The sequence below is a fragment of the Lupinus angustifolius genome, chromosome LG20 (assembly GCF_001865875.1).
Source record: "Lupinus angustifolius cultivar Tanjil chromosome LG20, LupAngTanjil_v1.0, whole genome shotgun sequence".
NCBI lineage: Eukaryota > Viridiplantae > Streptophyta > Magnoliopsida > Fabales > Fabaceae > Lupinus > Lupinus angustifolius.
In genome coordinates, this window is record NC_032028.1 from 5,611,648 (window position 1) to 5,754,676 (window position 143,029).

Genomic DNA, 143,029 nt, shown 5'->3' on the forward strand with positions numbered 1-143,029 from the left:
TATATATATATATATATATATATATATATATACAAAACATAACCAATACAATACTTACAATTCTTTCCTCGATTCCTCTATACCCCGCTCGAGAAGCTCGTTATGGATATAAAGGCTTGGATGCCCTCTTGCGGTTTTTGTTACTTAATTTCTGAAACAATAAAAACATTAATATCGACAATCATATACAAAAACATATATATAAAAGTCAATACAAAGAATATGATTTTACCAAGAAAGACTCGTCTTGTGTGCGTAGGGTGACAAAAGTCTTCCAATCCTCTTCATCAACAATATTTGCATATTTAGTTTGAGGTTTTAGGTTGACATTGCCATCAGCATCTCTGAGTAATTTTTCGGCATCAATTCGGAATTGTCGGAGAGCCTTGCCAGCCGATTTAAGGATATAATCCTTATGCTCCTCACCAACATCAAAAGTTGCCTGAAATAAAAACACATATTATATATTGCATGCATATACGTACATTGAATGAAAATATAGCACATATACGTACATTTCATGAAAACACAAAAACTGAAAAAATAAATTTTACTGTTATTTCATTCCAAATACGCTCTTTCACGGTATTCTCTACCTCACTCCATTTGTTGAATGTTAGTTTCAAATTCTGCCTAACAACAACACCAATGTAGCTTACCATTGTGTTGTCACCATTCTTGTTTAATGGTTGGCCTTTAGAGTTTCATTGAACTTCTATTTTCACATCCTTGCTGAATGACATTCTTCATGGAAGTCATTCCACGTGAAGGTTGTTTTTTAGAAACGAATTGCTGGTCTTGTGGAGTCGGTGTAGCTTCGTCACCACTGTGAAATACATGATCGCCATTTTGGGAAGCCATTGATGAAGTTTTTTCAGTTTATGAGAGTATGGGGGTTTGTTGAGAGTGTGGCATTTGTTTTCGAGTAAGTTTGAGAACCTAGATGAAACGATTCATGTTTTAGATATTTAAACTCTAAGAACCATTTAACAGTGCATATTAATGATAGCGTTATTGTATTGACCTCTTCAACGGCGCATATTAACGGTAGCGTTGTTGTAATGACATCTTCAACGGTGTATATTAACGATAGCGTTGTTGTTGTGTATCCAACTGTACACTACTCATTTAACGTAGTGCTGTTGTATCAACATCTTCAACCGCGCATAATAAGGATTGTGTTGTTGTTGCGTATCCAGCTGTTTACTACTTATTTTCATTAACACATCAGCATCGCTACCGAGATGTAGCAGCGTTGTTGATTAGAATCTAATTGACAGTGTTATCTAAATTATGCGTTTTTGAATAGAATCTAATTGACAGCGCAGTCTTAATTATGCGCTGTTAAACTGAACTCATTTTCCAAATTAACAGCGTATTCGTAGTTACGTGCTGTTAAATTAACATTTTACATAACTGAAAATTATTTATACAATATAAATTTACTTAAATTAACATGAAGTTGTCATGAAGTAGATTATTACTATATAATTGTGTTTATTAATACGAAACTGGATAAAATATTAAACATTATATTTTGTTAATTTGTTTTTGTATTTATTAAGTATTGATAATTGTTTATTAATAAGGAATAGTGCAAAAATATTAAAGACAATAGTCATCCAAATAATTAACAAAAAAATAGAAATTAACATCCAAAATAATTGTTTTATTATTCATTTAGAGTGACAAAATACATTATAATAAAGTAAATAATTTGGTACATGCGAATATAATGAACTAAATGATTTAGTAAAGATGAAATAATATTGTCCATAATTTTTCCTTCTACTCCTGTACACAAATCTTGTACAACAGTGCATTGATTTTTTTTTAAAATTTGGGTCTTATTGCCATGAAGGAAGCGATTTCTATCAAATGCATTGTTAAAAATAAATCATACAAACCAACGCTAAAGATACTGATGTTCAATAGTGCATTGTCAATAATGAATTTTTGAAGAGTTACACAAATTGACAGCGTCTGCTTTATTATATGTTGTTGATGTTCTTCTGCCTCATTTTCAACAGCGTCGTTCAAAATTGTACTATTGAATTACCACTGTTTATTACGATATCTGAAGTAGTAGATAAAATGAGACTACTATAATTTGAACAACAATATTCATATATGGGTAAAGGTAAAGACATCAAGACAAATATATATACCCAGTATTATACATGACAAGAACTAGAGTCACTTGCACGTAACGCATTGGATGCTTCACATCATGACAATACTTCTTTTGTTTTTATAATTAAAGACAATGCACCAATGAGATTGTTTAAGCATTTAGAATATATATAATCTCCTTTAATTAATTTCTTTCTCCTCCAATTTTGTTGCGTTGATTGCGTTCCCCTGGTCCAAGTAAATTAGGCACGTTAATTAAAGTAGGTTTAGCTTTTTTTAAACGGTGTTTAGTGCTAACTGCTAGGTAACAGTTTTATGTTTAGTGATTAATTACCTTTTCCTTGGTCACACACTCACGGACTCACACGAGATTATCTTCCCACCAATTGATTTGTTTATTTGTTTATTGTAAATGAGTCTATCCTCGCATTAATTTAGTCTACACTTTGTTGATATGGAAGCAAAATTATTTTAAAAAAGTGTTTTATATGCTACTCAAACTAGCTATTAATAACTACCTTAACACATTTTCTTCAACTTTTGTTGAGTCTATCATAATACTATATATATATATATATATTAAATATGTAAACTTTTTGGTATCAAATTACATGTTGCGTTGGAGAATAGAGTTATGGTATCACTTTATTAGTTGTCATTGGTGTTTTTTAACTAGTTTACTTTTGTGTTGAATAAGTATAATGTTTGGGTCTACGCTTCAGTTGGTTTAGTTTATATATATATATGTCAGTTTCTCTGAATTAAATTTTGAGTTTGAATCTTGCGGATAAAACTTCTTTAGGAGAATTAATATAACCATATCACAAATAATTTCGACAGAGATATAAATGCATTATTCATAGGAAAATACATGGAAATATACTTAGAAAATGTAATGTTTTGGTCTAAATCACTATCCTAGATACACAATTGAGTGTAATCTATCACTTTTATTTGTCTATCCTCATTTCAACTAATTTTTCTCCACTTTTAAAAACTACACTTATTAAATAGAGGGATTGAAACAATGATTGTGAATTTGTGATCAACTTATCATTCCTATAAATTTATATGAGAAAATTAATTAATGAATATGACAACTAATTATTTTAATTTTCACAGTAAAATAATATCAATTTTAAATATAAATACACCTGGTGGATTGAATATAAGCAACCTAGTGTATATGAGACCTACGTCGAACTATAAAATGAAGTCTTTAAAATTAATTAAAGTAAGATAATAAACTATTGAAAATATTAGCAATTAACAATATATTTATAGCCTAAAATATATGAAAAAAGGTACTAATGATTAACAATGTTGTTCTTTACTATGATGATGACGTGATAATGTTGATTCTAACCTAAAACGGATTGAAGTTGACCTTAAAGTAGCTAAGTTGAATTAGCATGAACTATTAATTGGCTATTTTGGAATACCTCAGGTGAGTATCTGAAAAAGAATTTGGCACTTTAAGTCATTTATTTATAAAAGATAATATAACTTAAGTATAGGAAGAAGTCTCATCATTTAGATCACGTAGTTTAGGCTCATTGCCTTATTGCACATCCTCAATAAGATTATCTCAAATATATTATGCAACAAGTTGAAACTCGTCCTAAATGGTATAGCGAATTTCAAGAAAAAATAAATACAGGCTTATGCACTTTGAAGTTTGAAGTAAAAAATATTACAAATAAATGTACCCAAAAAATATCAAAATTATTAATGTCAACAAATATATTTTTAATATTTTATAAATTAAAAGTTAACGTATATACAAGTTATATAGGTAGGTAAGTAAATCATGGAAGCATGTTGCGCATGGACTCATATTTGTGAGAACGTGCTTGCATTTACCCGAGTTTGTGGATTCCACTTCCGAGGAACTTAACTCTCTGACCTTCACTCTTAAATACATTGATTTATTTTTTAATTTGAATTTACACCAACATAAATAGTTATCTGGATTTTCGATCAACAATGCTACTTGGTCTAGGTTCCATTCCTCTCATGTTCATGTGTGCTTGTCGGGTAAAAGCAATTTCACGTAAACAGAGAATAATTTTTTTTTCAACTTCCCAATGATCACTGTACAGTAACTCTCACAAATCAGCTTTTCCAGCAATACCCAGTTGCCATTTTCTTTTTCTGCTATGCCCTTTACCTCCCTTGTTTTTTTGCCATTTTCGTTGTTATTAAATTTTATTTGATTTGTTAGCATCAGAATATAATTGCTTATATGAATTTTTTCAAGGTTTGAGCCGGGAAGGTATTTCTTTCCAGTGTGCAGCGCCCCTTCAATAAAAAATATCACTCTTAAGAATCGAATATTTTATCATGCAGATATAATGAAACTTTATACTTATACTCATGAGATCTGGTGGTCTAAATCAAATAAAAGTATTTTTATTTTCTTTTTCAAAATGTTACTTGAAATAATTTTTAATCCAAAACATTTCTATACTTAAGTTGTATGATTGTGTTCCTCTCACTTTTTTATCTGTAATTGACACTGCTTTTTTCTTTATTCCAACTTTTTTTTTCTGAAAATGTTTAAAAAATGAATTGTTGGAGATTTGGATAGGGATTGACAGTGAAACAAGTCTGGTTTTTGTCTGTTTCTCTCTGATCGTGTTATTTACTCCTTACATTCTTCCTCTAACTATATCTTCCACCTTCCACTTTCACTTGCACGCGCCCGTTTTCTTTTCTTCTCTCTTCTCTCAACATAGATATATAGATTCTTCACATTCACAGCTTCACAACACTGTCTTTCTCAGATGCCTTGTGCTGTATCATAAGAGAAAGTAAGAACAAACTTCAACTGTTTGTTCTGTCAGCAAATCTAAAAAAGCTTGAAAATTCAATTGAGTTGAAGTCACTGTTTGTCCAAAAATGAAGGATTTCCCTTCCTGTTTTGGTGAAAATGCAGTTCAGGTTGCAGATTCTTCATCTTCAAATTCAAACTGCACCAAAACTGCACAGAATTTGGTTATATGTGTTTACCAATGCCTTATAAGAGGTAAATCTTGTTTGATAAGCATCACATGGAGTAAAAGTTTGATGGGTCAAGGTCTTAGTGTTGGGGTAGATGATTCTTCAAATCAGTGTATATGTAAGGTTGATATAAAACCATGGGTTTTTTCAAAGAGAAGAGGTAGTAAGAGTTTACAAGCTTATTCTTGTAAAGTTGATGTCTTTTGGGACCTTTCTTCTGCTAAATTTGGTGTTGGTCCTGAACCATTGGAGGGTTTCTATGTATGTGTAGTTGTAGATCGACAAATGATTATGCTTCTTGGTGATTTGAAGAAAGAAGCTTATAAGAAAACTAATGCTATCCCTTTAGCATCTAATGCAGTTTTTGTTGCCAAGAAGGAACATGTTTTTGGTAAGAGGTTGTTTGGTAACAAAGCTGTGTTTTGTGACAATGGTCAAGTTCATGATCTTGTAATTGAATGTGACACATCAAGTGTTAGCGATCCGTGTCTTGTAATTCGAATCGATACCAAAACTGTGATGCAGATCAAGCGGCTGAAGTGGAAGTTCAGGGGAAATTGTACCATTCTTGTAGATGGATTTGCAGTGGAAGTTTATTGGGATGTGTACAATTGGCTCTATGGTAATGGTGCATCTCTTGGAAATGCTGTTTTCATGTTCAGAACATGCCTCTCTGAACATAAATTGTGGGTTAGTCAACCTGTTTCTGATGAAAATATGTTGCAGTCTTTCTCTCAAAGATTTTCTGAGACCAAATTGAAAGGCCTTGGTTTCTCCCTTATGTTGCATGCTTGGAAGAATGAGTAGATTGATATGTTGAAGTCCATCATCCTACATTGAATGAATACTAACAGAGCCTTAGTGATTTTTGATTTATCATGTGATTGAATTACATTACAGTTGATTAAAGATGAGTACTTTTGTTTGTCTCACTTTCTCCTTAAACTCACACCCTTAAGTTATCTGTGCATTTGAACAGATCACAGACAATTCTTTTCCTTTTCCCATTTTGCTGTATATTTATCTTCAAGTGTATGATCCATATTACAAAAACTATATTGTCTACATTTAGCTTTATGTGTTGTTCAATTACATCTTCATTATCTTTTATCAGTAGTATATAGTACATGTCCATAGTCTCTAGCCAAGGGATTCAAATTGTGGTTAAAGTTATGGTTTACCATAATTGTTGCTAATTCTGGAAAAATATGGTTGCAATCGTGATCATGATGTGGTTGCAAAAACCACCAAAATCACAATATTGTGGTTTCAATTCTGGTTGTGGACAGCAAATTAAGTAATCATATGTTTTTATCTTTTTCCATTGACAATTCAATGTATCTTCAATAGCTAAGAAGGTAAAGTAAAAATTCTTAACTGAAAGTGTGATAATCACAGGGGTAGGCTGAGGTCAATGAATTAGTATGAATGTCAACTTATATTCCTTCTTACTTAAAAATCATTAAAACTAGTTGGAACTAGCATAGTGAAACTATCATCATGCCAAGGGACCAATACTTGTTTTGTACACCATGAATGGAGGCATAGACATGATTGTTCCTTCTCTTGATATAATTATCTATGATGCGTGATAATTAGCAGACTGTGTATGAGATTCTGGAAGGTTATTTCTACTTATATATTAATTTTGTGCTGAGCTGCTAGTTTTCTTTTCGTCTCCGTATGAAGATGACTGCCGATTCTGTCTTTACCAAAAATATATGCTGATTAGAACACCTCATGAGACATTGTCAGCTCATTGTGACCTTTGATTCAGGAAATCCTATATAAAGCTCTTCTGTTATATAATGCTATCTGTAGATCACTAGAACTCTTAATCTTTCAGTCAAATTCAATAACTTGTCTTTCTAATCCTGCAGCCTGTCTGGTCTATGATTCTGTCATACAAATTGTGCTATAGGAACAAAATTGCCAGTTACTAGCAATAGTATTTCATTTTAAGACCATAACCTGTGATTCCAGTTGCTAATCTTACATGATAGATATCTTCGGTGATGCGAACGAAATAGGAAACTTTACAGCTGAAACTATTCTTTATACTGTATCATTCTTTTGGTAGCATTTGTGTACAAAATATTAGCACTGTGATAGTACCAATTATAGCACAGATGCTTACCTCTATGCCATAATAGAATTTATCAGCAATTTAGACCATCTGATATTGATTGCTTATGCTGTTTTTACTCCTTTCTTTGTTAGCGTTATGTGTATCTCGCTTCATGAGTTTGCTTGATCATAAAAGTCATGGACTCCATGTGCAGATGAATTCTGAAGTATTCTGATTTTGGTGAAGAAGTAGCTAACATTCGATGAAATTCAGTATGTTATATTTGTGGCCACTTTTTTTATAAGTTATTCTGTGACCACTTAATTAGGTGAAATAACTACACTCTGGGATTTACCCTGATTTTACTATTGTCTTGTGTGTGAGTGTGTCCAACACAAGCTATAATACTCAGGCTGGCATCCTTTGATTCATAGGTAAACTCTTCACATCTTTCTCCATTATCTGAGCTCTTCAGAGTTCTCTCAGTTGTCAATCTTATACGCATATAGATATAAATATAGATATAGGTATTATCTTTTTTATTGCCTTAATCCCTTAAATGAATGAACTCATGCACATGTACTAATCCTCTCAACTCCCAAGTTTTATCATCCATTTATATCTCTCTGTAGTCTGGGGTCATTACCAGATTTTGACACCAGTGACAATGTTTTTTATACTTGCTCATAGTAGAGAACACCCTTTTGTAACGGTTATTAATCATCTAACCATTCAGGTAATTTCTGTTAACTTGTATATTCTTTATGTTCTTCAAACTTCAAATTTGATTAAAACAATTTGTTCTTCCCAACATACAAGTGTCAACAACATGGTCCTCAAACAAAAAGTGTTACCAAACATATTTTAACAATTTTGGATTGAAAGAGCACCAATGAGGTGGCTAACTTAATTCAGTATGAGGTATCCTCTTTGATCATTTGAATGACATGTTCACTTTTCAACAAAAAAAAACTACTGGTATTTATTGGGTAAATATAAGTATTTACCATAGAGAGATGATAAGTAGTTACATCATATCACTCAAATACAAGTTATCCATCCATACAAAATACCAAATTTTGTTATCCGCTTATTCATTTTCTAGTAAGTGGAGCAAACTATTTTCATTTCCTCATTTCCATTTTCTATTTAAAAATTAAACAAAAGATTATTCCACTTCCTTTGCATTATGAAGGACTTTTAGGGAATTTTGTTGAAACCCCATAGTGAAAATATTATGAAAATATATCTATCTTAATCATTTTATTATTTATTAGAATGATTGAACCTTCATTCCAAAAGCTAACTAATATGTTCTTGGCTATATACTCAATTGATACAGGACAGGACTTCAATACTAATACACTCTTCATGGCAGTGGATACATATATGTAAGTGAGGCCCAATACCTTGATAAGTTTGTTAAAATATTTGGGCCGAATTGAAAAATGACTCAATATGTATGCACTGAAATTGCAAATATTTTTTACATTATCAGCCTGTCATTTATTATTCAAAATTATTATTATTAACTTTTAAATAAAAGTAATATAATTTAATTGTGACTAATATCCTAACACTATAAAAAAAACCTTACAATGACACTACATAAATATTAAGCACATGAAAAAATTGTTAGAGTGTAATATATATATATATATATGAGTATAAAGATTTGTATCATTCATATGTATTACTTTTTTCAAAAATTAGTGATGATTAAAAATGAATGGTAGATGACAAATTAATAATATATAAATCTTTTCTTAAATTTTGACATTATAAATATTTGAGTAAATTACACTGATACCCCTGAGTTTTAGTAAAATTACATAAACTATCCCTCACTTTTTTACACCTATACAAACCTCCCCTAATTTTTATACTTTCATTATATTTATCACCCCTGCATAAGACATAAGTGTACTATTTTAAACAAAAAATGTGATAAACATAATTAAGTTAAACAAAACAACATGATATATTGTGGAGACAAGTCCAAATAATCTATGAGTCAATATTTCTTTATTAGTTTTGGTTCGTTACACTATATTATAAGAGCGATTTAAACAATATTTCTTTAGAATTGTTGATGCATTTTGTAACAAAAAATAATAAAGATACATTGATTTGTATATTATTTAGACTTGTCTACACAATATATCATGTTTTGTTTAACTTAATTGTATTTATCATATTTTTTTGTAAAGATTACACTTATTTCTTATGCAGTCTTTATCACATTTTTTGTTTAAAAAATTACATTTATTTCTTATTTCTTATGCAGGGGTGATCAGTGTAATGAAAGTATAAAAACTAAGTAAGGGGTGATTTGTGTAATTTCACTAAAATTCAGAGTGTAATTTACTCTAAATATTTTAAACCAATGCAGTATTGGCAGTAGTGCAGCACTCTAGTTTCTTTTGTAAGTTTTGTGGTATCTCATCAGTTCCCTTAATTGTACCCTTATGGCCTTATCTATGCTACGTAACTTTTCACTGGTCAATGCATGGGTCTCTTACCATAATTTTGGCTGGCCATTTAAGTTTTACTGTGTTTTTATATGTATTTGAATTATTAGAGATTTTCAACTAGGTTACTAAACTTTAATAATTTGTATTACATCTCTTTGAAATCATTCTTTTCTAAACTTTAAAGATTTATAATTGAATCTCTAAATTGTAATATAATTGTGATTGGGTGCTTGGAGTAAGACTCAATAAGAGCCTTTATGTTAAATGCGAATTGACAAGAGTAGAAACATGTCTCAAAAAAGCAAATGGAACTTTTAGGTCAAAAAATGAAGGCCCTGCACCCAACACAAACAGCTTCTGGTCTAGGCACATGCAGTTATGAAAGCTGCAATTTGTACCTCTACAATGCTCCACATCAATTATTATTTATACCCAATAACAGATTCTCAACATAATCAATTCATCATCAACTACAACTAACAACTCTCTACTAATGCATAATATTTAGATATCCAAATTAAAATGAAATAAATGTTTCCCATATATAACGTAAATGGATTGAGTACTATGAATATAATTTAGATATCCAAATTAATAAGGGTTTCTTTTAAGCTCGAAGGATTACATTCTAAGCTTCGATGGTTTATTTTCAACATAAAACTCTATGCCCATGTGCATTAATCTACTTAAATTTCCTTACCCTTCACGACAAATTTACTATATTCTCTCCTGGCTTTTGAATAGGTGTGTTTAAACACGGTCCTACTTTGTGTGTTACTTTTTGCTTAATTAAGCATTGTTACAAGTTGCAAGATAGATCCTCTTCTTGCGCTAACATTTCATTTACAAATTAGGTTCTTGGATGAATGGAAGGGAAATAGTGATGCCAATCGCCAATTGTTAAGGCACATTGTGTTTTCAATGTTCTCTGATATCATATAGTCATATATGGTTGAAAAGGAGAGGTAACGAAAATTATCTCATAATGTGATGAGGAGAACTTTATGGGGTGTAAATTGCACAACCAACGTGCTTTTGTGTTGCTAAGTTTGGCCAAAGCAAAATTCCTCCTTTTTTTCTCTAAACTTTATGTGCATTTTAGATTGGCCCTCCCATGTATGCATGAAACAGATCACATGTCCTTATTCTTATTTCACTTTCCAATTTCAATCTAATAAAAAAGTAACATTTTATTAAAAATAAAAATTCTAAAAACAAAAATAAGATATTTATATTACTTAGAAAAAATTCATTGACTAAGGAGACACATTTTGGGACAAGCTCATTCATCCAAGTTGGTTCAATTTAGCTAAATATGTTTGTAGGACGTGCGGGCCTATGAGACCGTGATCATCGGGTAAAAGTAAAAAACAGAGTTCAGTTCCTTTCCATGTAACAGGCCAAGGACCAATCATCACGCATGTCCCTAGTTTAGCAGCAGTTTTACAGATAATTATGTTCACGAGAGAGAGAACGACTTGTGTTATTTTATTTTTTAGAGATCAAGAATATCCATGGTTAAATTTTAGGACCATGATCTTTATAACAAATAACAAAACTTTAATACTCTCAATGTATGATCTATCATTTAACAGCAGTTTTACAGATAATTATATTCATTGACTAATAATCTAACCCACAAATGTAACATATTTTCTACCTATTTTCTTAATTTTGTTTTTAATGCATTTGAAAAATAAAATATATGTATTGCAGTATATGAGTTCTATATACTATCACTGTATGATCTATCATTTATGTTTAATCATTATTGACTTTTTGAAAAAAGTAATTCAAATGAAAGATAAATAATATAGTATTTGTATATAAATTTTTACACTCACAATATATAAATATTCATTTTGTGATAGTTGGAGCATATTACCTTTCTTTATTGGTAAGATGTATTGGAGCATCAAGAAGGTAAAAGTGAAAGAAGGAAGAATAAGACAATGAATGAAAGAAAAAGAATCAGAGTAGGAGTGAATAGAAGGCACTTTCTATTTTCGGAATTTCATGTTAGTTAAGTTGGGTATACAATCCTACTATAGTAAGTGGGAAAACTAACATAACTATTTTTTGAATTACAATCTAACACCCTCATGATTCAAAACCTTACACATCAAAAACTCAAACCCGAATTCTAATCCTCGTATATCTTTGAGGCTATGAATTCATATCTTCTTCCTCAAGTCTTTGAACTTTTCTATCTACAAAGCTTTGGTCATATTGTCAGCCAATTGTGCCTCTGTTTTGCAATGGGTTAGCTTGATCCTTCCTTCTGTCACTTGTTGTCTTATGTAGTGATATTTTGTCTCTATGTGTTTGCTTCTACCTTGAGAAACTGGATTTCTTGCTAGATTAATGGTTGACTTCCTGTCTATCAGAAGTTCAACTCCATTTCTTTCTTTCACGCCAAGTTCCTTCAACACAAAAGACAACCATAAAGCTTGGCAGGCTGTTGAACAAGCAGCTATGTACTCGACCTCACAAGTTGATAAAGCATTTGCTTCTTGGAGAACCATGAAATTGGAGCTCCTGCTATTAATAAAACATATCTCATGGTGCTCTTTTTGTCCAATATGTCTCCACACTAATCGGAATCTGAATAGGCCATGAGATGTAGTCTGATTCTTTCATCTTCATGAGGAAAAACTATCCAAAATTCATTGTTCCTTTCAGATACCTTATAATCATTTTGGCTGCAAGTATATGGGATTGTTTTGGATTGCTCATGAATCTACTTGTTACTCCTACACTGAATGAAATTTCTGGTCTAGTATGGTAGATATATCTTAGACTTCCCACAATTTATCTAAAAGCAGTTGCATCAGTAGACTCTTCCTCTTCACAATTTCCTAGCCTTAGATTCATTTTAGATGGAGTTTTTGAGGGATTACAGTTAATCATTTTGAACTTGTTCGAGACCTCCAGCAAGTACTTCCTTTGGTGCATGAACAAGCCTCTCCTAGTGTATTGAAATTCCAAACCAATGAAGTATGCAAATCTTCACAGGTCTGTCATTTCAAATTCACCCTTTAAGCTCCTTTTTAGCTCTTCAATTCCCTTTGAGCAGCTTTCTGTTATCAACAAATCATCAACTTATAAGCAAATGAGTAGGACATCTTTGTTCTGGTTTGTTATTTTGGTGTACATCCCATATTCTACTTCACATTTCAGAAATCCAGAGTTGGATAGGAACTTATCAATCCTTTTGTTTCATGCTCTAGGTGTCTGCTTCAAACCATAGAGTGTCTTTTTCAGTCTGAGCATTTTGTGCTCATTTCCTTTATTGATAAAGTCAAGTGGTTGACTAACATATACCAATTCCTCTAGAGGGACATTGAAGAAGGCTGATTTTACATCTAATTGCCACAGATTACAGTTCTTACAGCTAGCTAGAGCAACTATCAGTCTCATTGTCTCTAGCCTAGCTATTGGTGCAAAGACTTCATAGTAATCAAGTCCTTATTTCGGCATAAACCCTTTGGCTACAAGTCGTGCTTTGTGTTTTTCTATGGAGCCATTAGGTTTTAGCTTAATCTTGAAGATCCATTTGACTGTTATTGGCTTCTTTTTGTCCGACAACTCTACTAACTCCCAAGTGTTGTTCTTTTCAATAGACTTGATTTCTTCTAGTATAGCTACTCTTCAAGTGCTACTAGATATTGCTTCTTCAAAACTTATGGACTCTAAATCAGCAAACAATGCCATATGTTGTACTATGTCACCTTCTGGATTCACATCATCATCAGGACTCAATACATAGTCTGATAGCCAAGAAGGTGGATTTCTTGTCCTTGCTGGTCTACTTTTTTCTTGCATGTGAGATGTGGTTGTGTCCAACCTTCTCTCATGTATCACTGGATCATCATTTCCCAATCAATCTGCACCTTTGTCAAGGGTGTAGAGTTATCCTTTAGTCCTTTCACATGAGTTTGGCTCATCAAATTCTGAGGTGTTTCACATATGGTTTGATCCTTGACCATGCTTCCTCAAGAACTTGGACATCAAGTTTCTTAGTTGGACACCTATTCAATAAGTAAAATGCAATGGTTGCTGTTTTTCCCCAATATTCATGTGAAAGTTCCTTGCCTTTTAGCATACTTCTAATCATGTTCAAGATGGTTTTGTTTCTTCTTTCTGCTATTCCATTGTGTTGAGGTGTATATGGGCAGTTACCTCATGCACAAATTTTTGTTCTTCACAAAATTCTTCAAATTCTCTTGAAGTATATTCTCCTCCTCCATCAGTCCTTAGTATCTTGATGTGTTTCTCTTATTGTTTCTCTACTAAGGTCTTGAACTACTTGAACAGTGAGAATGTATCACTCTTGACATTTATCAAATATAACCACAACTTTCTACTCAATTCATCCACAAAGGTTACAAAGTACCTATTCCCTCCTAGTGAAAGTGTGTCAAGAGGATCACACACACTAGAGTATATGACATGTAGAAGCTCATTGGCCCTGGTAGGTGTGTATGCACTAAATGATGATTTGTGTTGATTGCTTATTTGGTAGCTATCACATACTTTGTTAGGGGCCTAAATTAATGGCAATCATTTGACCATCTCTTTGGATCTCAATAGACTCATGTCTTTGAAAATCATATGACCTAGCCCTAGGTGTCATAGCCAAGAATCTTCTGCTAGAGATGCAGCTGATAGACGTTGAGCTTCAATGGTTCTTAAACTGACTTGGAATGTTCTATTTTATGCAAGAGGAACCTTCAATACCTTCTTTCTAGTAGCATCAAATATTTCCAAAACATCATGATGCATCTGAACAAATAATCCATTTTCTACCCATTGTCCCAAGCTGAGTAAGTTGATTTTCATGTTTGGAATATAGAGCACATCATATATCATTGCATTCTTCCCATATTTTCTACTAATCAAGACATCAGCCATCCCTTCTGCTTGGATTAGTCTGCTATCTGCAAATCTTACATTGCTCTTTCTGTTCTCATCAAAATTCACCAGCCAATTCCTATTTTCAGTCATGTGATTTGAGCATCCTGAATCGATATACCACTTGTCATCACTGCTTGTATCATGATTGGTTGTCATCATCAACAATACTGGTTCATCATCCAGACTTTCAGTGATTTCTTTCTTGGACAAATGAGCCTCAATGTGATGTATACCTCAATGTGATGTATACCTCAATTCTCACCATGACTTGAAGTTGCTTGGCATTCACTACTCAAATGTCAAATTTTATCACAATTGAAGCATTTCATCTTCTTCATATCAACCCTTTTCTTGTTGACTTGCCATCTCTGATATTCACCCATTCTTGAATATGCATGTTCTGTTTGATCAGACTCAACCCTTTCTTGATCTGAGAAATGAGAGAATCTAAAGTTCTTTTTTCTTTGCGCTCTTCCTCTGCCTCTGCCTCTTTGTCCACTCTTGTTGCCATATCCACCTCTTCTTGAGGTATATGCTTATAGAGCCTGTTCAGCAGGTTTCTCCATAGACCTATCAATGAGTCTTTGTTCATGAGCCTTTAGGGAGCCTTGGAGGTCCACCATTTTCAATTCCTCTATTTTATTTGACTCTTCAATTACAACAACTATATGGTCGAATTTAGAGCTAAGTGTCCTCAAGATCTTCTCCATTATGACCTGATCTGCCATCTTCTCACCATTGGCTTTCATAACATTAGTATGGCTAATGACTCGGTTGAAAAATTGTGTAACTCTCTCATTAGATTCTATTTGCATCAACTCATATTGTCTCCTCATGGTTTGCAATCACACTTTCTTCAATTGTTGAGCTCCTTCATTGTTTTTCTCAAGAATTTCCCATGCTTCGTTTGTTGTTCTTGCCTAAGATTTTTTCAAAATGTGCTTCATCAACACATTGATGTAGCAAGAACATGAATTTGCAATCTTTCTTCTTGCTTTCTTTATACAAGCTTCTTTGTGCCTCTGATGATGAATCTATCGATGTTAGAAGTCTATGTTTGCTAACATTTGAATTGATCATCTGTTCCAGTTCTTCCTATCGTGGATGAGAAGATTTGCAGGGAAGTTTGTTTGTCCCATTTATTCATGAAGAGAGTGTGAGAGAGGGATGAAGGGGATGATTGAAAATGAAGATGTGTGTTCTTGTTTTTTTTTTCTAAATGTGGCTCTTGATACCAGTTTTGGAGCATCAGTAAGGTAAAAGTGAAAGAAGGAAGAAGAAGACGGTGAATGAAAGAAAAAGAATTCAAGTGAGCATGAGTGAATAGAAGACACTTTTTATTTCTAGAATTTTATGTTAGTTAAATTAGGTATACAACCCTATTTATAGTAAGTGGTAAAACTAACGTAACTACTTTTTGAATTACAATCTAACAAGATGAGAAATTCATATCGGGTTTATTACTACATTACAATTTAAAATTTGTTTACAAAATGATTTAAAATTGTATGAAAATGTCAATGACTTAATCTTGGTGCACAATGTGTAGGGATGGCAACGGGCACGGGCGGGCACGGGTAGTAGCTACCCGCTACCCGTTTCGAAATAGGGGAGCAATACCCGTACCCGCCCATACCCGTACGGGTACCCGCTGCGGGTTTTTTGCAGGTATTTTTGTGTACCCGCGGGTAAAATGGGTACCGCGGGTTTTCTATATTTTAATTGAATTTCTAATTTCCTATTTCTATTATGTTTTAAATGAGATGAAATTTAATTATTTTTGTGTATTTTGAATGAATAGTTGGCAAAAATGCTAAATCTAATGAAATTTTCTGTTTTGGTGGTTTGCAATTCTCATTTACTTAACAAAAAACATATATTTTTCTTTGTAAGACATGTGTGTTTTTACACATGAAATAATATTTGTAGTGTATTTCAACACCAAATTAAAAAGATGTAAACAATGTAAAAAGATGTAAACAAAGTAAAAGGAAAAGATGTAAACAAAGTAAAAGGAAAATATGTACATAGTGTAATGAAGGTTATGATAGTATATTTTTTATTTTAATTAAAAATAATATAGTAATCATATACATAACGGGTACCCGCGGGTACGGGTACCATAATACCCATACCCACCCGTATGTACTACGGGTATTTTTAAATACCCGTTTTTAAAACCCGCGGGTACCCGTTTGTAACACGTACCCGTGCCCGTACGGGTTTTACCCGCGGGTACGGGTTTTTTTTGCCATCCCTAACATTGTGAAGCAAAAAAAAACTTTATGCACATCGTGCATTTATTTTTAGTGAAAAACTAAAGCACTGAAACAATAATTTATAGACTCAGCTTACGTATAAAATCATGAAGAATAATGTTGCTGTTGTCATTTAGAATTTGATGTGGGTGAATGTAAATCTTTATTAGAGTATGAGCATGGACTGATATGAAGCCTTGGCTCTATGTCAAAGTAATTTGCGAATAACTAACTATTTGGACGTCACTCGCAAGCAAGAGACATCAAGCATATCCGTTGGAATATTAATCTTATAGGCATGAATCAGACTTATCTCCACCGTTGAAGATGACGATTATTTTTTTAGTGGATTTTTAAGAGGAGTGATTTATTTAAAAGTATATCTGTTGGAAGATTAGTTTTGTTTGTATGAATCAGACTTATGTCTGTTACTAAAGATGATGATTATTTTTTAGTGTATTTTTAAGAGGAAGGATCTATTTACTCCAAGCATATTTTAGTCATCAATTCTAGGGAAATCCAATTATTTAAATTAGTGAGTAGGTTTAAACCATAGATATTCCTATAATCTAGAATTGATGGCGGCTAAGATAGAAAATAAATTTAAAAAACTTACTCTTAGATTAAATAGATTCTCTCTCTATTTATAAAGATAAAACTGTAATTTCAATATAAGTTAAAAAAATATAAATATCATCATCTTTTAATTTTTTATACATTTTCAAATCATTATCCTCTAATAATAAAGAGGAGTCATTATGTCCGCATCCGGGAGAAGTTGTGGTGTTTTCTTGCTAATCCGGTAGCTTAAGGTGATGAAGCTTTAACTAGGTGTGCCTTTTTCAAAATTATAAGAGTAATTTTAATTTTGTAAGTTGTGCTTTTTCAAAAGGCATATATCTTGTGGATTGCATTATTTTTTAGAAATACTATATCAGAAAACAATTTTAAAAGCGTGTTTAAGTGCTTTTTAAAATTGTTTTCTTGTTTCCTATTTGGGTGTTTGTGACATAATTGTTTTTATATTTATAATAAATATATGTCATAATTTTCGACATAATTTTTCAAATGTTTTTGAACTTATATATTAAATTATAGTATCTAGACATAACTCGTCCAATAAATTTTAAAAAATTGGATTGAAAATTGTATATGAATCACGGTTTCATTTAAAAAATAATAATAAAAAATAAGTATTCTTTTTTATAAATAATGTATAACAGAACATGATTTCCATTTAAAAAAGAGAAAAAAAGAAAATCTTGCATTAATGCATAAGATACACGACTTATGAAAAAAAGGAAAAAAATAATATGTGAGTAGGTAAATCGCGGATAACAAACAAAAACTAGCATAAGTAACTCTAATTGTATAATTTTCCAAAAAAATGCACCAAAAAATAAATAAATTATCAAAATACACTCCTTACTAAATTTTCTAGAGGGAGTTGGAGGTGGACGTAGCTGGAGTGGAGTGTTGATAAGCTGGCGTATGCTCACATGTGTTGATTAATGGATCTCATATCCCTATTCCCTATAATTCCAGGTACACTACAGCTGTATAATAATGCCTACCCAAAATTACGATAAAGCCCATGCTTTTTACATTTATATCCGTCAATCAATCATAGTCACACAATTACATGTGCGCGCCGCTAATGTTGTGCTATACTCTTTGAAATTGAAAGTTGTAAATGAAACACAGATAATTTGTTCCCTTTGTCTCAAATAAAAAATGAACACTTAATTAAAATTAAAAATTCTAAAATAACATATTTATGTTACTTGGATAAAGTTTATTAACCAGGGATATGGGACATACTCATTTTTGAGACATGTGATTTCTATGCTAAATGAAACCCCATCCCATGCCAGCTCATCACTATATTAGTTACACCTCAGAAACAGAATGAGATTGCCACAACATAAATCCTTAAATAAATTTTAGGTAAAAAGTTAACTAGCCTTTTAACTTTTCCAACGGTCACTCACCGTAAAAATGAACACAAAACAGAAACCAGTGTTTGTCACATGTTCTAAGAAGTAATAAGAGAAAGAAAAAAAGGTTGTTGTTATTATTATTAGTGGTGGGGTTGTGCATTGCACGTTGAATGTTTAGAAGCTTTTGTTATGGGTGATTCAAGCGGTGACTCTGTTTCTATTGACATTGATTTGATACCTTTGGGAGGAAAGGTAATGTGAAAAATGGAACTTAACATATTCATGTATATGATAACAGTTACTTGATATAGTTTTATGGTGCTTTTATTTGTAGGAATGCATTGTGAAAACAAGTAAAGGTTCTGTCTCAGTGCTTGTTTGTGGGGATCAAGAAAAGCCTGCTCTGATAACATACCCAGATGTGGCTCTCAATTGTATGATATGATTCTTACTCCTCATATTTTTTTCTGTTTTTTATGGTAATGTTTAGAATTAGAATTTAAGTGGGTTTGGATTTTAAGGTTATGTGATAGAAACAGTCTTTGAAATCTTGGATTCTTATATATATTTTTATATTAATAATAATAAGTTGATTGTTTTTGCAGATGTGTCTTGTTTCCAGGGTTTGTTGTTTTGCCCAGATGCAGCTTCTTTGCTGCTTCATAACTTCTGCATTTATCACATTGATGCTCCGGGGCATGAGGTCAGTTTCACAATTCTTTCTACTCATTACTACTGTGACCATAGTTACTGGGAAAGGGATACAAATGTGTGGTTAATTTGGATAAGTGGATGGGTTCCTCAATTTAAAAGACTTTCTGTAAAGAATCGTAAATTCGATATGTCGCGGGTGAAGTTAATAAGCCAATCTAATAACTATGAGTTTGACATAATAATGGTCTTCTATTCATGGACTGCTACTTAATGAACATTGAGCAGCTTCAATTTCATTGACTTCACATTCATGTTTTACATGGGCAAGTACTAAGAACTAGGGAGCAAGAAGTTAATTAATATGAATAAATTCTGCTTTCCAAAGTTATCCGCTGATAAAATTGAAGTGTTACACATATCTGCACAACTAGTGTTTGCCTGTCATATGTGATTTTCCCTTTTATGCCCATGTCTGAACATCACTGAAGGAAATTTCACTTTCATTGAAGTAGTTACGATTAAGTTATAAGATAGGTTGCATATCTTAAGTAGGGAAATTTGTTCATGGGCAGTATCCTCTCCTAGAGTCTAATAGACGCTTTCTCATTTGGTTAAGAGTTATTGCAGTTGGGAGCTGATGTAATTTCTTCAGATGAACCATTGCTATGTGTGGATGACCTTGCTGACCAGGTCGCAGAAGTACTTGACTTCTTTGGGTAAGTAGAGCATCACCTATGCATTCGCTCTTTTTATCATAAGTCGGGTTTCTGAATTCTGATACTTGGCCATGAGTATGTATTCCCCTATAGTTTTCACAGGAAGAATTGGATTACTACTGATGTAATGCACTATAGTAACAAGTAAATAGATTGTTTGTGCATTGCTGGAGAAATTAAACTAAAGGGAAATGAATACATGTATAGTATCTCTATGTAAAGACACTTGATTATTTTCTGTTGAATTCATCTTAACCAGCGATGATTTATGAAACAAGCCTCTTGATTAGAATTTAATCCTTTGTCAAAATCTTTCTTAAATCAGGCTAAGAGAGGTTCTGTGCTTGGGTGTAACAGCTGGTGCATACATCCTGACACTATTTGCTGTAAGTTGGCACCTATGAATTAAAATTTTACCTATTATAACAATCTAGTATATTAAACCGTCATGCATTTTTCTCATTTGGCAGATGAAATACAAAGAACGAGTGCTTGGATTGATTCTTGTTTCACCTATATGTAAAAGACCTTCGTGGACTGAATGGCTATACAACAAGGTTCTGATCTCTGTGCATGGTTTTTATCATATGTTATCAATTGAAGTATCTGCATATAGATTAAGGAATTTACTAATTTAGTGACCCATGAACTGACAAGAATGCCTACCTATTTGTACACAGAAAAACAAAATGAAGGGTTGAAACTATTGTATTTGCATGTCTGTCGTAGCTATAAAAGTCTATGTTGAAGGTTTTCTATATACATTCATGCAGGTCTTAATGAACTTATTGTACTTCTATGGTATGTGCGGTTTACTGAAGGAATGCCTTCTGCAGCGTTACTTCAGCAAGGTGAGCTTCCTATTCTCTATCTCCTCATTATAAAGGTAGATTCATTTCTGTATGTAACATTACTCTCCTACACTTCTTCTCATAGGAACTTAGGTGCATTGTTCAGGGAGAAGAATCAGACATAATTTTAACTTGCCGAAGGGTACGGACTTCTCAATTTTAGTAACAACCAATAGTCTAATACATATAGGCATGCTGCCTTGAGTACTTGCATTGCGCACCTGGGAATAAGGATAGTGTTTTATGTGTAAAATTCTGACATGTGGATCCTCTTTTCTGGTTTATAAATACAGCTTCTGGATGAAAGGCAAAGCTTGAATGTTATACGTTTTCTTCAAGCAATTAATGAGTAAGTAATACATTTTTGACAAACACATGATTAGTTACTTTTGCTCTCTCTTAATGATGACTATTTACTTCTATTTCCTGGTATTAATGATGATACCAAAAATCTTCTTCAGTTGATTCAAGGGTAATTTACATACTTTGTTTGTGATACAGTTGTAGGAAAGTTCTATTCTAGAATTTGCACCATAATAAGTCATTAATGGTTATGCAAATATAAAATCCAGAGTCTCCCAAAAAATTATAAAATCCATAGCAAATAGTGTCATTGTTTCCATGGTACATTAACTAAATGGTTAACTGTTTGCAGAAGGCATGACCTCACTGACGGTTTGATGAACCTGAAATGTAAGACACTTATATTTGCAGGTGAAAGTAGTCCATTCCATGCGGAATCTGTTTACATGAGTACAAAAATGGAGCAGAAAATTGTTGCACTCGTTGAGGTAGATAATCCACCCATTCATTATATGAAACAACATAAGATATTCAACACTCTCCACGAATCTAGTACAGGAAGACAACAAAAATAACTGGCATGATCATGTTTACTTTGACAGGTTCAGGCTTGTGGCTCACTAGTAACAGAAGAGCACCCAAATTCCATGATAATACCAATCGAATGCTTCTTGATGGGTTTCGGCTATCACAGGCAACAACATTGTGCTTCCTCTTCAAGCAATGGATCAAATCCAGCCAGCCCCCCAAGAAACAATCATTCATGCATAGCACCAGAACTTCTCTCCCCTCAGGGTTTAGGAATTAAGCTCAAGCCCATCAGAACCCGTGTTGATGTTCAAATTTAACCGTAGTCATGTTCAAAGCTTGAAAAAGCATTGCACATAACATATATAGCTGTTGTTGAAATGTATAACATCCTTAGTGTAGGTTATATTCTTTGATTGTGTTGGTGAACTAATTAATGTTTTTGTTGGTGTAAAAAAGGAGTTAGTTGAAATAGGATTATTCTTTTGCAAAGGTGGGTTCTGAGACCTATCTCTCAGCTATGTCTGTTCTAGAACTAGCTATGAACACCATTTCTTTGATGTTTAAGTTTGATGCCAATATATGAAGTATATAGATGGACCAAATTTATAGTTAACTCAGTCATTCTCTCTCTTTCTCCTTGCTGCTGAATGCTTAGTCATTTCAAACCAATCTTAATTTAACTTTTATTTTAGTAAAATTGTGATTGATTGATGAAGAATAAGCAAATTGGTGTATCAACAGCCACACTCTTAGAATTTGCTGACTAATCATATCCATAGGCTGATGGAATTCTTGCATTAACAAGTGCAATTATGTGGCTTGCCCTGCTCTATGTTAAGCATTGAAGATTGAACTTTTTAAATCAATTAAGCACATGAAAATAATAATACAAGGGTTTTTGCTAACAGGCAAAAGTGTAAAATCAATCTGGGGAGTTATGTAATTAATTTTTAGAGTCAATGTTTAGTTTTTTAAAATTAATTTATACTTGTGGTTAGGTTTCAAATGTAAGTGTGAAGGTGGTTATGGGGTGGACATTTTTTGTCCCATTAAAATGTACCACTGCATCTTCCACTATTTATGATCGGTCACAAAAATACTTAATAATTATGTTGGCATACTCTAGTGATTATGTTGGTACAACATTTTTATAAACTTGAACACAAGTATTACTATGACCACATCAACATTCAATTTAGTTGATCCTGTGTGAAAACAACCCCAGGCAACGAGACTTTCACACTTAGGAGTTAGGATTGAATACAAGACATCCAACAGAAAGGACGAAAACAAAAACACAAACTTCTTATAACAAGATCTGTAAAAGCACTTGCTGACATATATATTTTCTTTTTTGATGATTTGGTTAAATCCCATTTGGTTGACTGCAAAATTAGCACTTGTGTTTTGTCTAAACTCCCATAGTTGTTAAACCAAAAGAAAAAGGCTTCTTAAAAGAAATTAATTAAACTCCAACCTTAATTTTCATACCTTCAAATACTTTGTTGAGAAATCAAAACATGATATGATGGCCAATGCACGAAACCTAGTAAAGTGTAAAGTTTACAGAGACTAAATGTATATAATCTTACTCTCGTAAGTAAAATTATTTTCATTATTTGAATCTATAACTCTTAAGTTACAATACAAATTTTGAGACTCAACTCTGGAATACCTCTATGATATGCTCTAATTAAAAACATAAATTTAGTGAGGGTTTTCCTCTTTCTTGCTTAGAACTATAGAAATTCAGAACAGATTTGGATCCTATACGGCTATACTTTTCTTCTATCATGCGATACAAAATCAATCAAAATTTTCATCTGATTGATTTTGTATCTTTCTGATGTAAGGAAAGATGGCAGAAGAATAGGAGAGCACCAAAATCCTTCCAAAACAACAATGTCAAATTATTATCAACAACAACACAATGTGAAATAAGGCAGTAACAATTACAACGAATTAAACATAAACAATAAAACCAACCCTTCCCAACCCTTTTCCCATAATCTAAAATATCTCATATTGGAACATATCTCTTGAAAGCTTGCTTCCCAGCAACCGCCGCCGCCGCAGAGATTCCACCAATCGCACCCGCAATAACCGCCGACCTTGGCCCTGACGCCGCCCGATATAGAGCTCCGGTCCCAAGTCCGGCGATAGCACTGTTAACCAAATCATCCCTTCCCCTAAAGTGGATCATCCCACTTTCCAATCCCGCAAAGATCAACCCTAATACACCGACCGAGTTTCCGAACCGGCGTCCGGTTTGACCGCCTGAATTCAGAACCCGGTTCAACCGGAGTTTGAGCGATTCTCCCTTCTCAGCCGCCCTGAGACCTTCTACAGTCCCCTTAGCGCCACCGATCACGGCGCCGGAGAGGTAACCGCAGCCAGCGTAGTACTGGATATTCTCGCCCCAAGAACGGTGAGTCTTGGAGGATTCTTCGGAGAAGAGAAGCTCCGGTGAGGTGGGGAGATCGTAGAGCTTCTGGATCGGGACGTTGAGGTCCTGGTATGGATGGTAAAGGCGCGTGGTCTTCTTCTGATCGTTCGTTGAATTCGCCATGGCCGTTGAAGAAAAATCGAAGAAACAACACGGGACGTTGAAAATGTAGAGTATGGAGAAAGTGTGTGTATTGATGTTAGTGTTGGTTTGCTGAGTCTACAAGAAACTTGTTTTGTATCGGGGGCTAGGGTTTAACGGTGGGTGATCAAGGGTTTTAGGCTTTTAACTGTATTAATAGCTTACCTTCATATGCTTTTCACTCATTTGGAAAATAATCACGTAATTTTATTTTTCGAAACAGTGGGCGTGGTAAATTTTGAGAAGAGATAACTTCTATCATTTTGAGAATAAAAAATATCTTTTATCCTTAAAAGTGTGTCAACTTAATGTATCATTTTCTTTCTTTGATCCAAAAATATTTTATTATCAACTTTTAAACTTAAATATATATTTTTTAACCAATTAAAAGAAATAATATATGAAATAACACATTCTTTTAGTACACCGATGTTGACCAATTTCTCAGTCTTCTTTCAATTAAAAAATCACTTAATTACAAATAAAAATTATAAAATATAAACTAATATTTAATAAGAGGAAAGATCTAATTATTATAAGAGTAAGTTTTTAAATTTATTTCATATCTTAGTTATCAATTATAAAAAAATCTAATAATTTAAATTAATGAATAAATATAAAGTATTAAATGTCCATGTAAATTTAAAAAACTTCAGTAAGTGTATATCCATTCGTTATATATTATTGTTACTCATATATAGATTTTAGACTTCGGCAGTGTTTATTCATTGCTATGTGAAATAGTCCCTTAAATATTTTACTTTTTTGGAAACAGTGGGCGTGGGTTTCGCAGAAACAACTCAGCAAATTAAAAAGATATATTTGTACGGTACAATTATTATAGAGATAGTAAAATTAGCTATTGATGCAATTTCGCTATTTATCTTTTGCTTGGATAAGGAGTAAGGTTATAAAACCTTTTTAAGGGAAAACAATAACGAGTTGAGAGAAAATATTCATCAGCAAAAATATGGAACAATAATAAAAAGTTTTGAAACAATATTTTCATTAGCACAAATATGAGAAAATAATAAAATGTTTTGAAATAAAATATTGATAAGCAAAAAAATAATAATAAACTAAAATAAGATATTGATTACTGAAAATAAAATTTTCACATCTTTTTGTTTCAAAGTTGAATATAATATATATATCGTATGTGTAAAGATTTTTATATAAAATTATCACATCATTCATTTATATTTTTTAAGGAGATAATGATTAAATATAAATAGTAAATAATACAATAAAAACATATAAAACTCATATATTATCTATGTATAATTATTTTCTAATTTGCACTAAGGCGGAATATAGCTTGCCAAAATATGTATTCTCTTTTTTATTGATTGGCATGGAGAATATATGCTTTATATTCTTTTCCAAACATAAATAAATGAAAAGTAGGATGTTGGATGTGTCCATGAAAATATAGGTGTGACCCATTTGGTTTTTGTTCTTTAGTATAGAGGAAGCCTAGATGGAATTTGGAACTAGAGTAAGATGTTGTCTAAATGCAAGCTACTAGTGTCTATATGTATATTTCAAAGGATACTTTAAAGTTTAGGTTAGCATATGAGAAATTGTATAGAGAGAATAAGATGCAAGAATATCCTTATGAGTATGAAATATTTTTTGATTGATATTAGTGGCATGGTAGACTATCATGTTCTGTCAAGTATACCCCATAAAAATATGTATTACTTTATTTGTGTCAAGCAACCCTAACATGTCCATATCTTGATTGAGACCGTGCTTTATCTAGGGTGGGTTGTTTTATATTTCTTGTAATTGTCATAGCTGTATATTAGGCATGTCCTTGTCACATGATAGAGAGTGGTATACGATGCAGACTGTGTTTTCATTTGTGTAACAGATTGTTGAGATGACATGGCAATATTGTTTAGATGTTGTCATTTATTTCGCTAGGTCGGGTATCTATACATGATTGACAACTGCTTGAGCTGACACCCAAAAATCAAGTTAGGATGGGAGAGAACACCCAAGAATCAAGCTTAGTGATATACGAGGAGGCGGGCTCATTGAGAAATGGAACAATGCACAATGAGGTGACTTATTTAAGGAACAATGCACAAGGAGGCCAGGGGACATATTTAAGGAACAATGCACAAGGAGGGGACTTATTTAAGGAACAATATGCACAAGGAGGTGACTTATTTAAGTAACAATGCACAAGGAATCTCTCTTTGTTGTGTACTCTGGGAAGTGTAATTAACACATAATGAGGAATCTCTCTTTGGTAAGTACTTAAATGCAATGCAGTTTAAATTTGAAGTCATAATCAAGACATATTTACATTATTAATTTTATTTCTTATACTACATACTTCATTATTTGTTTGCATCATTTACTATTGATTCTTATTAGAGAAAAGATCTATATACTATAAGAGTTTTTATATTATCATTGCATCGTCCACCATTCATTTTTTGTTACTGCTATTGCAAGGAGATTATCCTTCTCTTCTGTCTAATAATAAGCATATTCTTTTCATTAACACATTCCTATGAATATCATTAAAATAACTTGTCAACCAACGTCTTCTTCCTATTTCTACAATTAATAAATAGTAACATATCATTTTAACACTCGAACCCTGAACCAAGAAAACTTGATATTTTAGTGAGACGGGTCTTGCCTTGTAGTGTCTGCGTCCCCAAAAGTGTGCACAACAATCTTGTTTCCACAATCTTGTGATTCGATAGTTCCTACCTAATATTTTTGAGCATTTTATACACTTAGCTTGTTAGAAGAGTTTCTTTATTTCAAAAACGTAAAATGAATATTATGATGATTTCTTATATTTGATCAAAGCATGAAAAATCTTATTTATAGTATATGAATATGTAAAACAATTTCAACATGTGTTAAATATATAAAACGTGTCATTTTCTAACTAGTTAATCGATTAACTATAGTGTTAATTGATTCACACTTACCTAGTCATTTTTCAACTAGTTAATCGATTAACTGTTATTGTTGTTGTCTTGTTTCTGCTTGACAACTTTGTTTTCTAATAGCCCCTCAAGGTGGAGGGTAAATGTCAATGACTTCAGCTTGATAATTGATTTGATATCATAACAATGTGATGAATCGGAATCATGATCCTGATGTAATTGGATTTTCTCAATCACTTGATTATTTTCCTGGTCATAAATCTTAGATCATGTTCCCATGGTTTTTCCATGGTTTTACATTGTTGGAGGATTCTTTGAGTATGCAAAAGAACCCAAGAAAGTGCATCTCTTCTTGTTCTTTGGACAAGATTGATAATGCGATGATCAGAGTGTATATGATTGTTGATATTGTTGATCTTGTTGTTGTTGTTAATCTTGCTTTTGTTGTCTATGCGATTTGTAGAGAATAGCGTCCAAATACGTATAACTCTTGCCTTTGCTCATCTGTGTTCTGATAATAATCGTAAATCCATTTTCATTGACAATAATAGATTAGAATTGCTACCAGATCTTCTTGAATCTACCTCTCTAAAACAGAGGTGTGGTGCTGCAGTGGCACTTTATAAGTTGGCTACCAAAACCACATCCTCTCCTCTTGTTGATGCTGCTCCTTCATCACCAACTCTTCAGGTGTACTTGGGTGAGCAATATGTAAACAATCTTTCTTCTTCTTTTCTTGTTCTTCCTCTTTGCTTGTAATGCTGAAATTTCTGCAGCTAATATATTCCCTTGTGTGTCAAATCCTTTTGAACATGATACAACTAAGGTTGGTAATACACCATGGATGCTATTGAGCATGATGTATTCCCTTATGTGTAATGGTTTGAGCATGATGACATTCATGCAAATAACAAAAGTGCTATCATCTCCATAGATAATGAAAGATAAAGATTCTTTTGTTGAAAGATAGAATAATTGTAAAGAATGTGCAACGGTAATGATCAAAGCCTTTAGGATGAAGGCTCTGATACCATATTGAGAAAACATAAAATGAATATTATGATGATTTCTCATATTTGATCAAGACATGAAAAGCCTTATCTGTAGTACATGAATATGTAACAAACTTACCTAACTAACTAACAAACTAATAAACATATGTTGTAAAACAATTTCAACAGTATTAAATGTGTAAAATGTGACATTTTCTAACTAGTTAATCAATTAACTATAGTGTTAATCGATTAACACTTACCCGTTAGTTAATCGATTAACTATTATTGTTATTGTCTTATTTTTGCTTGACAGTTTTATTTTCCAATAAGAAGAGTGCCTCCAATTCATTATGTTGGTTAATAAAGTTGTGGCTAAAAAATTTGAAACCTTATGCTTCAAATATTGGGAGAAACACTCTTGGTCGCGACTATTGAGTATTTGAGAGATAAGTACTACAAAAATGATGAGTGTGAAATTATGCTACATTTGCATTGCATTTAACTTGCATTTTACGACATAATTAGGACTCTAGGATTACTTTTAGCTTTTATTTTTCTTTGTGCGAATTCAGTGTGTGTTTTTTGGCTATGTTGTGCAGTTTGGATAGATTAAAGCAAAAAAGAGTAGATATTGAGTGCAAAAAGATCGAATTCAGTGTTAAGGTTATGCGAAGACCAATTGAAGAGCCAAAAGAAGTCATGGATATTATATTATATTCCTATTTTTTAGATTTGTCCTATATTATATTATATTATATTATATTATAAAAGGGTATATTATATTATTACTTGTGATTTGTCCTATCAAAAAATAAAAGGGTAAAAAAATCCTACACTTTGAACTTTTTATTTATAAAAAAATAAAGTTTTTATCATCGAAATCAAAATGAAAAATAAAAATTCTCCTCTCCTAATTATAGAAAGGATCCTTATTCCAAAATTTTAGGCAACTTAATTACCTTTTAAATTTAACTCTCTCCCTCCGACCATCTAGTACCATTTTAACAATGTTACTAATAGAGATAAGATTAAGGATGAAGGAGATTAATATTTTAAAATTATAGGACTTTTTATTAGATAAGGTGCAAATATTTTATGATAAAAACAAATAATTTAATTATCGTCAAGTCCATTGATTTTTAACCTTTTATAATATTTTTTGAATATGTTGTGAGTACTCTATTTCCTCATAATTTAATTCGTATATAAAAAATCATGTAATATATGTTATATTTACTAGTTTAATTAAAATTGTAACAAAAAGAATCAGGTCAAAAATGTTTTCCATTCAAAATTGAAGAAGTTGTGTTGTTGGGTCAAGGAAAAAGACAATTTAAAAGGAGCTTTCAACCAATTGCTTGCAATTTTATTTTATATATTTTCTATCATTCCATGTTAGTCTTTGTTAACACTTAACAAGCATAGTGCATGACCATTGGGTTCTCTATGTGATATATTTCAGAACATGGTCATTTAAAAACTGAAAAAACAGATAGAATCAGAATAAATTAAAATAAAAGGGAAATAACATGCCTAAAAGATTCATTGTGGAGGAAGAATCTCTACTAGGGAATATTGGATATTCCAAGTCCAAGCTATATGATAAAAATATAACATCTAAGTCATTTTTCCACTCTTAATAAGTGTTATTTGAAGAAGTTTTATTATTCTTAAAAACAATTATTAACAGTATTTAGCATTTCAAATTCTAAAGCCATGGCTAACTAGTTCTAGTTTTCCTGTGCATACACGAGTTACATTATTTTTAAATTTAAATGTTTTATCCCAATAAATATGATATTTTTAATATATTTAACAATTCAACAAGCATTAAAATTTAATTTTAGGTTTCGAAAATCACACAAATAGTAGTTTTATGAGTAAGACTTTTTACGTTTTTTTTTTTTTCAGGCCAGGCTTTGCCTTAAACAGGCCCAGCCTATATAGTATGTAGGAGCCTGGGCCTGGCCTGTTAGCCTGTTTAAAAAAAATTTCAAAGCCTAGGCCTGGCCTGTTTAAAAGCCTGGCCTGGCCTGTTAGCCTGTTTAAAAGCCTGTTTTACTATATCATCTTGAAATAGGTCATCATATCTACATTTAGATAGGTTAATATTCCTACTTTTAATTAGACTATTCTAACCCTAATAATTAAATTATATTTTTTATATTAATATTACATATGTATAATTATATTACTTATATTAAAATTGTATAATATGAACATATTACATAATATAACTAAATAGGCCGGCCTGTTAGGCTTAATAGGCCTTTTGGATGGCCTACAGCCTGACCTATTTAACTAAATAGGCTTTTCAAAAAGCCTGTGCCTGGCCTGTTTACGAAGAAAACCTGGCCTGTTATAGGCCAGGTAATAGGCCCCTGGTAGGCGGCCTGGCCTGTTTCCACCCTTAGGGTAACCCCTCATTCTATAGGTAAAAAATTAATCTTTTTCGGAATATATTATTACACATCTCAACAAGTATCACTTTAAAAAATTGAATCTTTAATATTTTTTATCTTTATGAGGATTTAGTTGTATCTTACACTATTACACCAACTTTCAATAAATAAACTCTGTTACATCCTTTTGTTTTGATTTTGGGCATGTCCAGATCAAACTTGGGCTGGTTTAAGCCCATATCCTAGTAGTCAGCTAGCCCAATAGGCTACTCAAGCTGAACCTTTGCAGAGATTGGGCTTATTAGGGCTAGCTCAACGTACATTTTCACTTTTTTATGAAAAGATAACAACAATCCAATATTTTTTCCTTGGTTGCTTGTGTGGATAAAACAAATGGATCAAATCTGCTCAATTTGGAACAAGTTATTTAGATATCATATAGTTGAAACAATATGTTATTTTGGAAATCAATGTTATTAAAACTGAATCGATCATTCAACTGGTTAGAATATTGATATAGTAGTTTAATGATTCAAATGATGGTTCGTTAATTAAGCAGCATGTCAATTACACCAAACAAACATACTTATATTTATATACATATAAACTTGTAACCAAAAAAATTAAATATATATATATATACTCGAATTTACAATTCATGTTCATAATCTATTAAGAACTATCATACACAAACAATTTCAACAAATCTAAAATCTAAATTGCAAACAAAATTATAGGTCCATAAGTCTTATGTCACTTAACAAACTCAAAACATAAACACATTACATAAGTTCTCAACTTAATATATAAAATATATAACACGAAGGAGTGAAACTTTTCTCATATACATAAGACATTCTCAAGATCTCGTACTTGTCAGTGAACATGATAAATTACTACGTTGATATATCATGATAGTAGAGGGTCTTCATCCTTTTGCAAAAAAAAACAGAACCTTTATTTTATTATAATAACTAGTAGGAGACTCGTGCGTTCGCACGAGTAATAATATGTATTGTATGAATTTAATTAAAAAGTGATTACATAACTTGTTAAATGGAAAGTGGTTGAGGAATACATACTAAAACATGTTTTGTAGTAATCCATTGTTCATGTAAAGATGGTGGTATAATGAAATGATATTAAACCTGTAATGTTATAAAAAACAAACATGTTAGGAAAAGTTGAATGAATTTATATGGAAATTTGCATGTTGTTTTTTAACACAAGAATGTGAGTAAAAATTAATTTATAAACTTTGCTTTGTTTATTTTATTGTTGATGTAAAATTATTGTACAGTCATATGATATTCGATTTGTTATTTTAGAAAGATGTAACAATTAGAAATAAATATTTCAAACGTAATGTAAAAGAAGTTGTAGAATACCTGTTAAAGATTTTGAAAAACTTCTTTATAAATGACATTTGTCGTTGTCTTTAATGGTTTACCATCCTTGTCATGTATCCATATCTTCAATCCCTTTTTGCTCTTTACTCTTGAAACAGCTACATACAATTGACCATGACTAAATACTGGTCTAGGTAAATACAACCCCACAATCTCTAGTGATTGGCCTTGTGATTTGTTGATTGTTATAGCGTATGACACAATTATAGGGAACTGTCTTCTGATAAGCATGAAAGGCCATGGAGATTGGGATAGTGACATTGATAACCTAGGAATATAAGTGATATTTCCAATGTTTTTTCCAAACATTATCTTTGCCTCAAGTACATGATTAGCCATCTTCGTAACCACCAACCTTGTACCGTTACATAACCCTTCAGACTGATCTAAATTCCTTAATAGCATAATTGGGGTCCTACTTTAAGCTTGATTTTATGATTTGGAAGTCCTGATGTTGAAAGTGAATTTAGAAATTCAGGAGTTAATATATTGAATGTTTCATTGTCATTAAAATCAGACATATCAACTTCATATGAACTCAAGTATTCTTTTTCATCGCCTGTAAGTATACATTACAATAATCATTAATATAAATCTTATTGTGAGTTACAATAGTTATTAATATATATTGAATACAACACATATAATGATATAAACTTCAGCCATGTGAGTTAAAATCTTATTGTGGAACATTTCAGAGTAAAATATCATCACCTATGAAGCACGGATTCGTCGAACACTCTCGTATGTCGGTGTCCGACATGTATATGTTCAGATTCATGAAGGATACGTATCCATAGAGTATCAAAAAATAAAAAAATAAAAATCAATGTCAAGACACGTATGAGATTCGTTTTCAATAAAATATATGATAATATAGATTCGTTTTCAATAAAATATAATAAGATAGATTCGTTTTCAATAAACATCAACTTATTTAAAGGCCACAAAGACTCATAATAAACATACCATCACACTGAATTGACTCTCTGATAGCTGGTCCACCATATTGACTCTCTGATCCACAACATCGTCGTCAAGGATAAGATGAAATTGATACTATTTCTATTTCTAGGGCGAGAAAATAAACAATTTTATGAATTATTCTACTATATTTTCTAGTTTTGATACTTGAAATTTTGGAGGTCAATGATTTTCAATTTCCATTATGTTTTTTACTTTTGGATATTTTGATTTACACTTATAATTTTATCATATTTTATGTGTTTTTATTATTTTATACATGTATCATTTAACTATATTATCTCATATTTTAGAAAAAATGTGTGTCGACATATCAGATATGTATCGTATCTGACACACGTATTTGAATCCGTGTGCTTCATAGATCAACACTATAAGCCATCTAAATTCTTCATAATGATGCCTAACAAAAAGAATTACAAAACCATGAATTAAAGTAGTAATCAAGTAGAAAGAATGCAAGGAGATGCTGGAAACGAAGAAGAATGGAAACGAGAAGGAAGAAGAAGAAAGGCTGGAACTGAGTCTAGAACCAGGCGGAGGCTAGAACTGAGGCTGGAAATGGATTCTGGAAATTGTCAATGAAGAAGGAAGAAGAAGAAAGAGGAAATGGTGAAAACATGAAGAAGGCAATTGTGTAAGAGTGAAAATGGCCGAAAGGCTACAATTTGGGCCTATTAAAGTGCTGTCGGTTTTGCCAGTATTTTTTATAAAATATATACATAAACCAGCCGATTTAGTCACAATTCGGTGAGTTCATCAATTTTGACCAAAACCAGATGGTTTGATCTGGTTTTGATTGGTTTTATTGCTCACCCAGTATAACAATCACGCCGTACCAATTTGAAGTTCGGTTTACAAATTTTCTAGTCGAACAGGCTAGTATGGTTTGGTTTTAATATCATTAACTTGAAGGTTGAAAAGGAATCCATTAAGAACTTTTTGTGGAGTAAAAAAAATAATTGAGTGGTAACAAAGTGAAACAAACATAATCCGAGGGGGAGCATCGGAAACATTCCCGATATATTTATAAAAAATGGGGATAAACTTACTCCTCATCCTAATCATCAATTATATTGTTTAAATTAGTTAATAGATCTAAACTATTGCATATCCATAAAATTGATAGTTATAATGAAAAGTAAGTTTAAAAAACTTACCTAAGTGGATCCTCACTCTTATAAAATTATATAAAATGTTTAGACAAATTATTAATGCCAGGAAAGAAAAAGACATTTCACAATTTATAGAAATGAAGTAAAAAACTGGTAAGTTAGAAGTCTAGACCTTGTTTTGCTACCCAAAAATAACTTAAGAAAATAATTTTGGCGTTAAAATTTGTATCCAACTCTATATACATGTCTCAAAAAATTTATAAAAGTGAATTGGTACACAAATAGATATAAAAAATGAAACAATTGATCTTCAATTAAGCAAGTCTTATATTTTAGCATATATTCAGATCAACCCATTTATCTTTAGCCACCTGTCCACGGCAGTAGTTGTTGATACCTTCGAGTGATGGGGGAGGTAGGTCTCATTAACGTGATATTGGTGAGCATCATAGAGTCATTTTTAACTTAGAGAAAATAATTAGTTTCGGATGATAGAAATAAAGCTAATAATGACTTTTTTATCGGTAAAAATAATTTTATTAAATTAAAATAGCATCAAAGGTAAAGTTACAAAATAAAATTCATGAAGATACGCATAGTCGCAGAGATTGTTAAAAAGTTAGTGATTTTTGTTGCAGAGAATAAGATAGTGACTTTTATAGTAGAGAATAAAATTCATGATGATTTTTCTATGTATCCAAAAAAAACAATCAAGTTTTTGTTTTTATTATTTAAACAAAGATAAATTTTATTTTAATCCTTAGAAATTAGGCTTTTTATTTTAGTCCCTCTAAATTACAATTTTTAAAATTTTAGTGTATGTAGGCATGTAACTTTTTAAGTGAAGAAGCTTACACATATGATTATTTGAGAAATACATTTGAACCTTAATACATGAATGAACAATGTATATATGAACCCTAATCCCCAAGTCAACAAATAAAAAATAATATTATCCTTTAAAATGAAGCATACAATTAGGCAAGTGGCATATCATAAAACAATTTGATCTTCAATATTGTCCTGTGCTTTCTACCAAATTAATTAAAATAGATTTCGATTTTCTTTCTACGTGTGCCCAAGAAAAACAACAGTTTCAATAACTACCCAAATCAAATGTGGTTTATGTTTCTTCGAATTTAACTAGGCAGTGGTTTATGAGGAAGCAGTTTGTGGCATGCTAGACAATAGACATAAGTTGGTGGCAGGTGGCTATAAATACAAGAGGGGGGTTGAATATTTGTTTTAATTGAGATAATATATTTTTATTGGTCCAAAACATGATTTAAGAAATAGTTTGAAACAATATATCATTGTCCTATTTCTTTGAAGTTCGGATATGGAATACATGAAATACATCAAATCTCAATCAATCGGGACCCTTGCCTAAGGTCATTTTAGGTTATACATCATAAATGTACAAGCTCAGGGATGATGTACAAGCTTACATCAATCAATGTATAAGGCTATCACCCATTATATAAGCTTATGCCATGCAACTAAGAGTGTGACAAACGGACCTAAACACAAATATGAAATAGAAATTTATGAATAGTTGTGGAAATTATTAAAAAAAATATTGTATTAGTATTATTATTAAAAAAAGTTATATTGAAGAAAACCAAAACTCAATCAAATAACTGAATACCAAAACATATTTAACCTATTCTATTTGAACTCACCAAGAGCAAAATTCTCTTATAAAGTGAAAATAAATGCGCCTCCACGCTCACTGTGACAATTTTTTTGGTACCACTTGCAAGCATGTTCTGAGTGAAGTTGGGTGGGTCAAACTCGAAAAGATAGGAGGGAAGCCTTGTTGGTACAAAAGGGTAGGATTGGGCTATGCAAGAAAGATGAGGTTATGACACATCTCTTTCCACAACTCATTGCAAGCTGGGTAAAACTTCTAACTCTGCTGGAACCATTAACCATCTTACCCCACCCCTCCCTTGCTTCACACGCTTCCTTCCTCTAAAAGATCTAAACTTTTCTTTTCTTCCCTATTTTCCATCTTCAACATGCCTATCCTTAACAAATTTTGCTACTAACAAAGGTATCTCAACTTTTTGTAAAGAACTAATTACTTTCAAGATGTATGATTGTCTTATTCTACAAATGTTGCTCTCAGAAATCAAATATTTGAACTTTTAGTTTTTCTAGGGATCTAGTGAACTTTACATTACTAGACTAATGTCGCTTATCCTTAATTTCAACACACACTACAATAATCTACATGTTTAGGTGCAACAACATTATATAAGTGACTCAATTATCTTCTCTTTATTTTCATTCTTATAACAAACTACCATTAATTAGTATATTTATAGCTAGAAGCAAAACTTAATGAAAAGAATCAAACAAAATAATATGGAATGGGGAAAAGGGGCAAGTTAGCTTAAGCTAAGATCATATAATCATAAGCAGACTCTTAACAAAATGCAAAATCTCAAAAAGTAGAAAGTAAAATCCTTGAAAGTGGGGGAAATATTCTTATTGCTGGTGTTCTTAGATCCACACTATACATGTTATAATAGAGTAGCTAGGACTAACACATGCAACATTAAATTGAAATATATATATTTGTCTATGCTAGAAATTGAAAGCAAGAATCTCCAATCCCCTGTGATATAAGAAAGAAAAATACTTAATCATTACATTTTTAATTTAAATACATTTTTTATAACTAATCATAAACAGTATCACATGGAGTGATACACTTTATAGTACAGCAGATATGCTCTCAAGGGAAGGGGGCTCTGTGATGAAGCTGTACTATAATACTGTGTTCCATTGTACCATGTGAAGATTCCCATCCTTAAATAATTGGTCCCAACCTCTGCATGTTTTCACGTGTCCTGCTATCCCCGGATGCCGTTAATTACACCATCATGAGCATCAGCTACTGCATAGGATTCGAATGGCCCAGTCACAACCATAATTATTTATTTTTATTTTTTTTGTTTTGAAGGATCATTTTCCATCTTATAGCAGTGCCATCATTTCATTACAAGATACACATCCCATACGCGCGTCTACTTCAAATTCTCAATCATGTATATTCTATATAATGAATAATTGTATAAGAAACTAATCTCTTTTATAATTGTATAAGGAACTAATCTCTTTTATCAAATATTGTTCGTTTGAGTACAATTAACCACTTTAAACTAGTGCGATATCTATAATTCTAATGAAGTTTGACATCACTAGATTAATGTTATGTCAAGTTGGTATAGTCAATCATATATTTTTTGATATAAACAATGATATCCACTGGTCATTCTTGGTAAGATAATATCTTTTAAGATGTATGATTGCATCTTCCAACAAATATCGCTATCAAGAATTAAAACTTTAAACTTTTAATTTTTTGGAATCGAATAAGTCTTACCTCACTAGACCAACAATTTATTAATAGAAAATCATATAGATATAATTTAGCCAACTCTTTCTTTTTCTCTTTCTTCTTTCCCTCCGATTGAAGCAACTGCATTCATATCCTCATTAACTACGAACCAGGAACATGTCACACATAGAATCGTTACAATTTTTATTATTACATTCAACTTAATCCTTTATATACGATGTCTACATAACATATACTATTGAGCCTTGTGATTTTCTGACTTGCGAGGCTGCGTTGACTACTGCGGCTACCTAAATTTTCCTCATCAAAACTATTATAATGGATGGTAAGATGAGTAATTGGACTTCATTTGAAATTAGAAAACGCTGAAATATATATTTAATATACCTTCTATATTTGTAATGTGGATTGATTGACTTGTCCAAGGAAAATCACATTTTTATTTTACAATACAAAGTTTGAACATGGATCCACAAATATAATAGAAGCCCTTTTCAATTATGACCTAATTAATTACATTTCTCTAATAGTCTACAATTTTAATAAATATAGCAAACACAATTGGGAATGCATTTTAAAAAGTTGGTATAGAATGTTATATAAATATATTTTTTCAAAAGAATATTATATGTTATATATCTATTATGGCTAGGGTGGTGAATTCACTTTCTTCCAAAAGGGTGTGGTGGTGGGCTATCTTTTCCCTTGCATGCAAGGACAAATTCTTTGATAAATGTGAGAGAGAAAGACAGAAAGATAGAAAGAGAGAGAGGGTTGGTGTTTTGTAAAGTTGCTTGAATATCATTTTTTCTGATTTACAGTGAGCAAAGAAAGGAAGAGAGGTAAAGAAAGAGAGAAAGTTTCTTAACACACAAAACACAAACATGTTTGATGGAGTACCAGACCAGTTCCATCAATTCATAACACAAAGGACTTCACTTCCTCTTCACTTACCTTTCCCTCTTCATTCTTCAGCTGTACCAAGCAATAGCAGCTTCCCTTCTTTTGATCCTTATAACCCATCTTCTCATCAATTGCCACTTCAACTCCAACCCAATCTCTTGCACCAATTACAGCACCAACACCAAGCTTCTATCCACAAAGAACATGGAGCTGAGAAGGAAGAACATGGTACTGTGCCAATGAACTTTGAAGTTGATCAAAGAGATCAAAATATTGATCTTTGGACTAATGATGAAGTGCTTGCACTTTTGAGGATCAGATCTAGCATGGAGAGTTGGTTCCCAGAGCTCACTTGGGAACATGTCTCAAGGTACAACAAACTATACTCTTATTATTAATTACTTAATCATATGCTTACAATTAAATCGATAACTTTGTTTTTTTGTTGTAATTTACTTGTTTTCAGTTAGTGGATCAAATTAAACAAACACACCTTGGTTTCGAAATTTGAAGCACCACCCAAAAAACACAGAAGTAAAATTAACGAGCTTGGTCTTAAATTTGTTTTAATTTAATTAATTTGTTGTTGCATTGCATCATATGCTGCTACCTCCATGTGGTAGACAAACACACACGTGTACCTAGACTTTAGCTCACACACTGACACACCGTGAGACACACATAACACATAACACATAACCCGAGAGAAAGAATAAAAACAAGGTTGAAGAAGTGAGAGAACCGGTGAAGGAAGAAGGTTAAAAGGGACGAAAATTATTGATGCAATATCATTTTGTCTATTATTATTACGTGGTGAAATGAAGAATAAATGCTTCTCTAGTTTGGTGTTATTTATTTTGGATTTATAGCTGTGTGTATTTATGGTGGGCACAGGAAGCTAGCAGAGCTTGGATATAAGAGGAGTGCAGAGAAATGCAAGGAGAAGTTTGAAGAGGAAAGCAGATATTTCAACAACATTAACTACACCAAGAATAATAATAATAATAATAATAATAATAATTATAGGTTTCTTAGTGAGCTTGAAGAGCTTTATAATCAAGGTGATAATCATCGAGTTGCTGGGAGTGAAAAACCAATAAGCATAGAAGGACAAGACAAGATCATGGACCTAGAAGAGGATTCAACAAAACAAAAGGTGCAAGATGATGATGATGAAGAAGATGTGGTTGTGGAAAAACCAAAGGAGGACATGAGGGCTAAGAGGAAGAGGCCAGATAGGTTTGAAATGTTTAAGGGTTTTTGTGAGAGCATTGTGCACAAGATGATGGAGCAACAAGAAGAGATGCACAACAAATTGATTAAGGATATGATGAAGAGAGATGAAGAGAAGTTTGCAAAGGAAGACGCTTGGAAGAAGCACGAGATGGATAGGATGAACCAAGAGCTTGAGATTATGGCACAGGAACAAGCTATTGCTAGTGATAGACAAGCCAATATGATTGAATTCTTGAACAAGTTCTCAGCAACCACTTCTTCCCCTATTTCAAGCCAAATCAAGGTAACAAATGTTTCAAACCCAAACACTTGCACTACTACTCCTTCTTCACCACCATCACAAAACCCTAATCCTTCTATTATGGTCCTAAATAATCATGTAAATAATGTTTCTTCAGAAGTAGAAAACCCTAGCTCTATTCCTTCCCAAGAAACATTACAAAATGCTTCTTCTACTACTTCACCTCCAATTATCCAGAACCCTAGTTCTTCTTCTCTCAATAGGCAGAATAATACAAATCCAGTTTCAAATAAAGCCTCCTCACTTGTTATTGTTGAGAAAGATGGTGTTGGGAGAAGATGGCCAAAAGATGAAGTTTTAGCACTGATAAATCTCAGGTGCAATAGCTTAAACAATAACAACAATGAAGAGATGGAAGGAAACAAAGCTCCATTGTGGGAGAGAATCTCACAAGGAATGTTGGAGTTGGGATATGAGAGAAGTTCAAAGAGATGCAAAGAGAAATGGGAAAACATAAACAAATATTTCAGAAAAACAAAAGATGTTAATAAGAAGAGATCACTTGATTCCAGAACTTGTCCTTACTTCCACCAATTGAGCAATCTGTATAATCAAGGAAAACTTGTTTTACAATCTGAAAAGCTAGAAAATCAGTTGAGTCCACAAGCAAATACTGTGGGAGTGAGTACACCAGATCAAAATCAAAGCAAATTAGCTGAGTCTTCTTCTCAGGTGGGGTCTGGTGGTTTCAGTGTTGATCATCATGTAGGTGAGAAAACTTTGGTGCACGTACCTTCTTTGGATTTTGATCAGTTTTAATTCATTGATTTGTCCATTTTCTATATGAAATAATTACAAGTACAACTTCTATTGTAGGTTCTTGTTCTTTTCTTATTATTTTTATTTTGGTTGATGATGACTTAATTTCTTTTATCTATAACTTATAATTAAAATGCACCAGAGTACTTGTATATTTTAAAAACTTAGATTTTTAGTGAGCACCGACAACTTGAGGATGACAATAAAATTTCTGTTTGGCTGTAAGTGTAATTTTTATTTTCAACTTACATAAATTTTCCGGAAAGATAAATGTTTTATATATGTTTTACGAGCTATGGTATCATATATTGTAATCCCAATTATAACTATATCAATTATATTTTTTTTTAAGTTTTCTACAATTATAATAAACACAATCATAACTAGAATTTAAAACATTGGGAATGCATTGACCTTGTGAAAAATAAGGTAGAGATGGGAAGATATTTTTTTAAGACATTCTTCGCTATACTAGCTAATGTACCTGAGCTAATTATAAGAAGTGGACCAAAAGAAAAGAAAAAAAACTATCAGGAACAACAATTGCAATGCTACATTCACTTAAAATTTTATATGCATATTGATGGATTCGTAGTTGGAAATCTCCAATCATCTGGGATACTATTCTTATTGGGATATAAAAATAGTGAAAAATTAAAAGTAAGACATCATCACTAAAACTAAAATTTATGAACTTTTTTCATTTATAAATTCAAATCATCTTCTCATATTTATTATGAAACTTTATATCCAATAATCTCTCCTTCAAACATAGATATCATATAATTATCAGTCTATCATGTCTTAGTTAAATTATTGGCTCTGATACCACTTATTAAATATGTTCGTAACTTGGGTGTTTTCAACCACCGGATAGTCCTATTGCTATAAGGGAATGGGAAGAATAAAAAAACTATAAGTGAAACATCACGTCTTGAACAAAATAAAAAAACTAACAATGGTTTCATTAGATTTTTTCTAATTATAATTCTTTCGCTAATTATCTCGTATTAAACGTGAGAATTTATACTTGAATCTATCAAATACATGTATTTTTTAATCTTTATCATTTAAATAAAATCTAACTAATCATCTTATTTGTTCTTATATCTCATAATCATAATTCTTCTAATGATGAATATATCAAATATTCTATGTTGACATAGATAGGGAGTGGAAAGATTTGTTTTTTTTTTTCTGTATGATAATTGAATCATGAACAGTAATAGTAAGAGTGAAAGACGTATATGATTTCAATAATTAAAATAATATAATATATTTTACAAAAAAAGTTTAGAAATGTTCACATTTTAAAGTCAAATACTAATATAATGAGTACAAAACTGAAATACCTTTGGGGGAGCACAGAGCACAAAATAAAAATTATGGAGAGTAGGGAAATACGGCTAAGAAACGTGAATATGCAGTGGGGGTGTGGGGGGACCAATTTTAGGATTTAAAACTATCTACTTAAATATCCTACAACTGAGAGGATGGGTAACTTTGTCACTTTCCTATGTTTTGTTAGTGCCAATTTGAAGCATGAAATTCGACATGAAATTAAGCTTAAAATTGGAATTATGCCTTATAATTGACTACTATGTTTACCTGTACGTATTTAGAATGGAATCATAATTCCGAAAACATTTCCCTAAAATTATAATGTATTTAAATTTATCTGACTTTTAGCATGAATCTTAAAAATTATAATTCCACTACTAAAATGTATTTGATGGATATTGTCATGTACTACCATCATCACCACCACCACTCAGTTGTTGCCATTAGTTCCATTGTTGTTGCTCTTGTCATTATCATTAATCGTCGTCACCTTATTCTATCCCAAACTTTGTATTATTCTATGTATTTTTTATTTTTTCATTAATTCGAATAGTAAAATATAAATTAAATATATATTGATTTTGTATTTTCTGACTAATGAAAATGAAATAGTATTTAAAATGGTATATATATACATTAGGACAGAAAATGTGTCCCCCTAATACCATTGTTGCCCTTGCCGCCTCCCTTCATCACCAACCTTCTGCCATTCCAACTTAGCGTTATGTGTGTTTTGTTGGTCAAATATTAACATTGAGTAGTATGATATTTAATTTACTAGCTTTCTATGATAGTCCATTCACATGTTTTAATTTGTTGTTAAAAATAACGCTTTAATGTGTGGGACTCTAACCAAATAAGTCATAGAAGTAGATTTAAAGAGTTATATCTGACAAGAGTGCATGAGCTAGTCTTCTTTCAAGTTGGTTAATATAAAAATTTAATATATATGATCAATTTAAAAATGAATTAAAGAGCCAACTTTAAAAAATCTTTTTGCAACTTGAAAAACATCAAATAACTATCTAAATAATTTAGTAGTTTTGATGAAAGCTAAATACTCTTATAGACAAGTTTGTTGTGAAAACTTTGTTAAGATTTTTTTTATACTACCAATAGTATCTCTTTATCTTTTTTATAAGTAAGAAATTAATCATTTTTAGTATATGAATATTCCTCTTAACAAATGTCACTTCCAAGAATCGAATATTTCATCTTTTTATTATCCTGGGATATGAGGTCTTACACCGACCACCAACACAACTCTGTTAAGATTGAATACATAGAATAAACTTTCTATTGAAAATCAATATTTTAAGATTTTTCAAAATACTAAATAAATCATGAGTCAGTATAAAAAATTGTTTTGCAAAATGACACTCTAATAGTATTTTATTTACAGATTATAATCATGCGCTCTTCATTATTAAGTGTCTTTTTCCATAAAAAAATTTATTTCTATTTAATTATGATTTTCAAAAAGTTTAACGCAATAAATATTATTATATTTTTATCATTATATTTCAGTTCTTGTTATTGTGAATAAATAAAAATATAATTGAGTAACATATAATCAGAAATCCAATAATTATTTTATTAAAAACAAAAAAAATCAATAAATTCTCCCATTTATATAATAATAATCTAATATCATTCCAAAAGAATAGATTAAAAAGTTCTCATATTCTGAATGGATGTGACCCCATACTTCGGATTAGTTGCACAACACCTATTTTCGTGCCAAAATCCTCCTATCTTCTCGGCTTTATTCCGGGGATGAATTCTTTTTGTTGTTGGCCAGTGTTTTGAACTGTGGTTGTGACGTCAATTGTGATAACGGTTATAATTATTGTGATTGTATCATTGTGATCGTTGTCATACCTATTGTGGAAGTTGTAGTACGAATTATTTTGTGATTAAAATTATTTTTGAATTCGATACGATCTGATGTGGTTATATTCCGGTTATATTGCAGCCGGATACAGTTACATTGTAGTATGATGTGAACACAATTAAAATCACTGGTTTTTCGAGTTTGTAAGAATTAACTCTTATCACACAAAGACGTTTGAATCTGCAATTGGTGTGGGGATACATTCGTACATAATCTCTGGTATTAATATAAGTGTTTATAGAGGCGTGATACTTGCATTGACCTTAATAAACTCAGGAGTCCTATCTCACCTAAACGCTAAGTAAAAAAAAATACTAAGCTTGAATTTTTAGAACAAGATCAATTGTTAAACAGATTTTTTATGATTTTGAGATTCTAAGTGGAAGTCCAATTGCAGTTTTTTTTGTTTCCCACCGTTATCCTCGCATTAAAGACAATCTTGTCCGAGACAGAAACATCTATAAGTACGTGAGACTAACTCTCCCGGTGGACATTTTTTCTATCCATAAGACTCGAACTCGAGACATTGCTTAAGAAGAATCAAACATGTATCACTTGAACCAACACAGATTAGTATCTAATTGCATTTTACAAAGATATCTATGTATATATATATAATATAGAAATATATAATAACATGCAAGAAGATATAATATACACTTATTCTATGTTAATTGTATGAAAATACTGAAATGTACTATTAACATAACTGAATTTGTTTATCATATACATAAATAGTAAATTAAAATAAAATCTAATACTAGCATACTTTTATTTATTTACTTAACTTCTACTAGGGTAACGGTGAAGCTTCTCACTATAAATTGAACTCAAAGTCTTATTGCATATTAATTTACATTATGTACTCTTATTTGATCCATGTTTTTATTTGGTGAACTATTGATCCCATTTAAAGACAAAATAATTCGGCAGTATTTATTTCAAGGAATAAAATTATATTCCTGGGAACCACATTTCTAGAAATGCTATTATTTGGATTATTATTCCTAAACATTTTAATAAAGATATTTGGTTAAAATTTCAAAGTTTCTAGAAATGACTTCAATCAGTTGATAATGTATACTCATAGAAATATATGTCATAATTTCTAAAGTACCCTGTAATATTCCTATTGTAAATAATATTGTACAATTGTATCTCACATAGTTTGAATATGAGTGGAATAGACTATTATAAGTCATTGTAAAGGAGGGTGAATCAAATGGACGTTAATCAAATTTCTAGAAGAATAGAGAGTCTAAGAAAAATTGTAGGGAAAAATATTAAGAAATATTAAGAGATCAATTGTTTATCAATGAATTTGATTTATATAAAACATTATATTGTTGTTCAATCTATAGAGTCAACCTTCCCTATTAGCATAAAGGTTTGATGTTGTAATTGTTAAAAAAATAAATCAAGAACACTATTACTGATGATTGGCTTGGAAATTTTAAAATGTATACAACAATACTATATAGAACATATCCTCTACTAATATTAACTATTATCATAATTTGTATTTATATGGAATGACTATTTTATCGTTGTATTAGTTATATACAAGCGCATTGTTACTACATAATAAAATGTATGTAAAAATAATTATAATAATAGATAAAAAGAAATAAGTTTTCTTTTGTTATTATAAGAATTATTTTTGAAATTGTTGAATGATAATTAGAGAGAAACATTTTTCTAGTTTTATATGACAATGAGAATATAATATACCTACATTTGAAGGTTAAATGAAAAGAGAGCAAAAAATAAATAAACTACTTTCGTAAGAATAATTTTTGTATTATAATATATTTTTAAACTTAAAAAAATATGAAAACATGTTATTCCCATAATCATATGATGATATGAATATAACTCAGGATAACGACGCCCCATAAATTTTAGATGTTTTGTACGTCATTTCCAAAAAAACATATTTAATTGAGAATCTCAATTTTGACGGGTGATATTTTGCATGGGCTAGTCAATTTTCGATTATTTTAGTTACATCAGTTCTTAAAACTATGTGTTCAACTAAGTAAACGACATGTATGCACTGAAATTTATTAAGCAATTTAGGTTAAACTTGAATGTGCTTAAGTATACACTAATACGCTTTGGCTCTAGCAATTGAGAATGAAAGAAATACGTGGGTTCATATATATATATATATATATATACGGAGCTAATTATTACGAGAAATATGAATATTTAATATAAACTACTAGATTTTATTTAAATTATCAAAATTAAAAAAATGCACGTAAATGATTATCATGTAGTTTTTAATTCTGATTATTTATGATTAATTATAAAATCCAAATCTATTGTTATTATAATTTTATATTATAATTATTCTCACTAAAATCACTCTTCCATATATATAGACGGCAACAGATAACACATGTACAATGATTTTCACACGAAAAGAGTCTCACTATGAGCAAAAGTTGATAAACTTATGAATTAGATTAATCTACATAAAGTAATTTAATATTTTGTTTTCATACCACCTAGCATACTTATTGAGTAAGCAATAAGACCGTTTCTACAATCTAAGTAAGAATTTTTCTGTTAAAAAGGAAATTAATAACATGGATAAAGCTTGTTACATACAACGAACATAGATTTAATATTAATTCATTTACCAGAATTTTTTACATTATCACATATTATTCAGTATTTTTGATACTTAAATAACATAATACAAATAAATGATACATGATATAATGATTTTAAATAAAATAATATAAATAAATTACTATTGAGTTAGTAGTAATGTTGTAAGCACTGGGCTGAATTGGACTGACAGTATCGATCTGATTGGTGACTTAATTTGGAAATGACTCTTATTTACAATCTTAATCGAATGTTGAATTGTACAACTTTGAACGGAGAAATTTCAATCTAATCATGTTAAACCTGTTTAAACTAAGTAACACCTAAAAAGTAAACTAAATTATAAATTAAAAAAATAGAACATTCCAAAAAGATAAATATATTATTTTAATATAATTATTCATAATTTAATTATATAAATTTTTACATTTACATATAATTATATATTTATATGTAATTATTAATTACATCTATACTATATATAAAGTCAAAACATGGTGTAACTTTCACCATGGTGTAATTTTCACTTCCTATTTTGCCCTTTACATTATTTAATTTTTACAAAAAACTTATATATTCCTAATTAATCACCCCAACACATTAACTAACCACATCTCTCACCTTAGCTTATACATTATCATAAACACACAAAAATTATAATATAAGGTACACTAAATACAACAAATATATTCTAATTATAAAAAATGAAATATATAAAAACTGAATATATAATATCATCTAATATTCAAAGTGCGTGACTGTATCTCCCAACTAGTATAAATAATATAAAAACTCTTGTCATTTGATGTGCAGTTTGAATTTCACAATATTGATGAATAGTATGGACGCTATACAGCGACAACAAGGGCATGATGCATATGGCGTAATTTGCTGTTAAGGGAGAGGGTCCCACGTTGTTTTTCTTGGAATATGAGGCTGGAGTGGGCCCCACACTTATCTGAACAATCAAACATTGCACATCACGTCACATGTGCTGCTTCCTCTGCATTCTGTTCTTCTGTGTGCAAACGTCCAACAACACTATGCGTCGTGCACGTGCATGTGTTGCACTCTCATTCATTCATCCAACACGCTCTTTATCGTTTCAATTTTATTTCCATAAAAGTCAACACACTTATATATTCCCATTGGCCCGTCTCAGCCAATTGCAACACACCCACGTCTCTTCTTCTTCCAATTTATTAGATGGAAAATTATGGGTTTAGTGGGGTTTAACTAAAAGGGATATTATTTATAATATGTCACTTTATAAAAATTACAAATTAATAGCACATGAATGAAGTGACACTCAATATGAAACAGTAGATATATCCCTAAATAAAATATGAAATTTATTGAATAATCTAATTTCTATGAGGATCAAGTTGGTGGGAACTGAGAAGCTTCCTATTGGCGTCAACTTATATTCTCTCCCATTTCCAAGGTCATGAAAAACTTTCCCTATACCATTTTTAATCCTAACGTTTTTAAAACTCCAATTTCAGTGGGACTGAGATGAGTAAGTCTAATTCCTCTCTATTACTAGAGAGAATATATAAGTTTTTTTAGTATATTTTTAAGGACAAAAATGTAATAACAGTCTAAAGTATGGGGATAAAAATGCATTATATTTTTGTTTTCTCATATATTTTTAATTAACTGGTCTCTCCATTAATTGAGAGGAGTCTTACACCTACTAGAGATAAATACTATAAAATATAAAATAAAAATATATTTTTATCATTGTCATTAAAAAGATAAACAATAAAACATAACGGTATTAGAGATGATTCTTGTCCCCAATTGATACTCTATATATAGTGACTCAAATGAGAACTTTTCTTATATAAAAATGTTGGGAACAATAAATTTGGGCCTATAGCCATACGTGAATGTTTATAATTAAAATTAGTTATCAATCACATAACTACTTAAAAAGTGAAGTGCATATATCTTTTTAATTTTGATCGTTTATATAAAAGTGAATAATTTATATCAATTGTTTTTGTTTCTAATAATAACAAATATTCTTGCTTCAATTATTTCCTATAATATATATACATTTTTTTTATTGATTCTTAACATAGAAAAAACATATCTTACCACATATATCTTCAAAGTATAACTTTTATTTCCAACCTAGATTCATAAATCATAACATGACTTTACCAGTTTTAAAGCTTCAATTGGTGTAAGTTTTCTTTTACATATTTTCTTTCACCTTTTACCTTTTTTTTTCATCTTTAGACCTTTGCCATTTTAATCTAATCACCTTAAATTATTTTTCCATGGAATTTAGACCTTTCCCCTTATAGTCTTAGTCACCATATATTATATTTAAATTTTATTTCTTGGTGAAATTGTATTTAGATAAATATAATGATAAATTATTAATAAGTTAATAAGAAAATTACTATAATTAAGCTCACAATAATAATAACAAATCAATGTATGTTAGTTATCACCGATAGCTAGACAAAACTATCATCAAATTTGATAGAAAAGAAGATGATAAGTAAATTTCAGAATTAAAAATGTAAAATACAATAATAATGATATATAAAAACGTCAAAATTAAATAATAATCACACAACAATCAAGATTAAAACAAAATGTATGAGTTGAAAATTTTCATTGTCAATAACTCAATATTATATTTATATAACTATCAATTTTATCATTAACTAAAGTTGGATGAGTAATTAGAAAAGAAAAAATGATTCTCACTATAACTCATCCATCTCATCTATGGCATAGATGTTTCATTATTATTGCTTTAAGAATAACCGTAAAAAAATATGACTTTGTTATGTACTAAAATGGTCATGGGGAAGCCCATTTTCAATTTTTTATTGATGTGAAATGTATCAATATTCAAATTTAGATTGGTAAAAAATAAAACTGAAAAACGATTCAAAAAATTAAAAATGCAAAAACTAAATGTGATTGAATTGTGATGGATTGACTTTTTAAAAATAGATCTATATGATTCGATTTTTGGATGGAATTTTAAGAACTACACTGATCCAAATTAGACTACATTAATTTGCTTATTTGGAATATGCACAGACAAAGACGTGTGCTTGAGTGTTTCAATGTATTTTAGTAATGTTCTAGAACAAACTAGAATACAAATTCAATTATCAAATGCTAGATTATGTAATGTTTATTTGATATGACTACAAAATATGTGTTTGCTAAGTAATATATTCTCACATATAAGTAACACGTTTACATCAAAGAGATATTATTTCTTTTGATGAATATAATTAAATTGTTAGGATCATTTTCTTCTTAAATACAATGCAATCATTGTGAAGGAAGAAATCAATGCGAAATATTTATATACTCAACTGCTTCTTTTTTAATGAGATTATCTTGTTATGAATATAATATTTTACTCATTGTCATAACCATAATTATATTGTGCTCTTTAATATAATATTTTTTAAAAATTTATACAATATTTTCTTGTTTGTTTATATTAACATTGTGGTAGGAACAAAGTTATGAATTTGTTGCATTGTGTCTTTATGTAATATGTAAAGAGTCATGACAAGGTTATGACAATATTAAAAAGAATGAATATGAATTCATTATTTTAAAGTATATTAGACTAAATATTTTAATCATATTTATGAGTTTTAGAGTGTACGTATAAAATTCAAATCTTTTATGAGAAAACAAACTATACTACATATAATATTTGGATGGATTTGATGCCTAAATACCGATGGAAACCAACCATGAACCCACCTACTTAAATGTGAATAAGAAGACCACATCTTTTAGTTTATATCATATGAATTTCATGGCATTTAATAAATGCTCATTGGGACTATATGGAAATAGGGTGAATTCACAATAATTTTATAAGTAAGTATAAATAATTAATATTAAAATTCAATAATAAATGTGTATAAAAAAAAGAAGGGAAATATGAAAAATAGTTATTAATATTTCGTTTATTAAAAGTTGATGTTTTATTATTTTGTTTCTATTCAAAATATTTTGATGCTTTAGAAATCTAAAGCTTATTTTTTTTCCAATATACTTTTATTTATTGGATTGCTCATTTCTTACTCCTCTCTCTTGGTTATGATAAGTACATAAATATTTTGATGGTAGGGCATACTTTGAATCAAATTAATTACATTAATTAATTTTTGTAATTTATGTGCATTATCAACTTAATTACATGATTAACAAGATGTTGGTCTAGTTGAGTAAAACTCATTAGATTATTGGATGACCAAAAGGTCAATGATTCGATTCTTATAAGCGACACTTGTTAGTAGAAACATTTACGGATTTCGAAATAGATTAGTTTTTTAACCAAAAAAATAAGAAGACATCCTTAGTACGTAATACAAACAACTTCATCACATGTAACAAAAGATGAACAATGTGAGTATGTTCATGTCTATAATTCCCTCCACCCTTTAATGCTTCTAAAACTTTTCATTTACACCACCCAGAAGCTTGCTGTACGTTGCTTATCATGGATCAAATCGAAATGAACTTGCATTTCCTTTAGCAATCATAGCCATGGTGATATATTTTGGGTTATAACATTTTCCTATGAGCTAAATGAAAGAAATATATAAATGAGTTTGACACTACATTTTGATCCAAAATCTTAAAGTATTAAGTTATGATTTATCTACTTATATGCTTTCTAACTCATTCATTTTTACATGATGTAAGATTTTTTCATTCACACTAGGAATATTCAATATGCCAATATCACTTAAGTGAGATGCACAAATTTTTTATATATGAAAACCCTTGAATTGCTGGTGGGTTGCGACTTGCAGGTTAGCAAATTAAACAATCTGGTTGGATATTTAATTCTTGATGACTCAATCTCTTATTTGTTATAGTATACAGATCTCTTATTTATTATAGCAAATTGTTCTACAAATGTAACAAATAAAAACACTAGTGGATTAGCAAAATGAAATAAATGGGTAAACCACTTTTGATAGTATAACTAAAAGGACAAAACTTAATTCACCACCACAATTAAGAGAAAAATGCACTCTATAAAGTATTGCAAAATGCTAAAACTATCTAGCACTCTTATTAGGTAAAATCTTAACTTAAACTCGGAATATGTATATAATCTCCCTCAATCGTCATTAGAGATGTTTTGAAATAAATCTCTCTTTATCCTTCTCTTAATTGGTTAGAGAGGAGATTGGAATAACTCATAAAGAACTTATTTATTTCATGAAAAAACATTTCACCTTTTATAAAAAAAATTAATATCATTTCAATAAATTAGCACTATTTTTTTGAAAATAAACGCTTGGATACCAAATGTGTTCTTATTCAAACTCATTGCCCCTTAAAATAAAAATAAAACTCATTATACTATTTTTGTATGAACTTATTATGCTATCTAATTTTGGTATCAGAGTCGACAATAAATGTTGATCAAACTGTAGACTCATTTTGTCAAATATGATACGCACCACCTCCACAGTCCACGCTGCACAAGTTGTTGAAAGTTCCCATTTGTTCAAAAAACTACAAAAAAAAAAAAACATTATTGACATTTTCATTAGAAATAAATGGTAAAATAGCCGAAAGTACCAGATGAAGAGGGTTTAGACGCTAACAACAGAGTTGTGTGTCCCCACCGTCTTTTTTGATTTAATTATTTCCAAGATTTAAATTAGTAATTTTTATGAAAGGTTACAAATATGTATTATTCTTGAGAAAAATATATATATTAATAGTATAATAGTTTTTTACATTATCATTATATTATTCATAATTTATTTTTTAATTTTTTTTACTTTTAAATAAAATAATTCAAATAAGCTATTATATGTATTTATTTATTTAACAAAAAAATTGCTCATGGTAAAGGACTAAGGGAACTGAGTTATCAATCTATTTAAATATTCTCATAAAAACTATGAATACGGACTCACCAACTCATTAATAACATTTAAAGACGGATCTGCCTTCCACATTCAGTCATTGGGACTTTACACATAACAATTATTTAATTCCTACCTAAAAATTTACCTTATATCTAAATTTTAATATATTGTTAAGATTTTATCCTAATCCCTATTACTAAACATTTAAAAGCACATATAAGTTCACTTTGGAGCAAAATAGTTATGATATAAACTATGAAACTATCACCATCTTTAACATTAGAGTGAACAAATAATTAAACTTGAAACAAAACCCAATAAAGCTTACAGTAGTGAAGACTGTCTATCGAGTGTGAGACAACCCACCTTATTAGTTAATTAAAATTTTATAAGGGAGTCAAATGCTGTTAAATTTAACTTAAGTCTAAACTACCTTAAATACATTATAAAATATCATAAATTCATAACTTATTTTGAAGCTAAGTAATTTATGAAAACTTATAAGCTTTATCCAATATATTTTCCCATCTACTTGGTCACTCTCATTTCTCCCTCTTCAGAAAAATCATAAATCTCTCCCAACTACACTAATAAAATATTGCAAAGTATTTCTCTTTACTACACTGAATGACAATGGCGAAAGAGATTCTTCTGCAACTTCTTCCTTAACAACAGTGTCGTTTTGCAATCATCTTCCTACATTCAACTTCGCATTCTCCACCTTGTAACTCATATTCTCTTTTCCTATCTTCTTTCTACATTTTCAATCTCTTGGATCCGTTCAGCTTCTTCTTAAACACAGGTACATTCTCTTTTTCCTTTTACTTCTCAACGTGTTTCAATTTTTTATTCTTTTTCTGCTTCGAATTTTTCATTTTCTCTCCGTTTATGTTATTGTTTCTTTGTATAACGCTTTTTCCTGCTACAGTTTTCTGTTACTGCTTAACTTATTAAGTACATAAGCAAAGCATAGTTAGTAATCTCTACTTTAATTGTTACTGCTTCGAGTAGCTTAGCATAATTTGAACCTTGCAATGACTATTATAGTTGAACGGAGTAACCGTTTCCAATGCACATAATATGCAATTTTTATTTCTAGTTTTGAATACATTTCTCATCACTATATGGAATGATATTAATAGTTTTGTGGTAGAACCTATTTATCAAGTAACTGGCGCACTCATTATTCACCTTCCATATTTAATATAATGTGATAGGTTGGAAAGTAAGTCTCACATAGTCTATCATATTGTCTGGGGAATAATTTAAATACTTGTTGCATTACTCCTCTTGTTGCCGATTGGTTTCGAGATGAAACATTAACTTATTTCAGAGTAGTCCCTTTGCCTTTTCTACTTCTACCTTGAGAAAGGAAAGAGAAAAGGTTAACTTAGTCTTAAATATTGCAAGCATATGCCAATTCTTGAGTGACTTTGCTGCTAATCTAATCTTCATTCTTAGTGACTTATTTGAATTACAATGGTTGTGGTTTTAACTTTTAAGTACGGTTTATGGTCACTTACCTAATTTTTTGTAAGGATTTAACATGCTTGACTTGTTTAGTAACCAGGAGAGGGAATTATCTTACTAATTGATGAGATGGAGCAGTATGAAGTACTTGAGCAAATTGGAAAAGGTGCTTTCGGTTCTGCTCTTCTTGTGAGACATAAGCATGAGAAGATAAAGTAAGCATGGAACCTACCTTACCTTTTTCATTTTCTTGGTTTGCCTCTGCTCCAGCATACTTTAAATGTCAATGTATGTAATTACATTCGGTATCCTTCCTGTTTCAACCTCAAGGGAGGTGAGTGTACCTTTTAAAACAAGGGATGAGGAGTGTAATTTAGTCAAATCATGATAGAGGTCAGTGTAATTTAGAGTATTCTTAACTATGCTTTTTAACTTCTGTAATTTGAATTGTATAGGTATGTTCTGAAGAAGATTCGGCTTGCCCGCCAAACCGAGCGCACTCGTAGATCAGCACACCAGGAGGTTGGTCTCTTAACAGTGATTCAAATTCAACCAGTGGATTAACTGATTATCTTGTGTCATTTTCTGTTTTCTAAAAGCTTCTCCTTCGCATGCTGCTGCATTTTGTTTCTGTTCTAGTGTTATAGGAATTTCATTTGCTAATGGGTCTATACACTGGTTTTGAACCTCAATATTTAAATGAGGCAGTAAACTTAACTTTTTTGACACATATCAGTGTAAAATTATTTATGGGCAGGGTTCAGGAGTTTTGTAACATTTATTTCTTGTGGCTTATGTAGATGGAGCTCATCTCTAAATTGCAAAACCCATTTATTGTGGAGTATAAAGATTCGTGGGTAGAAAAGGTACTGTGCTTAATTTTTATTTCCCTTCATCTCCTTAGTTAACTACAAGAGTAGCTTCTGCTAGAAGCTTTGCCCTGATAAGCATCTGTTGTGATTGGTGACATTGCTATTAAACCTCTTGGGCGTTGTATCATATAATCCTTCAAAAAGCTCAACCCTTGTTCTTTTTTGCCTCCTTTCTTCTCAGGGTTGCTATGTCTGCATTATTATAGGTTATTGTGAGGGTGGAGATATGTAAGTCTCATTTCTCTAACTTTTTATGGCATCCAATTTAAGGTTCTATTTTCTTTTAGCTTTGATATGTTGGAGCATGAATGTTTTTCAAAATACACTATTGATGTACCACAGGGCAGAAGCTATAAAGAAAGCTAATGGTGTCCTGTTTCCTGAGGAGGTTTTTGATTAATTTTTTCTTTTAAGAAACTATAATTCCCTTTTTATTTGGACAAGAATAAAGGAAACATTTGGACTTTTGCATTTAAAACCTAAAAAGGGTAATTTGTTTGCAGAAACTTTGTAAGTGGCTTGTTCAACTTCTTATGGCACTTGATTACTTGCACGTGAAACATATTCTTCATCGTGATGTCAAGGTTAGTAACAGACTTTTCTTTGTATGTAGAATTGTATTTCTATTTACATCTAAATTCTGTCAAGGTACATAATAATGAGAAAACCACATGATTTGATCAGTGTTCAAATATCTTCTTGACTAAAGATCATGAGATACGCCTCGGTAAGATTTTCTACTGTTCTTTTAGATAAGGCGTAGATGGTTGAACTTTTTCTTACAAGTGATCAATGATAAAGCAGGTGATTTTGGACTGGCCAAAATTTTGACTTGTGATGACCTTGCTTCCTCTGTAAGAAATGTGTAGTCTATGAATGTAATTTACCTTACTGATTTTGACTTTTACACGACTACTCTACGTATAATTATCAACAATTCTTTTGTGGCGTAGGTTGTTGGAACTCCCACCTACATGTGCCCTGAGCTCCTTGCTGATATACCTTATGGTTCTAAATCAGATATTTGGTCATTGGGTAAGCACTCATGTCATGGTTACTTTTGCTTCATAAATTTTCTATTATTTGTTTAGTGTATAGGAATGATCTGAGTTTTTTTGTACAGGATGTTGTATATATGAAATGACCTCACATAAGGCAGCATTCAAAGCATTTGTAAGTTACTTTTTTAATTTAAAAGTTTCTTTGTCTGTATCTTGGAGCATATTTAATAATTTCCTATACGCTGTTGGATGAACAAATTTCAGTTTATTACCAATAAGACAAACATTTCCTTATCAGTTTCACCATCGTCACCCTACCCTGTGTGGACAAGTGTGTGTTCTGTGTAATGACGACTAGTCTCATCCTGTTGATTTACTTTCTATCTTTATTGGTTATGTTCTGAACTTTACAAAAAAATTGTTTCCATATCTTCTTCCAAATTTGATTATTAAAATATTTGTTAGATATAAAACCATTTATAAGCTTTCACCTCAAAGCTTAAACTTCTGAGGGAGTTGGTTCTTGACATCATATCATAGTCTCTTGACCACTTATGACATGGCACCGGAGCCGCTATGATCAAATAGTCAAGAGATCGATCATTTCCAACCCCATTAGTCTAAATAAAATGCTAAACTTCAGCACAAGGTAGGTGCATTGTCTATGGTTCAAGCCCAAAGGGCTATTGTGTGAGGGGTGTGTTAAATATAAAATCATCAATGAGCCTTCAGCTTTTCACCTGATACCTTTAGCTTTTGGTGGGGTTGGTTATTGTATTCATGGCATTATCTAATCATCTTCAATTTCTATGAACAGGATATACGATCATTGATTAACAAAATTAATAAGTCCATAGTGGCTCCTCTGCCAGCAAAATATTCTGGTTCATTGTAAGTCCTTGTTCTTTCATCCTGCAGATAATTTGGCTGATCCTGCCATGTGCAAATTGCATGACCACGTCTTACACTCTTAGATTTAGCATTTTCACAAACTTAGTGCCAAAATTTACCAAAGGCAGCGTCTGAGGCGTAGCTAAAGATAATTCAAAGTGGGGCTTCTAGTAAATTTATAGTAATAAATTATTTATTACTATTATGGACTGTATCATTGATGGTCGATCTAGTTATATTATTTCCCCTTTTGACAGTCGAAGTCTTGTTAAAAGCATGTTGCGGAAAAATCCAGAGCTCAGACCCAGTGTATGTATATTTCTCCTCCAGCATAGAATAATTCAATGCAATGTGTGCAATGTCAGGAACCTTCATTTACTGTGTTTTGATGGATTTTGTAATGGGATAGACAGTCATTTACACCCTTTCCTGAGTATCAAGCATACATTTCTAAATAAAAATAGATTTGAGATGTCATGGCCCCGCCAGTAACCTGCATTGTTCCAATTTGCTTCAGTAAACTGTGATTTCTCAATTCTTATGGCTGTGTGCCAAGCTTGAAATAACAGGACAAGTACCTTTTTTGGTTTGCCTGGTTGGAGATGAGTTGAATTGACAATAAATTTCACATTACATTTTATGGTGATTTTAAGTTCTGCTTATCATCCTTTAGTGAAAAAAAATCTTTTATGGTACAAAATAAAAGTACTGAGTGCTTCATTGCATCAATAAATGTCAGGGAAACTTTATTCCACTGGGTGTACTGAATAATCTCTCGTTTACGTTTGCTGAGTATTATTTCTGATTACTTGTGCCACTTCCTAGTTGAAAGTAATGATTCTTGTCACCCTTGGGCAATATAATATTTTTATAGAATGTCTTGTTTAGTTTCGAAGTCCTTTGTCTCTAACTCCATAGATGTTCTTGCTCATCACCTGCTGCTATTTAACATGTTAAATTTAGCAATAGTTGTAACTTTAAGTAGATATCATGCTATGTGCTTAACCCAGTTTAAAAATCTGATCTGTCACATGGACCTGTTTTCTCATCTGAAATGTACTCTGTAGGCTGCAGAGCTGCTTGGGCACCCATATCTTCAACCCTATGTTCGTAAGGTCCATCTCAAAATCAATAGCCCCAGGCGAAGTACATTACCAGTTCATTGGCCAGAATCCAACTACCGGAAGAAAACTAGATTTGTCGATCCAGAAGATGATCGAATTCCCACTTATAAGGATAAGCAGTATTCTTTCTGCAATGATCGGACTCTAAATCCTAGTGTATCTGGAGCATATCATGATTCTGTATGCTCTACCCTTGAAATAGATTGTATTCCAGATCATATAAATCAACAGTTAGCAGAATTAGGTGTTGGAGATAGTCATGAAGTGAAGTCAATCCATAAGTCTGTTTCCAGAACTTTTAGTTTTGCTAATACTCGAAGGCTGACTCCATTTAAAGTTTCTGTCATCAACAAGAAAGTAATGGAACCCTCTAAGAATCATAAAGCAGCAACGCAAACTGTAAGTCTTCGGCCTGTTTTATGTGTGGTGGGGTGGGGGCATGTGTGTGAATGTTTGCAACTTAGCTTCTCATGAAACAAACTTAAGCATGTCAACTTTGTTCAATAGGTGGTTTTAGAATGGACAATTTTGCACCTGTTATAAACAATGGGGTAATTATATTGATCTCCTTAAGGTTAGCCAAATGAGAAAAATCTCTCTTCCACTTTTAAATATTAAAAACTGGTCCTTCAAGGTTAATGTTTTTGGTCTTTGCACAATTGCTCATGCAATTTCTCTCCAGAGTGGATGTCAAGTAAAACCTTCTCCAAAATGGTGGCTCCAGGGATTGAACCCCTAATAATGAAGCTAAGGTTCAAACTTCAAAGGGCCACAGTCTACTTTTACTGCGATCAACCACTGGTTGGATCCTTTACATGTTGCATTACAGAAACCTAGCCAAGTTTTTGCACTTCAATTTTCCCTGACAAATAACTGTGTCATACCATTTTTATATTAATAAAATACAGCAGAGGAAAGCTTATAATAAAATAATTTCTCAGGTAATAAATTTCTTGTAAATTCTCTTGTAAATTCTCTCTATCCAAATGTTTTATTAAACCAATAAAGACAAAGTATTTGTCATTTGTACAAGTTATATTCTACATATAATATACTTATCAGAGATTTCTATCATGAGATTGTTGTTTGATATTTTGTCCTCAGTCCTACCTCAATTGAAGTTATTGTATACAAAAAAGAATTGTACATGTCTGACTTTCTTAAGTTCGTGATTGCAGCTTCCTGTTTCACGCAATACCACAAAATATGCTCATGCCAATAGCAGAGCATCATTTCCACTGCCAAGGGGTGGTACTCAGCAGCAGCCTTCCTGCCGGCCCAATATGGGTTTGCTAAGCCATGTGTCTTCGCCAGACATCTCATTCAACTCTCCCATTTTTGATAAGATAGCTGAATTTCCATTAGCATCAAATGAAGATTCATTGTTTTCCCTCAATACAACACCAACATCTGCACAGGATTCTGCTGGCTACCCACCCGGTGGCAATCATTCAACTGTAATAGACAAATGCACAGTACAGGTATATAATAGACCTAGTTCTACGGATGCTTGGCAGGGAATCAAGCGCAGCATGTTAAAGGAAATCAATGAGGATAAAAGTGGTTCCTCTGATCAAAATGCAACAGCAGGTCCATTAAGCCACACCTCTTCGGACTTGCGCCGCCGACAGTTTGACACTTCATCATACCAACAAAGGGCTGAAGCCTTGGAAGGGTTGCTTGAATTTAGTGCAAGATTGCTGCAGCAGGCAAGGTATGACGAACTTGGGGTTTTGTTGAAACCATTTGGGCCTGAAAAGGTTTCCCCGAGGGAAACTGCTATCTGGTTGAGTAAGAGCATCAAAGAGAACACTCTCAGCCCTGAAGAATCCCCGTGAACTGCTACAATGTGTAATGTAGTCATATTTGCAGAGTTTGGTGTGTCATTTTCACACGGGAGCATTTAGGCAGATTATTTTTTGTAGGTTATCACTTTTAATTTGCCCTTTTCTTTTATGAAGCAGACAACAGATATTCTCATGATTACATTCTGCCTGACCAGTTTCGCAATTTATAGTGGTCATTATAGATCTTTCACCGATTCATAGTCTTTGTCGTCTAGGGAAGAAAAGCAAAGGTTGTTATCATGACCTGAGCCTATCTACTAGAATATTTTTCTTCGTCTTCTTTTGTTGTTGCTTAAATAGACTGTACATCAGCTAAACTACTGCAAAACAATGCCAGAATTTTGGTCATGAATAGATGCAAGATGTTGCCCAACTTGGAGTAATTGAGCAAGTGGTGTACTTTTGGCAACTATCTTTGTTCCTAATAGAGCCAAAAACTTCACTGGTGTCATCCAAGTTTTATCCTTGTATTATTTATGCTAGCTGTAAATTGAATGATGCTTCAAATAGAAATTCAATGAATTATGCTCTCTGTTAAAATGTGAGTGATCACGAGGGTATTTTATATAGATCACACTTCAAACAATTTCGCATATTTTATATGGTTGAGCGGTGATGTTTTTTCATCTTAGATAACATAAATAAGCATATTTTGCAGAAATTTCTTTTATTCTTTCTCATTACACTTGTTCTGATTGGTTTTTGTACGCTGTGATGACTGTTTTCCAGAAAGAAGGTTTGCATCATTTGCATTCTTCCTTTTGAATATATTGATTTGGCTTTTGATTTGTAGTTATGGCTATCAATGTATGCCTATCTACTTTGGCTTGTTATTTTTCTGAAGCTTTATCAGCTATCTAGCACTCTTATTAGGTAAAATCTTAACTTAAACTCGGAATATGTATATAATCTCCCTCAATCGTCATTAGAGATGTTTTGAAATAAATCTCTCTTTATCCTTCTCTTAATTGGTTAGAGAGGAGATTGGAATAACTCATAAAGAACTTATTTATTTCATGAAAAAACATTTCACCTTTTATAAAAAAAATTAATATCATTTCAATAAATTAGCACTATTTTTTTGAAAATAAACGCTTGGATACCAAATGTGTTCTTATTCAAACTCATTGCCCCTTAAAATAAAAATAAAACTCATTATACTATTTTTGTATGAACTTATTATGCTATCTAATTTTGGTATCAGAGTCGACAATAAATGTTGATCAAACTGTAGACTCATTTTGTCAAATATGATACGCACCACCTCCACAGTCCACGCTGCACAAGTTGTTGAAAGTTCCCATTTGTTCAAAAAACTACAAAAAAAAAAAAACATTATTGACATTTTCATTAGAAATAAATGGTAAAATAGCCGAAAGTACCAGATGAAGAGGGTTTAGACGCTAACAACAGAGTTGTGTGTCCCCACCGTCTTTTTTGATTTAATTATTTCCAAGATTTAAATTAGTAATTTTTATGAAAGGTTACAAATATGTATTATTCTTGAGAAAAATATATATATTAATAGTATAATAGTTTTTTACATTATCATTATATTATTCATAATTTATTTTTTAATTTTTTTTACTTTTAAATAAAATAATTCAAATAAGCTATTATATGTATTTATTTATTTAACAAAAAAATTGCTCATGGTAAAGGACTAAGGGAACTGAGTTATCAATCTATTTAAATATTCTCATAAAAACTATGAATACGGACTCACCAACTCATTAATAACATTTAAAGACGGATCTGCCTTCCACATTCAGTCATTGGGACTTTACACATAACAATTATTTAATTCCTACCTAAAAATTTACCTTATATCTAAATTTTAATATATTGTTAAGATTTTATCCTAATCCCTATTACTAAACATTTAAAAGCACATATAAGTTCACTTTGGAGCAAAATAGTTATGATATAAACTATGAAACTATCACCATCTTTAACATTAGAGTGAACAAATAATTAAACTTGAAACAAAACCCAATAAAGCTTACAGTAGTGAAGACTGTCTATCGAGTGTGAGACAACCCACCTTATTAGTTAATTAAAATTTTATAAGGGAGTCAAATGCTGTTAAATTTAACTTAAGTCTAAACTACCTTAAATACATTATAAAATATCATAAATTCATAACTTATTTTGAAGCTAAGTAATTTATGAAAACTTATAAGCTTTATCCAATATATTTTCCCATCTACTTGGTCACTCTCATTTCTCCCTCTTCAGAAAAATCATAAATCTCTCCCAACTACACTAATAAAATATTGCAAAGTATTTCTCTTTACTACACTGAATGACAATGGCGAAAGAGATTCTTCTGCAACTTCTTCCTTAACAACAGTGTCGTTTTGCAATCATCTTCCTACATTCAACTTCGCATTCTCCACCTTGTAACTCATATTCTCTTTTCCTATCTTCTTTCTACATTTTCAATCTCTTGGATCCGTTCAGCTTCTTCTTAAACACAGGTACATTCTCTTTTTCCTTTTACTTCTCAACGTGTTTCAATTTTTTATTCTTTTTCTGCTTCGAATTTTTCATTTTCTCTCCGTTTATGTTATTGTTTCTTTGTATAACGCTTTTTCCTGCTACAGTTTTCTGTTACTGCTTAACTTATTAAGTACATAAGCAAAGCATAGTTAGTAATCTCTACTTTAATTGTTACTGCTTCGAGTAGCTTAGCATAATTTGAACCTTGCAATGACTATTATAGTTGAACGGAGTAACCGTTTCCAATGCACATAATATGCAATTTTTATTTCTAGTTTTGAATACATTTCTCATCACTATATGGAATGATATTAATAGTTTTGTGGTAGAACCTATTTATCAAGTAACTGGCGCACTCATTATTCACCTTCCATATTTAATATAATGTGATAGGTTGGAAAGTAAGTCTCACATAGTCTATCATATTGTCTGGGGAATAATTTAAATACTTGTTGCATTACTCCTCTTGTTGCCGATTGGTTTCGAGATGAAACATTAACTTATTTCAGAGTAGTCCCTTTGCCTTTTCTACTTCTACCTTGAGAAAGGAAAGAGAAAAGGTTAACTTAGTCTTAAATATTGCAAGCATATGCCAATTCTTGAGTGACTTTGCTGCTAATCTAATCTTCATTCTTAGTGACTTATTTGAATTACAATGGTTGTGGTTTTAACTTTTAAGTACGGTTTATGGTCACTTACCTAATTTTTTGTAAGGATTTAACATGCTTGACTTGTTTAGTAACCAGGAGAGGGAATTATCTTACTAATTGATGAGATGGAGCAGTATGAAGTACTTGAGCAAATTGGAAAAGGTGCTTTCGGTTCTGCTCTTCTTGTGAGACATAAGCATGAGAAGATAAAGTAAGCATGGAACCTACCTTACCTTTTTCATTTTCTTGGTTTGCCTCTGCTCCAGCATACTTTAAATGTCAATGTATGTAATTACATTCGGTATCCTTCCTGTTTCAACCTCAAGGGAGGTGAGTGTACCTTTTAAAACAAGGGATGAGGAGTGTAATTTAGTCAAATCATGATAGAGGTCAGTGTAATTTAGAGTATTCTTAACTATGCTTTTTAACTTCTGTAATTTGAATTGTATAGGTATGTTCTGAAGAAGATTCGGCTTGCCCGCCAAACCGAGCGCACTCGTAGATCAGCACACCAGGAGGTTGGTCTCTTAACAGTGATTCAAATTCAACCAGTGGATTAACTGATTATCTTGTGTCATTTTCTGTTTTCTAAAAGCTTCTCCTTCGCATGCTGCTGCATTTTGTTTCTGTTCTAGTGTTATAGGAATTTCATTTGCTAATGGGTCTATACACTGGTTTTGAACCTCAATATTTAAATGAGGCAGTAAACTTAACTTTTTTGACACATATCAGTGTAAAATTATTTATGGGCAGGGTTCAGGAGTTTTGTAACATTTATTTCTTGTGGCTTATGTAGATGGAGCTCATCTCTAAATTGCAAAACCCATTTATTGTGGAGTATAAAGATTCGTGGGTAGAAAAGGTACTGTGCTTAATTTTTATTTCCCTTCATCTCCTTAGTTAACTACAAGAGTAGCTTCTGCTAGAAGCTTTGCCCTGATAAGCATCTGTTGTGATTGGTGACATTGCTATTAAACCTCTTGGGCGTTGTATCATATAATCCTTCAAAAAGCTCAACCCTTGTTCTTTTTTGCCTCCTTTCTTCTCAGGGTTGCTATGTCTGCATTATTATAGGTTATTGTGAGGGTGGAGATATGTAAGTCTCATTTCTCTAACTTTTTATGGCATCCAATTTAAGGTTCTATTTTCTTTTAGCTTTGATATGTTGGAGCATGAATGTTTTTCAAAATACACTATTGATGTACCACAGGGCAGAAGCTATAAAGAAAGCTAATGGTGTCCTGTTTCCTGAGGAGGTTTTTGATTAATTTTTTCTTTTAAGAAACTATAATTCCCTTTTTATTTGGACAAGAATAAAGGAAACATTTGGACTTTTGCATTTAAAACCTAAAAAGGGTAATTTGTTTGCAGAAACTTTGTAAGTGGCTTGTTCAACTTCTTATGGCACTTGATTACTTGCACGTGAAACATATTCTTCATCGTGATGTCAAGGTTAGTAACAGACTTTTCTTTGTATGTAGAATTGTATTTCTATTTACATCTAAATTCTGTCAAGGTACATAATAATGAGAAAACCACATGATTTGATCAGTGTTCAAATATCTTCTTGACTAAAGATCATGAGATACGCCTCGGTAAGATTTTCTACTGTTCTTTTAGATAAGGCGTAGATGGTTGAACTTTTTCTTACAAGTGATCAATGATAAAGCAGGTGATTTTGGACTGGCCAAAATTTTGACTTGTGATGACCTTGCTTCCTCTGTAAGAAATGTGTAGTCTATGAATGTAATTTACCTTACTGATTTTGACTTTTACACGACTACTCTACGTATAATTATCAACAATTCTTTTGTGGCGTAGGTTGTTGGAACTCCCACCTACATGTGCCCTGAGCTCCTTGCTGATATACCTTATGGTTCTAAATCAGATATTTGGTCATTGGGTAAGCACTCATGTCATGGTTACTTTTGCTTCATAAATTTTCTATTATTTGTTTAGTGTATAGGAATGATCTGAGTTTTTTTGTACAGGATGTTGTATATATGAAATGACCTCACATAAGGCAGCATTCAAAGCATTTGTAAGTTACTTTTTTAATTTAAAAGTTTCTTTGTCTGTATCTTGGAGCATATTTAATAATTTCCTATACGCTGTTGGATGAACAAATTTCAGTTTATTACCAATAAGACAAACATTTCCTTATCAGTTTCACCATCGTCACCCTACCCTGTGTGGACAAGTGTGTGTTCTGTGTAATGACGACTAGTCTCATCCTGTTGATTTACTTTCTATCTTTATTGGTTATGTTCTGAACTTTACAAAAAAATTGTTTCCATATCTTCTTCCAAATTTGATTATTAAAATATTTGTTAGATATAAAACCATTTATAAGCTTTCACCTCAAAGCTTAAACTTCTGAGGGAGTTGGTTCTTGACATCATATCATAGTCTCTTGACCACTTATGACATGGCACCGGAGCCGCTATGATCAAATAGTCAAGAGATCGATCATTTCCAACCCCATTAGTCTAAATAAAATGCTAAACTTCAGCACAAGGTAGGTGCATTGTCTATGGTTCAAGCCCAAAGGGCTATTGTGTGAGGGGTGTGTTAAATATAAAATCATCAATGAGCCTTCAGCTTTTCACCTGATACCTTTAGCTTTTGGTGGGGTTGGTTATTGTATTCATGGCATTATCTAATCATCTTCAATTTCTATGAACAGGATATACGATCATTGATTAACAAAATTAATAAGTCCATAGTGGCTCCTCTGCCAGCAAAATATTCTGGTTCATTGTAAGTCCTTGTTCTTTCATCCTGCAGATAATTTGGCTGATCCTGCCATGTGCAAATTGCATGACCACGTCTTACACTCTTAGATTTAGCATTTTCACAAACTTAGTGCCAAAATTTACCAAAGGCAGCGTCTGAGGCGTAGCTAAAGATAATTCAAAGTGGGGCTTCTAGTAAATTTATAGTAATAAATTATTTATTACTATTATGGACTGTATCATTGATGGTCGATCTAGTTATATTATTTCCCCTTTTGACAGTCGAAGTCTTGTTAAAAGCATGTTGCGGAAAAATCCAGAGCTCAGACCCAGTGTATGTATATTTCTCCTCCAGCATAGAATAATTCAATGCAATGTGTGCAATGTCAGGAACCTTCATTTACTGTGTTTTGATGGATTTTGTAATGGGATAGACAGTCATTTACACCCTTTCCTGAGTATCAAGCATACATTTCTAAATAAAAATAGATTTGAGATGTCATGGCCCCGCCAGTAACCTGCATTGTTCCAATTTGCTTCAGTAAACTGTGATTTCTCAATTCTTATGGCTGTGTGCCAAGCTTGAAATAACAGGACAAGTACCTTTTTTGGTTTGCCTGGTTGGAGATGAGTTGAATTGACAATAAATTTCACATTACATTTTATGGTGATTTTAAGTTCTGCTTATCATCCTTTAGTGAAAAAAAATCTTTTATGGTACAAAATAAAAGTACTGAGTGCTTCATTGCATCAATAAATGTCAGGGAAACTTTATTCCACTGGGTGTACTGAATAATCTCTCGTTTACGTTTGCTGAGTATTATTTCTGATTACTTGTGCCACTTCCTAGTTGAAAGTAATGATTCTTGTCACCCTTGGGCAATATAATATTTTTATAGAATGTCTTGTTTAGTTTCGAAGTCCTTTGTCTCTAACTCCATAGATGTTCTTGCTCATCACCTGCTGCTATTTAACATGTTAAATTTAGCAATAGTTGTAACTTTAAGTAGATATCATGCTATGTGCTTAACCCAGTTTAAAAATCTGATCTGTCACATGGACCTGTTTTCTCATCTGAAATGTACTCTGTAGGCTGCAGAGCTGCTTGGGCACCCATATCTTCAACCCTATGTTCGTAAGGTCCATCTCAAAATCAATAGCCCCAGGCGAAGTACATTACCAGTTCATTGGCCAGAATCCAACTACCGGAAGAAAACTAGATTTGTCGATCCAGAAGATGATCGAATTCCCACTTATAAGGATAAGCAGTATTCTTTCTGCAATGATCGGACTCTAAATCCTAGTGTATCTGGAGCATATCATGATTCTGTATGCTCTACCCTTGAAATAGATTGTATTCCAGATCATATAAATCAACAGTTAGCAGAATTAGGTGTTGGAGATAGTCATGAAGTGAAGTCAATCCATAAGTCTGTTTCCAGAACTTTTAGTTTTGCTAATACTCGAAGGCTGACTCCATTTAAAGTTTCTGTCATCAACAAGAAAGTAATGGAACCCTCTAAGAATCATAAAGCAGCAACGCAAACTGTAAGTCTTCGGCCTGTTTTATGTGTGGTGGGGTGGGGGCATGTGTGTGAATGTTTGCAACTTAGCTTCTCATGAAACAAACTTAAGCATGTCAACTTTGTTCAATAGGTGGTTTTAGAATGGACAATTTTGCACCTGTTATAAACAATGGGGTAATTATATTGATCTCCTTAAGGTTAGCCAAATGAGAAAAATCTCTCTTCCACTTTTAAATATTAAAAACTGGTCCTTCAAGGTTAATGTTTTTGGTCTTTGCACAATTGCTCATGCAATTTCTCTCCAGAGTGGATGTCAAGTAAAACCTTCTCCAAAATGGTGGCTCCAGGGATTGAACCCCTAATAATGAAGCTAAGGTTCAAACTTCAAAGGGCCACAGTCTACTTTTACTGCGATCAACCACTGGTTGGATCCTTTACATGTTGCATTACAGAAACCTAGCCAAGTTTTTGCACTTCAATTTTCCCTGACAAATAACTGTGTCATACCATTTTTATATTAATAAAATACAGCAGAGGAAAGCTTATAATAAAATAATTTCTCAGGTAATAAATTTCTTGTAAATTCTCTTGTAAATTCTCTCTATCCAAATGTTTTATTAAACCAATAAAGACAAAGTATTTGTCATTTGTACAAGTTATATTCTACATATAATATACTTATCAGAGATTTCTATCATGAGATTGTTGTTTGATATTTTGTCCTCAGTCCTACCTCAATTGAAGTTATTGTATACAAAAAAGAATTGTACATGTCTGACTTTCTTAAGTTCGTGATTGCAGCTTCCTGTTTCACGCAATACCACAAAATATGCTCATGCCAATAGCAGAGCATCATTTCCACTGCCAAGGGGTGGTACTCAGCAGCAGCCTTCCTGCCGGCCCAATATGGGTTTGCTAAGCCATGTGTCTTCGCCAGACATCTCATTCAACTCTCCCATTTTTGATAAGATAGCTGAATTTCCATTAGCATCAAATGAAGATTCATTGTTTTCCCTCAATACAACACCAACATCTGCACAGGATTCTGCTGGCTACCCACCCGGTGGCAATCATTCAACTGTAATAGACAAATGCACAGTACAGGTATATAATAGACCTAGTTCTACGGATGCTTGGCAGGGAATCAAGCGCAGCATGTTAAAGGAAATCAATGAGGATAAAAGTGGTTCCTCTGATCAAAATGCAACAGCAGGTCCATTAAGCCACACCTCTTCGGACTTGCGCCGCCGACAGTTTGACACTTCATCATACCAACAAAGGGCTGAAGCCTTGGAAGGGTTGCTTGAATTTAGTGCAAGATTGCTGCAGCAGGCAAGGTATGACGAACTTGGGGTTTTGTTGAAACCATTTGGGCCTGAAAAGGTTTCCCCGAGGGAAACTGCTATCTGGTTGAGTAAGAGCATCAAAGAGAACACTCTCAGCCCTGAAGAATCCCCGTGAACTGCTACAATGTGTAATGTAGTCATATTTGCAGAGTTTGGTGTGTCATTTTCACACGGGAGCATTTAGGCAGATTATTTTTTGTAGGTTATCACTTTTAATTTGCCCTTTTCTTTTATGAAGCAGACAACAGATATTCTCATGATTACATTCTGCCTGACCAGTTTCGCAATTTATAGTGGTCATTATAGATCTTTCACCGATTCATAGTCTTTGTCGTCTAGGGAAGAAAAGCAAAGGTTGTTATCATGACCTGAGCCTATCTACTAGAATATTTTTCTTCGTCTTCTTTTGTTGTTGCTTAAATAGACTGTACATCAGCTAAACTACTGCAAAACAATGCCAGAATTTTGGTCATGAATAGATGCAAGATGTTGCCCAACTTGGAGTAATTGAGCAAGTGGTGTACTTTTGGCAACTATCTTTGTTCCTAATAGAGCCAAAAACTTCACTGGTGTCATCCAAGTTTTATCCTTGTATTATTTATGCTAGCTGTAAATTGAATGATGCTTCAAATAGAAATTCAATGAATTATGCTCTCTGTTAAAATGTGAGTGATCACGAGGGTATTTTATATAGATCACACTTCAAACAATTTCGCATATTTTATATGGTTGAGCGGTGATGTTTTTTCATCTTAGATAACATAAATAAGCATATTTTGCAGAAATTTCTTTTATTCTTTCTCATTACACTTGTTCTGATTGGTTTTTGTACGCTGTGATGACTGTTTTCCAGAAAGAAGGTTTGCATCATTTGCATTCTTCCTTTTGAATATATTGATTTGGCTTTTGATTTGTAGTTATGGCTATCAATGTATGCCTATCTACTTTGGCTTGTTATTTTTCTGAAGCTTTATCAGACCTTCACTTTTGGACTTGACTTTTGTTCTGACTAAACCATATTGACTGTCTTATTTTCAGTGTAAAATGTATCAATCTTAATATCTCTTCCTTCCCATCAAATAGTTTCCAATTGCCTGCAATAAACTTATATCTACGCACTCTTCATCTTTATTGTCATAAACATCATTAGATAACTTCATGATCTTATTGTTAACTTTCGTTGGATCGCTTGAAGATTAATTCGATCGTACATATAACTCTCAAATTTATGCAAATTTGTTTTCTCATATCTCTAGATCACATTACAAGAAGAATAAGATGAAATCATTGTATTTAATTGGTTTCTTCAACTTAGCATCTAGAAGGTTAATGTTGAACACGTATGCTCCAAAACGACTCACTAAATGTGACTTCAACTTTCACCTCAATTTTATGCACGTTACCCTTTTTTCTTTGATTTAAAGTCAATGATTTGAAGAATTATAAGATTTCACGGGCATATCATATCATTTGGGAAAATGATTGCAAAGAATTTAGAGTCCTAATATTTGATAGACATACACACAAAATCATACAAACCTAGAATGCAGTAGGGATACAAATACATGGTTTACTTGGACATTCAGTTATTACTTTTTTTATATTAGTTTTATAAAACATTCTTTATATCGAACTCGATACATGGCACTCACGTAAACAGTTTGAATAAAAAAGCTGCCTTTGCATACTTTTAACTCTTCTAGATGACAACAACATAAATTTCTTTGAAACCGCGGCAGCAGGAGAAGAAATTTGGTGATAAAAGAAGCGGTCATTTTCTGTTATTAATGGTATTTGTTCTTGTAATGACAAGTTTCCTTGTTTGGTTTTTTCAATCCTGATGATAAACAAATAATACCGTAGATGACTTCGCCACATTTTTTAATACAAAAGTCTACCCAATGTGTAACACGGTTTTTATAGCATATATCATCTTCTTAATATTTATAAGAACATATCAAACTCTTCATTCCATCAAACACCCTCCAATTCTATTAGTCACATTATCACAATGGGTTGCACTAGGTTGTTGGGCCTTATGGCTATGATTCTCATGGTGATGCTACCTTTTACTACCAAAGGGGATCTTGTTGATGATATTCTTGGTGCTTAACTCATCTCTTTCCATTTTTTTGTTTAAAGAAAAAGAACAAACTCTTTCTATTTTCTCTAACTATCTAATGTATGAAATGAGAATAAATTAGTACTTAATAGCTTAAATAACTTTGGCTTATTGATTGGGGTGTTCAGGTAAAGTTTGTGATGAAGTGGAATGTGGAAAAGGAAGCTGTGTAGTGAATACAAGTTACCCATTAAACTTCTTGTGTGAATGTGAATCTGGTTGGAAGAGAACCCGAAATGAAGATAATGATACATATGCTACTAGTTTTCTTCCATGTGTCATTCCTAATTGTAAGTAACACTACTTTTACATAAGATGTGCACTTTAGAAGATAAATTGTGTATTTATGAACGTCATCATGATGGTATTTTCACACCTACATGACAAATACCAAAGTTGGTATAATCATAATATAATTGATACTCATAATTGCTCATTATATCTTCTAAAAGTAAAATACAAACTCAACCCACTTAAGGTTTGTCTCTAAGGCTAGAAAGTATGAATATATACCTCATTTATGTTATTCTTCTGGGTCGGTTTTCAGAGGACAATGGAGATAAGTACTAATGACTTGAAAACAAGATATGCACTTGTGAGATGTCTATAAAGATAACACATCAAACCTTAATAAAAACATGCTCTATTATCTGTAGGTAGCTTGGACTATGGTTGCCAGCCAGCGCCACCTCCAGTTCCAGAGAAGGATGTTCCACACAATTTATCAGCTTTTGATCGTAAGTACTACGCTACTTATTCATGATTATAAATACTTATTGGTTATTATAGTTAAGCTTAAGAGTTTATATTTGATCAACTCAAGTATTATATTATTATAAAGTACATAGTGATACATTCTTGTCTATTAATAATATAAAAAATACATCGACATTATGTAAATTTTAGAACTGGTAACATTAGTATTGATTATAGATTTCTCTTTTTCTAATAATTTGTTATGCAATAATGAAAATAGCATGCTACTGGGCGTACTGTGGGGTAGGTGAATGCACCAAGAACAAGACATATACATATGGTTGTAAATGCAACCCCAGTTACTATAATCTTCTCAACATTTCCGTTTTTCCTTGTTACAGTGAATGTAAGGATTCAAAGCCCATCTTTTGTATTGAAAAATGATAACAAAATATTGATATACTGAATAAAAAGATTTTTTCTTTTTTGGACTTGTAATCATTAAGGTACTCTTGGATCTGATTGTTCCAGACTTGGAATTAAAGTTTCAAATTCAACCAGTAGCACTGGTGGTGGCACTAATCAAGGTGAGATTGGACTCTACTCATATACTTTTCTTGCTTATTGATGTTAAATTCGTAAATGACTCCACAAATCACCCATGATATATAACCTTAAGTACAGTTGTCATCATTCATTATTAAGATTTGTTTGCGAGATAAACTTTAAATGAGAAAGAAGAGTATTTCAAGTCATTCTCATCCTTCTATAACCCTTCAAAAACTAATTCGGACACAGACTCAAACATTCGCTAACCTTTGGTATGTCTGTTTTATGTATTTTCCTCAGCAAGCTCAACCTTTCCTCGGTGGTTCAATTGGATAATTATGTTGTTGGTGTCCACTGGTATGGTAATGTGGAGCTAGTACACAAAGAGATTACTTGTTCTTGGTGGCACTGTACTTAGCATTATTTGCTGAATTATTATGTGATTGTTATCCATGGTTCTTTTGTGTAATAATAGTAGCCTCATTTTATTAGCATGTACAATATAGGCCTTCGAGAGTCATTATTTGGGCGTAGACTTTTTTGTCAAACCTTGGTACCAAAAATAAAAAATGAGGTTCAGTCATCAACATAAGATGACTAGTGTATAGTACAGTGAATATACACATTATGTTGCAGTGTTGCCATTACTTGTTTTATTGTCATCAGCATTGCATTATTACTAACCATTGTATTTCATTCTTCATTTTTACCCTCCTTTTAAAACAACAAGATCAATAACATCAACATATTATTACTACATGAAATAGCTATAACATTAAGACACAACAAAGTGAAAATTTCAGCTGAAAGGGCTTAATGGAAATAGTTGTAGAACATTATAACAGAAGTTCTTCATTGGAGATTACTAAAATTTTCACTTTGTTTTGTTGACACTCATCACCTCACACAAAAGGCATTTAAAGAACAATAAATAATAAAATTATACTTGTATAAAAGAAACGAATCAATTCAATGTGTCCTGGTAAGTGCTAACGGAAAACAAACAAAACAACCTCCATACTGAAATTGAAGGTATCCTGAGAGTGCCATTAGTTACATAAACATGGATTTGGAACTATTAAAACTACCAGCAAAAAAATTAACATGAATAGTCAAATTCTGCAATCAAGAACAACTAACTAAAAAAATTTGAAGTTTGAAGTGTGTTTTCGAATTGCACTTAAGGTTGCTTTTACCACAATGTACACAATGATGCAAAAGTGTTCCGCAGTACAGTCGAAGAGACCACCAAAGCCGCAATTTAAAACCATGTAAAGTATATTCAAATGATCAAGCCAACTTTTTTACCTTCATACACATCCAATAGTAGAGGCACAATTTTCTGAAATCGGGTCACATATTTCTCCAAAAACTTTTTCTCAGAAAGTATCATAAAGGTACCTATGTGCAAATCATTCTTTACCAAACCGCTTGACTTCAAAACTTTAACAACTGCACATCTAGGGATAAATGTCTTCTCCAGGTTGCGGTTCAAAATCCCCGGGCATCTAGCAATGTCTTCTAAGGAACAACCCATATTCTCTACCAAGAAGCTCAGTGTTTTCATAATCTTCTTTTCTGCAATCATCATATACTGGGGATACTTTTTGAAAGCCACAAGACAAATATCTTTGGACCAACCCCACCTCTGGAAAGCCTCTAATTTCGCTTTCCACATTGCCTTATCCATCTTTGCAAGTACTTGAAGTGCCAAAACAAAATTTGTTTTCATGGGATCAAACCCCATTTCTTTCGTTGCCTCGACAGCCTCATTGAATCTTGAATGCTTCATAAACACTACACTAGGGAAATTGGTTACTAATAGAGAGATTGAACCTTGAGGCAAGCCAAGCCGTCTCAAAACCTCTATGTTCTGAACTGAATCATTTATTACCTCATAACCGTGAAAGTACCTCGGCCCATGCTTCAAAGTTGAAACTACTTCCTCATCACTGCGAAGGAGACTCCTGATTATGTTATAACGAGGGATAATGTTGTTCTTCAAGCCTAGTGTTAATAGTGAACAGTTTCCGATGATGATTCTGGGAAGGTCAATTTCTGACATCCCAATAGATTGAAAGAACTTGAGTTTTGGGAGAAGGGTCTTGTCAGGTTCAGCTAAAAGCACTGAGGGTAATCTTTTGATCAAGATAGATAACTGCTTTTCGGAGAACCCGTAATTCTTGAGTAGATCAAGAACAACATCTGGCCCATCTTGGTTTTTCAATTTAATCTTTTTGGAGATTTTGAGAGCCAAATCAGGAGACAACCCACATGAATTGATGAGGTAAGAAACAGTAAAGTTGTGAAATTTATGGTGATTTGTTTGTGATTCAGATTTCAAAGAAGTTCCTGAGGTGAATGACTTAAAGAAAATAAAAGCATTGTATGGCAGCAGAGAACCCAATTGGATTTGGGTGCGGCTGCGCTGAGTGAATGATGATGCAGTTAATCTTGCAATGAGAAATGTACGAATCATTTGATTTCACTAACCTAATTTGCAGAACTAAGATTCAACTTTGATGTAGTCTCACCCGAATGGTGCAGTTTCACTCTTTTATCTCTAAATAATAGAACTTGGCGAGAAAAAGAACACGATGCAAGACAATAAAGTCCAAAACAAATCTCAAAAACAGTAACTTAAGACTTACCTAGAAAGGTGAAAACCACTGGAGCTTGATTTTATGTTGGGTTTTGTTCTGGCATGAGTTGCAGAGTGCCGCTCCCAAGAAGAAGATATCATTCCGAAGTTTAACAAACTTTGGGCCTTGGGTGTTGGGTCTGTGTGCCCGCTATGTGACTAATGTGAGTTTAAGGTTTCAGACATTTTTCCCACTCTAGGTGTCAAAATATGTTCAAACAACTACCTATATCTAAATATAATTACACAGAATTTTTCTGATGTCTAATTTCTATTTGAAAAATGTATATTTGTGGTTCAGCATTTAGAGTAGAGGTGTATTTTGTATTATGGGTGTTATGAAAAAAATAAATAAAATAAATTGGGGTATGTTCTATCCTGATATTCAGACCAGTCAAACGCTAACCAACTCATTAGACCATAACACATTACTAAGCATATGGTCGACCTAACTAAGGGATAGGACAACAATGACAAAACATGACATAGTTAACACCTGCAAAACCACAACCTCTACTAAAATACTGACACGTTGCATGATAATCGTAAACACTTTTACAATATGAAAATGATGTTTGAAAACTATTGGTTACCCTCTACCATGTAGTAAGGACATACCTAAATTGTTGTTATAGCATTCTCGAGAAGCATGACAAAATGACCCATTGTAGATAAAATATTGTGTTAACAAGAGCACATATATAGCAGAGTTCCCTGACACAGATAAAGCAGCCCACACCAGTCTGGACAAAGCTGGCAAGATAACTCGTCATGATTAAAGTTAGGGGTGTTCAAATCCAGACCGGTCCAACAATAAAACCGAAAATCGATCCAAAATAGACTGAAACCGCAAAAATCGAATGTATTTGGATCGTGTTGGACTTATTTTTTAAAGACCGATTGGTCATCATCTTCTTAATATTTATAAGAACATATCAAACTCTTCATTCCATCAAACACCCTCCAATTCTATTAGTCACATTATCACAATGGGTTGCACTAGGTTGTTGGGCCTTATGGCTATGATTCTCATGGTGATGCTACCTTTTACTACCAAAGGGGATCTTGTTGATGATATTCTTGGTGCTTAACTCATCTCTTTCCATTTTTTTGTTTAAAGAAAAAGAACAAACTCTTTCTATTTTCTCTAACTATCTAATGTATGAAATGAGAATAAATTAGTACTTAATAGCTTAAATAACTTTGGCTTATTGATTGGGGTGTTCAGGTAAAGTTTGTGATGAAGTGGAATGTGGAAAAGGAAGCTGTGTAGTGAATACAAGTTACCCATTAAACTTCTTGTGTGAATGTGAATCTGGTTGGAAGAGAACCCGAAATGAAGATAATGATACATATGCTACTAGTTTTCTTCCATGTGTCATTCCTAATTGTAAGTAACACTACTTTTACATAAGATGTGCACTTTAGAAGATAAATTGTGTATTTATGAACGTCATCATGATGGTATTTTCACACCTACATGACAAATACCAAAGTTGGTATAATCATAATATAATTGATACTCATAATTGCTCATTATATCTTCTAAAAGTAAAATACAAACTCAACCCACTTAAGGTTTGTCTCTAAGGCTAGAAAGTATGAATATATACCTCATTTATGTTATTCTTCTGGGTCGGTTTTCAGAGGACAATGGAGATAAGTACTAATGACTTGAAAACAAGATATGCACTTGTGAGATGTCTATAAAGATAACACATCAAACCTTAATAAAAACATGCTCTATTATCTGTAGGTAGCTTGGACTATGGTTGCCAGCCAGCGCCACCTCCAGTTCCAGAGAAGGATGTTCCACACAATTTATCAGCTTTTGATCGTAAGTACTACGCTACTTATTCATGATTATAAATACTTATTGGTTATTATAGTTAAGCTTAAGAGTTTATATTTGATCAACTCAAGTATTATATTATTATAAAGTACATAGTGATACATTCTTGTCTATTAATAATATAAAAAATACATCGACATTATGTAAATTTTAGAACTGGTAACATTAGTATTGATTATAGATTTCTCTTTTTCTAATAATTTGTTATGCAATAATGAAAATAGCATGCTACTGGGCGTACTGTGGGGTAGGTGAATGCACCAAGAACAAGACATATACATATGGTTGTAAATGCAACCCCAGTTACTATAATCTTCTCAACATTTCCGTTTTTCCTTGTTACAGTGAATGTAAGGATTCAAAGCCCATCTTTTGTATTGAAAAATGATAACAAAATATTGATATACTGAATAAAAAGATTTTTTCTTTTTTGGACTTGTAATCATTAAGGTACTCTTGGATCTGATTGTTCCAGACTTGGAATTAAAGTTTCAAATTCAACCAGTAGCACTGGTGGTGGCACTAATCAAGGTGAGATTGGACTCTACTCATATACTTTTCTTGCTTATTGATGTTAAATTCGTAAATGACTCCACAAATCACCCATGATATATAACCTTAAGTACAGTTGTCATCATTCATTATTAAGATTTGTTTGCGAGATAAACTTTAAATGAGAAAGAAGAGTATTTCAAGTCATTCTCATCCTTCTATAACCCTTCAAAAACTAATTCGGACACAGACTCAAACATTCGCTAACCTTTGGTATGTCTGTTTTATGTATTTTCCTCAGCAAGCTCAACCTTTCCTCGGTGGTTCAATTGGATAATTATGTTGTTGGTGTCCACTGGTATGGTAATGTGGAGCTAGTACACAAAGAGATTACTTGTTCTTGGTGGCACTGTACTTAGCATTATTTGCTGAATTATTATGTGATTGTTATCCATGGTTCTTTTGTGTAATAATAGTAGCCTCATTTTATTAGCATGTACAATATAGGCCTTCGAGAGTCATTATTTGGGCGTAGACTTTTTTGTCAAACCTTGGTACCAAAAATAAAAAATGAGGTTCAGTCATCAACATAAGATGACTAGTGTATAGTACAGTGAATATACACATTATGTTGCAGTGTTGCCATTACTTGTTTTATTGTCATCAGCATTGCATTATTACTAACCATTGTATTTCATTCTTCATTTTTACCCTCCTTTTAAAACAACAAGATCAATAACATCAACATATTATTACTACATGAAATAGCTATAACATTAAGACACAACAAAGTGAAAATTTCAGCTGAAAGGGCTTAATGGAAATAGTTGTAGAACATTATAACAGAAGTTCTTCATTGGAGATTACTAAAATTTTCACTTTGTTTTGTTGACACTCATCACCTCACACAAAAGGCATTTAAAGAACAATAAATAATAAAATTATACTTGTATAAAAGAAACGAATCAATTCAATGTGTCCTGGTAAGTGCTAACGGAAAACAAACAAAACAACCTCCATACTGAAATTGAAGGTATCCTGAGAGTGCCATTAGTTACATAAACATGGATTTGGAACTATTAAAACTACCAGCAAAAAAATTAACATGAATAGTCAAATTCTGCAATCAAGAACAACTAACTAAAAAAATTTGAAGTTTGAAGTGTGTTTTCGAATTGCACTTAAGGTTGCTTTTACCACAATGTACACAATGATGCAAAAGTGTTCCGCAGTACAGTCGAAGAGACCACCAAAGCCGCAATTTAAAACCATGTAAAGTATATTCAAATGATCAAGCCAACTTTTTTACCTTCATACACATCCAATAGTAGAGGCACAATTTTCTGAAATCGGGTCACATATTTCTCCAAAAACTTTTTCTCAGAAAGTATCATAAAGGTACCTATGTGCAAATCATTCTTTACCAAACCGCTTGACTTCAAAACTTTAACAACTGCACATCTAGGGATAAATGTCTTCTCCAGGTTGCGGTTCAAAATCCCCGGGCATCTAGCAATGTCTTCTAAGGAACAACCCATATTCTCTACCAAGAAGCTCAGTGTTTTCATAATCTTCTTTTCTGCAATCATCATATACTGGGGATACTTTTTGAAAGCCACAAGACAAATATCTTTGGACCAACCCCACCTCTGGAAAGCCTCTAATTTCGCTTTCCACATTGCCTTATCCATCTTTGCAAGTACTTGAAGTGCCAAAACAAAATTTGTTTTCATGGGATCAAACCCCATTTCTTTCGTTGCCTCGACAGCCTCATTGAATCTTGAATGCTTCATAAACACTACACTAGGGAAATTGGTTACTAATAGAGAGATTGAACCTTGAGGCAAGCCAAGCCGTCTCAAAACCTCTATGTTCTGAACTGAATCATTTATTACCTCATAACCGTGAAAGTACCTCGGCCCATGCTTCAAAGTTGAAACTACTTCCTCATCACTGCGAAGGAGACTCCTGATTATGTTATAACGAGGGATAATGTTGTTCTTCAAGCCTAGTGTTAATAGTGAACAGTTTCCGATGATGATTCTGGGAAGGTCAATTTCTGACATCCCAATAGATTGAAAGAACTTGAGTTTTGGGAGAAGGGTCTTGTCAGGTTCAGCTAAAAGCACTGAGGGTAATCTTTTGATCAAGATAGATAACTGCTTTTCGGAGAACCCGTAATTCTTGAGTAGATCAAGAACAACATCTGGCCCATCTTGGTTTTTCAATTTAATCTTTTTGGAGATTTTGAGAGCCAAATCAGGAGACAACCCACATGAATTGATGAGGTAAGAAACAGTAAAGTTGTGAAATTTATGGTGATTTGTTTGTGATTCAGATTTCAAAGAAGTTCCTGAGGTGAATGACTTAAAGAAAATAAAAGCATTGTATGGCAGCAGAGAACCCAATTGGATTTGGGTGCGGCTGCGCTGAGTGAATGATGATGCAGTTAATCTTGCAATGAGAAATGTACGAATCATTTGATTTCACTAACCTAATTTGCAGAACTAAGATTCAACTTTGATGTAGTCTCACCCGAATGGTGCAGTTTCACTCTTTTATCTCTAAATAATAGAACTTGGCGAGAAAAAGAACACGATGCAAGACAATAAAGTCCAAAACAAATCTCAAAAACAGTAACTTAAGACTTACCTAGAAAGGTGAAAACCACTGGAGCTTGATTTTATGTTGGGTTTTGTTCTGGCATGAGTTGCAGAGTGCCGCTCCCAAGAAGAAGATATCATTCCGAAGTTTAACAAACTTTGGGCCTTGGGTGTTGGGTCTGTGTGCCCGCTATGTGACTAATGTGAGTTTAAGGTTTCAGACATTTTTCCCACTCTAGGTGTCAAAATATGTTCAAACAACTACCTATATCTAAATATAATTACACAGAATTTTTCTGATGTCTAATTTCTATTTGAAAAATGTATATTTGTGGTTCAGCATTTAGAGTAGAGGTGTATTTTGTATTATGGGTGTTATGAAAAAAATAAATAAAATAAATTGGGGTATGTTCTATCCTGATATTCAGACCAGTCAAACGCTAACCAACTCATTAGACCATAACACATTACTAAGCATATGGTCGACCTAACTAAGGGATAGGACAACAATGACAAAACATGACATAGTTAACACCTGCAAAACCACAACCTCTACTAAAATACTGACACGTTGCATGATAATCGTAAACACTTTTACAATATGAAAATGATGTTTGAAAACTATTGGTTACCCTCTACCATGTAGTAAGGACATACCTAAATTGTTGTTATAGCATTCTCGAGAAGCATGACAAAATGACCCATTGTAGATAAAATATTGTGTTAACAAGAGCACATATATAGCAGAGTTCCCTGACACAGATAAAGCAGCCCACACCAGTCTGGACAAAGCTGGCAAGATAACTCGTCATGATTAAAGTTAGGGGTGTTCAAATCCAGACCGGTCCAACAATAAAACCGAAAATCGATCCAAAATAGACTGAAACCGCAAAAATCGAATGTATTTGGATCGTGTTGGACTTATTTTTTAAAGACCGATTGGTCTGGTTCGGATTTTGGTTTCACCTCTTGGATCCAGACCGATCCAGACCAGACCAAAATAGTATGTAAAGTTTAAGCATGTAATACTTTTAAGTGTTTTCCAAACTTAATCTTAAGTCCCCACTCCAAAATTGTACCTATATTTTATTGGTTATATTCTATAACACATACTTATATATATGTTGCTATGTTTTAAATCATATTGATTATATTTGATACATTTTTTTAGAACTTAAACCAATCCCACAACCAAATGAGGAGGATTCAAGTGTTATTCTAACTAGGTGTTTTATTATCAATTTTATTGTTGTGAAAGTATTATTGTTATTAATCATCAGTAGAACATTGTAACTGTTAAAATTACGTTACAAATGCTCATATTATTCTTATTGATATCTTGTTGTTTTGTTGTCTTGTTATTATTGATATCTTGTTGTTGTTGTTACTATTTTTTACTTTTATTATTATTGTCTAACTGTTTATTACGATTTTATGATGTTGTTTACTTATACTATTGTTGCACACATTTTAATGTTGTTTCAATGTTGTTGAACACTATTTTTATTGCTGTTTTATGCTTGATATTTAGTCATTTTTATGAGTTTTGAATATAAGTGCAATTTAACCGAACCGAAACCACATATTATATTTGGATCGGACATCTTATATTTGGATCGGACATCTTAATATAAACAGATCAGACCAATCCAGACCACATGTTAATTACGTGTTTCGATCGGATCATTTTTTGCCTAAAAAACGATCCAAATGGACCGCAAACATACCTAATTAAAGCACCCACTATGTAATATGTTTTACTCAACTTCTCTATTTCCTCAAAATGAAGTTTACCCTTACATTCTCTCAATATATCTTTCCTATACATATTTTCACATATATTGACTTGAGTATCACAATGTCTTTTCAAATATTCACCTAAGGTTGACTCTTGATTGAATTCAAGAGACAGAGCTGAGCTCCAACCAACCCCATCTCCAAACAAGAACAAGGTCCAAAAAGCATATTTCTAAGTTTGAACCATTGCCAAGTCAAGTAAAAAAAATATGACCTGCTAAGCCCTAAAACAAATCAATTTTTTAACTTGATTTGTTACAAATTTTATGTGGCATGAGCGGGCCGGTATGAAGTAAGTTTTAGGCCCAATTCGCTGTGACGAGGAATGAAACACCGTCGTTTAATGCTAGAATATAACCTTATTCGCGAAGCGGGGTTAGTTTTAACTTTGAAGCCAATTGGTATTTGATTCTCGTCCTTCAACAATGTCCGGGGATTCAACAGCATCAAGTACTATTCCAAACGGTCAAGTATGATTCTCACTCTATTCTTCTTCTTCTTTTTCTTCTTCTTCTTCTTCTTTCTTTCATTCAATGACTAATTTGGATTGTTTTTTAACCAAACAGGTTGATCTGTTAGATTTCATAGACTGGTCTAGTGTTGAATGCCTCAATCAGAGTTCCACTCACTCTTTCCCCAATGCTCTCAAACAAGTACCCACTTTTATTACTTCCATCTTTCCCTATTTCATTATATTTTTAAAATCAAGTTTGTTTATAACAATTACTTGTGTTTCTGTTTCTGTGTTTTTTCCAATAGGGTTATAGAGAAGATGATGGGTTGCATCTGGAGAGTGATGCAGATGAGCAATTTTTACTTTACATTCCTTTCACACAAGTCATCAAACTCAATTCCATTGTTATTGTTGGTCCTGAAGATGAAGGTAATATTCATTGATTATCACTACTTGCTTAATTTTGTTTTTCAAGCATGGTTTATTTTGATAAGTTGCGTTATTGAATGTTACATGACACTATTTACCACATAATAGCATAAATGCCCTATGTGAAACCTTTGGGGGAGTTTGTTTTAATGTTTCCATGTAGTTGTAAATGGTTTTTATGGAAGTGTACCTTTTTATGCATTATTGAAAATTTAGGGATGGGATCACTCGTTACTCATCAACCGAAGTCGAAGAGGTGTTTTTGGACTTTTCCCTTTCTTATTTATGCAATTATTCATGCACAGAGGAAACCCCCAATTTGATCTTTAAATTTTTTAAAGAAATCATATAGTAAACCATAACTTTTTTTACTATTTTGATGTAAAAAAATATCATTTGAGGACCAAATGTACCAAATTATCTTTTGAGGATTCGATATGACAATAAGGTTTCTGCTTCATGACCTTATTTCAAATCTTGAAAAACCTTCTACACTTGTCATGATAACACTGCGTACATCTCCCCTCCTGGGCCTCACTATGCGGGATTCTCGTGTGTTGAGTTGTTCTTTTTATATTTTGAGGATTCAGAAAATCTTTCAAGAACATAAAATGGATGGGATTCTGTCTCACTGCACATATCTTCAAATATTATCACTGCTTTTGTTGTTGACATGATTATAATTGGAGTTAATGTTGTAATTCAGGCCCCAAGACAGTGAAGTTGTTTTCTAACAAGGAGCATATGGGATTCAGGTATAGTTTGGTCAAAACCATTGATGTTTGTCTTAGAACTTGCGTCCAATAATTAAATTGGTTGCTGATTGTTTATTAATGGACAGTAATGTTAATGACTTTCCACCAAGTGATGTGGCAGCTTTGTCCTTGGAAAACCTTAAGGTAGTCAATCCATAACTCTGTACTTACTGTTCCTCTTCCATTCTTATGATGTATTTCACAATGCCACTCTATGATATCTTTTCCAAGCATGTTTGGACTAATTGAAACCCCAACTATTCAATTTGTACCATGACAGGGGAAACCAGTGCTTTTGAAGTATGTGAAATTCCAAAATGTCCGCAGGTATGCTAATTTCCTTCATTTTGGAAGTCCTTTTCATTATTACTATCCAACTGCCTGGAGTAGCATCTAATTTGTGTTAAACTTGATCAGCTTGACAATTTTTGTTGAGGACAACCAGACAGGTTCTGAGCTCACAAAAGTTCAGAAGATCCTGCTATATGGTTCAACGTAAGTTTTGATCTCTCATTATATCTAGTTTCCTTGCTCCCTATCTCTGTTGATTGGTCAAAGAATGTGGAAAGCTCTGAAACACCTTGAATGATTTGTGATAATTATTTATCATATTTTTTTGAGCAGTTTTAGTGTCAACATGAAGGGCACAGGGTCAGATGTTCTTTAAGTTCATCTATATACATTTTTTATCCAAGAACTGCTCATGTGAAATTATGTTTTAAACTTATAGCATTTTGATTTTGGAACCGTACTTAATTGACTCGGTTGTGGTTTCTCCCTTCCTTTTCCCTGGAGAATAGGGGTGGATTGAAAAATAATGAATGCAACAGTTTCATTCATGTAGTTTTTTTGTTTGAAGTGTGATCTACATTTCAAGGGCCCGTTTTCTGGTTATATAAAGTATTCACACATGAATTTCCTAAAAAATGTTACTTTTGATGCAGTGTTGAAACAACAGACATGAAGGGTTTGAAGAAGATTGAGGATCACTGAACCTGTGGAAAGTGTAGATTCAAGTTTGCTCCTTATCTAGAAATTTTGATTGAAAATGTTATATTCAACTTCATGCATGATAGTCTGTGACCATATATGTGATAAGAGGTAATATTCAATCTGCATGGTTGTCTATTGTGTCTTTTTACATGTTATGGTAATATATTAAACTTATTGAGGTCGGAATCACCTTGAAAGGGTGAAAATGGAAGGAGTTAGACTGTTGTGTTGATTGTGTCATCTAGTTCAGTTTTATTATGATTTAGGAATATTACCCTAACTGCACCAATGAGGGTCTAACTTAGTTAATTGTTTCTCTAGCTGCATGATAAATAATTATTTTCTGAACTAAGCACTTGATCGCAATTCACAAGTGTTCTTGTGAATAACTGCATTATTCTCAAGCTTCTATTGTCAGGTACATAAAACCCTTCATTTTTTTATCCTTGAAACATCAATTCATCTTTTAGTTTGATTCCTACATTGTCATATTAGTCCTCAATCGGGGACCAAATTGATAAATGACTTGGTCTGTAAAAGATCAAGTGAGGGTTTTCATTTTTTCAAAACCAATTTGTTGACTGCACAATCTTTAGGGATCAAAGTGGATGTATATACTTGAATGTGTGTTTTTCTTGTTCATGGGAAGCAGATAGCAAAGCAATGCCAATTATGGAAAACAGAGAAAATAATTGGCAGTTGGTTAAAATATGGGACCTTTGGTTCAACTATGGCAATTAATCTCATGCTACCTGATCTATGTGATTGGTTGTATACACCACAATATCCTAGATGTCATTACCAAATTGTATGGTATTAAAATTTAAAACTACTGTCATTTGTATAACTAAAGTTTTTATAACTCATACGGTCATACCATACACAAAGCCTCTAGAAACATCTCTTAAAAGTCAAAGGGCTTAAATTGAAATAAAATCTTTAGTTCAACTATTAATCACTTCATGAGTCATTTTCTATGTTATAGTAAGCATCATGATATCATTGAGAGAGTCTGTGGCCAATATGATGGGTCGATTGATGCCAATTTGGAGTTTAATACAATGATGCAGGTGCAAGTGTCTTAATGGCCAATGTGGATGCCACCCTCCAAGAGTGGCTCACATCTGGGAATGGATCTCAAGAGACACTTCTTATTGCTTGGGAAGATATACCAGAACAAAATTACATAACATGTTGTGTAATGATTCTCTCTATATCTCACTAAGTAAAACTTTGTGCATTGGACCATTTATCATCAACTTTAAATATTCTAATATGAGAACCACAACCTTGCATAATTAATCAAGGCTAGGGACTGTAGGGTTGTGCTCCAATCCTTACATTTGATTGTGGGATGTATATATGAAGAGTTAGCTACTAATTAGAAATAATTTTTGCTTCACTAAAGGTACAATGACATCACTAATATTTCATTTATCATCAACACTTATTTCTTCAATGATATTAGTTTAATCAATTTGATTTCTGTGTTTTGAGGAACAATGTAAATGCCATATATGAATGCATAAATGAGAAAAATATGTATGCACTGACAATGTAGGAGTTTTTTATGCTATCATTTACCATTCATTTTCAGTTATATTTGACTCTTGAAGAAAAGTAATACAAATGAATAGTAGATGATACAATGATTGTGTATAAGTCTTTATACAGTTAGTGTATAAATATTACACTCTTCATTTCTTATTTCTGCAGATTAAGATATTGATAAATAGATTAAGAAATCATTAATTTAGTTGCTATTTAGAGAATTTATACTAAAATGTTCTTCTTGAAAATTGTAGTTATTTAATAGGGGGGTAAAACTGATAGTTTTTTATCAACCCTCTTGAAAATGTAAAACTATAGAAGTTTTGAAACAAAAAAGAAAACCTAAAACTACAAGAGATAAGGAATGGAAGGAGCACATGTTTCTTTTGTAGTAACAAAAAATTATGTTTTAATCAAATCTACATACGTTATATTCAAAATTTGATGATCAATGTATACCATAAGAAAATGCCCATTTTTGTAATCCACTATCGACAACTTACTTGGTAATCAATTATATAACCCTACCATGATACATGATATTAGTTAGTATTATTAACCAAAAGTTTATTCTTCTGCAAATTGTGTTGAAGATTGTTATATGGATGATACGATATACAGTAAGGAAAATAATGTTTTTTTTTTAAGATATGAATGTGTTATCATGTGTTGATACTAGAAATTTAATGGTTGCGTGTGTTAAATTGTCACTCAAAAGTGAAAATAAAATTAGAGTATCCGGAGATTATAGTCCACAAAGGGAGAAAGTATCATAAATCAGAAAGGAGTTTCAAACTTGGGCTTGGCAGAATGAATGTGATCACAAATAGCCATAATTTAAAAAAAAAATTGCACCAGCCGGGAATCGAACCCGGGTCTGTACCGTGGCAGGGTACTATTCTACCACTAGACCACTGGTGCTTCAATGTTTATTTTCATTAAATTATGGGATATAACTATTTGTTACTTGCAGGTAATACAAGTGAAAAAGTGAATACAAGCATTTGTTGCTTGCGTTTTTCCCTTCCCTCCCCTTCCTATAAAAAAATAAGTTGAGGGGATGAATACATGACATCAAAATAAATATATTCCTTTCATAGGGGAGAATAAAGAATTTGAGTTAAGGATATTCAATATATAGTAAAAGTATTAAGTATAATTAACTTATATACATGGTTAAATTAATATTTAATTGCAATATGTGAAGAACGTGTGTAATAAATTAGGGTTAAAAATATAATTTAGTAACTAGTGAATGTATTATTAGTTTCATTGTAATGGATTCATGAGTTGTAGACTATTTTTTTACATTATATATATATATATATATATATATATGTATATATATATATATATATGTATATATATATTGAAACTTTTATATTAATTTCTATAAAATCTATGAATTTTGAAGTCTCACGTGGAACTGCTGCTTCGTTTGGTAGCTGGGAATTTTTTTTTTGAGAAACAAATTTAGTTTGGGGGAAAGAAATGTTGAGTGCTCTCAATCCTTGATTGGTTGGACAGAAAGTGGAATTTAAAAGATAGCTCTACATAGCCTAACTTATAGCTTCACATAGTTCAACATTTAATTGGTAATACTATTTAAAAGCTTATTATAATATTTTAATGAGTTATGATTCAATAAATATTTATATATAGATAGGTTAATATAAACTAATTTTATGAATTTTATGCTTTATCAATGTATTATTTATCATTTATATTTAATCATCATTTATTATAAAAATGGTGGATAATATAGTGATTGTATATAAAAGATATTAAACTAAAAAAAAAGTAAAATAAGCGATCACTCAAATTAACTAGCAACAAAATATTATGTTTCTTTATTTTAAATATAGTATTCGGTTATTAATATTAAAATATACTATAAATTTATTGGGCCCGTACGCATGTCAGTTAAACTTAAACACAAACCTCCTTTGTCATAATTATGAGAAGCACTATGTTAAGTTCATCTAATTTAATATCATTATCAAAGTCGGATATAGATGATGTTTGAGGTTAACTTTGAGATAAATGGGGGTTGAGTGGAAGTTTAGGTAGGAAAGTTTTAGTGTAAAGCTATCATATCCTTCTTTCGATAAAAAAGAGAAAGGCATCAATAGAAAGTTGCACCTATGTAAATGTCGGTCGCAAAACATCATTTAAAGAATGTAAATGCTAATGGAAAATATCATTGTCTCACATTATTGTGGCACTACTTCAATCCCACAAAATAAAGTCTTCAATTTTATTTTTTAATTCAATCATGAAATTGATATAAGGAGTAAAGAATTATATACGTTCGGAAACATCAAATAATATCTTGCTAACTAATTAGCTTAAGAAATAAAAACTGACAAATTCATAATAGAAAGTGATATGTTTAGTTATTGAAAACGGATATATTTAATTTCATAATAAAAAAATATGTTTTCCGTTATTAACTAATACTTTCTGGAGTATAATTACCAAAACCAAATAAAGAAATATGTCGGATAAGATGTCACTTCTTATTTCTTTTGAAAATGCTTACTAATAATTATTTTAGGCATTCATTTATATATTAAAGATAAAATTTTGAATTGAAAATAATAAATTTAAAAATTATATTCTCTTATAGTCCAACCTTTAACTATCACTTTTATTTTTATGCTTTACAGTTCAATATAAATACTAATTTTTATTTATCAATAATAACCAATTGTGGAGAGAGATAAAAGTAATTGTTATTATAAAGTGAGGAGATGAAATGTCAAATTAGGAAAATAATTAACAATTAACTTTAATATATATGCATTATCAATATAATTTCGTAAGTGTATTATTTACTATTTATATATATTGATTGCATTATTTTATCTCAGAATTAAGTGTGTTAATTGTTAGGAATTCTACCCACAATAGTATAACGTTGAGTTTACTATGCTATTGAGTATACATATACTATATTAGTTATCTGGAGATTAGTTTTAGTTGGTGCAGAAAAACCTTAAATAATACTTAAAAAGGAATAAATGAAGTATGAGTTTTTATTTATTTGTTCTTTACTCGGTGCCAATAATACTTTTTCTTAAATATACTATCGTATAGGACGCTAAAGGCTATTAATCAATGAGTGACATTGAGTTTAATGATGTAGATTACTTTATCACTTGTAGAAAGGAAAAAGTTTTGAAATTGCGTTGCCTTTGTTTGTTTCATTGTTTTCTGTCTTAATGTGTAATTGTGTGAATGAACCTTATGTTACAAGAATGGTCCCCCATATACTTATTGCACCCATAGTCTATTTGGTTCATTCCAATTGATGCATAACCTTACATACAACACAGACAATATGACAGAGAAAGGAAAAGAAAAAGCTAGCGTGAAAGGGTACCAAAGTTTTAAAAGCCATTTGAGAATATTGCATATGGTAGCGTGAGCGTGATACTATTAAATTCGTTTCAACAATAGGACCACATGCATGCATCTTTCTCCTTGTTTGACATTTCTTAACTAAGTATATCCTCTAGGGTTATGAATTCAAAAGTTTATAAAATTTGAAAATAATATGTTTAAAATTTGAATATTAAATTTATGCACTGACAATATAAATATATATATATACATATATTTCTAGGTTGAATTGAAATTATTTAATAAAATCCTTCAATCAACTTACTAATAAATAAAAATAACTTAAAATCTTTAGCTTTTAAGTCAGGTAAACATTTACTTATCTAATTTGGTTTACAAGCTAGGATATTTTTTAATTCTCGTTAATGAAATAAGGCCATTAGATTATTTTTATAAATTAATCTCATTGAGTAACTTATTATCTTCTTAAAAGTGTAGCCAGACACACATTTATATATTATTTTGTCATCCCTTTGATGCAAAATTTTCAACAAAATATACATTCTCCCTCTCCCAAACAGGAGAGAATCAGAAATATTTTTTTATGTTTTTGAGAGGATCAACAAACCATTATGATACAACTATATTAACTTAATTTTTTTAATTTTTTTTTTATCTTTTATACCTATATATAAACATATGCGCTGCATGTGAGGTATAAGTATACATTATTGCAAAAATACAAAGAAAAAAGAAGAGAGAAAGTGATCTATCTTAGTGATATGAGACAAAAAAGATGACAATAGAAACAACAAAACTAGGCTAGTGAAAACCAGAGATGGTCCAAATGTAGCCTGATAAATAAAACGTACAAAAGAAGGAGACCAAAAACTAAAACGGAACCATATACCTTTATTATGCCTTTTCTAGCTATACGTTTGCAATCTTCTCATAACTCTTATTCTTATCTGTTTGCAACGCTTACTTGAAAAAGAAGTGGTAGAAAGAGTACATGTCAAGATATGTGTGTATATATATATATATTACATTTACATACTATATATATACACACACAGTCATAGCCAATAAGCGAGATAATTAAAAGTGAGGTTGCAGATAATAAGCTCTAGGAGTCATGGAGAGAAGGAGGCTCATATATATATATAGTCTCTTATGTTGCCCTTGAAATAGTTGAAGCTGCCAGCATGATCTGATGTTACCTTGTATCTTTTGTTACGGTAAGAATAGATCATGTGGCAGTTTCACCTGTTGAATGGAAGCATAGAAACCCTAATTTGCTTTCTGATCCACTACCAGAATTTCATTCAGTATTGCTGTAAGGTTTCTTCAATTATCTCCCTTTGGCTTTATAGTTTATATCTATGTGATATTTATTTGTATATACAGTTACTATTTCATTGTATTTCCCCCTATTAATATATGCATGTTTTTATGGATGGCTGAATTAATGTGTTCTTCTATGTTGGCTAAATCTGGAGATTATATTTAAATCCGAATTCAAAAAGAAAGAAGCAACAGATGGTAGCATATAGGTTGAGGATTCAAGCGACAATAACGCGTTTAGGTGAGTCCTCACAACCTTGGGTTGGAGACAAAATAATTTTTGTTCATCACATAATTGCTTGTCTGTATTTTTTTATGTTTCAATTTTATCATGAACCTCATGAATGATGATGGAATCCCAAATACCAGATCTGTAGAAATTAGACATTGAATTGATCGATTGTTCTTCCTCATCTGTAGTCTTATGTGTATCTACCTCATATGCTACTTAATTACCCACTTTGAATCCACCAATTAACACAGATCCTATTTTGGTTTGAGTCCTAAGTCATATATTAATAGGTGCAATTATAAGGACCTTAGTGTAGCTCCTGGTGTAATAGGTTTCGGTACCCTTATATACTCATCATAATATTATTTGGCTTATTTTAAATAAAAGTGACCCTCATTTCGGAGATACATTTAGATTTTAAATTAATTATGTTAGTTTTCTACAGACTTCATTATATTATGAAAATCATTACTGCGGCCAATCAGAGTTTTATTATTTGTACCACTAATCTAAACACTCACACAGTACTTTTAGATCCCTCTATCAAATCAAAGGAAAGAGAAGGTAGATACTAGAGACACCATATGCTGGATATCAAAAAATTCTGCATCAGTTAAGTCCTGGTAATGTATAATTTGCATTATCTTCGATGAGGCATACATTAATTTTGGAATCACATATCTGTACCTTATACTCTTCGGACTAAATTTGATGAAAATTATCTCGAATCCTTCTGAATTCTGGAAAGGAAATGAGATAACCATAGAGGAAAAAATGACAAAAGAAAAATATGTGTAAAATCGGTAATATAAGAATTTATGTTTTATCACGTTATCTCGTTCTCAAATATCCTTAAATACTCAATGTTGTTTTCCAAAAAAATAAGCTATCCTCCTTCATTTGCAAAATTTGAAACTCTAGAATTGACAAAGAATAATAATGAAAGGCACCCGAGTCTAAGTTGGGTTGGGAGATTATATTGGGTCAGGGACAATTTTAGAAAAACGGCCACAGTTTGGCACATGGCTAACTAGATAGAAGTGGTACAAGAGTTTTGAGATCAAAAGTTATTTGATATGGACATTAAAGGTTTAGATTTGATTAATTAATTTATCAAATCCAAATTAAAAAATTACTTCTAACATGGTTCAGTTACTATTTTAATTATTTAATTTGCTATTCAAATAAAAATTTAATACTGTGTATGTGTTTATGTATTAAAATCATATTTTAAATGGGAAAAGTATAATATGGTATATTGTTTAATATTAAAAATAATATATTCAAAGGGGTCAATCAATAATATATAAACAATAATTCAGGATAATCAGGATATTCCTTACGATATACATCACACAAGAATTGGTATGTATTGACTTAATACACCCTTCATTAAATTGGATAGAGATCACATGTTCACACGATATCTCATTTCATGTCTTAAGCTAATCAGAATGCTCTATTTTATTACGTTTTGCTTTTAAAATATTTATTTTATCAACATGTTAATATATGATTAACTTGTAACAGAGAGACTGACACCATCCCATTAACTTCACTATTTTTTTAGCCCAATCATTGTTGGCTAATTATTAACATTGCATTTCTTCGAATAGTATGAAAAGTTTTGCTTTCATTGTTTCTCCATTTCTACCAAGTACTGTAGTCCTGAGCTAGTTTCACAAATTTTCTTTAACATATATGGTATTATTTGTGAATTTTGAAGAATAACGTATATAGATCTATTACATTGTGTATATGCCATGATTTTTTTTATGATTGAAAGGGGCTACAGCCCAAACAGAAAAGAGAAACTCCAACCCTCTTCAGAATACAGTTGCTATGAATATAAATCTCTTAGCATCATCCAAGTTCAAATTCCAATCATGACCAGCAGGGCGACAAGGAAATTATTATCATTAATTGTGGACCATGAATCTGAGGCACTGCCCTAAATTTCTTCGATCTTTCAATAAATTGTGTCTATCCTTTTCTGCCACTTTGCCCGAATCACGTAATAGATGACGTTAAGGGTATGGCATGAAGAGGGGGGAAAATGTTTCTTCCTTCAAAGTTTTGTTAATATGTGGGATGTGCCGATGTGATAGCTAACGTAAGTATTGATGATCATGAATCAATAATCTGTGTATACCTTCAGCGTCATGAATTATTAATATGACACTACCCAATAATTTCTTGTACAATATTCGGTGTACAACTATTTTTCTCTCTTTTTTAGACCATTTTCTTTCTTTTTACCATGTATAATTACGCATATTTTTAACCTAACTCGCATTTTTATATCTGCTAAAGCTGGAAAAAGAGTACACACTAATAACAAGTGAAACATATATGTTTGCATCAATACATTACATAGACCACACAAATCCAAGTGAAACATGTCCATTTCTAAAATATCTAGTCCATTCAGCTCCTAACCCCTACCCAAGAAATGAAACAAAAGTATAATACTAACTCCAAAAATAATTGTTTAAAACAGTAACACCACACCTTGATAATCTCATAAACAACATGCTAATATAAGTTAATTAAGTGTCCACGATCATGTTTTATAACCAAATCACATCACCAGTTTTTGAGCTCTTATTTCTTCTATCAGGGGCAGTATTAGAACCCCATAGAAACCAATATATCTGTTGTTTGGACATTGAAAGAGTGTATACCACAAAGATTCCTCAACTTCGTTACAATGAAGCACATGTCGGGAATGTATTTGAGTGCAGCTAGGAGTGGTTGTAGTAGTTGTCATGCTATTATGGAAAGAAAAATGCCACGCTCATAGAGCTTTATATATGGATCTTATGTCTTATAAGGTTGAGTTTGTTTGTAAAAAATTGAATCAAAATGGGTGAAGGACAAGTTTGGTCATGAAAAAAATTCCCATAATAAAATGGGTTTTAGAAAATGGTTTATGTACATTCCTGTTAACTTAAAGGGTGCACCAGTAACATATAGATTGAATTAGTTCACATGTGAAATCTCTAAATTAGGCTGGTTTGATCTAAAATCTTAAGGATCAAAGTAGGTCTCTACTATTCTTTAAAAATATAGGTAAAGAATGTGGAGTAAAATAAATCAGTTTTTGTATTTAAAACAAATTCTTGCTTCCACCCAATATGATCATATTAAGTTGGTGGGCCAATATGATCATATTAAGTTTATTATGGTGACTTATCATATTTTGTTCACTTGTATATTTTTAGTCACGTTTATAAGAAATAATAGGTGCAATTGCAATTTTTTCTTTTAAGGGAAAACGAAACATTATTATCACACAAGCTAATCAGGACTAACTTACTTGTATGGCGTCGTTTACATAATAAGTGCAAAATTGAAGCTGTGAAACTGTTTCTATATTCTTATAATATAAACCTGTAACTCAATTAAAACTATGGTAGACAAAACTATAGTAAAGATCTTCTCAATCAAGTGCTACACAATAACAAACAAAGGATAACATATAATAATATTTTTATTATTTTATTTACTATAAAATCATATTTTTGTCATTGAAAACATAAAAAATAATGTTGTTCAATTTTAAAAATCACCATAATACTAACAAAAAATGTGTGATAGGCAAAACTTATTCCTATTATCAATCATTAATTCTGTTGGGTTTATTAGTTGTATCACATTAGATATACGAGGAGAAACGAAAGAGTTTATAAGTAAAAAAAGCTCATAGAATTAATATCTTAAGATTTTGGTTCAAGACGTGATCACTTGTGACTCTTCACTCTCTCATACCCTATAATAATGGAACGCTATGGCATATGTTCTAACAAAATTCCATATTTAAAAGTTAGAACTAATTTTGAATTGTATGACATTGGCAATGGAGGAATCTAAGTTAGAACATTGGTAGATGCCACTAGATTCGAACTTGATCATGTGGAAGCACACAACATGGCATGCCCCCGATGGTCCACTACATTGATCATTGGCGAAGGAAAACAGCACCGTTCTAGATTTCCATGAATCACTTTGAATGTCATTTATGTGCTACAAGTCATATCATGTTCCCCAAGTCTTTTTCATAAGCGTTGGACTTAAAAAGCTACATTTAGTGCATTTTGTTGATTTTAGACTTGTGCCTCCACGTTATCCATGTTTCCAGTTAAGTTTAGCCCTCACAAATTAACCACGTCAGATAATATATCCATGTCCACATTTTATTTGGACCACTTATATCTTCATCCAAAACGAAAATCATGTGAATGATGGTGAATCCTATTGACAAATCCATTACACTAATAATGTTTTGGATGTATCTTTTGGTACCTGTTTATTTGGTTCAAATCCCTCTTTGTTTCTAGGAAAGATTTTGCCGAATAAAAAATGCATTTTCCGAATAAGGTATTTGAAGATAGAAGTCAAGTAGGCCAAAAAAGGAAGAGAAGCCTAATAAAATTGTCATATGCAAACGATGAACGAAGAATGATGTAAATATTAATTTCTTTTGTATTTTCAATAACAAAAGTGTTATTTTATTTTATTATGAGGAGAGATCCATTTACTCCAAGAGTAACTTATTCTTCATCTATTCTATGGAAATTCAATAGTTTCAATTAAAGAGTAGATCTAAATCATTACATATACATAAAATTGATAGCTATGATAAAGAGTAAGTTTAAAAAACATATTTTTTGAGTAAGTGGATTCCCACTCTTTCATTATATATAAAAAGATAGAAAATGACTTACTATGTATTTTTTCCTTTAATTTTTATAGTAGTTGTCTCTCCATTAATGAAAATGATTATTGCTCCAAATGAATGTGAATGAGATTTGTTAGTGGAAATGTTAAGTCCAATCCTTCAGAAAAAACAAAACCCTTTATTCTTTTACCATGAGATCTTCTTATGATAGGAACGGCCTCAATTCACAAGGAAGAAACAAGTAAAGGTTTATTAATCGATGATGTAGAGTCAAATGAAATAGTACAGAACAGCTCAAGCAGTGCCTTAAAGAGGAGGCTATATAACATACAATAGGAGCATTCCTGCAGATATAACAAATCTTAACAGGTAAATAACCATAACCAGAGAACTCTACTAAATTGAAGCAATATTAAAGCCAACTCTTCACTTGAAACAATTAGGTGACTGCTATAGATGCATTAACCACTTCATTCTTTGCCATCTGCTGCCCGGAGTGAGCCCAGTTGAACCGGGGCTTGGGTTTGCACCACTTTGGATGTCCCGTAGAGTGATAGATCAATACCTTTATCTTTCTCCTTCTCTAGCTGCTCCTTAATCCAGAAGTATGTAATCCTTAGCCCATCCTACAATGTCGGAATTGAGATTACTGTGAGAAAACACATGATACCGCAAATAAGTAGGATACGGTCAACTACAATGTTTAAAGTGAGTAGACGACTTAAAACATGCCATTACTTTTATTGAAGAAGATGAACGGCCCAAATTGGATAAAAAAATTTAAGACAGAACAGAAGAGAGAATCCATTTTATACAAAACGGTATCATCATGCTGAACAAGGTGCAATGACCAATGAACTATGACTGATCAACAAATTAAACCTGAAATCTGAACTTGGAAATAGGAAGGTAATTTCACCCAATTATTACTATTATTAATACCTTCAACTTCATATTGGGAGCCCAGCCAAGTTTCTCTTTTATCAGTGTATTGTCCGAGTTACGACCCCGAACACCCTCTGGGCCAGGAATGTGATGTATAGGGATTTTCTTGTCCTCAAAGCTAAGAACAATCTCAGCCATCTCATTCATGCTCACCATCTCATCACTTCCAATATTTACTGGCTCGCGGAAGTCTGATTTGGTCAATCTGAACACATCAACAGAGCACAATGTTAACTCTTATTATATAATAAGAACTACCTCATGAAATAGATGAAACGCGTTAATGTTTGCATGGTAGACGCTTTTACTTTCCTATCGAACCATATACGACAATCCTAAATTATGTAAAAGGCGGAAAATCCCTCCTTTAGCTTATTTAATCCAATAATAGTGATTGAGCTAGCCCTAGTTTTAGGTTTGCAAGGAAACCTAGTAATAAATGGAAAACTCCATAGCATAACCTAACATTTTACCCTACTAGCTCCATTTTCGTCATTCATAAAATACGCAAACCCAAAATTTTAATTTCAAACAAGAATCCATAGAAAGAACCCATGAATTTAGCTGCATGTGCCATAATATCAGTTAAGAATTTACCTAAGTACACCTTCAACACACTCGTCAATAAAGGTGAAGGATCGTGTTTGCAATCCGTCTCCCCACATTTCAAATCTATCAGTGGAAGTGAGTGTCTTTCGACAAAAAGCAGCAGGAGCCTTCTCTCTGCCACCTGTATACGACAAAAACAACAAAGCAACAACTTATTAAATCCAAAAGGTTACCAAAATAAACAAAAAACATCCGCTAATTCACTCATTGGGCAAGACAAAACTACAAAAATTTGCAATTCAGTTAAGAGCGTACCTTTCCATGTCCCAAAAGGGCCATATATATTATGGAACCGTCCAATGCGGCACTCAATTCCAAAATCTTTATTATAATGCTTGCATAACTCCTCTGTTGCAAGCTTCTCTAGCCCATATGCATCTTGTGGCTATATACAGTCATGAAACTAAACACATTAATCCCAAATAATATGAAAATTAAGAAACAACAACAAAAAGGATCACCAACAAACCTCAGCAGGCCAAGCATCAGCCTCCTTCAAGCTCACATTAGTTTCCAACTGCTTAAATTCAGGATAGATACAAGCACTGGAGGCATAAAAGAACCTGAAAATAAAAAGATTTTGTCATAGATAAGGTATTTCATAAGTCATAACCATGTGAATAAAACTGAAGTAACGCTATCGCCACACGACAAATTAACTATTCACATTCTTATTCACCAATCATTGTTTTATGTTTTTATTTTACAAAATTATTATCATTGCTCAATGAAGAGTATCGGAGTATGAAAAGGCAATTCATAGTGCCAATAGCTTCAGCTCTATAACTGATATCAGAACATAAATGTTCATACCATATTGGTCCAAAAAAGTCTAAGCTGGAATGATATCTGACATGACTAACCTCTTAATGCCGTTAATCCTAGCCGCCTCAATCATGTTGAAGCTAATCATTGTGTTATTGTACATAATGACAGAGTGGTTGGACTGGATAAAACCCATTCCACCCATATCAGCAGCAAGATTGAAAACATGGTCAACCTTCTCAGTAACCTTTAGGCAGTTATCCATGACCCTGAGATCAACAAGATGGAATTCATCACAGAACATCTCTTCAGTCATATGCTCATTTTTCTTCCAGTCGGAAGCAATAATGTAATGTCCCTCGGACTTGAGGCGCCGCGCTATGTGTGAGGCAATAAAACCACCAGCCCCAGTGATGGAAATTCTAAGCTTCTCTGATGGCCAGTAAGGCTCTCTCTCAAGATTCTCATAGGTATAATCACCATAGCCAGTTCTTCCACTACTTCCCATTCTGCACAATTAATGAATTACGTAGATAAGCGTAAACATAAAGAATTAGTTCAAAACATGAGCAGCATACAACTCCATAAACAAAACAATTTACACTTTGGGGATGTTGTGTGACAGAGGGAAAAGTGACAGCAGGAGGATAAAGTTACTGTTTTTACTTTTTAGGAAGTGTTTGGTGGGTATCACACTTATGAAGGAAATAGGAAATTTGACTTTCCATCGTTCAGCTAGGAAGAGATTCCTAATAACATGGACAAAATCTTCCAGGCCCAAAGACAACATTAGGGTCAATTTGCGAATTGAGTTTTAGACGGAAACATGTAAGAAGGGAAGGCTTAAGAACATGTCACAAGTGTATTTCATGGTTTTGAACCCTTCCTTTTCCCTTCATTCCCCTCAAAAACCCAACACCCTTAAGGAAGGACAAGTGAAAGATACTAAAATGCAATAGAATAATGAAAGCATGTGAAAATGATTGACTCATTGTAGTTGGCATAAAAAACTATTTTTTTCAAATTAAAAAATACAATCTTTCGAATTTGGAGCTGGAAAAAAGAAGAGAGAAAAAAAACCCATCGTCCATAGCTACCTGGAAAGGGGTGGAAATTAATGTATAATCTATTTGTGCAGATCAAAGTACTGAATTGAAAGGAGCATAAAACAAGTGCATATAAAATGAAGCATAATGGGGTAAGAGTAAAACAAGTGGTGTGCAAAGATACAAACGAAGATAAATAATCTATAGCCATTACACGACGGTTTAAAGAGAAACCCATGATAGTTTTAAGGTTAAACCCTAAAGTGTTGAAGGAAGAAAGGAGAATTGAGAAAGGTACCTGTTGTGAGTGCAGAAAAAAACACAGAGGTGGGTTGTTATGAGAAAAAGTTAAAGATATATATGTGAAGAGAAGAGGGTGATGGAATGGGCTGTTGTGAGAGATCGCTATATATAGGATGAGAATGAGATGACAGGGGATGACCACTCATTTATTTGGTAACAATCATAGGAGATAAATTATATTTACTACGATTTTTATACATTACCACATTACTATCTGTAATTCATATATATCATATATAATCTTTAAAAAAGTAATATAAATAAATAATGGATAATATAATAATTTTGTATAAATTTTTATACTACATAAATATTACATTAAAAAACAAGAGAAAATAATGTATATACTAATATTGTATGAATGGTGTAGTAATTCTTTAAAATCTTTAAGTAACAACAAATACATATTACACTTAAAAACAATATAAATAAATAGTGAATGACAAGTCTTTAAAATCATATACTTATATTAGAATAAAGTATTTTTTGGTATAATGAGATAAGTTAACTCTTTCAACCTCTAAAATCTTGACACGTGACATATTGAATTATTTTTTTATAAAAATATTTCTAAAACTAAACTAAACAATATAAATGTCATACTTTTAATGGACGGAGGAGATAAATTATCTTATGATACAATAAGATATTTTATTCTCTATCTAGATATTACATGATATTAAACTTAAGATAAATTAGTATGAAACTAACTTGGTATATTCTCTCGTTTATGCTTTAATAGTTATTAATCTAAACAATTTTATACTATCATCTTCCAACATTACTCGTATCTATTACTTTTATTTAACAGAGGTTGATAAATAATTAATAAAGATAATATGTTAACATAATAAATGCTAAATTATTTTATCTTTTAGTAAACAGAATGTACACAAACAGCATAATAATGACACAATAACAATATCTTTACCACAAAAGACATAATAACAAATAGACACATTTTACAGCATGAATATTGTTAAACTCCTAATAATAATTGGCACAAACAAAAATAGTATTTCCCTTTCTCCTTACTTCCCCCTTTTCTTTCTGCCAGGCTGCCACACAATAATTATCACTGAATCAATGTTTTCTTTTCCTTTTTTTTCTCATAAAAAAACATGTTTTTATAAGCCTTTCCCCTTCTCATGCCGCGCAACAATTAGTCAACCTTTTTTCTTTTACCTTATAAAATATTTCTAGTTCTTTTTGAAATATAGGCTAACTTTTGTGACTTCAAACAACAATTACCCACTAAATCAATGTGTCCTTTTATTCCTTACAAAATCTCCTTTTCAAAAACTTGATTGCATATTACTTAGGTTATAATTCTAATTTTGTTTTAAAATTAATTATTAGTTAAGTTATTTACCTTTAGGATTCAAAATATCTTTCACTAGTACATACTATCAAAATCAAAATATCTTTCATTGGTACAAAAATCAAGTCCAATACATGATAGATTTAATCCTATAGAAGATTATCATTTTATTGAGTGTATAATCTCTCCTCACATAACATTCCTCATACACGTGTTTTTTCGACAAATTCAGTAGATGTTTCTCATTTTATATAAATTAGATATGAGAAAAATTATCACCATAAAATTTCTTCATCAATTCTTTCTAATTGAAATTCTAAGTTGTTATTATACCTCAATTTGAACATCCACAAAACAACTCAATCATCTATTTGTTATATTGAACATTGTTGATTATATGTGAAAATCCTATTGATAAAGGCATAATTTATTTTGATAACTTATATGTTTTTGAAAAAGATTCATCTTGGACCATTAGAATTTGTAAAAGATAACACAAAGATTCGCTTATGATTTTTTTCTTTTTGAATAACGTAATATTGGAAAGGCATTTAGCATATTCCATACCCCAAATAAAGAACACAAGTATTTTCCTTACTTACAAAGAAAGCTTTCAAATTTCATAATGTTGCATCAAGAAGGCACGTGTGGTCAGAATGACGGGACGTGTTCCTTCAACAATGCCACTTATTAGCGCCAGATAAAAATTACATCATAGTTTTTTTATACAGGATATTTAACCGCAAAACACAGTTAAACTTTTTGGACACTTCATATATAATCAATTTTGATAAGGGATAAAAATTATTTAAGTTGAAGTTGAAATTATTAAATATTTTTTAATCAATTATATCTCTTGACATAGAATGATATAAAATAGTAGGACAATATATACAATATCATTTAACCGAATGTACCCTGGCAGCATAAACGAGTCAATCAAGTCAACATTTGAAGGTGACTTTATTAGGCAGTTAACTTCTTTACTTCAAAAGTTTATGACTTGATCATATACCACATATTTTAACAGCTTTTTTATTTCTCATATCACTAATCTAATAATATATTAGTTAACTCGACATTTTAATATTAACATATTTTACAAGATACTATATGAGTCTTATATATCTTCTTCCAAATTATTTGAAAAGAAGAATGGAGGAATAAGAAGAATACAAGAAAAGGGAAAATCTTTATTGAATCATTGAATGGATGGTAAAATTACAAGTGAGAGTTATTGTTTACAAGCCACAAAACCAAGCTTAAATAATATCAAAAGAGGAAATAACGTAATACATAAAAACTAACAAAACAGACTAAACTAACTAAAAATAGAAAGAATTCTAACTAAAGTAGAATGGGCCATCCAAAACGGGCCAAGGCCTAGGCAGGAGCAAAATCAATTTAATACAAATTATGCAGCAAATCTTTTTTATAATGAAAAGTGACATATATTATTTATAAAATAGTAAATTATAAATTAACGTTATTACTATTTATTAGTGAATATATTGTTTTTCATATATTGAAATCGACCTTCAATTTCATGGTCGCCCACACAACAAAATTGGACCATATCATTTCAACATAAACTTCATGTGAATGTGTGTGGGAAACAGTAATTTTTTATAGAGGATTCAATATTAGATGATATTGTGACATGTGATATTAAAAACAATTTAATAGTAAAGTTTAAATTTTTTTAAATAATTAAATTAATCCAAGTCTTAGATTCAAATATTAAATTGTTAAATAATTTTATCCCATCATGTGTGAACGGTATGTAGTGATTTGGGATGGAATGTGATTATGGTTCTTCCCATCACACTTATCAAAAAAAATTATTTGTTAATATTCATTCCTATTTATAGTATAATTATTGTTGTTTCAAGTTGACACTTATTACAAGCATATACTATAAAAAAAAGGAATCATCACATCAATAACTATTTTTAGTATTATCAAATATATTTTTTTACTCTATGATCATAAATTAATTTTTTTTTAAATGTCTGACTGCTCAATTAATAAATATTGATCTCAATAATTGAAAACATAATCTTTTAGTTAACTAGATGATCTAATGATATCTTATCTCATTATATCAACGTCTTCATGCTCAAAATTACTATTTAAATATTACAATTTTAGGGCGATCACTATTGTCCTATAATTTTCACAATTTAAATATAATTTTCAAAAAAATATAGCCTGTTTTCTTATTTAATTGTAGCATGTTTAATAAATAATTCAAACAGTTTTCTTTTATAAATTTAGTAGATGTATCATTATTTTATTTTAAGATTTCTTTACTATTGTTATTTTATCCCGTTTATAAATGGATCTTTATAGCATGTGTCTTGAGCCATAAACAAGGGAATCCACTTAAAACTTGTTTTCATGGAAAAACTAAGTATTTCCTTTTAATACGTATATTTTTCACTTTTCTTAGCCAATTTTGAAGTTTCAATTCATCTAACATTTTTTTCGAGAATACCAAGAATATATCCCTTTATCCTTTTAAGTAAAAAACTATTTTTTTTCAGAGTATATAATTATATTTTTCAACAAATGTAGCTCATAATAATTGAATCATTAATCTTTTGTTTATCATAAAATTTAATGAACCTTAAACAACTAAATCAACACTTTATTAGTAACCTATCTAACATTTACTTTTAAACCTTTAAAATTTTATTTATGCTATTTATTATTATTTCTAATTTTTTATCTAGTGGTGGATCCTGAGAATCTGAACCTCTTTCAAATATACTTGTTATTTTTCCTATGAACTTTCGGTTTCTATTATCACCCTAAAGAATGGCATACATTTATTATATTATATATTGTTTATTTATATTATTTTTTTAATATTCAATGATAATTAAATATAAATGACGAATTATGTAATAATAATATATAAAACTCATGTATATTTTTTCTAAATATAGTGCGGAGATGGTGTCATTTTATATGGTATTCACACCATAACATAGTCTAACTTATATTTATTCTGTTGCATTATTAATTTAGTAGTAAATTTCATAGGTTGTGTCAGTGATCATGATATTAACCAGAGTACTAAGATTTTGGAAACATAAATTATATATAGTATGACAAAATTAAAGTTCAACAATGCAAAATGGAAATATTCCTAGCAAGATAACTACTACGATGAAGTTTGAAGCTGTATCTAAATACCTATGGGTGTAGGTGATAACATAATTCAACCACATAAAATTAAAAATATATTAGAATTTTTAACCTGGTTCCATTACTAAAAAAACTAGGGCCTTCTTATCATGAAGTATGGGTCGATGATAAGAAGATAAAAAATATTGAAATTAAATATATTATTTTTCAATGTATTAAATTTAATTTAATATTAAAATTCTAATGTTTTATTTTTCTTAAAGCTTTTTATCATAGATGATTAGGATTGATGTTAAGAAAACTAAAAAAGTATAAACCTTGAACCTTGTTTTTTCCGATATTGAACCTCCTACATATACATGAAAACAATCTAGTATTACTGTTTAATAATTCTGCAACTCCTCAAAACAAGTTTTTGCCATAACTCATAACATGTTAAGTCCTATATAATATATATAACACTACTTATAAATATATATTATATATAATAAATAATAAAATGCACTGTGTTAAAGGTTTATAAGTATATGTTAAATCATAAATCATGCTAACAGTTAAATTTTAAAGTATGCCGTTAAAAACTAATTTTCAATTCTAAAATATATGGTCACAACTTCGAAGTTAGAATCATGATACACATACACATTGCCTTTGATTCTTATTTGTTGCTTTATTATTAGAGCACTATGTTTTAGTGAGTAAAAAAGGTAAACGGTTAACGTGATCAGACTGATTTAATTTTATAAAAAAGTGTGTAAAGCTCCTCTAAATTTTGTGTATTTTAATTATAAATTATAAACTATTTTTTCTTCCTAATTAATTTTTAAATTTTATCAATTGGTGATATTGATTCCTGTATAATATATTGTTAAATTACACATAAATAATAATAAATTGTTGCAATCAAATTCACGATAGGAATAATGCTCACATGTTATTCTTTTCAATCTCAGGCTCTCAACTGTATTCCCGCAAAACTCTTCATCTTCAATACTATATATTTTTCTTAGTCTGAAGCTAGAAACATATATTTTCATTAAAATTGCTCAGGTATTTTTTGGCTAAGGAGATACTGTCAAACGAATCTATATGTAATGTGTATATGTTATTTTCATATAAAAAATTGTCTATAAAAATATATTATTGAGTAGTGGTATACGTATTATAAAATTAAAAAATAAACTATCTTAAAAAAGTACTTTTATGCACCATAAGAAAATTTCAATTAATTTGTATCTAATACAAAACTGATTATAACAATTTCCTTATTTTTATGAATAATTTTAACAATATATTTATATAGACACCAAAATTTAAGAGTTGATTAGGAAAAAATAGTTCAATACCTATTTATCAAAGATATAAAATTTATAAGGGCTTAATGTAATTTCCCTAATTTTTTTACTAGTTTAACTTATTTGCTTCCCTCTATATTCCACATAGGAGTGGTAGTTGATCTTTAATACTGGTATACAGTAGTAGTAAAATGAATGGATGTTTAGCTCAATGTTGTCAAATACATAAAGGATATTGGTTGGACTAGTAGGTAATTGTTCAACCGATTGACTTAATTTACAATAAAAAGTTAAAAACTGATAATACTAAATAATATTATTTAATAATTTTATATTTGAAATATAAAAATATATAATCACAATTAAATAATCAGCATGAGGCATGGGAGATTGGCAAGTGGCAACGGTGGTGCCCATGTTCAATTTCTTTGGGAGGCATACAATCTTTCATTTTTATACCCAAAAAATAATTAGAAAGGAAGATTTTACTATCACAAATAAATTGAAAACATTAAATCATATAGGTTTAATATTTTAATCGTAACAAAAATACATAATTAAATTTAAAATCTAATTAAACAACTATATTTTTGTTACAATATAAATTAATAATTTGAAACACCAAATTCTTTAATATCAAAAGACATTGTTTTGGTATTCTTTAAAAGGAAATTGATTGATTCCTTATGCCCGACCAATAATTGTACATATGGTTTAGCAGGTACCAACCTAATGCTCCATACTCACATGCCCTACCTGCCTTATTACGGCCAAATTGACGGCCTGTGTGTGTTGGCTTAGATAAAAATAAAAATTTGAATAAAAGCATGGAACAAATTAATCTCACCCCAACGTATAGAAGGTAAATAGAATATTATTGATAATACCAAAAAATTTATTTCATTTATTTATTTAGAAGCTGATTCTTTTTAAGGGGTTTTTTTTATTCACTGTCATGGGTTGTTGCTTCGTGATACACAAATATCTTCGTTTCCCAACATCAATGTCCCAAATAAGCATATAAGAAAGCGAAAACAAAAGCGTATTTGCCAAAAATGAGTAAACTAACGTCTGCTATAGAATCAAAAGCAAAACAGGTCACTCAACCCAAAAAAAATGATGCAAGCTCACGATAGAGTTGGCCACTAATTAAATTGTTTATTCGATGTCATGCCACGTTTTCTCAATAATTTCATGTAAAGAGTGTGGGCGTGGGCTGCTGAAGGGTCTGTTGAGCGCTAAAGGACATTTTTTTATTTTATACTTTAAGTCCAGGTTACCCTCATGACCAATTTGAAAACCCATAATAATGAACATACAAATTAAATAAGATGAACTAATGGTGTAAAACTATGTGTTTAGAGGAGATGAGTATGCACCTAAGGTTCAAATTGTTAATACTACTTGATACCATTCACAATTTTATATATAAAGTACATGGGACACGACCCATTTGCCTTTGCTTTCATTTTAAGGGTATATTTTTAGTATTTTTATTTTATTTTTCATAAGTATTCTTGTAGTGGATGCAATTATGTTCAGCTGAGAACATCATAGGTCAGGTATATGAGGCTAACTCTTTCAGCATGTATTTTTCATCCATAAGATTTGAACCCAAAAACTTACTTAATGAGAATCAAACATGTACAAATTGAACCTTAAACCAACATTAGTTGCTTAAGGGCATATTTCTAGTATGATTATTCTTAACTCATTCTAACTTGAAAGTGGATAATTTTTATAGGGAGATGATACATTACATTTTTTAAAGTGACACACCAGACTGCTTAATTGCTTATCATTTGAATACAGTTTCCTCCGTTGAAAATCCCACCTAATGGATGCGTCATGGGTGTATCATGCACCTTGCTTTTCTTAATTACTATTATTCTATCATTTTATGTAATCATTACCTATAAACAAACAAAAACCATTAGGAAGCTTGTTTGAGGTAATGGGATGTTCTGACATTGAATTTTGAACAAGGAAACCCAATACTAATACTTTTTTGCTTCCATTTTGTTTTGTTTATTTCTATCTTCAAGGTGGTCGAGATATGATGTGTATCAATTGTCACCCTTACGCCTCTTATATTTGGGGTCACAGTTTTTGCTTTACTTATTGTTATTTTAGAGAATTTTATTTTTTGTATAAGCAACATACAAGTAAAATTGTATACACGATATCAGTTTCTGTGTGGTAATAGCGATTTTCCTACCACAAAAGGTCACATCCTAAGAAATACAGCTTTTATTTATAAAGACTCTTGTGTTTTATCTACTTTATCATTACATTTTCTTTTTATCATTTCACACTTTTATTTTTATAAAATAAACCGACAATATATGAGAAAGACACAAATAGAGGAAGTAACTTTTTAAAAAATAAATGAACAATTTTGCGACAACAGTGTTTGAGGTTATCTAACAATTACATTAGACATCTGTCAATTTTTATAATTTTTGAATCCAAATACAAATGTTGATCTTAGAAAATGTTAAAACATGGTAAGAATGATGGATAAGAGAGATCTTCTTGATGAAACAAGAAATTAATGAAAAGATAAAGAAAAACTTTGAAGAAGCAAGAAAGAAAGGAGAACAAAAGTCACCATTGAAATGTAATATCTCTCATTATTTTTATTGAATTAAATTAATAAGAAGTGAGTCAATATAACTTATTTATATAAGGAAAAGGATGAAAAGAAAGCTTGGAAAACAAGTAACTAATTTGCTAATTCCTAACTTCCTAACCAATGACTATCTTTCAAAAATAACCTCTAATATATTTTTAACAGAAAATGTAAAGGATAAATTATGCAATTTAAAATTATTCCATCCTCACAACCATCAGAATATTTTTGCTTTATCTATTTGTATATATATTTTTATTTTAAATATATTATATAACATATTTTTGTTTTAGTTTCTTATTTCTCTAACTTTATTATTTAGTTATGCATATTATTAAAATTGACACATTGTTTTGTTGTATTCCATATTGGGTCGAGTTTGAACCCAAGCACCCTAACTATTAGGCAAGTTTAGGTTTAAGTTAAACTCATCTTACAAAGTTACACACACCCTTATTTGGAAGGATGGCCCAAAGAAAGAACATTGGTTGACAACAAAAGAAACTCCCTTATAAAATAACGACCAGCTTCCAGCCTCAGCCCGTATTATTCCCTTTCGGTGTTAGGGGTCGACAAAACTAAGAATGTGTTTAGGTCCTAAGTTACTATTAGAACCACAAGCCCATGTTCATCATAGCTATCTGGCCCAATGGAGTATACGGGGTAACGACGGTTCGGCATCGCAAACCATCACAAGAAGGTGCACGATTACAGTGTGAAGAGAGAGAAAAAGAGTAACAAGAAAAACATGTTTTTTATATTATCATTGGATTATTCGATGTTTCATTTTCAATCATCACATACTCTTAAATAAAACTAATACAAAATATTATTAAAGGTTGTACAATTTGTGTACAAATCTTTAATCTATCATTATATAAATATTATACTTTAATTATTATGTATAAATCTTTTTGCATTGTTAGTACATAAATACTACACTCTTATGTCAAGAGAAAAACATGTATGCATTGTGTAAGAGTTCTTTATATTGTACTACATCATCTATTGTTCACTTTTAAAGTTTTAATTATTATTGATTCTTAAATAAAAGTAAAACAGATAAATAGTAAATGATAACATGCTTATATGTAAATCTTTCTACCTCTATCATGATTACAAAAAAGCGCCAAACAATTGGAAATAAAAAAGATAGGGCCAAGTTAAGAGAAAATAAAAACTAAACAAAGGAGAGACAAAAATATATTAAAACAATCTCATTTTAACAAACAGGTTCTGACAAGTTGAAGTTATGATTTGATTGTTATATAAGTTTTTTAAAGATGTGCGTAAAGATAAAGAAGAAAGTTAAGATAGAGATAAACACAGTTAGCTTAATTTTGTTAAGAAAAGTTGTTCCATTTAGGTATAATTGTGAAAATGGTTGCCACTTGAAGGAACAATGAATTGACGCTTGGTTTATCAAAATTTAAAGATGAGTGGAGATCCATTTACTCAAAGAGTTTAAATTTATGCTTCATCATATCTATTAATTCTATAAATATTTAATAATTTAGATTTATTTACTAATTCAAACTATTTGATTTGCTTAGAATTGATGATTAAGATGAATAAATAAATCCTCCTATGTGAAAATTGTCAAAAGAGGCAGCATACCATGTTGGCAATCCTATCTCACCAGCCATGGCAGCTTCCTCTCACTAACTATGTAGAAATTGTTGCCTTGTAGTTAAGATATTGAAACTTATGAATATATTTTATGTCCTACCATATATTATTTTATGTGTTATGAGATATAATTGGAGTAAAAAATATTTAATAATTATATTTTTAATTTAAATGTATTTCTTTAAATAATTATAATTTATGGCACATGAAGTGTCACATATTGTGGAACAAAAGATAAATTCTATATTATTCCTTATGCAATCATCATAGTTTATATTTTTATAACAAAATAATACCACTACTAAACGAGAGATCATTGATGTCCCCGAATAAAACAAACTTATACTGTGATTTTTTCCTTTGCTTTAGAAATTATACTAATATTTAAGTAAAATATGTAAAGTGGGGAGTAACAAGATGGTTTTGCTCATAATAATGCATTTTGGTTTAATATTGTAGAGAGTAGTGGAAGTAACATATGAAGGTCAATATTCCTCCCCTTGTTTTTTAAATTGTACAAAAGTGGAGATTTGTGAATGAAAAAAAAACAAAAGAGAAACTATTCGTTCTAGGTAATAGTTTAACTTTTACCCCAAATTCATTCATTTATTAGAATGATTTTAAGTTTTTAAAAGAATGAATAAGGAAATTTAAGATATGGGCGAATTTTGATCTAAAGTTTAGAGAGATAAAAATATTTAATTATAATTTATAATTAAGATTAATTGAGTAATAAATAAATAATTATTTAAAGTTTTAAAATAAAATATTAATTCTAAATAGAAAATTAACAATTAAATACCTTAAAGAAAAATGCACTTTCATTTAAAATGTTGTTCTTTGTTAAAAGCTTCAATTCATTAATGATTAAATTAATGTTAAAATTGCAGCTATTTATTTTTCAATATAAATCAGTGTTATTAATACTGTATCGATCATCAAATCGGTCAACATACTAGTATAATGGTGTAGCGGTTCAACTTGCTAATTAAACCGTATACTAGCGAAATTAGATATACATATATAATATATTAACATGTTGAAAAATCAATAAAAAACCAATACTTTTTTATTTTCATTAAAAAATTAATTATACATAAAAATCAGCCAGTATGATCGGTAATGTTCAAATGATAACCGGCTGGTTTTGACTGGTATGATTGCATGATCGATATAATTGTATCATACCGCTATTGGGACCGGTTAACCGGTTGAATCGGCCGGTATGAAACCGTTTTAACAACACTGATATAAATCATCACGTTGTCTACAAGAAATTCATCTTCTATTTTACTACATAGTTTTGTTTGATTGTGTTCATTGTTGAAAATGATATTCATTTAGTAGCTAAACCAAAATAGTTGAGATAAAATGAATAACTCAATCAAGTAAATAATATGCATGTACTTTTCTCGTATCGTCAAAGTTGCATTTAATCCATGGATGATTGAGATTTTTTCAAACATGAATAGCTAACAACATCAATAATAAAACATCGAAATTGACATTTCAAATAAATCTTCTAGTAAACTCGCATTAAAATCCACAGGGTAGATTTTTGCACAAAAATACATATGTTATAAATATTAAATGGTATATAAAATCCATAGAATCTTAAGACTTTTGTTGCAAAGTTCGACAAATACAATCTCTGATCCTATAATATATTTCATAAGTGTAAAATCATTAAATTCAAATGAAGTAAAAATATTATATACAATATCAACATTTACACATGTAAAAAAGTTTATCTATTATCTATAAATTTTAGAAGGATAACACAATTTACAAAAAAAATAAAAAAAATATTTGAAAAAAGTAAAATCAAATTTAAATAGAAATTGGAAAAAAAATAATATAGGGGGAAATTGCCCCCACCTACTTCAACTAAGCTCTTCCTCTGACTTTAGATGAATATATATTCTTTCTTTTTCATATTTTGTCCTTAATTATTGTTATTTTATATTAATATGTTATTTTGTAACATTGATATAATTATATATATTTTTTCCTTAATTATTACACAGTAATTTTTATCGTAAAGTTTAATTGAATCAAAATACAACTTCAAATTATTAATGAATTTGAGTTTATAAAAGAAGGAAATACTTTGAGACACATAGATATGCTTTTATATTTCATTATCAGTTTTTATGATTAACTAAATCTAATTGTTGTATGATTTATTGTTGCTTATAACTAGATACTTTTAAGGATTGTAATGAAAACTGAACTCGTGAATACTCACTCGAACCTAATCCAAATTTAATGAGTTAAACTTATTATCATTGGGTTTGGGTTTTACCTTATATTAATTTTTGGGTTTGGTACCTGTGGTATCCTACCTCAAACTCACACCGAACCCATCCCAATTAATAAATTGAATAAATGAATAGATATTCTCCAACCCTAGTTTTGTTATATTCATAGAATTATAAAAGGGGCTATGTCCAAAAATGTCACCTCTTCTACGTTCAGGAGTGTTTCAGTAAACAGACTTTGTAAGCTTGGTGATGCAGTTGTTGTCCTACATCGTATTGGAGTTGCCTCTATTATAAAGATTCACTTAGTGAAATGACGATGATGCAGGATGTGTTATTTTTGTTGTCATTTGTTAAACTCTGTGGTGTTTGTCCTTATCATAAAATGGAGAACATAGCTATTAGCTTAAGATGAAGCTTGCTTTTATATTCTCTGTTAATGCAAGATGTCTTATGTTTTTCGGGTTCTTCGTCAAGTTTAGGTTCCCTGAAATCCGACGGGTTCAAAGATAATATTATTAATTTCAACTCTACCGAGTTCAAATTCAAGTTTTTGATTTGAGATTCGGAGTTGAGTAAACATAAACCTGATCCCAATCTATCCAGATCTCATTACTACTACCCCATTTTGTGGAAGCGAGATATTGGCACAAAACCACTTATCAACAACTTGAGAGGTACACTATTTGACTAGGCATATGATGTAATTCAAAGCAGAGGCATATATCTAGGCATCTAGCATATAATATTCAAATATCGTTGATGTAGATTGGTTTTGATGAAGAGACATCAAGATTGGATGACTTCGAATTTTTATAGGTGGATAATTTGATATATGGATTCTTATGATGATGCAGAGAAGGCCGACCACAGTGGATGAGAAAGAAAATTGGGCCTTAGCCATATCGCAATTTTCATTTTCAATATAATTTAAATGTCAGTACACTAGCATGAAATCTTATTTGTCAATGATAGACGAATAAGACTCCATGAGCATGACACGCTTTTACAACTGTAGTGAAAATTGACCATTCTCTACACGATAAAACAGCATCATCCTCATTTTCCTTCCATATTCTTTTGGGTGCTGCAAGAGAAGAAAGAAAAAGTTTGGCTGTGGTTGTGGAGATGTAAATGATAGATTGAACAATTTATATAACCTTTATTTAGTTGGAGTATTAGAAGGTTTAGTATTGGGTTAAGATGATAACAAATAAAATTTTAGTGATCTACATTTCAATTTATTTTTGAATTAAATAAATATAAAATTATAAAAATATATCTTCTCTTAACATTCTAGTATTAGGCAGGTGTCTAATTCATTTAATTTAGGAGAGGGACTATCAATATTACAAACTGTCAATCATAATTCCTCTAATTTTTTAATTTTTATTTTACAAATTCGTAATTGAATAATAAGGAATATAGATAAGTAATTCACAATATCAATAGTCTCATTCTTATTGTAATTCTGTTTTAAATTATTTAATGAGAAAATATTAAACATGTTACATTTTTAGAATAGTTATAATGAATGGTTGAGGTAGGGATGGCAACAGACACGTGTAGTAGTTATCCGCTATCCGTTTTAAAATAAGATAACATCACACATACCCGTCCGTACTCGTACCGGTATCCGTGTGCGGATATTTCTGGGTACCCGTAGGTACACCGCGAATTTCTTATATTATAAATGAATTTTTAATTTTTTACTTCTATTATGTTTCAAATGAGATAAAACTTAATTATTTTTGTACCTTTTGATTGAATGTTTGACAAAAAATGCTAAATTTATTGGTGTTTTCTATTTGTGTGATTTTTTGTTCTCATTTCCTTAACAAAAAGTATATATTTTCTTTGTAAGACATGTGTGTTTCTACACATGTAATAATATTTGTAGGGTGTTTCATCACCAAACTCAATAAAATATGTAAACAGAGTAAAAGGAAAAAAATGTACATAGTGTAATGAATGTTAGAATAAAGTAATTTTAATTTTAATTAAATATAATATATTAATCATATAAATAACAGGTAGCCGCAGACACAAGTATCATAATACCCGTACCCGCTCGTATATACTACGAGAATTTTTAAAAACCTGTTTATAATACCTGCGGGTACTATTTGTGACTCACACGTGTGCCCGTATGGATTTTACCTGCATATACCCACAAGTACAGGTTTTTTTGTTATCCCTAGGTTAAGGTTGAGAGTAGAACTCATGAAAGTCACATATGTAGTTTATTCTATATAAATTTTACACTAGCGGTTATTAAAAGAACATAAATACATATAATAAATAATTATGTATAAATCTTAACATTAACAATATATATATTACATTTTTATTAAATAAAATCATCATAGTCAACAATTATACTATTATTCTCCTTTCTCCCATCACAACAACTGATATTTACCTGAAATATGTAATATTCATGTTTAATCATCATTTTTTTTATAAAAAATAATTTAAATAATGAAATATTTTATACTAAATCTATATAAATCACGTGGGTCACGTTTTGTCTCCTATGTGAGAATTCGTTTTCCACGACTAACTAGATTGCCTTGTCTATCATTTTATTGAAGCCATTAAATTGTTTGTCTAGTTGTAGAGTATAAAACTTTTACTAAAAATTTATAAACTTTTCTTAAATTTTATGTGTTTTGTAAGTAGATAACATAACTTATTTTTTCTTCATAGTTACTCATTAAACTTTCATTATTGTTGAAATATATACATACAATTTTAAATTACTAATAATGAAATTGTAATTAACATATTAGATATTGTAAGCATTCATCAAAGTACATGTTGAGTTTATTCAAGTGTAAAGTCCTACATTAGATATGTGTGGAGGAGCGAAATAATTTATAAGTAGGAAAGACCCGTGAAACTAATACCTTGAGGTTTTGGCTTGAACTTGATTACTTTTGTGTAAAATACACATGATTTATAAAAGGGAAATAAAATTACTTTCATGAATTCTTAGATAACTAAATCTATAAATTGCACTAAACAACTAAAATAATAACAATTAATTGTATGATGATTGTTTACTCATTTCATGTATGAATTCTAATTTTATTGTTGGTAATTTAATTTTTTTTAATACGTATATACTAACGGTGTAAGTTTTTTTTACACTGTCAACAAATTATCTACTATTGATTTATTAAATATCATTGACTGTCAAACAAAAGTAATACAAATCAATGGTGGGTGATGTACTAACAGTATAAATGTCAGTGCATAGATTTTAAACTCAAATTAAAATTATATGTACATGTAGGGACCAATTCCATCAATAATTAAAGTTTAAGAAATAATAATTATGAAAAAAATTATTTACAATATATACTTGCGAAACATATAAAATGTAAGAGAATTTTTGTAAGCTTTTCCCACCTCTAATAAGCCATAAAGAAAATCAAAATGAAGCATACATGTTCAAATATGATGATTATATTAGGAGGGTTTGGAATCCATATCATAAGTCAGGTGGCATCTACACCACCTTCTAGGTAAGATCCATGTGTTAGAAAATTGAATCTTGGATGCCAAATCAACTTTACAGTTTGAACAATTAGCAGCTTCATCAAAAAAGTAACGCAAAAACATCTTAGGAAAATATAATAAAACTTTAATAAATTATAAAATAAAAGTTTTAGTTGAATTATACAAATAATAATTTTTTTATCTACACAAATTATCCATATATATATTACACTAATTACGCACACATAATAAATAATTATGATCTTTTAAACAAGAAATGATTATAAGTATAATTAAATTAGACAAAATATATTATATGATGAAGACAAATCCAAAAGTGATAGAGTCAATGTCTCTTTATTATTATCCGAGTCACTTTTATATTATATTATAACGAACTAAAAATAATAAAGAAATATTGATTTATTTATTACTTGGAGTTGTGTTCATAATATATTATATTTTGTTTAATTTAATTACATTTATCGTCATTTTTAAATAATTATAATTATTTCTTCTACAAAAATTAATGAGTGTATAATGTATATACATAAATTAAGGAGCTTTGATGTATGAGCTTAATTTACTCAAAATAAAATCAACTTATTTATTAGTCAAATTTTTTCTACTACTAAAAATATTTCATACCCTTTTTGTTAATAAACTAATCCCTAGTAGTTAAGTAACTAATTCATTTCATAGTTAGTAAGTATTGTTCCTAACCAACATAGCTCATTCGAATCAAATGTAACATTTTAATTATCTCAAAATTTAGTAGAACACCACTTAACCAAATAATTTAGTTTTTTAGTTACGTTTTGTTCTCACTCAAGTTGCAAATTGGAACTTTACACACTAAGATTATAGTTATAAACAATAAAATAAACTTTTTGTTGTTGGTCACGTTTTGTTCTCACTCACAAGTTGCAAATTACAACTTGACACACGAAGACAAAAATTGAAATATTCAATCTGCTAGTGTGATATATTTTACCGATACACCCTTCCCCTCTCGTTTTCTACACCTCCACAAATCGCATCACACAGAATCGAAAATCCAACAAATATGGATCGTGTCTTCTCAGTCGGCGAAATCGCCGACCACTTCTGGTCGCCGGCGATTCCCTCATCCCTCTCCTCCGGCGGCGCCGACGAATCTTCTAAGATGAATCGCAGCGCTTCCGAGTGGGCCTTCCAGCGTTTCCTTCAAGAAGCAACATCCGCAACATCTCCACTTTCTTCTTCATCCGTTGCTGATCGAAACGACGACGTCGTTCTCGTCGAGACCAATAGCCACCAATCTAAACTGGATCGTGCACAGAGCGTGGACACCACGCTCCTTCAGAAAAACGATGTCGTTTTGCAAAATGCGATTTCTGTTCCTCCTCCTGGGCCCGTTGGTTCAGAGGAGTACCAAGCTTTCCTTAAGAGCAAGCTCAATCTCGCATGCGCTGCAGTTGCCATTGCCAGGGTAATTTTTCTTGGTCTTGTTTTCTTTCCGTGATAGAATTTGGGTTGTGAAATTTTGCGGCGTTTATGCTAAGTAAACGATTTCATTGGTTTAGATTTGGATCTGACTTCCGTGTTGATTTTGAGCATCTAACTATTTATTTTTAATTTTTGTTTTTGGGTGTTTATAAAAATCCAAAATTTATTTTGCCTTGATTAGTTTTTGTATTTGCTTTGGTTGCATGGTATTTTTACTGGGTTGTGATTCTTCCGAGTCTGAGATTAATGGCACTGTTTCGATGAATAGCTTATTCAGTAAGCACTTATCCTGAGAGCTAATGATCGTCTCTAAGCTCTTTTAGCTTATTTTATAAATGTCTGGGTTAAAATTAATAGAATAAGTTAAAAAGAGATTATAAGAAGGTTGTAAACTATTTTCACAAGCTCTTCCAAACATTTGCGTATGTGTTTATTTGATAAGATAAGCCAAAATATGTTTATCAGAAGAGCTATTGATCTTCCTAGAAGCTCTTTTTCGGTCATTTTATAAATTTCTCTGATAAATTTCACAAGCTCTTCCAATCACTCTAATTTATCTTTTAGCTTCTTCGAGTTTCATTTTGAAAATTAAACCAGCGCTCCTGGGAAGAAAGTGGAAATGTGTATGTCTATTCACTTTACCTTTGAGTCCATTTTTGGTTGTCACAATTTTGACCTATAAATCAATAAAAAGCCAAGTCTTCGTGGAAGCATGTAGTTTTAGTAGCAAAAATTAGAGGTGAGCACTAAACCTCTAATAGTGTAGGCGGTAGGCAGTAACTAACTAACTATTTCTGAGAATAAAAATACTTTAAAGTCAGTTGGTCCTTTGACTTCCAAAAGCAAAATGTTTTAAGACAACATATATCATATTGATGCCCAACTATTTACTGGATTTTGGTTAGCCTAGACTTACGCTAGATTAAAAGTGGGTTTGCAGAACTAGTAATTGGTTTAAGTTGGGATGCTTTACTGGTAAAAATAGTTTTGATACAATGAATTTTGTTTGGATAGTGTTACTGTGTTAATCTAAGTAACACATAGATGCGTAACTATCAAATTGATGCTTTTATCAAAATTATTTTTATCGAATTGGTGATATGAACCTTGAAAAAGGATAAGGCAGCGATCAACTCTCTAAGGGTATTATGGCTAGAGTAATAGTGTAAAATCTAAACTGTGCTCTGATGAACAGAGAAATGGGAATTCTTACTTTTTCAACCAAGACTTCGGCTCCAAACTTAGTTATAACTAACTGACTTTTGGAGATGTTGAAGGTGCTGAAATATTTTTTCAAAAAATTGGGTTTCAAACCTCCGAACTTAGTTTTAAGAATCCTAGCTTTATGCCTAGCACACTTCAATATTCAGGAAGATATTACGTATCCAGTGCTAGTCCTTCCTGGTGCTCTTGACCAGTTGGCCTTAACCGGTAAAGCCTTCTAAGATTCAGCTGAAAAATGGCTGTGTTCTTTCAACCAATAGCTATACAGAATGAAGAATCCACATGAAGGGCTCACAGTAGCATAAAAAGGTTAATGGTTATATATATATATATGTATGTATATATATATTTGTTGACATTGTCTACAATTCACTTCACCCACCTTGATTTATTTTCGGCTATTTGCATTTCTATCATATCCTTGCAAATTGCATTTACTCTTACAGTTTTGTTTAACAATTTGGTTACTGTTCCCACACCTGTCATCTTTTTCCACTGTGCATTGGGCCCATATCTAATTAGCTTCTGCTCATTGAAATAGGGGTCTTTGATCAAATCTCAAGATCAAGCCACTTTTCCTGACAGTGTACCACAGCCACTGTCTAATCTTTCTCAACCTGGACCTCAGCCTAATTTTACAGGTTTGAATTGCTAAAATGCATGAGGATGTGTTTATTCAAGTTTTTGCATATATGAATTCAAACATAGAAGATTTATTGGTGGAAGTAGATCACATGTATGAAAGAAGTTTGATAGCAGTACAGATTCAGTAAGTACAGTGCAGTAGGCTGAATGCTAAATGTAAAATAGATTACTGGCTATTAAAACTCAGAAGTTGAATGCATAAATCTGTCTATAAAATTGTTTTAATCCGAAAGCTTTTGTTTTCATTCACGGAGCTGTTTAGTCATTTCTTGAGAAGCTTTAGTTGCTGATTTTCTTCTCTCTCTCTTAATACCAGTGTTTTAAAAAAGGACTGGACCTAGTACCGGTCCATTTCTTCAATAAAACCGGTTATGAACTGGCCTAATCAGTAAATAACCTCGTAAACTGGTAAAAACCGGCCAAGCAACCTGTTTCAGTGGTCCATCATGCTGACATTTTCGGAAAAAATGGAATGTTAAGCTGAACAGCGGTGGTAGTATGACTTCTTTTTGATATCAACACATCTCGAGAGGTTGATCTGAACAATGGATCTTGGGTTTTTAAATGGCATTGAAGTTAAAATTTGACATTTTCTAATCTTCAGCCCAAACTAAATTAGCTCTTATTATACATCATGGATGCATTTTATGGTACTGCTTTTGTTAATGGGTTATTTTTTACCTCATGTTTCCTTTAATATAATTGTATCCCACGATAGTTGATAAAGAAGTTATTTTTAAAATTAACAAAATATGTATTTATTTGTTACCAGTTCAACCACGGTTGAACCATTGAAATATTGAATCATGAACCAGTACTTTCAATTGTTCTGTGCCTGTCCCGGTTTTAAAAACATTGCTTAATAATTAATATAGATAACATGTACTAAATTATGTAAAATATATCTGTCTATGTAGGTTCTGGTCCTTCTGGAAGTGACCCACCTAAATTGCAAGAGAAAGATGCCAAAGCACCAGTTGGGATTCCTTCTATACCTGCCATGCAAAAGAAACCCTCTGTTGCCATCAGGCCATCAACAAGTGGATCATCAAGAGAACTGTCAGATGACGAGGACATGGACGGAGAGACAGACATGAATGATAACATGGACCCTGCTGATGTAAAACGAGTAAGGAGGTAACAATTGTCTCATAATTGACCGAGTTTGTTACAAAACTTGTTAGTGCTTCTTTTAAATACACTTGGGAGTTAATTGTAAGATCATATAATTAACTTTTGAAATGGTTTAGACATTTGTTTTCTCAGTTTGATTTCCTGCTAGATAAACTCAATGATTTGCCTCCAAACAAAATTTCACCATGTGTCTTTTAGATCTTGAGAAGTGATAATAATGCTGCTTACCCAAAAAAATGGGTTCTCAATAGTGAACAAACTGTTGATGTGGCTGCATCTGGAGTATCTTTTTTCTATAAAACTCTGATGCAAATTACCAGAACTCTTATGAACAAAGGGTTTAGCATTACTCTTATAGTGATTATGCTATACCCTTCATAGTTTATCCAGTAAGTTGAAGAGTTATTTTCTTATTTTTATTTTAATAAAATGGATTAGTACTCTCTGTTATTGTAAAATGCTCATTTGTTCAATTCAGGGATAACCTCTGCTTTGGTTATTTCAATGCTTAATGACTTTTATCTCTCAGGATGCTTTCTAATAGGGAGTCAGCCAGACGCTCAAGAAGAAGAAAGCAGGCTCATTTAACCGATCTGGAGACACAGGTGTGTATATTCTATTTTAGAGTTGACTCCTTTTGTCCCCTCTTCTTTTTCTTTGTTAGTCCTCCCAGAGAAAGATGTGTATATATTCTGATCTCATCTTATCTTAGGTGAATCAATTACGAGGTGAAAACTCTTCCTTGTTAAAGCGCCTTACTGATGTCAGCCATAAGTACAATGAATCTGCTGTTGACAACAGAGTATTGAAAGCTGATGTTGAAACATTAAGAGCAAAGGTAAAACCATGCTTTATATAGCGACTTGGAATTAACTAAACCTATTGGCGCTGTCGTGCCCCGATTTTCAGTCGTGCATCTTTCTAATAAGTTCCCTATGTTTGACTAGCAAGCTGAGGAATGGAGCCTTATCAGTATATCCTTTCCATAGTGTAGAGGGTTAAACTAAATTAAAAGGAAAGTAATTTTGGTTGATGTCTATTGACAAAGATCTGACATATTTGCCATTTCCTTCATTGTTATTCTCAATTTTAGGTGAAGATGGCTGAAGAAACTGTAAAAAGAATTACTGGGTTGAACCCAATGTTTCATGCCATGTCTGATATATCAACCATGAACATGCCTTCATTTGATGGAAGTCCGTCTGACACATCAGCCGATGCAGCTGTCCCTGTGCATGATAATAACCCGAATCATCACTTTTATCAACAACCCACATCTAATAATCCTATACCCAGTCATGACATGAGAGTGATCAATAATGGGTTGGGGGACATTCCTTCTTCAATTGAAAATGTGCAGCAGAATGCTGCTGCAGCAGTGACTGTAGGGAGCAAGGTTGGTCAACCAGCTTCCTTGCACCGGGTGGCTAGCTTGGAACATCTTCAGAAGCGGATTCGTGGTGGTGTCGATTCTACTGGACCATCTTCCAACGGAGAGCAGCAGTAGTTGACAAACCAAATTGATGCAGCGGTTAGGAAATTATTCTAAAACACTTATTTCTGTTAGTTGTAAGTAATGGCCTATTCTTCTTGAATACATCATAAATCAGTTTATATAATGTAATTTTAATGGAGCATGCAATACCTGAGGCTAGTGGGAGCACCTTCATATATATATATATATATATATTTGTTTAATTGGTTGATTGTTAAACTAGATTTATCCTTAAGTATTTGTCAGTACCATCCTTGTCGTGCCAACTTGAATCTGGATTAGGTTGTCGCGTATGGTGTCCTGCTAGTTGATGGTTTATACCCAACAAATAAAATACAAAGGTTTATTTCTTTAAAAATAAATGAAGAAAACAACACTTAATTTTAACTAGATTGAGTCATTGAGATGAGAAATTTTCGTTAGTTTCTGCATGAGTGTTTGTCATAATTTCTTGCATTAGTTGCCATACTGATTGGATGAATGGGTAGTTATTATTATTTCATCCGAATGTTAACCAGTGCTGTAAAAACTAAATGAGCAGAAAAAATGGTAAATGAGTTCATTATGAAAGACAAGTTTGGAAAATTATATATAATTATTGGCAAATTTTAACATATTAATAATATTAATATTTCTTAATTCATGTGATATTACTTAAAATAGTTTAATAAAAATTGGCAAAGACAATATTGTTTAATTTTAATCAAATAAAAACCTAATATTAAGTTCAATCATAAGAAAATATTTTTGTGCTGGCTCGGACATGATTCTCTCTCATGTGAGGATACCTGTGAGAAATAAAAAAAAAATTCTTGTGAATATAATTTCACATTGAATCATCATAATTCAGATACCCTATTTGTCACACTGTATATTTATTTCAAAATTATTTTTTATTAATATATTTTTACACACAAATTTTCCTTAAAAATTCATTAAAAAGAAGAAAAAAACAATGAACATCATTTACTTGTACCTACTAATATAAATTATTTGTATTATTTTATTTAAGTTGATATTGATTAAAAATGAACTATGTAATGAGAGTATAAAAAATTATTAAAAAACTTATCAATAATGTAATATTGGGTCAAGGAAAGGAAAGTAAACCATTGAAAACACATGCTTGAGATTTTATATTATCCAATCTCTTATTGAAGAAGGTAGACGACATTTTCCGTTGAAACAAAAAATTGAAACCAAAATCATGGAGATGATAACCGCTTCTCTTACCCTTCCTCTTCATTCTCCTTCTTCAATTCCACAAAAGCTTCATTTCTCTTCATCCTCATTATCCTTCTCAGCTACCAACACAAATCTCTTCTTGAAATCTGAAAATATGAGTATCATTACCAGAAGAAGTAGAATCCAAAACGCTAGAACCAAGTCTCTCGTTTGCAACGCTTTGTTTGGACTCGGTGTTCCGGAGCTAGCAGTTATAGCTGGTGTTGCTGCCCTTGTTTTCGGACCTAAGAATTTGCCACAAGTTGGTCGCAGCTTTGGAAAAACCATTAAGAGCTTCCAACAGGTGTTCACTTAATTTTTCACCTTTACCCGCTTTTAGTGAATTTTTGTGCTCTGTAGTTAGTGTTAGTGATGTCAATTTTGTTTTGGTGAGGGAAATTTAATATGTAGAAGCTACTTGATTTGAATTGTTTGGTTCTTAAGGGAAGGGGTAGTATTAGTATATGATGATTTGAAATGTTGTTACCTCATAGATGATTAGAAATACATATGAATCTAGGGATTGAACCTAGGGCCTCATGCTTAAGTAAATCGAGTTTCTTCTAGATATTGGTTAAACGGATAGTTATATGATAATTGTTAGTGTGTAAACTGTATAAAAATAAGCCATTGGGGCTAATGTAATGCGAAATGAGAATCATTTGGTGAATATGTTAATTCATTTGGAGTCTTTCTCCCTTACTCGAAGGGGAAGCAATAATTCCCCCTTTGACTCACATAAAAACTCGAAATGAATTAACAATTACTAGATGATTCTCACTTCTTGTTAAATTGGCCTCAATGTTTTGTTTATACATTGCACACACTAACCGACGACTAACAATATCGTGTATCAATGTAGGTAAATCAATTTAGGTTTGTGTTGTTCTTTAGTCACATGTTCTGTCGTTGGTAAATCAAATAAGTTTGTGGTAGGATGTTAGGACTTAAGTACATGAGGAGAGACCACTCCAAAAGACTAGTCTATTAGGTGGGAGAGCCTCATGACTTACCACATCGAGTTTGCTATTCTACTCAATGTGGGACTCCTAACATAGGAACTTGAGTGGAGGACATTAATCTTCTTTAAACATACACCAAATGCATTTGTAGCATTCCCAATCCTATTTTTTGTGTGTGAAAGGGAAAGCACAAAGAACAAAACAGAAAAAAAAAGCTAAGCTCTCATATGACATATGAGGGACACCAGCAGCATCCTCATGTAACAAAGGCAGTAGCTCCTCATCAGGGGGACTCCATACAAAGGGTTACCTTTTAATTACTGTGGATCCACGGATGCCATTTGGAAGATTTCCTATTGATATTATTTGACCAATTGATGATATCTAAGTTGGAAATTGTCAAGTGATGGGTTAAGGCAAAGTTAAAGGGTATATAAAACTTGAATGTTAGGATTCCAAATTGCCATGACATTTTGGACAAACTATTACATCAAGTAAAGCCCAAAAGTACAACCCACTAAACAAACTCACCCTCCAAAGCATTAAATGGCCCCGCTTCCAAAATTGTAAGTCTTAACTATATTCTTTAGACATGTACATTTTAGCTATCAAGTTCATAAATGTTCCGTACTCCCTGTGCACCCAAGGCATGATTGGAAGTTTGGAAGTCACTCACTTGGACCTGGATGAAGCATCTTTCAGGAGGCTTGGCTTAGACTTCTTACAAAATGCCTCAACATTTCTCGTTCAATCAGCACGATATAGTTTAAAAGATCTTGGAAGAAGGAAACCGCCTTGCCATTGAGTATAAGTCATCTCAGAACATATAATAATTATATATTTAAAATAAACTCGAGTGTGAGAAACAATATTTAGAGCCAAGTTGTTCATATGTTGACTGTCCAATCTGATTATGTGTTTTTTCTTCTGGCTATTGATTTACCCAGCTTCCCTCCGTTGGCTAAGTTAGATTGTTAGATACTTGATCATAGCATAGCATAGCACAGGGATTAACATCTATTCTGTATGTCATAATTGTTAATGTGTGATTAAAAGAAATAACAGTAGTTAACTATTAGAGTGGGACAGATGGGGTTAGTTGGTTGTCAACTGAGTGGTTATAAGACCATTAGATGGGAGGGGTGATGGCATTCATTTCTTGTATTTGAAAGGAGAGGGAGTAAGGGAGAGTTCAAAGTCTCTCAAATAACTAGAGTGGAGATGTAAAGGGTTCTATAGTCAGTGTTCCACAATTGTAATTTTAGTGTTCATATCTATAAACACAATATTTCTCATTTAGTATGCTCCAGTGCTATTAGAGATCTTGATACAGGATTTGCACCTTGTTTAACATGAAACTTCGGGGGAATACATACAAAGAGGAGGCTCAAGTTGTTTGTTGGAGTCACTATGTAACCTTACATACCACTCATTGGACTTATAGGCATGCTGTTGCACAGAGCAAGAATTCATGAGTGTCTCTATACTTCTGCTCCCCCAACCCGCCCAAAAAAACTGTTCATGTTGAGTAGACTGATTGTAATGCCACATATTTTGTTTGGTTTCTTGGTATTATGGTTTTCTCATTAGTGTTAATGGCATGCTATCTTAAAGTTAAAACCAAAATATGATAATATAGAAACGGGGAAGGAAATAGAACATGGTCTCTCAAGAAACTAAGGAGGTTGTAAAACACACTGTATAAGTATTGCATACCTTTGATGTTAACTTGCATTAATCTCCAAATCTTCATGCTTCATCAGATGTGGGTTATGCATAAACTCAGCATTCATCATGTTCATAAATGGCCAAAATTCTTAGCAAATTAGCATTGCCATAATGCCATATTATCATCTATTAACATTTAAATTTTCTTTTCATTCCTTAATAGGTTACTTATTAGATTTTTGAATCTTGTAGGCAGCGAAGGAATTTGAGTCCGAGATTAAAAAGGAACCTAGTTCAACAGATGAGCCCATTGCTGAGGAACTAACTGCTGTGAATGAACAGCAAGAGCAAAACACTAAGGTTTCTAGTACTAAGGATAATGCATGAGATGAAGGCATGTTTAAGTAGGTATATTTTGTTAAATTTTGAACATGGGATTGTGTATTCCAAAGAAACTATTCTTATATGATTGATACCTGTTGGTCTAGTAGTTTTGCCTTTCATATGTTGCGTGCTGTATCAATATTCTTTATTTCCTTTTATACCTGACAATCACTCTGCAGCAACCATGAAATAGGTGCATCCTTACAATGGCATAAAAAATTCGAATGTGTTTGCATTCTATCATTGTGGGAGATGCCAATGAAAACATTGATACACTTAATGGAGTGAGTTTAGTTTTGGAGAGAAAATAATAGAAAGACGAGTTTTTAAAGTTATCTCACAAATGCATTTTATGACTCTAAAACCTTTCATTTTCCTTCCTATTCATTCAAAACTCAACTGCAAACGAATCATATGATTTAAATAAACAATTTTGAATATCTTAAATTTCACAAGGGAGCATCTTCTCTCATAACATCCTCAGCACTGATAAACAATCAACATGGTGCTATTTGAAAGTAAGTGGAGAGTGCGTCTTACTCTTATGTTATATTGACTAAATGACTATATTCAAAGACTGAAATCCAAATTATTCCTTTTTTATATTTCCATTTCCACTAAGTTGACACCGGCACATCTAAGTGGAGGAAAAGAAGAAAACTGAGGAGTGCTAAAGTCAAATTCAAAATCATCATCATTGTTTTTAAAAGGAAACTCAATCATCTTAACTTGACTCAAAATATATACGAGTAATAATTTTCCATCTGCCAACCATTTATATTTTATCTAACCAAAAAATGGCTCACATTTTCTTTGGAAGAAAGTGATATGTTATGACTAAATTTCAACAATCGGATAAGTGTGTTCTTCTTTCATTTTCGTGTCTAATGTCTTTGATTTTGATTTGGTTAGCATCAGTAATGAATTGAGAAATGGTGATATTACCTTTATAATATTATTATAGTAGACCACAAGATTTAAGGAAAGAATTCCGCCCGAAAGTAAGGGAATGATATAATATTTCTTGTTCAACCAAAACACAATACTGAGTTGACAATGTTCTAAGAAATCAGTTCTTTCGTCTTGCATATCTATGTTCTACTTAACCAATGTTTTAACATCCGCACAATGCAATGAATTTACCGTAGAAGTTAAAATGTATCATTGTATCAATCATAATTTGATGCAAATTCATGTGCTCTAGTACAAGCCACTCATCCTTAATTTATATACTATAAAATTCCTTTTCATAGACATAATTAATCAGACCGTTCACAATTATATTTCTCATTTTAAAAACTTTCTATTTAATAATATCATCATTTTATTTATGGTTTTGCTAAAGTCTTTATTGAAAACATTTATATTTATTAAATTAAGATAAGATGACTTTTAGTTTTTAAATAATAAAAAAATCATTTTTTATTTTTTAAGAGCATTGGTTAAGAAAAAACTTATATTTAACTAGCACTTATTAAGTGTTTGATAAGGTATGAGAAAGGTTTATAAATAAGACAACAGTTTGATCAGAATTAAGCTTATTGTTTACAAAGGATCTTAAATGGCTAATATTCTATAATTCATTGACATATGAATTATATTGCATTATTTTCAACCAATAAGCTAATTTTATAAAACATGTTAAATTATTAGCGTTATGTCTTTAGCCCAAACTTTTCATTTAAAGGCGTCAACCACTTTTTTAGCTAACTTTTGAGCCATTTTTATAGTATTTTGAAATACCACATTATAGTAATTTGTCTAAAAAAAAGGCCTTAATTGAATAAATCAATCTAAAGAAAATCAAATTATAAAAATTGTAAGGGATATGTTTTAATTATTTTAAAGGACTAACATAAAAATTTGTTAAAAATGTAGAAGAGAAAAGAGGAATGAGTGCGTACGTATACGTAACAAAGACTGAAACATGATTGATCATTGCCAATTTTCTTTCTTTATAACAAGTGTGTTGATATAGTGTTATAAAACTCCAAGGGAATGACAAAAAAAAGCAAAGTTTAATTCATGAAAATAACATTATTGAGAAAGACAATTAAACATCTCAAAAGTGATTGGTTCATAAAATTTTCTTTCTTTATTGTTTACTAACTTAGTCTTTGTGACTCGTCTCTCTCATATTGTTTTGGTCTTTAAAGCCATACCGCACTCAGCACTTGCATTCTCTTCTTTCTCTCTACACTCCCAACCCTGAACAAGAAATAAGCAAAAGCTGAAAAGCTTCAACTGCAAAAAATATCAATCAACCAATAACTACCAAGTAACCCATCACACAAACCCTTTTCTCTTTCTTTCTTTTTTTGTCCTTTCCTCCTCAATTCTCAAAAGTTCCACAACAAAACATTATTGGGAAGTGCAAGTTGAAGTAGTGGAAACCCCTCAGTTCTATTACCAATTCATCGGGCTTCGGTTCAACCAGAAACTGTAACAATACCCCTTCCTTGTTTTCCGCTCTTTGTTCTTTTTAAACTCAGAAGAAAACAAACAAATGTGGCAATAGAAAAAAGAAGGTTACTTTCGTTACCCCTTTATAACAAAGTTGATAACTTTGGAGAGAAGAGAAAGAATTAAGACATGGCTGGTAATGGGTCTGAAGGGTTGGGTGATGATTTCTTTGAACAAATCTTAGCAGTTCCTGAAGCCTCATATGGAAGGAGTTTAAGTCATGATGTGGGGTCCATGCCAATGGGGTTGCAATTGGGTTCCACTAGTGGTGGGTTGAGAGGAGGAGGGTCCTTAGGAATTGGGGTGGGTATGCCCTTAGGGTTAAATTTGGAGCAAGGTGCGTTTCTGAGACACCAAGGTGGTCATGATGTTGAGGGTAGCATTAACAATAATCATAATCAGCATCAACAACTCCTTCGTCTTAATAATAACAATAACAATAGTGGGAATAATATTAGTAACAACAACAATAGCACGTCTTCATCTTCATCTTCTACCGCAGGAATCAATGTAAGTTTATATCATTCTTTTCTCTTATAGTATAATATGTTAGTGTAGTTTCACATGTATATTTTTGTTTTCACATATATGTCTTCTCTATATGCTACTATATTGGTTGGAATTGTTAATTTTAGCACCAATAAAATATAACATGGAGATATACAATCCCATAGTTTTGTGGATTTATTTTTCATAATGTTTTGTTTTGTTGATATTGTGTAGTTTGTGTGTGGGTGGCAGGATAGAGATATGCAAATGAGGGGTATGTTTTCAGGGTTTGGACAATTGCATAATCCTCCTCCTACACATGCTCATGCTCACTCTATTCGCCCCATGCTGTTATCTCCTCAGCCCCAACTTCACCGTCATCACCAGCAGGTATATTATTAGAAAATAAGATATCTCCTCCTACAATGAGATAAATCTTCAACCATTGAAATTACGAGTATTCTATTTAATCATTTTTTACGAAACTATTTTAAAATAAAACAAAATGACTTATTCTCTTAATCTTCATTCTTTAATGGACAATATTGTCTTGTCCTTGTCTTTAATTCAATCATCTAGAATAATGTATAATATATTAACCAAATTCATAACATGTATTCTATTTAATCATTTTCTACTAAAATATTTTTAAAATAAAACAAAATGTCTTATTCTCATATTATTATTCATTTTAATCTTCCTTCTTTAATGGACAATACTGTCACTTGTCTTTAATTCAATCATTTATTACATCTTAATGATAATAACAAATGAAACTTTATCATTATTTATCTGTAAATTTGGCTTCTTCTGTTTGTTGCCCAATAATTACCATAAACTATATATAAAGACAATTTTATTATAATATACTAACCTTAAAGTTAGATCACTGTTCATTACATAAAGAAGAGATGCCTTTGGATGTTTTAAGGTGCTTCCTCCATGTCCATCCATTAATTTTATTAATATAAAACAAAATATAAAGACGTTAGTCCTAATATTTAATGAATGAAATGATACGATTAGATATGCTTTTTCCCCTTCCTTTTCACAATTGAAAAACTCACTGGGGTATGTAGGTTCCTTTACAGTCTTAAGCTTTCTGGCTATGGATGCGTTCATTTTGTTCGTTTCACTCTTTCTAGGACATTTCACGTTCCAATGATCATTGGCCTTTTTCTTTCTTTCAAAAACAAGACATACATTATTCATACCTCACTTCATTTTTTACATTTAGTATTAATTAATTAAAACAGAGTCTATTTTTCGCATATTTAATTCCATTTTAATTCTGTCACATAACAAATGTGACCATAAAACAAATGTTATGAAAAATTCCAGATTTTGTTTGATACTCAATTTTTATATATAATACTTTCAGTAGAAGTTTATTGAGTGCGTTTTATTAGTATTTTATTTTAGCTTTAGGACCATACCGTAGCTTTATATATTTTATATGGTTTTGGATTTTTGCAATTAGTGATGGATGAGTACATAATAGTTAGTACTTAGTACTTACTAGTACCTATACTTTAGCGAGTAATAATGCGATATACCGAATTTGCCCTTCCTTTCTGACAGAGCGTTTTTAGAATAAAAGTTAGGTAGCAGTTTCATTTTTATATTTATTATTCATATTTAATTCTTTATTTGTATAAAACTAAAAGGCGAAAGGGTTATTCATTCCAACGCTGACGGGCCTTGTAGCGCGTGGTGCTCGCATTTAAAATATTTCTATTTTGATTGGGATTGACCTTTAGTTACATTTGTGATCATATTAAAAAAGTTGAAAGTTTAATCATGATTTCCATGGATGATTCCTTCATGCTGGAATCAAGATAATTTGTCCCAGTTTTTATGTGTGATTTTTGTCCATAACCAATTGAAAATTAGCACAACTTAAAAAAAAAATCATTAAAATAGAAAATATTTTTTGAGTGTAAAATGTGTACACTGACAGTCAGTGTAAACATGTATACACATCCACCATTCATTTGGATTACTTTTTTTGAAAAGTCAACAATAATTAAACATTAATGGTGGATGAAATAATAACAATGTATAAATCTTGTACACTCTCAGTGCATACATCTTTTTCTCATATTTTTTATATTATTTGATGGAGTTTGATAAAGAGATGATTTTGGTTCCATGAGCTCACCCTAACTTAAATTCAACTTTGTAATTAATATAAGTAAATTTTCTTTCTTAATAAACATGATCTATCATTAATTATGGGATATTGTTGGATCACGTAGCTAATATTTTGTTGTTGATGCTTTGTTAGGCAATCTACATATGTTAGTGAAAACACCACACCCCAATGAATGGAGGTTGGTGTGTCCTGTCTCCTATTCATGTTAGAGAAAATCAAGAGAATTGAGAAAGAATGAGAAGTTCGGTTTACTTTGCTGACTTATGAAACCAATCTAGCTATCAATAACCATACTCTAACCATGGATTTGTCCTCACAACACCAACCAAACCTTAATCCCACCAGGGCTTAATAGTAGTAAGCAATTTGCAAAGATTCGAGTTGGGCTAGAATCCTTGTAAATTGCTTACAACACAGAAAAAATGATGCTCATTTTGGCAGTTATGTATAAAATTATTGTGTTAATTTGTTGATATCAATGCAGCACTTTCAAAGCCAGGCACAACATCCAGTGTCTGTTGCTGCTATGCCACAACAACCACCTGGCATCCGCCCTCGAGTGCGAGCTAGAAGAGGACAAGCCACAGACCCCCACAGTATTGCTGAACGGGTAAGAACATCATAATTCACATGAATGAGAAGATGGTTTGTTATTAATTCTCATTCCTTTGTATTGGATTTATGCAGTTGCGCCGCGAAAGAATCGCGGAGAGAATGAAGGCATTGCAGGAATTAGTTCCCAGCATCAATAAGGTAGCTGGTTTTGCATTGCACTTATAATCTCTTGGCCTTTGCTTACTCTTAAAAATGTGAGTCCAATCATGCTTATATGCTATGAAACTATGATTGTAGACAGACAGAGCAGCTATGCTTGATGAAATTATGGAATATGTGAAGTTCCTAAGGCTCCAAGTTAAGGTATGGGTTATATTGGCAATCAAAGAATAGTTACCATTTCTTCCTATTAAATCTACTACATGATTTTAGTCTGCTACATTTCTTTGTACCAATTAGCTGAATTAAATAGAACCCCCTAGTCCCTTTTTAAATGTCATTTGATTCCACTGATATATTGAAACAGGTCCTAAGTATGAGTAGATTGGGTGGAGCTGGTGCAGTTGCTCAGCTTGTCTCTGATGTTCCCTTTTCTGCACTGGAGGTGATACATTTGGAAAACATTATGCTAATTGTTTTGTTCTTCACATTCTTTACATTATTTCGTAATCAAATCGACTTTGACATTTGTGTTTTTATCGCATATAGAGTGACACATCTAATTTTATCCGTGTTATTTCCATTTACATCCTACTTTTAATTTTATCAAACACTACAATGCAGTTCTTAATTTGTGTTTTTTGCTTTTACACAGTGTATATCTATTTATGTATGTTGTGACATAGCTTTATAGTTATTTTGTTCTATGCTGACTTTCATAGTAACAATGAATGATTCTATTGGTTTCGTTTATTGTATCTATAGGGAGAGAATATTGAAGGTGAAGCTAATGAGCAATCATGGGACAAGTGGTCAAATGATGGCACAGAACAACAAGTTGCTAAACTCATGGAAGAAGATGTTGGAGCTGCTATGCAATTTCTTCAATCTAAGGCACTTTGTATCATGCCTATATCTCTAGCTTCAACCATTTTTCGTATGCCTCAATCAGAAGCATCCTCACTCATTAAACCTGAATCAAACAACCACTCATAGAATGGACAAAGTGAAGTGAGAAAGTAAATATGTATTTATCTTTAAATTACTTAGCAAATTCATATCTTGATATATTTTTAAATAATCAAGGTAGACACATCATTACTTTCTCATTTTGCATTTAAAACTCACTCTAGAGGAGACTAATCCTTGACAGAAATCACATAAATTTCCTTGACAGAATTCTCTACCTCAAATTTGGTCCCATTCTACTTTCTAGCATACTTTGCAAGTAAAAGTTCTGACTTGATTGAATGTAAAAGGATTTAGTGAGTGGAGCTTTTCATTGTTTTAGAAATTTGTCAAACATCCAGTAATTGTCATTCTAAAAATTAGAGGAGCACAATTCTCTAATAGAGATTACCTGTCCCAAAATTATATTTTCAATTATGTTTTATCCAATAAAATTTTAATATATAATAAAAAATTCTTATATCACTTTAATTTTATTTTTCACTTCTCAATTTTTTATATGTCAAAATTTCATTGAATGATACATGGTTAGAAATATGATTTTAAGATATGTGATCTCTATTTATACTTTATAGATAATATTTCAAAGGTTCTATTGGTACTTTTCTCCCAAATATCAGTGGTGGGGTTGGTGGGGGATTACCAAAATATTTTGTAGTGGAAACTCCTTTTCTTCATTTTAGATATTGAGTGAGTTGAAAATAGGACCATTTAAAAGGAAGAGATTGGTATGTATAATGTATCTGGAGAAATTTATAATGCTAGTTGAATTAAAGTATGGTTAGTTGCCTAGTAAAGCTGTTTGGAAGTATCTGACAATTGGAAAAGCTAAATATATTTCCAAATAATTAATCAGTGCTTGATGAGACAGTGGAAAATGACAGTTTGTTAAGTTACTGAACTAAATAGAAGTAGGTCTTATCTTCTCACTGACATTTATAATAAATTCACGCGGCAATCTTCTGTCATGTCCAAGAGAAAGAACTATTTGTTCTCTTGTAGGTTATAAATCATTTAATTATTAAAGATCCTCCTAATGATAACTAAATAATATTTAAAAAAAAATCATGTAATATATTACAATGTGAATAACTGAAATAGGGCTTATACAAATATAAATGTTTGATTCAATTTTTGATGTAATTCATGAACAAAATAGAATAATATTATTTGATTAATGTTAAATATTTATATAGGAACCAAATCGATAATGATTTAGTTTGATTTCATAGTTTCTATGTTTTTTTATAAAAAATTTACAATATTTTAAATTGTATTTCATAAGGCATTTTTCCTTTCCTTGTGCTACAAGCTACAAGATGGAAAAGGAGTAAAAAGATATTTTGGAATTTGAAAATAAAAGTGTGCCGTTAAAAATCCCTCCTTTTGATTATTTCTTCATTGATTTTGGGCCTGTAACAAAACTTTTTTCTAATAGCCCATGGCTGAATATTGGACAGCACTCAGTCTCAAACCAACTCAGGGAAGCTATTATCCTGATGATGTCCATTCTCAAAAGATCCAACATTGGGTGCCATGGCTAAGGCACAACATTGATTTTATTTGCTTTAAATGTGGATGGTAGCTCCTTCGGTAACCCACGAAAAGCAGGTACGGAGGACTTTTGCAAGATAGTATAGGTTATTGGATTAGTAGTTTTATGGGCTTTGCAAGCATATCTAATAACCTTCATGCTGAACTTTTGGGCTCGCTTTATGGTCTTCAATTAACTTGAGATCTGAGGTTCATAAAGGTTAACTGTTTTAGTGACTCTCTTGATGCCATTTCCTTAGTTCAAGGTAGTCGGCATGATCATCATCACTATATGGCACTTGTGCTATGCATCCAAGACTTGATGATATGTGTGTAAAAGTTCAGTTCGGTTCTTGGTACATTTCAGTGACCGAGTATAAATATATGGTTCGGTTCCGCTCAGTTAACTGCAAATTTAACTATAAGAACTGAACTAAACCAAACCACGCTGGAATGATTTGGTTCAGTTCGGTTCCACGGTTTTTCCTATTATTCTTTTATAAAAAATCTTGCATCAATTCAAAGTTGAAAATGTATTATAAGAGATACTGTTTATCCATAAAAAGGAAAAACACTACTACTATTATTATAAAAAAGTACGAATCATATATAGATGAGTAAAAAAATTGAAAATTATGATTGTTTGTTAGTAATATATATAACAATTATGTAAGTTATGAAGAAAAAAATGAATTATCACATATATAATAATACAATCCACAATTAATTAGTAACATTGATATCTACTAGTAACAAAATAATTCATGATTAGTATATATATATATATATCAATTAGTAAAAATATAATAATTATTTATATAACCTTCTAACTCCAATTAGTAACACATCTAATTATACATGTATGTATAACAATATATTTCATTCTCAATACCATAAAAGTTGGTAGATATGTTCCAAATCATCAACACATATTCAGAAATAATTTAGTAAGTAATAAAATATATAATATTAATATAGTAATAATTTATTAACATATATAACAATACAATTGACACACAAGTGATAATTTAAGCTACAAAAATGCTTGAAGAATTTAAATAACAATAAAACATTATTATTTATTATCTATTTCTTTAACACGTGGTTCGGTTTGGTTCCAAAATTTCTAAAACCATAAGCCGAATCAAAGATAAGTGGTTCCTTAAAAAATTAACCGAACCGAACCACATTTTGCGGTTTGATTCGATTCGATTTCACAATTTAAACCGGAACCATTTACCCCTCTACTTGATGAATATGGAATGGGAGGCGTGGATCACCCACATTTAGAGAGAAGAGAACTTTTGCTAATATCATTTGGCTAAGAAGGAAGCAAAACCTATTTCTACTTTCAGTATAATAGAATCAGTTCCTTGTGAATTTAAGCATGTGTTGTTTTCTGATACCATAGGTACTTGGTTCCTTTTTTTTTTGTTTTCTTTCATCTCTTATTACCAAAAAACTGAATTGTACTTTTTCAATCCAAGGTGCTTTGTGTTAGAAATATCAAAGACAATAGACAAGGTTTTGTAGACCATTTTTGAAATAGTTATACTTGGTGTCTATCAATACGCAACAGTTTTTAAATGTAAAGTTTTATTTGACTACGAGAATGACTTTATAAGCTTTGTATAATTACAGGGACCGAATTCTTTACGGTTGCCTGTTCATAAAGGCAACAGTTACCTAACTTTCGCATATATTAATATTAACATGCAACTGTTTTGAATGTTACTTATACTGATTATCATTATTTTTGAATTATTTAATATAAAATATTATAGAATATATATTTTAAATAGAGAAAATTCCTTTCTCATGTACTATGGCCCATTGAGGTGTGAGAAGTTGTGCAATCATAATAAATGTAAATTAATAAAAAAGCAAACACCACTTTCATACATTAGAAAGGTGATAATAATTGTAATAAATAAAAGAAGTTCTGTCTGTAATTCCTAAAACCATAAGAACCACATATATAATCTTTTACACCAAAAAGTTGTGATGAATTCTAAAAACTTCAAGTTTTATGGACAGCAGCTACACAACATTACTTCTCTAATAAACGAACAACCTAAAGTCATATTGCTAAACTAAGTACTGAACAGATGAGTTGTTATTTTTGCTCTGTCTCACCGTCAAACTTTACGGATTCTATATGCCCTTAATTACTCCAAAAATCTTGCATCTCTTCACCAAAAAAATAAAAGAAAAGCCTCTCCTTTACTATTACTACTATATAATTTTTATCACATTTTTTCTAATACACTGTTATTCCAGGTAGTTGGTTTCTTTGGAGATAAAATAGGTGATTGTTTTTGCCACAGCTTCAAATTGCATTTGGCCGCTGTTCCTTGGTGCTAAGTTGATCAATAATCTTTCGGTGGTTATCCCTGGAAAAAGGGGAGCTTAAGTAGGAATGAGCTATAGCAAAGTAGGAATGTTCTCGTTTATTTTTTCTGTTACTGTTATGAACTACGATGTTACTTTTCCTGTAGTAACTTACTTATAAAAAAAGGATATTACATTTTATGGTCAATACACGGAACTCATGCCAGATTCATCAAATTAATTCTACACTCGTGTGGTGCAGTAGTTAGGTACGAAATATATGGAGATAGAGCATGGTTGAGGGCCCTATGACATTTATGGTTGATGGGGCCAGACCCACACGAGGGGGTGTCACTTTCATGGGCCATTGGGTCCTCTGCTCTACTCCATTCTTTGCTCTTGGACAATGTCCCTCTCATTCTACCATTAATTTGTTTTGTCTGTTTTTGGGGTAAATTTCGGATTGAGTGCCTTTCTTTTTCACTATGCATGCGTGTGAAGTAAACGAGAGACTCTTCGAGACGACAATTCTATTTTTATTTTTAGTGTATTTTTAAAGATAAAATGTAATATCAAATATAATTAAAGGATATATGTGTCATTCTTCTTTAACTTTTTTATGTATTTTCATATGATTGTCCTCTCTAATAATGAAAAAGAGAGGAGAAGAGAGTGATACTCACTAACTTTGCTTTCCTTATTGGGAGATTATATAAAGTATCAAAGTTCCCATAATATGAGCCATAAGCCCCATAAGTCATTTATAGTAATTTGATCAATTTCTCATAAGTAGCTCTTAGGCTCGGTTAGGTCTATTTGTTCTTATATATTGTCTAATGAAGAACTAAGGTGGAGACCATTATGGTGTTATAATTAACATTTACGGTAATATATTAATATCAGTTAATATTTTTGTGTGGATGAGATTTGAACCTATAATCTCACTCCATTCTTTAAATCATTCATTTTAACTATTAGAAGACTTTATAATTGTCATTAATGAGGATTAAATGAACTCGTTATTTTGAGAAGATTTTTCTTAAGCATTATCAGCTCAGATTTTGTAGGTATCTCGTAGATCTATTCATAGAGATATCTGATAGAAAAATACAAATTAAAAGTTTTTACTAATAAACATGATATAATGTCTATCCTCTCCGTGTTTTCACTGCGAATTTTATAACCAATATATTGAAACAGAGATTGTTTGTCATATGAATTAACTTTCCCATGTTCAAAGAAAAGTGTTGGGAATCTTGATGATATTCAATCTAATGGTTGGGTGGATACCATGATGGCCCTTTCTCCATCAAAAAAAGGAAGAAGCTGCTTAAAGTATCAATCAATACCATAATCTTCTCATTGGAAGCTTGTGGATTTATTTCTTTATGAGCACGGAAGATACTACTCTTGCTTTCTCTATTATTGCATTTGCAACTGAATATGTTTTGTCTTCTTTCTCATTGATGATCTTCACATATGTTGGTGGTGTGGTTCTCACCACACTGGTGGCTGTCCCTAATTGGCCTTTCTTCAATTAGGGATATTCCACTCACTCTTGGCACAAAGTCTATTAACCAAGAATCTAAAGGTGACTATAATTTTTGACACATTTTTCTAAGGTCGTGCATAAATATTTTTCAACAATTATATTGGGATAAAGAAGATTTTTCTCTATCAAAGAATTCATCTTGAGGCTTCTTGTATCTGTTCTTGGGATTTGAGAAGTGGACTTTATTGTCTTGTATTGTGTTTCTTATCTCTTTAAGCTGCAAATTTTGTTACAACATATTTAGAGCGCATCTCATGCAAGGCCCTTTCTAGACTTGTTAACATGAAAGGTTTAGAATCATCCACCAAAATCATGTCAATTGTAGTATCAAAGATCTTGTTTCTTTATTACTCTAGTTTCTTTATCCCTCTCTCATTAAACACACAACATTATAGTGTGTAATTTTTTTCCTTATTGAAGCAACATATAAGGATCGAGTTTAAGGTCTATCTCATTTCTCTCTTTCATCTGTTATAATTGGTTTGCTTCTGTCAAAAAGATGGTTAAGCATTGGATGAAATTGTTTATGCCAAATGGTGGTTAAGCGTCAATATTGGTTCACGTTCAGATTTCAAGACTGAGAGACGAAGATTTGCTCACCAGCAAGAGGAGATATTAGAGTATGTGTGGTGTTTATCACAATCATTTCAAGCTTGGAATGCTTGACACATTCCAACTTGAGGGAGGATGTTAAAGTTGTTAGTTGATTTCAGTTTATTAGTTGTAATATTGTTTTCGTTAATCGATTAAGAGTTTAATTAATCGATTAACTAGTTAATTATTAGTTAGACATTGTAGTATATAAAGGGTGATTCTCTTATTCCTTGGAACTCATTTTCAATTCAATAACATTTTCTTATTCCTTCTTGTTCATCAAGAAGATCTCTCTTATCTATGACTCCTACCATTTTAACAATTAAAGTTCACAAAATTACAATTGAATATAATGACAGTTTGTTTAGCCATTCCTCTTTTTTGTAACGGTTTGCTCAGCTAGGATAAAATCATACGATTTTTTAATGACATAATTATCATTTTAATTTTAATAAAATTACATTTTTGTCATTAAAAATAAAGGAAAAAAAATAAATATTTGCATCTTCATAATCCTTGTTCGGCTCAGTCTTATATGGACCCAACAACTTAAGGGACCAAAGATTCTGATACATGGTACCAAAAAATTTAAGGATTGAATTTTTTGTCTTTTAATTAAATATATATAATTTTATTCCTTTTTTTACAATATAATATTAAAGGGTCTAGTATTGGAGAGTTCGGTACAAAAGAGTGGCTCATAAATTATATAGTTGAAAGATATGTAGGGTAGTAGTTTCCATCAAACATTCGATTAGCAATTAGTCTCTAAACATAAAACAATATAGACCTAGACAATTTTTGTCCGGAAGAGTAATAATAAATCCTCTTAAATTTTAAATTTAAAGATCATTATAATATTAAGTAGATAAAATGATAGAAATATATACCTCATTTAAATATAGAAACCATACAACTCTTTTTTATTATTGGAGCTAGTATGCTTTAGATTAAAATTTTATAGAGATATATCATTTCCCTTACTCAAAATCCATCTTCTCTCCTGTTGGAAATTAATTATCATATTTTTCTCATTCTCTTTGATATGATTTAAGTATTTATTGACTTATTCATTTTATTATCAATTGATTTTGAGATGAAATTTTAATACTATAACAAAGTTAATATCCAACTTCTTTTCGATTATCATGAGCCGATATCTTTTAATCATACGTCAAATATAACATTCACTTGATCAAATAGACTTCTATGGAGTCATGTTGAGCTACTACCAATTGTTTTGAAATAGAATGTTAACATCTTTTAATTTGTGTCATGCAACACCCTTATCTCCATGTCCCATGAACACCAACCACCTAGATACCCCTATTCAAATCACACAAGATATCATAATTAGGAAGAATATCATTCAAGAGATTCGTATTCCATCAAGGCAATCGCGTTTCTCCACTACCACATAAAAATCACTTGTTATCCTTTACAACAAGGAACAATAAAAGGTAGTTCGGGTTAAATATGAAGATTTATAATTTTCCAAGATAAAATATTTTGATTTGACTAAAAGTGATGAAACCAAAATAACATAAATTTTTATTCTGTTATGTTCCATCCTCACACCAAAAGCTACATTAATTAATTAGTTTATAGGTTATTCGCAAATTCGTGCTAGTATAAGACATTCGTAAAGTTGTTTTTCAAGAAGCTAAGTGGTGACTCCGGGATAAGGTTGTCATGAGTCTAAACCCTAAAATAAAAGAAGTTCTTATGCTCTGAAAATTTATTACATGATCCAGAACTTTGTTCCAATCTCATCATCATCATTATAGTAAAATTAAATCAGTTTATTTTAAATTAGACAAAAATGTATGCAATAAGAATGAATGTGTTTTGTATACTGTCATTTTATTATCTATCATTAATATTTTATCGTTATTGACTCTTCAAAAAAGTAATACAAATTAATTAAATGATGAATTATATATTAATTGTATATAAATCTTTAACTTCATAATAAATAGATATTATATGAAATTATGGTTGAGACAATCAATGATTGACTATATAATAATTTGTGGAACTTATGGTATGATAAATGACCTCTTCTCTTCTTAAATATAGTTTCAGGAAGGGTTATGTAAATATTGACACATTTCCATAAATTTTGAATGAAGGTGAGAGATGGGGAATTCATCCTCACAGAGACCATACACATATGCATGTATTGATTTTAGATCAATTGCCAAGATAGTTATAAAATATAATACAATATTTATGTATTATCAATATAAAAAATTATATATACTTAGTATATCATTTATAATTAATGGTGGATTGCAATTATAACCATTGTATTATACAGTGATTCTTAAACAATAATATTATCTTCACAATTGGGTTCATTGAAGGTAATGTAAAACTCTGCCATCAATCAATCATGGTAGTAACCACATGTAAGGACTTAAACCTTCAATTACTATCCACATAGACATATTTATACTTTTAAATTTAGCCAATAATAAAGCTTATAGCATGTCCTTAATATACTTGTGAAGTAGGCTAAATTCAAATAGATAAAGATTAAATAATGATATTATTGTAAAAATAACAAATTTAATTATTACATCACTTAATCATTTCTTAATTTATATACATAACCATAAACACCATAAGAATTATTAACCTCCCATGAATGAGTCATTTCCACTTCACATGATGAATTTAAGAATGAGAAACATTTAACACTGATCAAACATGATAGTGTGGGTCACTTTAAATGGCCACCGCGCAAAGTGGACAAAGGATAAGTATAGAGATCAAATTTATTTATTCTAAATATAGTTTTTATTAAAACCTTATCTCTCTTTTCTACACATGATCCTTAATTAATTTCAATATCTATCCTTTGTGACATAGCTGTGACTTTCATCATTTGTTTGGTGGACCAAACATTACAGACTCAAAGGGAGCATTAATTATAAAAGATTCCTTCACTAATGATGTTCGGCTTGCAATTAATCATTACTTTTTCATCATGTACTCCTGCCTACAATATCTAAATGAGTTTTGTTTTTTAGGATTTATCCCCATATAAAAAACAATGATCCATACTCATATCTTCTAAAACTTTTATATTTAAAGTTATGCCTACAATTAAGAAGTAAATAAATGATCTAAAAGTTGAATATAATTTAACTAAAATAATATTATTTAATGCATATTGGAAACTACATTAAGAAGAAATTTAGAAATATTAAGTGAAAAATAAAGATAATAAATAGGGGAATATTTGAAAGTAATGTACATATATATATATATATATTAATTTTTTAAAACATCATAAAAATTGAAATATCAAAAATAATTTGAAAATATCAAATGGATGGAGTACTTAGCTAAGTGAACAACTATAACTGACTTAAAATTAATGTGTCTCTTTCAACATTTTAAATTATCTAAAAATGATGATTGCATGAATCAATTACCAACGCCCACTTAATTTAAGGTTTGTTTACACAAACTCAATATTAAAACTATAAAGTATATTATATTTTATTACAAGATCACATTAGAAACACTTAAATAAATACATCTAAGGGCAATTGCATGTGTTTTTGTACCGTTTTTTTATATGGGTCTTTTACTCATTTCTGTGCAGTATCATTGACGGATGAAGAAGATCTGTTGTCCCAAACTCTATCCTTAACTAATTATAATGAAGCAAAAATTAATAAAGTTATGAATATTTAATTTTTTTAATTGACATGACATAATATAATTGATTTAAGACACACTTTAGGACAACCAATCTTTATTGCACACATGAAACACAGCAAGTGTTGTTGATCGGTTACGAACCATTTGTTTACCATTTAAACATTAAAAAAAGGTCAAACGAATTGAAAATAAATCGTCTAAGCAAAAAAATTCAAAAAAGAAAAAACTTTTTCCTAATCTTACTAACATTGAACTTGGTAAAAAAAGGGGTTTTAAACTTTATATATTTTACATTTTAATTATTATTTTTTAATTATTTTTTTACTTATCTCTTAAATTTTAATTTTGGTGAAATTAATCTTGAATAAAGATAACCTTAAATTACTAACAAGTAAAACGTCTCACATATGCATTTTTTTTAAAATTTTGACTATCATATCATAATTATTGAATTTTAATATTTTATATGTCAATATTATTTTATTATCCCTTTTAATTATGAAATTTATTTATGCTCTTCTCAATTAATTTATAGTTTAACGATAATTTTTCCAGTCATCGAGTCCGACTAGCATATACTATTGTATTCGTATACTTATTACTATTGCTGTAAATCTGATGACAATGATTTCCTTTACGATCTATCAATAATTTTAACGTTACATTTATGCAAAAACTAATTTCACCATCAAATAAAATTTACGAGATAATTAGGAAAAAATAGTTTATACTACTTACTTACTTGCAACAAACATAAACTTATGCACTTCTCCAAAAATATAAATCGAGGTAAATTATGGCATCCAATGAAAAATGTTTTGGAAATGGACGAGTTTACGTAAAATATTAATTAAAGCACTCAAATAATATGAAATTACAAAAACGTAAAAGAAAATTACAGAAATAGGCAATGGCCATTTAACGTGGTTGAGCTAATAGGGTTTATCATAGATTTTAGAACGACATCATCTCATTTCTCAAGAGTTATTAGGAGTTGCTTAACTAAGCAACCGACAATTGGTTATATGTAATTTAAGCAATTCCATATATTAGGGATGGATGGAGATAAACTAGTTATTAGGACTTGCTTCAATCATGATACAAGAAGATATATCAAAAGCTGCATTCACTAACATATATGACCTATCACTTTTGCAGCAGCCACAACCTCAACATCTAGTCTATATAGCAAACTTTGTTTATATGTGGCCTCTATATCTAGTGCTATAATATTTGGTGAATGTCTGGAGTGTATTTCTAGTTTAGGATATGTGAAAGTAAGATAAACATGAAAAGTGATCAAAAGAAGAATATTATCTACATAATTTTTTTAATGCTCTATTCCTTTACCAACAAATAAAATAAATTATTTTTTGTAAGAATAATTTTTCAAGGAGGTGCAGAGAGCATATATGTCACAATTTGAACTCAAACACTCATATTTAATATTCTACAATTCTATCAAGTGAACCACCTTTTAGGGACAATAAATTAATCCCCACTTATTTATTTTTCAAATACAAGAAAAACAATGATGTTATTTAAACGGTGTTAGTTTAACAATTTTTACGACAAACAAAACTATTTTTTATCTCTTATTTTTTACAACTTAAGGTTGTCACCTATTCGTTTTTAAGATAACACTATATGGAGACAAAGTAACGACCAAGGTTGATTTGCTAATGCCTCAAATTTCACGTTTTAGTTAAATATATTTAGAAAAAACATAAATAGAACTTGATGGAAAACTAATCATATAATATGAGAATAATTTTAGGTGAATATATATATA

The 143,029-nt window shown here is 31.3% G+C and overlaps 15 protein-coding genes, 2 long non-coding RNA genes and 1 other non-coding gene across 26 annotated transcripts; 12 read left to right on the forward strand and 6 right to left on the reverse strand.

Annotated features, from left to right (window-relative positions):
* On the forward strand, nucleotides 4,665-6,207 carry LOC109335002. Of its 2 annotated transcripts, XM_019571025.1 has the most exons (3): nucleotides 4,665-4,894; nucleotides 4,934-4,991; nucleotides 5,027-6,207. In XM_019571025.1, exon 3 carries the CDS (start codon nucleotides 5,035-5,037, stop codon nucleotides 5,941-5,943), a length of 909 nt encoding a protein of 302 aa, XP_019426570.1. In that variant the 5' UTR covers nucleotides 4,665-4,894; nucleotides 4,934-4,991; nucleotides 5,027-5,034; the 3' UTR covers nucleotides 5,944-6,207. The 2 variants fall into 2 exon arrangements, with proteins under 2 accessions (XP_019426570.1, XP_019426569.1); XM_019571024.1 differs by having other exon boundaries at nucleotides 4,665-4,991.
* Nucleotides 18,780-22,366, forward strand: LOC109335027 (pollen-specific protein SF21-like). Of its 2 annotated transcripts, none has more exons than XR_002106171.1 (11): nucleotides 18,780-19,045; nucleotides 19,128-19,227; nucleotides 19,399-19,496; nucleotides 20,075-20,163; nucleotides 20,489-20,549; nucleotides 20,634-20,720; nucleotides 20,937-21,014; nucleotides 21,100-21,156; nucleotides 21,308-21,363; nucleotides 21,729-21,805; nucleotides 21,920-21,939. XR_002106171.1 is itself a non-coding variant. In XM_019571064.1 (11 exons), exons 1-11 carry the CDS (start codon nucleotides 18,983-18,985, stop codon nucleotides 22,163-22,165), a joined length of 1,071 nt encoding a protein of 356 aa, XP_019426609.1. In that variant the 5' UTR covers nucleotides 18,787-18,982; the 3' UTR covers nucleotides 22,166-22,366. The 2 variants fall into 2 exon arrangements, 1 of the variants encoding a protein (XP_019426609.1); XM_019571064.1 differs by having other exon boundaries at nucleotides 18,787-19,045; nucleotides 21,670-21,805; nucleotides 21,920-22,366.
* LOC109335195 (mitochondrial import inner membrane translocase subunit TIM23-3-like) lies at nucleotides 23,742-24,569 on the reverse strand. The gene has a single exon (XM_019571305.1). It carries the CDS (start codon nucleotides 24,415-24,417, stop codon nucleotides 23,869-23,871), a length of 549 nt encoding a protein of 182 aa, XP_019426850.1. The 5' UTR covers nucleotides 24,418-24,569; the 3' UTR covers nucleotides 23,742-23,868.
* Nucleotides 38,492-40,880, forward strand: LOC109336543 (trihelix transcription factor GTL2-like). 2 transcript variants are annotated; one of them, XM_019573210.1, is made up of 3 exons: nucleotides 38,492-38,901; nucleotides 39,426-40,282; nucleotides 40,337-40,880. In XM_019573210.1, exons 1-3 carry the CDS (start codon nucleotides 38,513-38,515, stop codon nucleotides 40,825-40,827), a joined length of 1,737 nt encoding a protein of 578 aa, XP_019428755.1. In that variant the 5' UTR covers nucleotides 38,492-38,512; the 3' UTR covers nucleotides 40,828-40,880. The 2 variants fall into 2 exon arrangements, with proteins under 2 accessions (XP_019428755.1, XP_019428754.1); XM_019573209.1 differs by having other exon boundaries at nucleotides 38,513-38,901; nucleotides 39,426-40,880.
* LOC109336544 lies at nucleotides 40,903-42,426 on the reverse strand. Its single transcript, XR_002106359.1, has 2 exons — nucleotides 42,180-42,426; nucleotides 40,903-40,990 (listed from the first exon to the last, which is right to left on the reverse strand). It is a non-coding gene; the product is annotated as an uncharacterized LOC109336544 (long non-coding RNA).
* Nucleotides 53,156-60,134, forward strand: LOC109336789 (serine/threonine-protein kinase Nek2-like). 3 transcript variants are annotated; one of them, XM_019573610.1, is made up of 15 exons: nucleotides 53,156-53,377; nucleotides 54,146-54,260; nucleotides 54,501-54,567; nucleotides 54,846-54,911; nucleotides 55,099-55,145; nucleotides 55,260-55,305; nucleotides 55,421-55,501; nucleotides 55,602-55,644; nucleotides 55,722-55,771; nucleotides 55,871-55,952; nucleotides 56,041-56,090; nucleotides 56,736-56,809; nucleotides 57,067-57,118; nucleotides 57,877-58,332; nucleotides 59,112-60,134. In XM_019573610.1, the coding sequence occupies exons 2-15, from the start codon at nucleotides 54,175-54,177 to the stop codon at nucleotides 59,769-59,771; spliced, it is 1,860 nt and encodes a 619-aa protein (XP_019429155.1). In that variant the 5' UTR covers nucleotides 53,156-53,377; nucleotides 54,146-54,174; the 3' UTR covers nucleotides 59,772-60,134. The 3 variants fall into 3 exon arrangements, with proteins under 3 accessions (XP_019429155.1, XP_019429154.1, XP_019429156.1); XM_019573609.1 differs by having other exon boundaries at nucleotides 53,157-53,377; nucleotides 54,139-54,260; XM_019573611.1 differs by lacking the exon at nucleotides 53,156-53,377 and adding an exon at nucleotides 53,814-53,959 and having other exon boundaries at nucleotides 54,139-54,260.
* LOC109336793 (serine/threonine-protein kinase Nek2-like) lies at nucleotides 62,039-69,017 on the forward strand. Of its 3 annotated transcripts, none has more exons than XM_019573615.1 (15): nucleotides 62,039-62,260; nucleotides 63,029-63,143; nucleotides 63,384-63,450; nucleotides 63,729-63,794; nucleotides 63,982-64,028; nucleotides 64,143-64,188; nucleotides 64,304-64,384; nucleotides 64,485-64,527; nucleotides 64,605-64,654; nucleotides 64,754-64,835; nucleotides 64,924-64,973; nucleotides 65,619-65,692; nucleotides 65,950-66,001; nucleotides 66,760-67,215; nucleotides 67,995-69,017. In XM_019573615.1, exons 2-15 carry the CDS (start codon nucleotides 63,058-63,060, stop codon nucleotides 68,652-68,654), a joined length of 1,860 nt encoding a protein of 619 aa, XP_019429160.1. In that variant the 5' UTR covers nucleotides 62,039-62,260; nucleotides 63,029-63,057; the 3' UTR covers nucleotides 68,655-69,017. The 3 variants fall into 3 exon arrangements, with proteins under 3 accessions (XP_019429160.1, XP_019429159.1, XP_019429161.1); XM_019573614.1 differs by having other exon boundaries at nucleotides 62,040-62,260; nucleotides 63,022-63,143; XM_019573616.1 differs by lacking the exon at nucleotides 62,039-62,260 and adding an exon at nucleotides 62,697-62,842 and having other exon boundaries at nucleotides 63,022-63,143.
* LOC109336666 lies at nucleotides 70,499-72,589 on the forward strand. The gene is made up of 6 exons (XM_019573402.1): nucleotides 70,499-70,644; nucleotides 70,790-70,951; nucleotides 71,318-71,398; nucleotides 71,638-71,763; nucleotides 71,864-71,944; nucleotides 72,207-72,589. The coding sequence occupies exons 1-6, from the start codon at nucleotides 70,551-70,553 to the stop codon at nucleotides 72,281-72,283; spliced, it is 621 nt and encodes a 206-aa protein (XP_019428947.1). The 5' UTR covers nucleotides 70,499-70,550; the 3' UTR covers nucleotides 72,284-72,589.
* LOC109335425 lies at nucleotides 73,189-74,385 on the reverse strand. Its single transcript, XM_019571560.1, has one exon. It carries the CDS (start codon nucleotides 74,383-74,385, stop codon nucleotides 73,189-73,191), a length of 1,197 nt encoding a protein of 398 aa, XP_019427105.1.
* On the forward strand, nucleotides 75,513-77,575 carry LOC109336452. Its single transcript, XM_019573060.1, has 6 exons — nucleotides 75,513-75,630; nucleotides 75,776-75,937; nucleotides 76,304-76,384; nucleotides 76,624-76,749; nucleotides 76,850-76,930; nucleotides 77,193-77,575. The coding sequence occupies exons 1-6, from the start codon at nucleotides 75,537-75,539 to the stop codon at nucleotides 77,267-77,269; spliced, it is 621 nt and encodes a 206-aa protein (XP_019428605.1). The 5' UTR covers nucleotides 75,513-75,536; the 3' UTR covers nucleotides 77,270-77,575.
* LOC109335426 lies at nucleotides 78,175-79,371 on the reverse strand. Its single transcript, XM_019571561.1, has one exon. It carries the CDS (start codon nucleotides 79,369-79,371, stop codon nucleotides 78,175-78,177), a length of 1,197 nt encoding a protein of 398 aa, XP_019427106.1.
* LOC109336453 (PITH domain-containing protein At3g04780-like) lies at nucleotides 81,637-84,202 on the forward strand. The gene is made up of 8 exons (XM_019573062.1): nucleotides 81,637-81,761; nucleotides 81,858-81,944; nucleotides 82,051-82,174; nucleotides 82,881-82,929; nucleotides 83,016-83,073; nucleotides 83,210-83,256; nucleotides 83,347-83,424; nucleotides 83,874-84,202. The coding sequence occupies exons 1-8, from the start codon at nucleotides 81,717-81,719 to the stop codon at nucleotides 83,920-83,922; spliced, it is 537 nt and encodes a 178-aa protein (XP_019428607.1). The 5' UTR covers nucleotides 81,637-81,716; the 3' UTR covers nucleotides 83,923-84,202.
* On the reverse strand, nucleotides 86,324-86,394 carry TRNAG-GCC. The gene has a single exon. It is a non-coding gene; the product is annotated as a tRNA-Gly (tRNA).
* Nucleotides 89,567-90,567, forward strand: LOC109335233. Its single transcript, XR_002106185.1, has 2 exons — nucleotides 89,567-90,154; nucleotides 90,318-90,567. It is a non-coding gene; the product is annotated as an uncharacterized LOC109335233 (long non-coding RNA).
* Nucleotides 95,299-98,870, reverse strand: LOC109336358 (GDP-mannose 3,5-epimerase 2-like). The gene is made up of 7 exons (XM_019572906.1): nucleotides 98,739-98,870; nucleotides 97,493-97,903; nucleotides 97,099-97,192; nucleotides 96,885-97,014; nucleotides 96,618-96,750; nucleotides 96,018-96,225; nucleotides 95,299-95,701 (listed from the first exon to the last, which is right to left on the reverse strand). Exons 2-7 carry the CDS (start codon nucleotides 97,900-97,902, stop codon nucleotides 95,546-95,548), a joined length of 1,131 nt encoding a protein of 376 aa, XP_019428451.1. The 5' UTR covers nucleotide 97,903; nucleotides 98,739-98,870; the 3' UTR covers nucleotides 95,299-95,545.
* Nucleotides 115,574-120,667, forward strand: LOC109336411 (light-inducible protein CPRF2). Its single transcript, XM_019572995.1, has 6 exons — nucleotides 115,574-116,009; nucleotides 117,792-117,891; nucleotides 118,813-119,032; nucleotides 119,559-119,634; nucleotides 119,742-119,867; nucleotides 120,123-120,667. Exons 1-6 carry the CDS (start codon nucleotides 115,605-115,607, stop codon nucleotides 120,534-120,536), a joined length of 1,341 nt encoding a protein of 446 aa, XP_019428540.1. The 5' UTR covers nucleotides 115,574-115,604; the 3' UTR covers nucleotides 120,537-120,667.
* Nucleotides 121,634-124,883, forward strand: LOC109334959 (sec-independent protein translocase protein TATA, chloroplastic-like). The gene is made up of 2 exons (XM_019570953.1): nucleotides 121,634-122,052; nucleotides 124,631-124,883. The coding sequence occupies exons 1-2, from the start codon at nucleotides 121,732-121,734 to the stop codon at nucleotides 124,763-124,765; spliced, it is 456 nt and encodes a 151-aa protein (XP_019426498.1). The 5' UTR covers nucleotides 121,634-121,731; the 3' UTR covers nucleotides 124,766-124,883.
* LOC109336796 (transcription factor UNE12-like) lies at nucleotides 126,863-131,744 on the forward strand. 2 transcript variants are annotated; one of them, XM_019573620.1, is made up of 7 exons: nucleotides 126,863-127,735; nucleotides 127,949-128,104; nucleotides 130,354-130,479; nucleotides 130,557-130,622; nucleotides 130,722-130,787; nucleotides 130,951-131,028; nucleotides 131,349-131,744. In XM_019573620.1, exons 1-7 carry the CDS (start codon nucleotides 127,355-127,357, stop codon nucleotides 131,577-131,579), a joined length of 1,104 nt encoding a protein of 367 aa, XP_019429165.1. In that variant the 5' UTR covers nucleotides 126,863-127,354; the 3' UTR covers nucleotides 131,580-131,744. The 2 variants fall into 2 exon arrangements, with proteins under 2 accessions (XP_019429165.1, XP_019429166.1); XM_019573621.1 differs by having other exon boundaries at nucleotides 126,864-127,735; nucleotides 127,967-128,104.

Coding starts and splice junctions, on each gene's coding strand:
- LOC109335002 (XM_019571024.1), top strand. CDS start 5,035: ATGAAGGATTTCCCTTCCTGTTTTGGTGAAAATGCAGTTCAGGTTGCA.
- LOC109335027 (XM_019571064.1), top strand. CDS start 18,983: ATGGGTGATTCAAGCGGTGACTCTGTTTCTATTGACATTGATTTGATA. Junction 19,228..19,398: donor CCCAGATGTGGCTCTCAATT/GTATGATATGAT, acceptor TTGTTTTTGCAG/ATGTGTCTTGTTTCCAGGGT. Junction 21,015..21,099: donor TGCAGCGTTACTTCAGCAAG/GTGAGCTTCCTA, acceptor TTCTTCTCATAG/GAACTTAGGTGCATTGTTCA.
- LOC109335195 (XM_019571305.1), bottom strand. CDS start 24,417: ATGGCGAATTCAACGAACGATCAGAAGAAGACCACGCGCCTTTACCAT.
- LOC109336543 (XM_019573209.1), top strand. CDS start 38,513: ATGTTTGATGGAGTACCAGACCAGTTCCATCAATTCATAACACAAAGG. Junction 38,902..39,425: donor ACTTGGGAACATGTCTCAAG/GTACAACAAACT, acceptor TGGTGGGCACAG/GAAGCTAGCAGAGCTTGGAT.
- LOC109336789 (XM_019573610.1), top strand. CDS start 54,175: ATGGAGCAGTATGAAGTACTTGAGCAAATTGGAAAAGGTGCTTTCGGT. Junction 56,810..57,066: donor GCAAAATATTCTGGTTCATT/GTAAGTCCTTGT, acceptor CCCTTTTGACAG/TCGAAGTCTTGTTAAAAGCA. Junction 58,333..59,111: donor ATAAAGCAGCAACGCAAACT/GTAAGTCTTCGG, acceptor TCGTGATTGCAG/CTTCCTGTTTCACGCAATAC.
- LOC109336793 (XM_019573615.1), top strand. CDS start 63,058: ATGGAGCAGTATGAAGTACTTGAGCAAATTGGAAAAGGTGCTTTCGGT. Junction 64,836..64,923: donor ATCAGATATTTGGTCATTGG/GTAAGCACTCAT, acceptor TTTTTTGTACAG/GATGTTGTATATATGAAATG. Junction 65,693..65,949: donor GCAAAATATTCTGGTTCATT/GTAAGTCCTTGT, acceptor CCCTTTTGACAG/TCGAAGTCTTGTTAAAAGCA.
- LOC109336666 (XM_019573402.1), top strand. CDS start 70,551: ATGGGTTGCACTAGGTTGTTGGGCCTTATGGCTATGATTCTCATGGTG. Junction 70,952..71,317: donor TCCATGTGTCATTCCTAATT/GTAAGTAACACT, acceptor TATTATCTGTAG/GTAGCTTGGACTATGGTTGC. Junction 71,764..71,863: donor TTTTCCTTGTTACAGTGAAT/GTAAGGATTCAA, acceptor GTAATCATTAAG/GTACTCTTGGATCTGATTGT.
- LOC109335425 (XM_019571560.1), bottom strand. CDS start 74,385: ATGATTCGTACATTTCTCATTGCAAGATTAACTGCATCATCATTCACT.
- LOC109336452 (XM_019573060.1), top strand. CDS start 75,537: ATGGGTTGCACTAGGTTGTTGGGCCTTATGGCTATGATTCTCATGGTG. Junction 75,631..75,775: donor TCTTGTTGATGATATTCTTG/GTGCTTAACTCA, acceptor TGGGGTGTTCAG/GTAAAGTTTGTGATGAAGTG. Junction 76,385..76,623: donor CAATTTATCAGCTTTTGATC/GTAAGTACTACG, acceptor TAATGAAAATAG/CATGCTACTGGGCGTACTGT.
- LOC109335426 (XM_019571561.1), bottom strand. CDS start 79,371: ATGATTCGTACATTTCTCATTGCAAGATTAACTGCATCATCATTCACT.
- LOC109336453 (XM_019573062.1), top strand. CDS start 81,717: ATGTCCGGGGATTCAACAGCATCAAGTACTATTCCAAACGGTCAA. Junction 83,257..83,346: donor AAATTCCAAAATGTCCGCAG/GTATGCTAATTT, acceptor AAACTTGATCAG/CTTGACAATTTTTGTTGAGG. Junction 83,425..83,873: donor ATCCTGCTATATGGTTCAAC/GTAAGTTTTGAT, acceptor CTTTTGATGCAG/TGTTGAAACAACAGACATGA.
- LOC109336358 (XM_019572906.1), bottom strand. CDS start 97,902: ATGGGAAGTAGTGGAAGAACTGGCTATGGTGATTATACCTATGAGAAT. Junction 97,193..97,492: donor AGGATTAACGGCATTAAGAG/GTTAGTCATGTC, acceptor TTTTATTTTCAG/GTTCTTTTATGCCTCCAGTG. Junction 97,015..97,098: donor CTGATGCTTGGCCTGCTGAG/GTTTGTTGGTGA, acceptor GACTGTATATAG/CCACAAGATGCATATGGGCT.
- LOC109336411 (XM_019572995.1), top strand. CDS start 115,605: ATGGATCGTGTCTTCTCAGTCGGCGAAATCGCCGACCACTTCTGGTCG. Junction 117,892..118,812: donor ACCTCAGCCTAATTTTACAG/GTTTGAATTGCT, acceptor CTGTCTATGTAG/GTTCTGGTCCTTCTGGAAGT. Junction 119,868..120,122: donor TTGAAACATTAAGAGCAAAG/GTAAAACCATGC, acceptor TCTCAATTTTAG/GTGAAGATGGCTGAAGAAAC.
- LOC109334959 (XM_019570953.1), top strand. CDS start 121,732: ATGGAGATGATAACCGCTTCTCTTACCCTTCCTCTTCATTCTCCTTCT. Junction 122,053..124,630: donor CCATTAAGAGCTTCCAACAG/GTGTTCACTTAA, acceptor TGAATCTTGTAG/GCAGCGAAGGAATTTGAGTC.
- LOC109336796 (XM_019573620.1), top strand. CDS start 127,355: ATGGCTGGTAATGGGTCTGAAGGGTTGGGTGATGATTTCTTTGAACAA. Junction 128,105..130,353: donor TTCACCGTCATCACCAGCAG/GTATATTATTAG, acceptor ATATCAATGCAG/CACTTTCAAAGCCAGGCACA. Junction 130,623..130,721: donor TAGTTCCCAGCATCAATAAG/GTAGCTGGTTTT, acceptor CTATGATTGTAG/ACAGACAGAGCAGCTATGCT.